We start from the raw sequence: 144,179 nt of genomic DNA, 5'->3' as shown, positions 1-144,179 counted from the left end.
CGTCCCTATATTGCCTCTTCAGCAATCGCCACACGCGTGCCTCGCCCTACTCTCCCTGGCGTATGGCTACAGATAGGGATGGGAGGAAATGAGCACTAGTCAACCTCCGCTAAACTCTATAGACAACACGAGTAGACAAAACAGGGGAAAAAGTATTGCTCCTGCTAAACTTCACAAGTAGAAATGGATATAGCCGGCGACTCCCTCTCAGACACACCAGGTATATATACACCCAGGCCAAAGAGCTAATTAGCAAGAAAGAGGTAGCCGCTCGGTCCTAAAGACAGCATCTATCTAAGAAGCTGTCCACAATGCCAAACGTAGAGATCTCCTGCAACCCACTGAAGGACGACTGTCTGTCACCTCCGACACACCCGTGACAGCAACATTGCAAATCTTGGCGTGGAAGAATCTAGCACCATAGATGTGTGGTCCTTGCTTATGTGATATGTTTAACTGGGTGTAAAAGCAACAAAAACATATCTCATGTTGACTAAGATCAGTCATTTGTGAATAGACAAAAAAACAGTGGCCACCTATAGCAATCAATAATAATCAATCTAAAATTGAATGTAAATCGTGGCAAAGAGTTGCCTGCATTAACACAGTCATCTGTGGAGCCTGGATTGCATACACAGCCATCATAACAAGAATTATAATTATCTTATTACATCAGATACCATCACTTATAGCTTCCCAAAATCGGAATTTGAAAGTTCCCATACACATTAATTAAACCTAAGCCAAAAGTTTGATGGGCCTGGCTAACCAATTATGGTGCAGACAACTAAGATCCCTACACTACTCTCACACCATGTGTTGAGGTAGAGAAGGATCAGGCATGCTGGATTTCAACATGGCTTAACCTTGGTTCTCACCATAGAGACTTCTGGCATTGGCCTTTTCTTATTTCCCCAATAAAAAAACATACACCCTCGGCTGAGCTTGCATGTGTATGTGGGGAAAGGGCCAATACAGGAATAGCTGTTGGCAAAATGAATGCTTATCCAATCTAAGGTGTATGGCCACCTTTTAGCAGACATACAATAAAAATTATCTATTATTTTTTACTTGTCCCTACAGTTTTTAATATCCTAAACTGGCCAAAAACATTAGATTTTGCTCATCAAATTTAAAATGTATGGACAGAGATTTGAATTTCTTCAACATCTCTTGATAGAATAGGACACGTTGGATTTTATCACAATTTGTCTATTAATCCCTATGGAGTAAGTATCACCACTAGTGTGTTAAGCCTCCATACACATTAGATATGTCTCTCTCAGGAGCGCATGTTTGGTCAAGTTCTCCTGTGTTCTCTATGAGAAAGTCGCTGGCTTAGAGAAGAAAGTGATTGGCAGCCAACAATCAGACATTGCTGATCAACATCTCCTACAACAATCGAATGGCCACTCCCCGTGCACTTATAAGTGTTGTTCGAAACCATCAATATTGGTGGATTTGTATGGGGGGTATTACTCTCCTATCCTACCTCCACCACCAATCTTCCTACACTAGCTTCAGCCCCTCTCAGTTTTTGTGTTTTTTCAGGTCATGCTCCTAGGCCTTTTAAGTTCGGCCAAGGTGGCTAGAGTAATTAGGGGATCTACTCATCTTTTGTTTACCCCAGAGAGTTTTGATAGAGATCCTAATGCCTGAAGGGGTTTTGTAAACTAGCGTAGTATGCATTTTGAACATTTTTTCTGACTTGTCAAGAGTAGAATACATTTTTTCTTTGCTCTCCTGGGCATCCATTGCCCAGGCTGCACCTTTTAGGGGAATGAGAGGAACCTATCCTTTTATACATTCCGTACTTCCTTTTAGCCTTCCAAAGAGTATTCAATGAACCAGGTCACGTTCACGCTAAAGCTGACTGTATACTCTATGACAAAAGGCTAATTCAGTAGGCCATTGCAACATCCAGTTTTGAACCTTGCCAACAGAATGAAGCACTCCTGACAATCTACATTTGTTTGTGTAGTTGGATAAAGAATGAACTTGCTGGTAGGGATTTGCCAACCTCCCAAGATGATTTGATTTCTGTTGTCTCTGAGTGGTATTACTTTTTAAAGAGAGGTCAAATGAGAAATCTTGAGATCTCTCCAAAAGTTAGAGTTTCTTCTAAATCTCTTCCCAGAGAGGCTGTATAGGAACCAATACAAATTAGATGTTATAAATGATCTTTGGTACTTCTGCGTTTCTGGATCAAGCCTTTATTGATTCCGTAGCTGCAGAAAATGTTATTGATTCCAGGTTATTCAGAAGGTTGAAAATTCCTTTAAAGGGAATTTGTCAGTGGGCTCAACCCTCCTAAGCCGTTTATATGGGCATGTAAGTCATAGGAAGCTGTATAAAAGGATATCTTGATATTTGTGATCCAATGTCTTATTCCAGAGAAATCCATGTTTTTCTTATATGTAAATGAGCTGTTCAGGGTTATGGGCCAGACACTGATCTGCATGAGAATCTGCCTCCAGAAATTATTATAAATGAATAATATGCAAATTGCCTCTTCAGAGAGGAAGAGGACTTGAACTCTATAGTGCCACCTGTTGGAAGCAGCAATTCTATAAGTCATTTTCGACCCTTTAACGAGTCGTGCAATATGACTTAGGATAAAAGACAAATCAGAATCTCAATTTACAGACACGGTTTTCGGGCTGTTGGCCCTCATCAGTGCAAAGTATGAGAACTGATTTGGCTAGGTGAGAGGCTCTGGACTGATGTCTAAGGGGTAAAGTTTCTCCTTGTGGAGAGTGACACACCGGCTCTGGCATGCCAAGGTAAGGAGGCTTATTCGCCGTGCAACGCTCCTCTGGGAAATTTAATAAGCAAATTGCCTCTTCAGAGAGGAAGAGGACTTGAACTCTATAGCGCCACCTATTGGAAGTAGCAATCCTAAAAGTCACTATCAACCCTTAAACGAGTCTTGCAATATAACTTAGGATAATAATAACCAAATCAGAATCTCAATTTTCAGGCATGTAAATGAATAGTCACGGTCTTTAGTCGAGAGCCTCTTCTTCCTTAGCTTATTGCATCTACAAATCATATTCTTGCTGTGAAGTTTTTCTCAGAACAGTCATGACATATGGACCAAGGTGCAATCCAATTTGGCTCCTGGTGCGGCTAAAACAAGAAATAGTACTGATAATAGTACTGATACACAGATAACCTATTCTTAACATCTCTTTAGTACACGTGATAAAGTTTGGCGTTCCACAAAAAAAACTTCAGTTAAAGACTTCTTGCAAAAAGTTGGCTCCAAGGTTCATCAGCCCATTTCATGCCTCCTGACTAACACACCACTGCTGTCCACAAACTCAGCTCTGCTACACCAAGGTGCCTGTCTGCCAACACATGTCTACTGTTAGATAGTACTGTCATACATTTGGCTCTGCTATAACAAGATACCTGTCTGCATATATGGCTCTACTGTTCCAAGGTGCTTTATGCACACTCAGCTCTGCTATATGAAGGTGCTTGACATACACAACTCTAAGAGAAAAACATTTGTTCATGGGGAAAAATGAACTTTTGTGCTGCAAAAAAGATCATCGTTCTTGGCAGCGCATCTTCTGGGTAAACAGGATACATGCTGCCGAAAACAATGGCAGCCTATGTGCAGGGAACCACCTTTACAGATCATTCAGTTTGCATAAACCCAATTATTTTGGCCAATACACACTTTACGAGGAAAGATGCAAATATGAGATTACAGTTTTCAAGTATCTAATTTAATTGCTGCGATTGACATGAAAAGAAACATTAGCAGTGTTTTCATGTAATGATTTTATTTTAAAGAGGATGTGAATGATTCCTTTATAACAGTCATAGATCACAGCCTGACAGTAGGCGGCCAGCCTGACATCTTAATGTGAAAATCCTTGATGCTGGTGAGAAGCAGAACAATTACTGCTACATGTCTGAATTATTTGATGACCATTAGCCACCTTTTACTATAATTATAAGTCTGATAAAAATTACTTTCATTTGAAAATACTACCAGTTTGTCAGCAGTGAATGTGAAGATCAAAGCAAGATTTTATTTTATTATCACCCAAGAAAGGTGCATGTGGAGCAGTAAAACATATATATATATATATATATATATATATATATATATATATATATATATATATATATAAAGGGAACACTCAAATAGCACATCCTAGATCTGAATGAATGAAATATTCTCATTGAATACTTTGTTCTGTACAAAGTTGAATGTGCTGACAACAAAATCACACAAAAATCATCAATGGAAATCAAATTTATTAACCAATGGAGGCCTGGATTTGGAGTGACCGCCAAAATTAAAGTGGAAAAACACACTACAAGCTGATCCAACTGTGATGTAATGTCCTTAAAACAAGTCAAAATGAGGCTCAGTATTGTGTGTGGCCTCCACGTGCCTGTATGACCTCCCTACAACGCCTGGGCATGCTCCTGATGAGGTTGCGGATGGTGTCCTGTGAGATCTCCTCCCAGACCTGGACTAAAGCATCCGCCAACTCCTGGACAGTCTGTGGTGTAACGTGACATTGGTGGATGGAGCGAGACATGATGTCCCAGATGTGCTCAATCGGATTCAAGTCTGGGGAACGGGCGGACCAGTCCATAGCTTCAATGCCTTCATCTTGCAGGAACTGCTGACACACTACAGCCACATGAGGTCTGGCATTGTCCTGCATTAGGAGGAACCCAGGGCCAACCGCACCAGCATATGGTCTCACAAGGGGTCTGAGGATCTCCTCTCGGTACCTAATGGCAGTCAGGCTACCTCTGGCGAGCACATGGAGGGCTGTGCGGCCCTCCAAAGAAATGCAACCCCACTCCATTACTGGCCCACTGCCAAACCAGTCATACTGAAGGATGTTGCAGGCAGCAGATTGCTCTCCACGGCGTCTCCAGACTCTGTCACGTCTGTCACATGTGCTCAGTGTGAAACTCCTGTTTTCTTCTGTGAAGAGCACAGGGCGCCAGTGGCGACTTTGCCAATCCTGGTGTTCTGTGGCAAATGCCAAGAGTACTGCACGGTGTTGGGCTGTGAGCACAACTCCCATCTGTGGACGTCAGGCCCTCATACCACCCTCATGGAGTTGATTTCTAACCGTTTGTGCAGACACATGCACATTTGTGGCCTGCTGGAGGTCATTTTGCAGGGCTCTGGCAGTGCTCCTCCTATTCCTCCTTGCTCAAAGGAGGAGGTAACGGTCCTGCTGCTGGGTTGTTGCCCTCTATGGCTCCCTCCACATCTCCTGGTATCTGCTCCATGCTCTGGACACAGCTACCCTTCTTGCCACAGCTCGCAGTGATGTGCCATCCTGGATGAACTGCACTACCTGAGCAACTTCTGTGGGTTGTACTGTAGACACCGCCTCATGCTACTGTACCTCTAGGGGTGAGAGCAATGGCAAAATGAAAAAGTGACCAAAACAGCCAAAAAGGATGAGAACAGAGAAATGGTCTGTGGTCACCACCTGCAGAACCACTCCTTTATAGGGGGTATCTTGCTAATTGCCGATCATTTCTACCACTTGTCTGTTCCGTTTGTTTGCACAACAGCAGGGGAAATTGATTCACAATCAGTGTCCCTTCATAACTGAACAGGTAGATTTCACAGAAGTGTTATTGACTTGGAGTTACATTGTGTTGTTTAAGTGTTCCCTTTATTTTTTTGAGCAGTGTATATATATATATATATATATATATATATATATATATATTTCCCCCTATATGAACTAGTTTCCATGTAACAACTGTATTTAATGCAAATCTTGGCATGTATTGTATCAAACGGTGGAGTTTAGCCAAGTTTGGATTCTTCTTGCTAGCAGCTCATGTTAAAGAAGCAGCATCTCCCTACTACTCACAAGTCCCTGCTGAAACTGACCATGATTATATTAGTTCTAAACTGATAAATCCCTAGCACAAAAATGCCCAAATTTGACTTCTATTGTTCTTCTCCTGCTTATTTTGCTGCTAACTTTTGTTCTTCTGGATTCTCGACACGTCACACACTTTAAGGTACCCATTCACCATACCATCTTTCCCAACGCTTACATACAAATGTGAACGCCTGAGAATAAATGTTAGTTTAATGTAAGAAATAGAGTAATTATCAGCCAGACACTTGATCCAGCAAAATGTCTCTGGGGTTAAAAAAAAGGATCAGGCATGGTAAATCAACATGTCCAATCCTTCTCTTCCTAGACAACATCTGTTGGAGGAAAGTCGGGAGGCTCCTATACACATTACAAATTTCATTGGTCTGGTCCTATATTAGTACATAGCTTAGCACAAAACTATCTATATAAATAACAGAGATCCTTATAGTTAAAGAGATGTTCTAAGAAATCCAACATAGTGACTTAGGCTAGGTTTCCACTACTTGACCGGCGGCAGTAAAGCACTGCCGATTGGCTACATGTTTGTCGAACTGTGGTCATTTAAAGAAGTTGTTCACTAATTTAAATTGATGAACTATCCTTAGAATAGGGCATCAATGTGTGATCAGCCGGGGTCCAACACCCAGTACCCTCGCCGATCAGCTGTTATCGGTGGCGGTAGCCAGAAGTACTCACTTGCGGAGCTGGCCGTCAATTAAAAGATTATTTCACCCATTGAACAAGTGTTTGGCTCGTTCGTCGGGTTAACGGCAGCCTGTTTAAACTGCAGAATTATTGTGAAATGAGCGTTCCTAGGAATGATTGTCAACAATAATTGTGCAATGTGAATGCACCCTTAGCACAAGATCTGCAATCTGGTTATAAAGAAGAATCCTGGCATTAGGACTACCGGGTACTATAGTGGGAGACAAGCAAAACACCACCTCTAGTACATGATAACTGTAACAGGACGCTCATTCATATCATAAAAAAGTCAGTTTGTGCATAATTATATTGTAAAAACTTACCATTGCAATTAAAAGGTTAATAAGCAGTGGTTTCTTCTGTATCTTAAAGCTTTTGGACTCTGTAACATGTACGAAGGTTAGAATGAAAGAAGTCTAGGAAGATGATTTATGACTCCTAAGATCTTCTTTATGATAGTTTAGAAAAAAATGCCATGATTTTTTACCTTTAATAGGCTAAAACTTCTAAAGCAATCACGTTCTTAAAAGTGTACTATAAAGAACGGTTCTTTACAAGATTGAGGTTACCTATTGGAAAATGACTCTACTAACAAAACTGATGAATACAAAATATCATTGAACTTTTCAAAATCGACCAAGAAAAACAATACATTTAGTGCGAGCCATGGGCTGCACTTTTTGTGCCATCTTCCAAGCACATTTGGTATCTTTCCTCCAATTTTCCTCTTTATCAGGATGTACAATAAAAAATTATATTGTGGTACCGTGTTAGCCAGAAAAATGTATGTAAATAGTTTTATGCCCAAAAATGACAAAAGTATCCTCAGAGTGATACCTTTATTGGCTAACCAGAAAAATATATTTTTTTTTCTGGTTACCCAATAAAGGTATCACTCCGAGAATACTTTTGTCATTTATGGACATAAAAGTATTTACTCCTCTTTATCTAGCAATGGCAAAATGCACAAACCGCAAAATTTGTGAGAAATGTATAGCCTTCACCATTACATTCTTATAAAAGACAAAGTTTTAGTGAATACTCTGTAAAACCAGTTCTAGCATAAGGTAACATAGGGCAATTACACACTGGAATCAAACAAAGTTTCTGTAGACAGCTTAATGCTTTACCTATTGCTTCTACCCTGCCATAAATTAAATTGCTCTTAGGGTGGGGACTTTAGAAGGGACAGCTGGGAAAAGGAAGCTCCATAGCCAACAGCAAGGTGGAGTTGGTTGCATGCTTCTTTTTTTATTGCAATGCTAATGGAATTTCAAAGGAAGAGGCTGCAACCTCCACATCAGGAAAGATAACTTGGAGCTTCACCACCGCAAGTGACTGATACTTGGGAAAACTTTAGAAAAGTAAATAGGGAAAAGAAAATTTGTGATTTTTGGAATAATCATGTCCTAAGGATAACAACCCCGCATAATGTATGTAAGCTACTTTATTGACCAAGAGAACAGCATGTATCCTGCATGTAGAAAGTACACTAATGGCAGTTTACCAGTGCAGCATTTTCCAGCAAATACCCATTACTCTAACTATATGGGGTACCATAATACGCATAGTATGGACAGTCATGGACATCCAGCAAGCTTGTGGGAAAACAATCATGGAATAGCAGTAGAAGAATACAATTACTATGGCCCTGGAATCCCTGGAACAAGTTCTCCGGTAATATCTGGATTGTCGAATGCACACACAACTTATGACTCTCATGACTATAGAGACATGCACCATTCTGGACCCGGGGAAGTGCCTATAAATACAGTGAATATTCCACCATCATCCAATAACCAAAGACATCATCCTTATGATTGGACAAAGAAAACAATGCACGCAAGTCCTGGAGGTAAGCTTCATACTTATAGTTGTCTTATTGTATGGAATATATTCTCGGAGTGATACCTTTATTGGCTAACCAGAACAAAATATATATTTGCAAGCATTCAGAGCACAGAGGCTCCTTCTTCAGGCAGGAAGACAAATAAATTCATGAATTATTAATTCATTTGTAATCCTGCCTGAAGAAGGAGTCTCTGTGCTGTGAAAGTTTGCAAATATATATTTTATTCTGGTTAGTCAATAAAGGTATCACTCCGAGATTCTACTTTTGTCATCTTTGAGAATAAAAAGTATTTACATAGATTTTTGTGGTAAACAAGGCACCACAATATAATTTTTTATTGTACATCATGTATGGAATATAACAGTTCAAATTAGGAGAAAAAAAGTGGAAATAGCAGAAAAAAAGATGACAATTTCAGTTATTAAACTATATATGCAAGCTTAGCTCTCTTTATACCTGTGAGACATTGAGAAACATGTCATAAGATAGTACAGAGCGCATAAAGTTTTCGGAAGGCGTAAAAGCAAGTAAAAAGCAAAGATTGAATCAGGAGATAAGGACTTAATTCTACCCAAAAAATACAGGTTCAAATTCATAATCTACACACCGAGATACCGATAATAGTGCTTTTACCTTTGCAATACATATTCCATATACACAGTTTATTATCATTAATAGAAAATATATACATATCAGCATTGCATGCAACGTAAAAAAAGCATAAAAATATAAGATACCCAACAAGTTTTAAGTTTTAAGACACTTTCAGGGTGGGATCATGTGTAGCATTATTGGCGTAGATTTTCGAGGGGCAAAAATCTGCATTAAAAATAAAGTAAGTACAATGGTAAGGTGTTTTTATAAATTTCATACAGTGAACTAAAATGCGCTCAATTTGAGGACACCCTACAGATTTCACTGATTTTATTTTATTTTAAAACAACATGTTAATAAGTGTGGGTTTATTGTCTGTTTTTCCTGGTTCTGCTGCAGAAAAAATGTATAATCCATGGTAAACCAGGATTGATACTATGTACAGTACTGTGCAAACGTTTAAGCATATGTGGAAAAAATGCTGCAAAGTAAGAATGGTTTAAAATATAGAAGTGTTAATAGTTTATTCATTTTTTAGTAAATGAACAAAATACAAAGTGAATGAACAAATCAGGAATGTAAATCAAATCATTATTTGGTGTGATCAGCCTTCAAAACAGCATGAATTCCTCTTGGTACACTTGTATACAGTTTTTGAAGGAACTTTGCAAGGAGATTGCTCCAAACTTCTTGGAGAAGTAACCACAGGTCTTCTGTGGATGTCGCTTGTGCAAATCCTATTTCTTCATTTAATCCCAGATCAGGGCTCTGCGGGTCCATATCACTTCCACAACTTCTTCTTTCATCTTTACACTCAAGATTTATTTTAGAATTTATTTTACTTGCTTAAATAGTGCCATTTATAGACATCATCATCTGTCCCCATTGGGGCTCACAATCGAAACTCCCTATTAGTACGTTTTTGGTGACAGTTGTTAATGACATTGGCTGTGTGTTTGGGGCCATTGTCGTGCTGCAGGATAAATTTGGAGCCAATCAGACTCTACAATGATAGTAATGCATGATGGATAAGTATCTGCCTGTATTTCTCAACAATGAGAACACCATAAAAAAGCCAGATAATGGTAATAATTTGCAGATATAGAGTTAATCTGCAGGTTAATAGCATTATGAAGGTTCCCGGCCGCAGTACTAAGAGTCTGGAACCCAGAAGAAGATTAACTTTATCCCAGGAGCCAACAGCTTTCAGTCATGCAAGCATGCCTAGAGCAATCAATTGTAGAGCCGGCTGTCAGTCAGTGTCATGGAGCATTTACAGCCGCCGCTCTCCGTTCTGACCATAATTGCTCCACGCACACCTGCATGACTGAAGCCAGCGGCTCTTGGGAAAATAAAGTTAATTTTCTCCTTGGTGCCGTACTTTTAGTACCTCCACAATACTATAATCTGAAGATTTATCCAATGTCTGCAGGTTAATAGAGTTATCGGACCTGACAGGTTCCTTTTAATCCTAGCCAAATTCACAACTCCATTGGCTGAAATGCAGCCCCAAATTGTAAGGAACCTCCACCATGCTTCACTGTTGTCTGCACTCATTATTGTATGGCTCTCCTGCTCTTCAGTGAATAAATAGCCTTCTGTTAGAGCCAAATACTTCAAATTTTGACCCATCAGGCGAAAGAACCTGCTGCCATTTTTATGTACTCCAGTGCATATGTTTTTGTGCATAGTTTTTTTTCTTGGCCTTGTTTCCATGTCAAAGGTATTTTTTTTCACAGCAATTCTTCCAGTCTTCTCCAAACAGTAGATAGATGAAAATGGGTGTAAATCTTTCATCTGCTACACTGTTTCCTTGGTCGACCACTGCATCTATGGTCCACAACGCTGCCCACTCCTTGGTGTTCTTAATGCTGACAAATAGAGGCAATACTTATCCATCATGCAATACCATCAATACCATCAAGGAGGCACCTGAATGGCTTCAAATTTATTTTGCAGCAGGACAACAATCCCAAACATAAAGTACAACCAGTGTCATTAAGAACTATCTTCAGCATAAAGAAGAACAAGGAGTCCTACAACTGATGATATTGCCCCACCTAGCCTTGATCTCAACATCATCCAGTCTGTCTGGGATTCCATGAAGAGACAGAAGGATTTGCACAAGTGACATCCACAGAAGATCTGGGGTTAATTCTCCAAGATGTTTGTAACAACCTCCCTGCAGAGTTCCTTCAAAACCTGTGTAAGTGTACCAAGAAGAATTGATGCTGTTTTGAATGAAAGGGCGGTCACAACAAATATTGATTTAATTTAGATTTCTCTTTTGCTCAATCACTTTTACATTTTGTTACCTGATAAAAAAAACTATTAACAATTGTTATTGTTTTTTTTTTTTTTTAAAGAATTCTTACTTTGCAGCATTTTTTACATACCCACCTGCCTAAAACTTTTTCACATACTGTATATTTCATTACAAAGAAAATCAGGTAGCATTAAAGTATTTTTTCACATTCTGGTGATGCAATCACTAAGTTCGTAGCCCCTAGCTAGACTAGTCTCTTCCAACTGTGTTGAGAAAACTGTTGGTTTTCTCAACACAGTAGGTGAAATAAAATGGCACTCACAACCGTGGGACGCAAGTTAATATATAGCAATGCTGTGGACATGAAATTTCCTGCTAAATAAAATTAGAGAAGTCCCAGTAATTTTACACTAATAATTTATAAGGTCTTTATCCCTTATATGCATTAAATGTCATTTGTTTGCTAAAACAATTGTTTGTCTGATTTAACGCAATGAATAATTATTTTGGTTTAAATTATCCATGTTGATCAATTTTTGATTAGGACTCATTCACACGTTCGAATTTTCCACGTATGAGAAAAACGGACCGATTATTCTGTTTAGACTTTGATCAGAGTTTGAACAGAATGTGCTGGAGTGTCATCCGTTTTTCTCGTACATGGAGAAATAAAAAAAAGTCTCCATCTTCTCTATTTTGACAATCTGTGAAAATCGGACCACACTCGGATGTCATCTGAGTGCAGTCCAATTTTTTCACAGACCCATTGAATTCCATTGCCGATTTTAATCTGACGCTCGGATCAAAATTGGACATGTGTCTGCGATTTTATGCGGATTCGGTCCGCGAAAAATCACAGTCATGTGACTGGCCCCATAGATCATCACAGGTATGAATGCTAACCGGGAAAAACAGGACGGTTACGCGAAAATCGGACGTCCAAATGAGCACTTAATATGTATTAATTTGTATTCATTTTACGATAGGGAAAATTAAATAAAACTCGTACATTCAACTCTGTTTTGGAAATAACTTCAGATCCATTATTAAAACATGCTTATACTATAGTTTATCATGTTTGAGATATAAGGATATTTAACTAATCCAATACAATATGATCAGAGATTTTTATAATTAATAATAATAATAATTATTATTTTTACAGCGCCAACATATTCCGCAGCACTTTACAATTTTAGGGGGGACTTATACAATCAATACAGAATAAGTATATCTCATATCAAAAGGAGTGAGGGCCACTTATTAAAGTGGAAGTGTAAAATATTAAAATAGTTGAGATAATTTTACAATTCTAAGGACTGTCCACTCGATTCCCATTAGTTTGGCCATCCACATAAGATAGTAGTCAGCCAAACACAGGGTGATTAATATTAAAGACAAATATGTATATTATTTATGGGAACATCAACAGACTGGAAGGCTTAAAAACCAACCAGACAATCTTTCAACAGACTTACTTTTCACATATTAGATTGCAACCCGATTCCTGTGCAACTCTTCAGGCTCTGTCGATTCATGTAATGTGTATGACCAACATTTATCAAATATTTAACAAATGAGCATTTAACAATCCCCCAAACATAGGAAGCTTTAATTGGTCATAGAACAAAGTAGATAAAGAGTCAATGATTTTATATGCAATAATTGTACACTAGAAATTGGTTGCAATCACCCAAAATAATTGCAATTAAAATCTGATATCTACATTTCAATAAATGCTCCATTGTAAATGGTATGAGTTAGATCAGTGCAAATTCATCAGATCTAAGAAACAAAATTGTTCCAATTATGGCATCTTTAGAATGACAGATGCCATTCGATGAAACTGGTCAAACAGGCAGCAGCTAATATAGATATACCGGTAGAGCCGGAGTGGGCTCATCACTAGGAGATAGCAGTCCTTTTAACCTCGCATTTATAACCAATTTACAGCCAATCTGTCAAACCATTTTTTCCCCCGGAAATTTGGAAGAAAGTGACAGGATCTAGCTGTGCTATATAACACTCTCATTGTACTACGACTGCCATATTTTTGTACTGATAAGGTTAGCATTTTTGTAGGGGTTGCCGAGGATCCATTTGCACCTGAGTTGCACCCAAGAGCTTCAAGTTACTTTTCTAATTACAGCTGTTTGAGTATACCAAGTCTATAAATACAGTGACAGAAACTAATAACATCTATTATAATTAGAGTAGTAGTCCCCCATAATAGAACAAATTAGGCAATAAGGCTGAGTTCACATGTTCAGTTATCATCCGTTAGAAATTGATACAACAACAAACAAACTGATTCAAATTCAAACTGATGAAAAACTGATGCACTTCAAAACTGATCCATTCACATTCACTTCAGTGATTTAAGAAACAGATTCAGTAGCAATATGTTTTTTTCAGCTGGACAAAATATTTGTCCATTTTAGCCCTTTTTGGAAGGGCTAAAAAAACTTATAGCTGCTGGATCCATTTGTTCAATCTTTGAAGTCAGTTTTAAAATGCATCAGTTTTTCATCACTTTGAAACCGATCCAGTGTTTTGTTTTTTTTTTGAGTTTTCTAGATCCATTTCAAATCGATGATTACTGGACATTTTATTCAGACTAAGTTCACACGTCCAGTAATCGTCGATTTGTAAAGGATCCAGCAGCAATCAGTTATCTAAGGTGATGTCCAGTGATCATCCGTTAGATCGGATCCAATAGCAAGCCGTTTTTCTTTCATTTGAAAAGGATCCGAAATGGGATCAGTTTCAAATTGAAGAAAACAGATGGCTATTTAACTGATGCGTTTTCCACCGACTTCAGTGTTTAAAAACGCATCAAGTTAAAATCTTTTTTTTTTTTAGCTGGACAAAAAGTTTTGTCTGTAAAACTTTTTTTGTCAACAGATTGCTGCTGGATCCATTATAAAGTATGATTACTGGACATGTGAACACAGCCTTAGCTGGACAAAAAAAAGTTGTGTAGACTTTTTTGTCTGGCTAAAAAAAACAGGAGCTGTAGGAGAACTACCAATTCACTTCAAGCTTGTGAGGGATGTTTAGAAGGCATTTCGCTTTTCATGATCATATGTTTTTTACCTAAAAGTTGTTTGGCTAAAGACGTTAGTATCTGTAAAATGTAACACTTGCTGCTACAATTTGCTGCATCAAGCAGTAATTAGCTTATAAATTAGGTCTATACATCTGTATGAGAGGTGCAACACCGAAAGTAGTAGCTTCACTACAATAGTGGAACTTAGCAAGTGTAACCTTAGATGACTATAAAACACAACGTAAGTGAAACTAGTCACATAACAAAAAGATGTGTACATTAGGCTCTGTTCACACCATGTTTTAGTCTACAGTTAAAATATAGTATACATAGTATTTATTTATTTTCCTCACTTATATAGCACCATTAATTCCACGCCACTTTACATATATCATCATCACTGTCTCCATTGGGGCTCACAATCTACATTCCCTATCAGTATGTCTTTGGAACGTGGGAGGAAACCGGAAAACCTATTTGTATAATATACGATATATCACAGTGTATATCAGTTCATTAAATAAGAAAAAACCCTAGCTATGTAGACTGCATTGTTTTCAGTGGTCTTTACGGGTCTTAAGTCCCCATTACACATGGAGATGAAAGTCAGACAAAGTTGTACAAGAGGTCAATCAATAATGTCCACAATGTGTAAAAAAATAATTTCATTTTGTTTATTTTGCACAGGAAAGACAAGAACAAAAGAGAAATACAGAGTGGTGTATACTGATCATCAGAGATTACAGCTGGAGAAGGAATTCCTCTCCAATAGATACATCACCATTCGACGAAAATCTGAAATTGCCTTGAATCTGGGCTTATCTGACAGACAGGTATGCGGGCTAGCAGTTGTCTAAAGGTGCATTTAGACGGGTTGAGAATCGTTGCTGGTTATTTGCCCGTGTAGACATGTTGGTGATCACTCGATGAACAAGCAAAATGCATATTTAGTATGTGATTAGGTGATTTATTTCAGCATAAAAATTGTTATTGGCAGCACATCGCCCTTGTAAACGAGAGATGTGCTGCCGATGACATTTTGCTGACATGATCACATTAATAATCGTTTTTTCGCTTGGAGCCTATAATGTACTTTTGTGTGTGTCCAATCTCATATGGAAGCAGGTTTTCTTCTCATACATTTAATTGTAATTTACAAGAAAAAAATGCTAGCTGGCTCATTGTATGCCATGTAAATAGTGTAATGGAGGCACCACACAGCGGCACATGAAATGCCTAGGGCTCCATAATATAGACCTGATGTAAAGGATGTGTGTATGCAGCAAGGCAGTGCAGCACACAGCAGGATCACATGGCATTGTAGTGTACAGTAGTGTATAGCGATAGTACGTGGTTTTATAGTGTAGTATAAAGCAGGAGCATATGGCTTTGTAGTGTAATGTATAGCGGTAGTACATGGCTTTGTACTGTAGTGTATCGCGGTAGTACGTGGTTTTATAGTGTAGTATAAAGCAGAAGCATATGGCTTTGTAGTGTATAGCGGTAGTACGTGGCTTTGTAGTGTAGTGTAGTATAAAGCAGGGGCATATGGCTTTGTAGTGTAATGTATAACGGTAGTACGTGGCTTTGTAGTGTAGTGTATAGCGGTAGTACGTGGTTTTATAGTGTAGTATAAAGCAGGAACATATGGCTTTGTAGTGTATAGCGGTAGTACGTGGTTTTATAGTGTAGTATAAAGCAGGAACATATGGATTTGTAGTGTATAGCGGTAGTACGTGGCTTTGTAGTGTAGTATAAAGCAGGGGCATATGGCTTTGAAGTGTAATGTATAGCGGTAGTACGTGGCTTTGTAGTGTAGTGTATAGCGGTAGTACGTGGCTTTGTAGTGTAGTATATAGCGGTTGTACGTGGCTTTGTAGTGTAGTGTATAGCGGTAGTATGCGGCTTAGTAGTTTATTGTAAAGCAGGAGCACGTGGCTTTGTAGTGTAGCTCAGTCGTGGCTTTGCAGTATAGCATTCAGCAGGATCACGCAGTTTTGTAATGTGGTATTCAGCAGGAGCACATGGTTTTATAGGGTACCATATGGCAGTGTCATGTGGCTGTGTAGTGTATTGTACAGCAGAATGTCATGCATGCAGGTGGTGCACATGGCTTGTGGACCCACTGTAGATCCTGATGGTGGAGTCAGACTTGAGCAGCAGGTAGCTGTCAGGTACCACTCCTAGGCAGTCCCCTGTACTGCAGCTGCTGACCCCAGGGGTTGGGTACGTACACATGGACTGGACTCGGGCTCCGTTCAGACTACTCTTCGGGCAGGACAGATACTGACACGGAGTCACAGACACTACGTAGTACACGTTCAGACACTGGCGCACAAGGACCAGGGGAGCAGGCTCAGACACTGGCCACACATGGACCAGGGGATGAGGTTCAGGGACTGGCCACACACGGACAAGGGAACGAGGTTCAGGAACTGGCAACACACATTCCAGGGGATGAGGTTCAGGCACTGGCCACACATGGACGAGGGGATGAGGTATAGGCACTGGGCACACACAGACCGGAGACGAGGTTCAGGCATGGACCAGGGGACCTAACAACTCAGTAGTAGCACACTTCACTCACTAATGGCTCAATTTTGCTTAGGCACCTCCCTACTGGGGAGGGAGCCTTTTACACTAAATGCCTCCCAGCCATTTTACTTTGTGCGCACTGCCCCTGTAAGAGCAGGGGAGAATGCGCGCACTGCCGAGGTCCCTGCATGGAGGGAGAAGAGGAACCATGCAGGGGCTCCGGCATTAGTGTTACACAGAGATATGTGGCTTTGTGGTGTATTGTGCCGCAGATACGTGGCTTTGAAGTGTATTGTACAGTAGATACGTGGCTTTGTAGTGTAGTGTACAGAAGACCGGTGGCTTTGTAAAGCGCCTAAGACTGAAGATTATAAATGGGTGAGCTGTAGGGACATTGAACGATATCTACTATTTCATGTGCCATTATTCCTTCGCGTATTGCTATTAGCCAGAATAACACTTGTGACTGAGTCTGCATAAGCTAGCTATATATCAGTAAAAAAAATAACACTAAAACACAAATTTCATAATATTACCCTTCTGTTAAATATGTTCTTAATATTTTTTTTAACCATTGCAGGTAAAAATCTGGTTTCAGAACCGTCGAGCCAAGGAAAGAAAATTAATTAAAAAAATAGGACAGCTAGATGGCAATATGTGTTCTGTACGCAGTGACTCTGGGTCAGTCAGCCCAGCGGATATAACGGCCATATTATACACCCAGCCACATGCAATGGGTGGGCTACAGTCACTGGACAGTATGGAGCAGGTTGAAATATCACAATGAACAGCTTCTTGGCCCCAATAAAAAAAATGATATTTTTCTGAGATGGAGAAGCAGGAACAAGACTTATGAGCCAAGCACCAAAATACAGAATGTTGTATGGGAACAACATAAATTCTTTATGCACTGAAGATGACTTTAAATGGACTCAAAGAATGAGAAATTTTTACTGGACAGATAACATTTCTTGTAAGATTAGCATGATAGCATGCAGGGTGAATAAATATGAAAAAAATGACATTTATTTTTCTTTAAAATAGAACAGTACATTCAACAAACTTTACATAAATCAATTGTACAGGCGAATATAAGAAACTTTGCAATGTATCTTATCAGAGAAATCAGCTTCCTTCCCCGCTTATAAGACACTTCTTTCTCTGCATCCAGCATTCTGAACTCACCGTCCACTGGGAAAAAGCAGCTCAAGTCCGTCTGAGCAAGACGGTGGGGGAGTGAAGAGCAGGTAAGGGAACAGACAAAACCATGGTGCAGAGCTCTATACATCTGTTTTATCTCCCATCAGAGCTTGACTTCAGATCAAGACAGCTCAGCTCTGCTGCATAATGTCCTTCATGTTGCTGCAGCTTGTCTCTGTGAGATAAAAAGTGAATGAAGAGCAGGAAGTCCCCTTTCTGTGATGTGCGGTCTATGGAAGAAATCACTGCAGCTCATCTCCACCCCCCAGCAAGCAGTGAACTGGATGCTACAGATACACCATGCAGAGGGGAAAACTGGTGAAAATGCAGGATAGAAGTCACATTATGGCCAGATATACTGTTATTCCTCATGTACACAGGACACCTTATTCTGAATAGGTAATAATCAAACAGCCAGCGAATTAGAGTTAGCTTGAAACAGGTGCTAGTTCCTCTGGAGCCAACCACTGAGCTCCTGTAGACCAAAAGTGGACAGAGAGAAGGAGCTGCACACCTAAAGACACTTGGAGATGCTTCAAATTGGATTTATTGACATTATTTCATATCCGCAGTAAGTATAGTATTATGTAACGTTTCAGGGGAAAACGCTTCTTCAGGCGTATAGGCTGTGTTCACTGCATATAGGTCAAGGGAATCCAGAGAGCGCGGTGGGAACAACCAGGATCCAGCTGTATCAAGGCCACTCCACAGGCTTTGATACAGCTGGATCCTGGTTGTCACTTTTGGGGGCAGCCACCTCACACCCTGGATTCCCTTGACTTATACGCAGTGAACACAGCCTATATGTCTGATGAAGGGTTTTCACCCGAAATGTTACGTAATACTGCTCTTACCGCGGTGCAACCAATGGATATGAAATACTGTCAATAAATCCTATTTGAAGCATCTCCATGTGCCTTTTAAGGCATCTCCATGTGCCTTAGGTGTGCAGGTACTTCACTCTATCAACCTTATTCTAAACAGTTACTTGAAAGCATAGTTACCTTTAAATGGGGTCTGTCAGCCCAAGCAGAGGTTATGAACTGATAACATAACCTTGTCAACATTTTTGCACATTATACAAAAATTACTGTTTTCACACCAGTTTTACCCAGCTCTGCCAAAAAGGATGGAGCTGGACAGGAAGGCGGTGTGACACCACAGCTTGTGGTGGCATTCCTTACTCCAGAAATCTTACTCCAGGCCTTGACTGGAATAAGATATGTAACAAGGCACACGTCACTTGTCAGACACCCCTGATTAATTAAGAGGCCTGACTCCCAACACGTCGGTCTTGAAGAATCAGGGCCTATGGGCTTAGTTTATGCTATAGGTTTGGCCTGACAGACTCCCTTTAATGACTCATGACCAAAGAGAAAACATATTAGGGGTATGTGCAAATGATGACTTTTTCACGCGGATTCCGACCAGAAACCACCATTTTCTCTATACTTGAAAGTATGGAGTAAAAGATGCCATCAACAGAACCACCGCAAGGACGACTGCAATATGAAGCTGGCTAAGAAAAATGGCCACTGGCATCGTCCTGAAACAACTTTGCCTGAGAAAACTTTGCTAGTACGTCGGTGTCTAGAAGACGCTGAGAGCACGTACCCTTGCGTCTCGGTTACACAGCTGCAGTACAAGGCAATACATTGAGCTATATGCAATCGGGTGGACTGCAGCTCCCACTTAATAGTTAAAGGTAACCGGTCATTTCAAAGAACCCTATTAACTTGCAGATATGGGGTTAATCTTCAGTTTAATAGTGTTCTAAAGCACTGCACTGAAAGCCCCGCTGCTGGGAGGAAATGAACTTTATTCCTCCTGGCAGCCTCCAGCTTTCAGTCATAAAGGCGCAGCTTCAGTCACCGCTCAGTACATAGTGAGCGGCCGCTGTAACTGCATCCTGGCACTGACAGACAGCGGGCTCTGCACTGATGCACTGCTGAACTGGCTGTTAGTCAATGCTGGGGCGTAGCTACAGCCACCTCTCATTGTACACTGAAGGGTGACTGAAACTGCGCCTCCATGACTGAAAGCTGGAGGCTGCCGGGAGGAACAAAATAAAGTTAATTTCCTCCTGGCAGCGGGGCTCTCAGTGCAGCAGACGCACGGCTTTAGAACACTATTAACCTGCAGAATAATCCAATATCTGCATGGCTTACAGGAGACACACACTGCCATGATGACAGAGGTTAGCCTTGTATAGCAGACATGGATCCCAACCAAACCCTTTATGAATGTATTTTCTGCATTTTACTTTTTATTTTCTTTTATCAGTTTTTTAATCATTCATTCATTCACTTTCTACATATTTTAATGTATAGTAAATATTTATGCCATACACTAAACCCAGGGATTCCTGTCCTATGTAAATGAAGCTTATTCTTTAAATACTGAAATGTTGCACAACTTTCTAAAATATGCACAGGGGCCTTATTAGAAGACTTACTATGCAGGGTATCCCTAAAGTCAATTGGAATATTAAATAACTTCCTTAATTTGATTTTTATCATATGCGATGCACTCTGTAAAATTCTATTATAGTTCATTATAGTTAATTGAATCAACTAAAATTATAATTAATGAGAATTCCTGTGTTCAGACTTTAGTGACACCCTGCAGATCGCAGGCCCTGGTAGAACAAATGTATTATAGCTCAACTATGGAATTACCCAGGTCCGATTTCTGTTTATAAAACCGGTCCAAAAGCATTACCACAATAAATGAATCTTCTTTTAATAAATTGAATTCCTTGTCTGCCTACACACAGAGGTAACACCAAAGGTCCTTTCTTTAGACCATGACTATAGAGAACATGTCCAGCATTTCAGTATGTGCATGTGACTAAACTGTCTGTGTACTGAGGCTCTAGTGATGGACACTGATCAGAGGAGTTCTGGCCGCTGGAGCCGAACACATGAATGACTCAATGAAGCATCAGCCAAGCATGTGCACCACTGCCCTTGTTAGACTCTATGAGACTCTGAGTGAGATCCAAGCGATTTAGGCCAGTCCCTTCAAAAGAATCAGAACCACTGGGCCCGATCCAAAGTGTTTGCACAACACAAAGTTGCTCAAAAACGTGAGACTTTTAGTGTAAGTGTAGCACCCTGAGGACTCGGCTGCTACAGGGGTATTACACCTCAAGCCAGAGGTGTGGTATTCCACTCCCGGGTAAGGATGGAGTATGGAACTGAGCTAGAAGGCTGCATGCACTACATACATCCCATTTCCGGGGGACAGATCAACGGTACTCCCACCAGTTTATGTGCAGGTACGACTGCGTCTGTCCCTGGCTGGAGTGGGAGGGGGGTGGAACATCCCAGTAGTGTAGGGGCAGATAGGGGGAGTAGTCTGGGTAAATGTAGGAGCTCATTGGGTGCTGGTCACCTGAGCTCACACATAGAGGGAGTATATAAGGTGGGCACCATCTTAGGACAGGGTCAGTCAGTCAGTCAGAGAGTCAGCAGTAACTCCAGGAGAGGAGAAGGAAGAGGGACCCAGAGGAGCAGGACGAGAGGGGACCCCAAGATCCCAGAATAAGGACAAAAGGGTGAAGGGTCGGCAAAAGGGTACCGGATCCCAAGCTGGCGGAGGCCAAAGCAAACCTTAGCCAGGAACTGGAGGTCGTGGGCAGGATCTGCCACGACCCTCACCAAATCCACCAGAATGGCACACCGAGCATAGGGTCAGGGAAGCCAGGGAAGGTTCAACCAACAAGAGACCCGAGGGAGCCGGACACAGGTGGATCCCTGGTGGGAACGGCCAGAGAGAGAGAGAGAAGAAGGGAGCTCAGGACCATACTCAGGAATTGCCCGGGAGTTGACCGAGTCCCGCACCTGGTGGACGCAGCACGGCTTGGGTGGTCACTGTTGTACAGAGTGACCCGAGCAACACCAGTGACTAAAAACCCTGAAACTGCATTTCATGCCTCTGAGTCTCCTTGCTGCACCTTCACAACCACCATCCTCCACGTCTGACCCCCTGAGGCTATACCCCTCCCGTTGGGGGTTATACTACCACAGCTGCACACACACCACCAGCCTCAGCGGACCATCCTGCAGCGGCGGCCTTTTGACCGCAAATCAACGGGTGGCGTAGTCGACACTAAGAACATCTGCAAGGACTGCCGCACACTGAGTTTGACACCCTGGGCACGGACCGGGTCACAGCCACTCGGAGACTACAACCCCCATCTGATCCGGCTCCGGGTATCCCTAACAACATGGCCCAGGGGGCGCGTCAACTTTGGCGTAGTCGGCAGGATTCCGTGCCCGCAACAACCGGGTACTGCGTGCCTGAAGAAAAATTCGCATTTACCTCAAAACGAAGTCTCCCGCCAATTCCAGAGGGTCCCCGCCAACGGACGCCATCTCGGATCAGTTCCCGCCATTTGCCCGTCATCTGCAGTCTTTTCCCGCCATCTGCAGTGTTTCCCGCCACTGGGAAGCGGTTCCCGCCATCTGAGAAGATTTCCCGCCTTGGCAGAGCGGACGCCATTATGGGCGTGCCAGAGGATGGCAAGAGGCCACCTCCCATCGTGGGCCAGGATCGGAAATGGCGCCAAAAGTGGAAACCGCCCCCACCAGCAGAGACTGTGATGATTAATATGTCCATCAGCGTGAGGGAACTGCCCCTGGAACTGGCAATCACAAAGTTGCCCCAGGACGACCCCCATTGTGGGCGGATACAGAACAAAAGGAAGAAGATGGGAGCAGCCTGGAGGAGTCTGGAGGAGCCGTACCCGGAGATGGAGGGAGAGGCAGGCAGCACCGACCCAGTGGTCAGGAGCCTGTTGCAAGCGACAACCCCAGAAGGCCTGGTGGAGATCCTGGCACAGCTCCCCCGAGACCGGGAGCGTGCACAGACCGCACTGGAGGGCTTGGCTCAGAGGATGGCCCGAGTGCAGCGGGACGTACTGGCCGCATGGACCCGAGAGATGGCCCTGCAGGCTGGAGCCTGCCAGCGAAGCATGCCACCCGCAGCGAGGAGCAAGTCCACCTCTGAGGACGGCGAAGGAGGGACGACGGCCGGAGACGACGCCGCGGAGGGAGCCGAAGAGATGAAGGCAGGTAATGGGGACGACAATATCCCGTGCCCAGAAGCCGTAAACCTGCCCCAGCTCCCCGTCGCAGAGCCCGAAGCCCCACTCACCGTTCCCGTAGCCGCTGCGTCATCGCTCCAAGCTAGGCCTCAAGCGGCCGGAGCCGCGGCCACGCCCCCTGTGACGTCACGCGCCTCGATCCAGAGCACGGCCAAGCAGGAGACGCCACCGGCCTGGTCGCAAGGCCGAGTGCCCCCGGGCGCCGCAGTGCCAACAGCGCCCTCTACCTCCACTGAGCCACCGGCCTGGTCACTGGGCCAGGTAACCCCGGGCGCCGCCGTCTTCACGGTGCCCTTTACATTCAGGGTGCCCCAGGCCTGGTCGCAAGGCCTGGTGAACCCGGGCGCCGCCACCACAACCGCGCCCTCAACGTCCACAGCGCCACACCTGGGTGAAGACCTATTTGCCCAGCACACATGCCCGGATGGGCAGCCCTTTGTGTGGCCACCGGAGTATTACCATCCCCGACTCCGGAAGGAAAGACCCCTGGATGAGCCCCTGATCCCGGCTCCGGCGCCCGCCAAGATCACCCCACTCTCGTTGGAGGAAGCGCAGTTTGCGTGGGACCCCACCGGAGAAGACCTCATCGGGTTCACCGAGGAGACCCGGGCAGCCGCAGCCCAGCGTGCGGAGTGCTGACAGCAACAATTGGAGGTTTTTGCTAGAGAGCGACGAGAGAGGCGGGTCCGCGAGGAGCGGCTCCAAGTGAAGAGCGCCGAGCAGAAGAGCCGAGCCCGCAGAAACCCCCGTGCTGCCCACGGTCCCCGTGCCAGCGGGACTGTAATAAAATTCCAGTTGGAGCACGGGTGGGGTTTCATCCGGGACCACAAGACCCCCGGCGACGTCTTTGTCACCCGCAGAGACGTTGAAAGTCATCTGCCGGAGGGACACAGAGGTCGTGACCTATACCTGGGTGATGAGGTCACCTTCACCCGGCATCAGTGCGCCAAGGGCCCGTATGCCCTGCACGTGCATAGACTTACTGAGAAGGAGCTACGGGGTGAGGAGGATCAAGAGGACCCGGACGGGTCTAAAGATTACCCTCAGCCAAGAGCACACCGCCACTGATGAACTGTAAATAGAATATGTAAATAGTTACCCGTGTGGGTACAAAAACTGTTGCTACCAAAGTGTAGTCCCCGTCGGGACCAGCAAGTGAATACCCGTGTGTCCCTATCCCTTAACAGGCTGAGGACTGTGAACAGCCATTCCTTTTCCCCACTGGCCGAGGACTGAGAGCGGCCATACCTTCCCTTGTATATAGTTGCGCTTTCTAAGGCGCCCCCTACCGGTTTTATAGGAAACTGTGTTTTTTCTACAGGAGACTGTTGCACTATACCCGGTCACAAGTTGCACCGTGGCCGGAGGAACAAGAATGTTTACTATGAAAAGTTTTATGCTGATGATATATATAATGTTTTATATGTTTATGATGTTTTGAAAAAAATTGTATGTTTTTGGATGTTTGTATTCTTTTACAGCCCGAGGACGTGCTGTGATTTACCAGGGGGGAATGTAGCACCCTGAGGACTCGGCTGCTACAGGGGTATTACACCTCAAGCCAGAGGTGTGGTATTCCACTCCCGGGTAAGGATGGAGTATGGAACTGAGCTAGAAGGCTGCATGCACTACATACATCCCATTTCCGGGGGACAGATCAACGGTACTCCCACCAGTTTATGTGCAGGTATGACTGCGTCTGTCCCTGGCTGGAGTGGGAGGGGGGTGGAACATCCCAGTAGTGTAGGGGCAGATAGGGGGAGTAGTCTGGGTAAATGTAGGAGCTCATTGGGTGCTGGTCACCTGAACTCACACATAGAGGGAGTATATAAGGTGGGCACCATCTTAGGACAGGGTCAGTCAGTCAGTCAGAGAGTCAGCAGTAACTCCAGGAGAGGAGAAGGAAGAGGGACCCAGAGGAGCAGGACGAGAGGGGACCCCAAGATCCCAGAATAAGGACAAAAGGGTGAAGGGTCGGCAAAAGGGTACCGGATCCCAAGCTGGCGGAGGCCAAAGCAAACCTTAGCCAGGAACCGGAGGTCGTGGGCAGGATCTGCCACGACCCTCACCAAATCCACCAGAATGGCACACCGAGCATAGGGTCAGGGAAGCCAGGGAAGGTTCAACCAACAAGAGACCCGAGGGAGCCGGACACAGGTGGATCCCTGGTGGGAACGGCCAGAGAGAGAGAGAGAAGAAGGGAGCTCAGGACCATACTCAGGAATTACCCGGGAGTTGACCGAGTCCCGCACCTGGTGGACGCAGCACGGCTTGGGTGGTCACTGTTGTACAGAGTGACCCGAGCAACACCAGTGAGTAAAAACCCTGAAACTGCATTTCATGCCTCTGAGTCTCCTTGCTGCACCTTCACAACCACCATCCTCCATGTCTGACCCCCTGAGGCTATACCCCTCCCGTTGGGGGTTATACTACCACAGCTGCACACACACCACCAGCCTCAGCGGACCATCCTGCAGCGGCGGCCTTTTGACCGCAAATCAACGGGTGGCGTAGTCGACACTAAGAACATCTGCAAGGACTGCCGCACACTGAGTTTGACACCCTGGGCACGGACCGGGTCACAGCCACTCGGAGACTACAACCCCCATCTGATCCGGCTCCGGGTATCCCTAACAACATGGCCCAGGGGGCGCGTCATAAGGCCACGGCCCCACTATCAGTATTCGGTCATTTTTTTTTTCAGGAGTGAGAGTCAAAACCAGATGAGGAACAATCATAGAAAAAGTATAATAGAAACAAGTCACCAATTCTGCATTTATCAATCACTCCTGGTTTTGGCTCCCACTCCTGAGAAAAAATACTGACCGAATACTGACCAAATACTGACCGAATACTGATAGTGGGGCTGTGGCCTTATCATGCCAGTTCCATGTCGCTGTAGTGGTACGGGGCGAAGCATCTTTTCATAAGATTCTCTGTTGTTCCTACTAAAAATGCATAAACAAATTGACAAACTGCATAAGTCATTAAATGAATCTCTTAGACCTAATGACATTGGTGTACTTATCTTGAACATCCATGTCTTTATGGCTGTATAATCCTGATATTAAAGGGGTTGTCCGATCCAAATCAATAACTCTGCTGTCACTCTGTGTGACAGTGCGTGCTCGCTCTCAGGGGATTCAGTCACTATGTGTGACTGCAGACTTATCACCACCCCCCCCCCCCCCTGAGCAAGCACTGTGCGCTGCGAGGATTTGCCAGTTTCTGAGCTAGGACTGGAGGGTATGCAGGAGGTATACATACTCCCAACCTCGCTTCCACTGGCTGGGAGTATGTATAACTCATATGTACCCTCCGACCCCACCTCAGAAACTGGCAAATCCTCGCAGTGCACAGTGCCTGCTCTGGGGGGATTGATAAGTCTGCAGTCACAGAGTGATGAATCCCCCCAGAGCACGCACTGTCGCGCAGAGTAACTGCAGAGTTATTGATTTGGATTGGACAGCCCCTTTAAGTTGACAATGTTATGAGTCCAGCTATAGATTGAAATAGTTGATGAAACCCAGTAAGCTCAGCCTCTGCCCACCCAGCCTGGCCAACAGATGCAGCTTGTAAGGAGTAGAATGAGGTCTCCGGTGCTGCAGGGAGGAGGAGCACTGAGGATATCAGGCTATATGGAAGGAAATGAAGTTAAATTCTCACAAAGGACTACACAGCCCATTCTGACAAAGAGTTTAAGAGTAAACACAACAGCCTCACCAGGTGTAAGGGTATGTGCCCACGATGCAGAAAATTTCTGCAGCGTTTCTGCATGTTCTTGGCAATCAAAAACGCTTGTGGATTTTACACGCATTTTTGCAGCGTTTTTACATGCGGATTTGACTTGCGTTTTTTCAAAAGCATTGGGACCTCAAATCCGCATGTAAGGCTGTGTGCCCACGTAGCATTTTTCAAGCGTTTTTGATGCGGAATTTCCGCAGCGTAAACGCTTGAAAAACGCTTGGTAACACGCACCCCATGGTCCCCAATGGGATTCCGCAAGTTCTATGCACATGCTGTGGATTTTTCCGCAGCGTTTATGCCGCGTTCAAAAATCCGCAGCATGTCATTTAATTTTGCGTTTCCGCAAGCGGAATTGCCTTAGTCCAATGCATAAAAAACGCAAGGCAATTCCGCATGTGGAAAACGCGTGATAAACGCGCGAAAAATGCGCGATAAACGCGTGCGGAATTCCGCATGCGTTTTTCCGGGAGAGAACTTGCATTTATGCAGCAGAAATTTTCTGCTTCATAAATGCAACGTGGGCACATAGCCTAACGCTGCGGAAATTCCGCAGCATATACGCTTGAAAAATGCTACGTGGGCACACAGCCTAAAAACGCACAAATAATGGACATGCTGCAGATTTTTCTGCATGGGCACAGAACATGCAGATTTTCATTGGGAATCATGGGGCACGGATTACCAAGCGTTTTGAAAGCGTGCTGCGGAAATTCCGCATCAAAAACGCTTGAAAAAAGCATAGTGGGCAAGAGCGATGTAATATTTTAAGCACTTTGTAGTGAGAACTCTGGTGACAGAGCCACTTTATAAGGAAGCGATCAGTAGGTTTTGGGACATCAGCTAGTAGCATCTCCGCATGCGGCTTGTGTATATGTTCCAAACATCAATGTGAACAATGACATCTCTGCCCTAAGTAAAGGCACTCCGGAGCAGCGGCTTTGGGCGCAAGCGCATTATGCACAATCAGCAAAGGAGGGAACACCTCGCTCCGCTGCAGACACAACCCCTTTAATGAGCCAACTGCCCCCCGCCGTGTTATGTCTGCAGCAGAGCCGCTCCCTCCTGGGTCTGCTCCGGCAGTTGCCCTCTATGAGCGTGGCTCTGCAGCCCGCTCCTCACCGCGCACAGCCACGCCCCCTGTCCGGTGTCACGTGACGCAGCCGCACTCCTCTCCCCGCCCGGTGTTGTGGTGACGTCATGAGCGTCTTGCTTCCCAACATGGCGGACTTTGATACCATTTACGAGTTAGATGAGGAAGAGGAGGAGGAGGAGGGCGAGGACCGGGAAGCCGGCCCCGGCCGGGTGGTGGATGAAGAACACTTGCTCAGATACGCTCCGGACCCAGTGGTGGTGAGGGGAGCCGGACACATTACCGTGTAAGAGACGGCGGGAGCTGCAGCCCTGTGCGGCCTGTGTGTGATCACATGTGGCGTCCCCGGGGCCTGTGCCCTTGTGTGTGACTGCTGGTGAGACGGGGGACTCCGGGCTCGTGCTCCGTGCTGTGCTGCTGGCTGTATGTGGGGTCGTCCTCCTACAAGGGGCTCTGTGACGTCACGTAGTGCCCCCATAGGTAGTGTAGCCTAGAGGACGGGGGTCATGGTCTTGACGTGACTGTAGTGAACCCACCCCCCATAGGTAGTGTAGCCTGGAGGAGGGGGGTCCTGGTCCGGACGTGGCTGTACTAACCCCCCCCCCCCCCCTTCCCCATAGGTAGTGTAGCCTGGAGGAGGGGGGTCCTGGTCCGGATGTGGCTGTACTAACCCCCCCCCCCTTCCCCATAGGTAGTGTAGCCTGGAGGAGGGGGGTCCTGGTCCGGATGTGGCTGTACTAACCCCCCCCCCTTCCCCATAGGTAGTGTAGCCTGGAGGAGGGGGGTCCTGGTCCGGATGTGGCTGTACTAACCCCCCCCCCCCCCCCCCCCCCTTCCCCATAGGTAGTGTAGCCTGGAGGAGGGGGGTCCTGGTCCGGATGTGGCTGTACTAACCCCCCCCCCCCCTTCCCCATAGGTAGTGTAGCCTGGAGGAGGGGGGTCCTGGTCCGGACGTGGCTGTACTAACCCCCCCCCCCTTCCCCATAAATAGTGTAGCCTGGAGGAGGGGGGTCCTGGTCCGGACGTGGCTGTACTAACCCCCCCCCTTCCCCATAAGTAGTGCAGCCTGGGGGAGGGGGGTCCTGGTCCGGACGTGGCTGTAACTGACCCCCCCCCCCATGGGTAGTGCGGCCTAGAGGAGGGGGGGGGGGGTCCTGGTTCGGACGTGGCTGTACTGAAACCCCCCCATGGGTAGTGCTGCCTGGGGGAGGGGGATCCTGACATGGCTGTACTGAACCCCCCCCCCCTTCCCCATAGGTAGTGCAGCCTGGGGGTGGGGGGTCCTGGTCTGGATGTGGCTGTACTGGACCCCTGTAGGTAGTGCAGCCTGGGGGAGGGGGATCCTGACATGGCTGTACTGAACCCCCCCCATAGGTAGTGCAGCCTGGGGGAGGGGGGTCCTGGTCTGGATGTGGCTGTACTGGACCCCCGTAGGTAGTGCAGCCTGGTGGAGAGGGTGGGGACATGTCCTGGTCTAGATGTAGGGAGTGGAGCGTGACTTGGTCTGGACGTGAGAGAAAAGAAGCAAAGGGTAGAACAGGCACCAAGCATAGTAATTTATTTCTCAGGGATTTTGGCACAGGTGTATGTCTTATCATAAGGTGGTGCTGGGTCTTATATATTTTTCATATTTGGTCTGGACGTGGCTGTACTTGATCCCACGCAGGGATTTGCCTGTGGCCTCAGTACGGTCATTATAGTGTGAATTCAGCCCTGAAAAGTATCCACCACATGTGGTCTTAGGCCACGGCCCCACGGTCAGTATTTGGTCAGTATTTTTTCTCAGGAGTGGGAGCCAAAACGAGGTGAGGAACAATCAGAGAAAAGGTATAATAGAAACAAGTCACCAATTCTGCATTTATCACCCACTCCCGGGAAAAAATACTGACCGAATACTGATAGTGGGGCCGTGGCCTTAGAGACTTTCCCACCTCACACTCTGTAAGTCGCACCTCTAAGACAACATCTGTCTTGAGAATAGGGGTCTCCAGCCCCCCATGTAACCGCTGCTATCAGCAGAGAGGAGGCTGCACATATACGGCCTCTCTGACTTATATGGGAGCTAAGAAAGTAGAAAACTTGCTGGAAGTGAATGGAGAAAGTCACCTGTGCTGCCCGGAGAAGCTAGACAGCAGCCTGCTCCCAAAATATGTGTGGATCCAAGAGGTGATGTCTGAGATGGGGATACCCCATAGGGGGGGGCTTCCACTACTAGACGGCACCTTATTTATTTATGGCCCCAGGAAAATCTTTACTTACCCTTCGGACCTTCTCCACTCTGATTCCTGTGTTCCCTGCCGGTCTCCTGAGATAATGTCACATAACCACTGCAGCTGTCATAGTCTGAGTGCAAGAACAGCGTTTCTGCCCCTGTTATAAATGTTAACTCTGCATGTGACATTGTCAGGAGACCGACGGGGGACCCAGAGCTCAGAGCAGCAGCACTGCTCCAAAAGGTAAGTATAGATTTTTTTTTATTTGCTCAGCACCCTGTTGCTATTAGGGGCTGTATAGTAGGCAAAAAACTCTTTAAAATGTGAATAGTTTACAGAAGAGTTTTCAATAAAAACAAAAGTAAAAGGAGCCACAAAACAGCTGTTGATAGGAAGATGAGGTCCCTTCAGCGGACTCCTCTCTGCCCCTACAGACACATGTACACTTCAAACTCTGTGTGAGTGAGAATGGGGCAGGAGAGGAGCAGTCAATCACACATACCATCTTCCAGCAGGTGTGTGTGTGGCCAGTTAAAGTGAATTTACACACTGATATCCTAAGGTTAAACGGAAGCAATATATGGCGTTGTGGAAGTTTCCTGCCAACAGTCCTCTGTTTCTATATTTATCAGTAGTGATGTAAGGGCTTTACAGGGGGCCAAGAAGTCACCAAGATGACTCCTGCAACACGATACGTTTGTCACATCGCTGAGCATAGTGGACATGTCTGCTCCTTGCTGCAGCTCTTCTCTTAAATGTAGTGTGCTGTTTGCAAAAAAAAATGCTTGTCCATGGGATTAATATAGAAAAAAACAGCCACAGTTACCAATACCTGGTCACAATACTAATGCATTGCTGCATTCAGTTGTCCCTCATAAGGGGTAGTAGAGGTGCAAAATACTGAATAAAGACCTACTTGAGTACACTGTACATGTATTATTCATTGCTTATGCCATTTTTCAATGTATGTATAAAAGGAATGGAGTTGCTCACTTATAAAGGTGTATTCCGGCCACAAACAGTTGGATAGGTGGTTAAAGGAGTTGTCCACAGGTTTATCACGAAACCTGAACGAGGAATCTCCAATGCATGCGGCATGACTGTAATTCTGCAATCCACGTACTCCAGGTTACATTCTGTCTAGATGTGCATGGCCTCGCCCAATACAAATGAAGTAAATAAAGCTGCGCACGTCTAGTTGGAGTGTGGCTGCGAGAATGCCTATTGCATACTTGTGGTCACATGACCGCTTGGTCTCGCCGCTGGCTTCAAGAAATGCTCACTGAGAGGATTCACAAGTCTGCCGTCACATAGTGACGACCGACTTTTGTGATAAACCTGGACAACCCCTTTAATATCGAATCTGGGTGTAAGGCATGAACAGACATTTAAAGGTAAGTCCATTCATGGAGGGAAAAATAATCTGTCATAGATTCTGTGACTAAATCCACATTATATAGCTAAAATGGCAACTAATGGTATCTCACGGAGAGAGAAAAATGACTTTTCTTAGCACTGTTATCTGTGGCAGAAATCCCAGGTGAACCCTTTGGTTTTTGACACCCGATTTGCAAAATGGGCCATTATGGGTGTGATCCTAGTTCAATAAGTGACATCAGAGGCGATTTGTTTCATAAAGAAATCTGTGTGTGCACACGGCGTCACTTAAGGAAAGTGCACAAGTCATCATTTTTAGACAGATTCCGATTGGAGCCCGCCTGGAAAAGCTCTTAGAAAAAATACTGAAAAGAATGAACACCTGCACATCAATGTCAAAACCACTCGCTGTGCATGTGTTGCTTCTTTTGTGACTTCCATTAACTGCTTCAGACTTCGAAGGTTAAAAGTAGTGAGCGGCAGGGCTGTGGAGTCGGTAAGCCAAACCTTCCACTCCGCCTCCTCACTTTCCATGACGCCGACTCCCTCATACATGGCTCATGTTTAAGTGATAAATTTACTGTAGGACACATTTTTATCAGCTAAAAGTCTAGACCCTTAGATCAGGAATAGGACAGACATTTATAGGACATGTCATAACTTTCCCAAATTCTTATGAAAAAATATTCCCCACAGACTGCATTGAACTGTAACCAATTTATTATATATTTTAGGAGTCTGAGTTGGTCCATTTTATACCAACTCCGACACCACCAAAATGGACACCGACTCCACAGCCCTGGTGACCGGAGCTTTCTTCTGGCAGCTTCCTTTTAATATGTAGAATGTTAAAAAAAAAAAATAAAAAAATAAAAAAGAAGCTTCAGGTAAAACATCACTGCTGGCGTCTTCCTATAGCTATGATGGTGGTGTATAGAAGTTGGTGTGTGCACATACTCTAAGTGTGTCTAAATGTATCTGTCCTTAAAGAGCACTTATCTCTTCTGCCAAGTATCTTTAATAAAAACAAAACGGCAGGCCGCACAAATATATCATGCTTCAACTGTTCTGCTTGGGACTCTGACATGTGATTTATGCATTTACAGGACTCACAAAACCATTTCCCCTGTCAGTAAGGTGTGCTCCTTAGTCTGCCACTATGTATAGTGCACCGTAGCTACACAACCTATGGATTACAGCACAATGTCAAGTTCTGAGAAAAGATGCTCTAGAATTGTGATTTCATGGGAAGTGGCTATTTATGAGAAAGCTGTCCTGCCCTTTTGATGGTAACATGTTGAGGGCCTATCATTAGGCACTCTGTGCTGTGAGTGGGCTCAGCGGCCCCCACTGTGCCGGAGAAAATGAGTGTCATAGCCCCTTCGTTCTGATTGATGGTTGGACGCCCATTGATGGTCAGCGGAAACACTCTTTTTAAAGGGGTTCTCCAGGAAAGAAAATTACACAAATAAATTCCTGGATACCTGTAATTAGCATATCATATGCATATTGTCCAGCGAGGTAATCACTAGTACACTGATTGGTCACTGTCTTGTGATAGGAACATGTCCCAATTGTGTGAGCATGTGCAGTAGGAAGCTCCTCTGCTGTGGCCTGGACATAGCCTATACTACATACTTTCATGATATGTCCAGGCCACAGCAGAGGAGCTTCCTACTGCACATGCTCACACACATTGGGACAGGTTTCTATCAGTGTAAAGAGACAGCGGCCAATCAATGTGCTAGTGATTACCTCCCTGGACCAAACAATTGTTGTTCACTAATTAAAGGGAATCTGTCAGCAGGTTGTTGCTATGTAATCGAAGAGCAGTATGATGTACAGGCAGAGACCCTGATTGTAGAGATGTCACTTACTAGGCTGTTATTTTTTAAAAAACATCAGTGTTTTATCAGCAGGAGATTATCACTATAGGACTATGTGACTTGTGTTAACTGCTCTGTGTAACCCTGCCCCCACCACTGATTGACATTTTTCTGCCTATGCACAGTGTACACAGAAAGCTGCCAATTAGAGGTGTGGGTGGGGTTATACAGAGATGAGCATTGGAGAACTGCGAGTTCTGCAGCTGAGAAAACTGTATCAAAATGACACCATGCAGACTAGTAAGTGATACATCACTGGAATCACCAACATTTTGCTAATCGCTATGTAGATCTGGTGTGGTCAGAGTAAATGGAGGGAATGCCCAGCGGCACCTACAATGTATTATTTTACTAACTTATATAGTGAGTAAATCACAATCGAAGATTGTAAGCTTGCGAGCAGGGTCCTCTCTCCTCCTGGTATCTGTTGATTTATGTGATTGTTATTCTGTAATGTCTTTGTCTGTACGAGTCCCCTCTAAAATGTAAAGTGCGGCAGAATGTGTTGGCGCTGTAGAAATAAAATTATTCTTATAGCTCCACTAATTCCCCAGCGCTTTGCTGAGATTATCGGCACTGTCCCCATTGGGGCTCACAATCTACATTCACTATCAGTATGTCTTTGGAGTGTGGGAGGAAATCGGAGAACCCGGAGGAAACCCACACAAACTCCTATTATCTTAGATTACAGAAGTGGAGAGTTGTACTTGATATTCAGATTTATTATTTCCCAGTACATGAGTTTATGGAAATTCAGTGCCTGTGCAGGAGTTTATATATAATGTGTAAAACTTGTATAAATACCATGGGTAAGTTTTAACTGGTGAAAACTATTGTACCTTTCCTCTCCCTGTAGATTTGGTTTAAGCAACAAGTTTGATGCAGAATTCCCCTCTGTCTTAACAGGGAAGGTAAGCGCACGGTTATCCTTTTTATACAGTTGTTGTTTTTTTGTTTTTTTTTTAATAGATTTGATGCCCTTTTAAATATATTAGACAAGTTCATAGGGGGTTTTGCGGCTTCACTTTTCGATATTTCTTTGCTCTAATTTGAGACTGGTTTTAGTGGTGGTTACAGCTGCAGCACCACTGCTTTATAACACTTTCTCTTGGGCCTCATTCAGACGCCTATTTTTCTCATTTATGTAAAAAAGTCTATGTTGATCAGTGTGGTACAAGTGTCATCAATTTTTCAAAAAGTGTCTCCAACTTCTCCTATGTGACAGTCCTTGAAAAACAGAGCTCACTCAGATGTCATCTGAGTGCTGTCCGATTTTTTTTTTTTTTTTTTTTTCACGGACCCATAGACTTGCATTACCAATTCTGATCCGAGTCTTGGATCAAAATCTGACATGTCTCCGTGATTTTGCAAGGATCACTCGGTCTGTGGAAAATCAAGGACATGAGAATAGCCCCGTAGACTCACAATACAAGTACTATCCATGAAAATCATGGATAGCACTCTTACGAGAAAATTGGACATGTGAACAAGCCCTTAGGCTTTGGAACCTCCATCGGCTGGCTTCACAGATGTGCTGGAAGGAATGGTGCTGTATGCTGGGCTGTTCTTCCTCCATAAACGATAGACCCCAATGCTCCCTATGATAAATGGGTTGGGGCCTCTGGGCATCTTATTGTGACCTGAGGATTACATCAGGGAATGCTCTTCAGGTAGGATGCCTCCATCAGAAGGTATTGGCAGCAGTGCCCTACCTGAAGACGTTTAGTTTCATGGCTGGTGCATTCTTCAGGTGACACTGAAGTGTTCGGGCCTTAGGGGACGACCTAGTAGTTTCCTGTCCTAATGCCTTCAACAATAAGACATTGTACTGAGAGATAAGCCTGCAGTACAGAATTGTCAGTCATAAACCGTTCCCCTGGTGTTGTCAGCTAAGATGCAAGTGATTGATAGGGTCATAATAGCCACTCTTGGCTTTTTGGAGGCCAGACTAAGCCTGCTGGGTTCTGCTTAGTTTTTCTGTTTGCTGCCTTAGTTGTATCCTGTCATAAAATCTTATGGCCCCCTTTTAACAATGTTTAAAAAAGGAGATGCCTAAAGGAAATAATGCTTCTCTTCATTGTAGACGAGTACAACCAGAACGAAACCTTTTTTGTTCCTCAACTTAAAGGATGGAAAAAAAACAACTGTAGAAACATGACCTGGCAAGCAAACACCCCATCATACTCTTTTTTACAGACCCCTGGGTCTTTTTTTCTTCTAATTCTAGTGTTATATTTGCAGTGGTTCAGCTCTCTAAAGCTGCCCTTAGATATGGCGATTCTCACATTTTACAGGCCAGGAAGTTGTCAGCCATTTATTACACTTCTGTCACCAAATAAGTTCTTCTGACCAATGGAAGCCTATCCTATTAGTAGGAATGTAACCTTGCATAAGTTTTTCTTGGTCAGTGTTGTGCAATTTTGAAAATATTGTGGTGAATTGTATAAATGTTATTCTTTTTGTGTATTAATATCGGCTTTGTGTTGTCCGGTGTCTGTGGATGTACTGTGATACAGTGACAGTACTGAAGACGGTGCTTTGTGACCGCAGGTTGCCCCGGAAGAGTTTAAGATCAGTATTGGACGTGTGAACACGTGCTTAAGGAAGAATCTCCCCCTCAATGTGAAGTGGCTGCTATGTGGCTGTATTTGCTGCTGTTGTACATTAGGCTTAAGCTTGTGGCCCGTTATTTGCCTGAACAAAAGAGTAAGTAATTGCACATGAAACACTTTTATAGAGATGGACGAGTCCACAATTGTTCCCCACCAATCTGTTGGGACAAAATGCATGATGCCTTTAACTTCCCAATAAATTATATAACATAACGAAGCTTTTTTTTGTGGTTTAGGTTATGATTTGTTTTATAGGATTGTTCTTTTGTTGTGTTTTGCTAGACGAGAAGATCCATTCACAAACTATTGGACTGGGAGAATAACCGATTATATCACAAGGTAAGTTGTAAAAGTGTAATCTATAAAAATGTAGATAAAACAGTTCCATTGTTTTAGTTTTATCTTTTATTCTTTTAAGCTTGGTTTGCACTGGAAATTGAGCAGAAGGAAATGTGAATCGAGCAATATGATGGAATATGTGAGTATTGTATATCAGTCAATAGACATTACGGTATTTACCAATTTCACTTCATCCGTTACAAACTTCTATAAAACAATTGTATCAGATTCATTCCAGTCCCAGGATACTATAAATGCACCACAAAAAGGCAGTAAACAGCGTGTAATTTCTATGTTATCTTTTATTGAAAAAAAAATAGATATTTTAATGTATGAAATTTGATTAGGGATAAAAATCTGACTTTTTTTTTTTCTTAGACCGTCCAGTGCAAAATCTGAGGATGACCCCTGGGTTTCTGCTGCAGATTAGCAGCTTTGTGTGCCGGGGACACGCAAAAACCCGTTCAGTTGAGGCTAGTCTGTGTGTCGATTCCCAATGCAGTTTTTTTTTGTGTTGTGGTTTTCCATACCATATAAAGTACTGTCATGGGTTCCCCTTGAAAGCAATGGGGAATGGTATGTGGGTTGATTTCTACCCGGAATACCTAGTGTGCCTGAGTCTCAGAAAGAGGGAGCTTGGATTTCTGCCTTTAAGAATTAGTGTATTATACCGCAAGTGAATATTTTATTAGAATGACCAGAAAGTGAGTTAGAAACTCTTCAAAGATAGCGAATGGCAATTGTTGCTTTTACAGTAATGTTAGCAAATGGATTTCAGTGAGCGCAAAAGATGCAGGTGTAGGAAAAAAAAATCTATCTATACACCTCACAGTTCAGGTACAAGTGCTTCTTACTAAATTAGAATATCATCAAAAAGTTAATTTTTCAGTTCTTCAATACAAAAAGTGAAACTCTTATATAGAGTCATTACGAACAGTGATCTATTTCAAGTGTTTGTTTCTGTTAATGTTGATGATTATGGCTTACAGCCAATGAAAACACAAAAGTCATTATCACAGTAAATTAGAATACTTTACAACAACAGCTTGAAAAATGTTTTTAAAATCCAAAATGTTGTCCTACTGAAATGTATGTTCAGTAAATGCCCTCAGTACTTGGTCGCGGCTCCTTTTGCATCAATTACTGCATCAATGTGGCGTGGCATGGAGGCGATCAGTCTGTGGCACTGCTGAGGTGTTATGGAAGCCCAGGTTGCTTTGATAGTTGCCTTCAGCTCGTCTGCATTGTTGGCTCTGGTGTCTCTCATCTTCCTCTTGACAATACCCCATAGAATCTATGGGGTTAAGGTCAGGCGAGTTTGCTGGCCAATCAAGCACAGTGATACTGTTGTGTATAAACCAGGTATTGGTACTTTTGGCAGTGTGGACAGGGGCCAAGTCCTGCTGGAGAATGACATCTCCATCTCCAAAAAGCTTGTCGGCAGAGGGAAGCATGAAGTGCTCTAAAATGTCCTGGTAGACGGCTGCGCTGACTTTGGTCTTGATAAAACACAGTGGACCTACACCAGCAGATGACATGGCTCCCCAAACCATCACTGATTGTGGAAGCTTCACACTAGACCTCAAGCAGCTTGGATTGTGGTCTCTCCACTCTTCCTCCAGACTCTGGCACCTTGATTTCCAAATGAAATGCAAAATTTACTTTCATCTGAAAACAACACATTGGACCACTGAGCAACAGTCCAGGTCTTTTTCTCCTTGGCCCAGGTAAGACGCTTCTGGCGTTGTCTATTGGTCATGAGTGGCTTGACACAAGGAATGCGACACTTGTAGCCCATGTCCTGGATACGTCTGTGTGTGGTGGATCTTGAAGCAATGACTCCAGCAGCAGTCCACTCCTTGTGAATCTCCCCCAAATTGTTGAATGGCCTTTTCTTAATCCTTTCAAGGCTGTGGTTATCCCGGTTGCTTGTGCACCTTTTTCTACCACACTTTTTCCTTCCACTCAACTTTCCATTAATATGCTTGGATACAGCACTCTGATCAGCCAGCTTCTTTAGCAATGACCTTTTGTGGCTTACCCTCCTTGTGGAGTGTGTCAATGACTGCCTTCTGGACATCTGTCAAGTCAGCAGTCTTCCCCATGATTGTGGAGCCTACTGAAACAGACTAGGGGACCTTTTTAAACGCTTAGGAAGCGTTTGCAGGTGTTTTTTGTTAATTATTGTAATTTACTGAGATAGTGACTTTTTTGTTTTCATTGGCTGTAAGCCATAATCATCAACATTAACAGAAATGAACACTTGAAATAGATCACTCTGTTTGTAATGACTCCTATATAATGAGTTTCACTTTTTGTACTGAAGAACTGAAATTAACTTTTTGATGATATTCTAATTTAGTGAGATGAGCCTGTATGTATACTTATTATATGGTTGTCAACAAACAAAAATATATAAACATCCAAAATGGAGGAAAAGTAGTGGCAAGACAACTTACATGTCCAAAGTGAAAACATGTGGGATGTGGTCCTAAGTGCCCCAACACACGTTTCACCCCAGCTTCATCAGGGGGCATACCATGGATGTTTCTTTATATATAGGAGATTCCTTATAAAGCTTAATGTTATGTACTATACATGTGCACCTATTTGGGCTTTTTGAGTTTATGAAGCTACCTTCTCAGTAGTCGACAGACACATTTCCTCTTGGTCTATGTCAACTATATAGGTTAACATTCAGTTTGTGCATCATTTGCTTGTAATTATTAGGATGTTTTTTGTTTGACAACCATAGTAATCCAAATAATATATATATTATGTCTCTATAAATAGGATACTCATGTGTTGGTGATTTGTGGTCCTCCATTGCTATACTCTAGGATTGTTTTTTTAATAATAAAAATGTATTTTTATTGGCGATAAGCACCCTTTTGTTTCATTTTGGTGCTAATCTGAGAGCAACATGATGTAGGGGCAGAGACCCTGATTTCAGTAATGTGTCAATTACTGGGCTACTTGCTGTAATTTTGTTAAAATAACTTAACAGCAGTATATTCCTACAGGACTAGTAAACCTGCTTCCATGTAGTCCTCCATATTCATGAGCTCAGTGTAACTCCACCCTCACCACAGATTGGCAGCTTTCTGCTTATGCACAGTGTACACAGGTGTCAATCAATGCTGTGGGCAGGGTTATACAGAGTTCAGCATTCAGAGAACTGCTAGATCTACAGCAGATAAGGCAGTATTTTTCTAAAAATGACAGGAAGCTGCCCAGTAAGTGATAAATCACAGGAATCGTGGTCTCTGCCTTTACATAATGCTACTCTCAGATCACATGGCAAACACCTGGTGACAGATTCTAAGTTTCAAAATAATTTTTAGGTTCACAAAAATGTGAAACTTCACTCAATGTATATGTACAAAGAAAACTGTATACCAACTGTTTATTTTGCTTGAAAAAAACCTAAGATTTCAGGTATTCAATGGAGCAATATTAATTACTGTGTAATAGGCTAACAAACAAAATATAATTTTCAATTTGTCAAGTGAGCGCTAATAACAATTACTATATTTCTTCTCTTCTTTTAAGGCCAAGTTCACACGTTCAGTATTTGGTCAGTACTTTACATTAGTATTTGTAAGTCAAAACCAGGAGTGGGTGATAAATACAGAAGTGGTGACGTGTTTCTATTATACTTTTCCTCTGAATATCCTTTCCTTATTTTGGCTTACAAATACTGATGTAAACTATGGACCAAATACTGAAAGTGTGAACTTGGTCGAAGGGAATTGTAGTGTTTGTGGCATTAGATCTTCTCGGGTGATCCTGCGGTTAGTCAGGCATTCAGTCCATGTACAGACTTTGAAATATGGCTGTCTAACCGGGCCTCAGAAACATTTTGAAGGGATTCATCCAACCTTTAGTGAGTTAAGAACCTGAGGATAGTTGTGCTGTGGAGTTGGTATAAAAAGGACCAACTTCGACAATCTATAATAAATTGAGTATAGTAGTTCAGTATGTGGTTATTTTTTTTCATAAGAATTTGTGAAAGTTATGAACTGTTCTGTTCCTGATCTAAGGATCTCTGCTTTTAGTTGAGATGAATCTATGCTGCACTTTATGTACATGCTCAATAGTGCAGCTTCTCCTCTACAGACCAGAGGAAAAAGGTGCTGGGAAGGAAGGACTGCACTCATCTTAGAACTGCTAGAGTGCTCAGGAAATGGCTTGATTATTGTATCTTAATGGTGATGAAAAGCCTGATGTTACCATTTTACTACAGTAACTTTATCACTTAAACATGAGGCAGTCTGAGTCGGAGGTTTGGCTTACCGACTCTACAGCCCTGGGTCACCCAGGATGTCCAGTCTGTTATAGGTTATTCCATAGCATCTTTTGATCTGCAGACATTTGTTGATGATCTTTTTCTGCATTTCTCTTTCAGGTCATATTAATAGAATTCTTACCAAAGTATCCTATCTTTCGACCGGACTGAAGAGAGCCTGTCCCGACTTCATTTCATGTTTTTTGTCTGTCTTTCCTACCCTTAGTGCCTTTTTAGATGGTTTTGGAAAGAAAAGATATACTGTATATTTGCTGTGTTTTAAAAACACATGGGGGTTGGGGTTCTTTTGTATAGCTGTATGGTAACCTAAATAGACTGGTATTTTTATTATGTGTAGAAAAGAACAAAATTTGCACACTTATTTTTTTATGTTAAGGGAAGCTTTCTGTGTTGCACTTCATTTTACCCCCGCGCAGTGTCACCATGTCAGGCAGCTTGTGTGACTGTAGCCACCTCACACTGGCGGGGGCTTCATATATATGTGTGCGTTTACATGTTATATATATGTTTCTACACATCCCTGTATATAGTGAGTAGGGATGTATATTAGTGCTGCTTAAATCTAGCTTGTTGCCTTACTGTTCCTACACTTTGATTTCCTAGTACTTAGCTAGCTCACGGTCTCAGTCCTTTTCCATTATTCTAGTGCTGCTAGATTTATACATTTTATATATATATATATATATATATATTTTTTTTTTTCTGTAGTAGTGAGAGCTGACACCTGTTATTCTCCATCTGTTTTAGCTGCTCACGCAGCCTACTCTACTGACTAATATTTGGAGTCCTACATTTCAATAGCCGGTTATAAAGGATTAGATTTCATGCATTTTGGGACTGATCTCTCTGTACAAGCTGTAATTTCTTAGATTCTTAAGCATTTCGTTAAATTGAACTATACATATATAAATATATACTGCAAACAGATTATTTAACCAAAAACTGTAAATATTGCCTTTTCCAGAACTGCAAGTATTACTTATGTTTACAGAATGTAGTATAGCTGTTACTATGTGGCCAACAATTCTGTATCGGTTGTAAATGGATACCCAGGCTCACTTGATTGTATGAACCGTTTCTCTAATTTTTGTTGAAATGAACCATGTTTGTTTATTGCCATTTGCTGCTGGTCTCTTGTCAATAGAGGCTAACCACCCATTACTGACAAAGCCATATCATATGAACATAGGAGCCAATCACCCAGCTGACTTGCACGGTTTCTACTTGTGCGTTAGACAGATTTATTCTATGCCATGTATATGTCTTCAAAATCAATATTGTCCGCGATAAAGTGCCAGTAATAGCTGAATACATCATGTTGGGGACAGTCAGATCAGACACCATCTGCTTGCAATGAAATTCTCAAATATTCATTGTGGATTTTGGTGTGGAGTACAGCTGACCGGATCGCTTTGTGCAATCACAGTCCAGGTCGGTGCTCTCTGGTCAAGGAAAGGAGCTGCTTGCATTTACTTACCCTCCAGGATCCCTGGCTCTGCTTGTGATTAGCCGGGCTGGCAAGATGTCACCTGTGTGCCACACAGACGTCACACCAGGCTGGCAAATCAAATGCCGTGCCTGGAAGCTTGGGAAAATCTGGCAGTTCCTGTCTGCAGGCAAAGAGCACTGACTTGGACCGGGGATCGGGGTTGTACAAAGCGATCCGCTCATCTCTAGTGCAAATAATACTTAGGATTTTCTCTTTGCAGACTGGGCATGTGTAAAAATCCTCAGTGTGACTATAATCTGCTGTTATTTTTCTTTATTTTACTCATTCATTCACAGACTTTGAGCTCTCCTATTTTGTTTTGTGGCATTTCTGTATTAACTCTGCAGAACTATTCTGATTCACACTAGGCAGAAATGTATCCAATTGAAAATCATTTTTTGTGCTTTTGAGCTGGTTTATTTCTGCAGCAGGTGCATGGATTTCTGCAAGGTATGGGAAAGTATAGAGCCTAAATGAACCACAGCAAGTATCACCACTATTTTGGTTGTTATATTGGAGATGTTTTAATATTGCTGAGGGACAAACCTGTCTACATTAGCACTTCAGAGGCACCGATTATTGATGAAAACAAACTTAACTGTATCTTACATTGTATGGGCTATTACTACACACTTAATTGATGTATTGTTTTTGATTGGAGGGTAATTGTTAAGAAAACCATTTTTAATTACTAGCAGAGAAATAGGAAAAGATATCCTGTTCTCCGTGCTTTGCTCCATAGAACATGATATATGTATATAGAACATGACTTGGTGCAAGTCCAAATGCAGTCTTTTTTTCACACCTTAACTAGCATTTTTCTTATGTACAAAGAATACTTGTAAATATATGTACCTGATTGTGTGACCTATTCTGAAGGAACTTTCCAGGTAGAAGTGAAGCACTGTGTTATTCTTAATGCTCCGGAAGAAGCGGTGCATGACACAGACATTGAAAGAGAGAATCCCTGAGTCTTGTGGCTCTTTCAGACATCATCGCTCTGATCTCTGCAATGCATGGACTGGTTGCACATCTCCCATACTGAGTGTGACAACCTCATACTGCGTCATACGTTTTTCACGCACGGCTAGTCCGTGCATTGCGATCCGAGATCAGACCTATGACTACAGACCTCTGAAAGAGCTCTTAGGCAGGCCATAGGCTAGTTAGTGCTTGGCCATGCGACCCTCCTTTCCCCATACATATATAAGCAATGTCTCCCTGACCCCATATATGCACACTCTGCTCGGCTGAGCATGCATGTTTATCATTTAGAAAAGGGGAGTAAGCACTTCCAGAGTCTTCTGAAGGCAACTTTTCTTCCTGAGAATGAAAGGTTTGGGCGGATGTCAAGGGAAAGTCGGAGACACCCCACCCACCCACATACACATTAGATGGCTAGTAAGTTTAGCCGATATACATCTAAGGCTATGTTCACATCTGCATTGTAGACTGTTGGGAACCTCTGACTCTTATATGGCCAAAAATACTTGTAAAGCAACAAATGTTGTGACTGAAACACGACATTAATAGTCTATTAGGTGCTGCTGAGACTAACATGGATCTTTTGTTATTTTTATTGTTCTGCTCCCATAATGCAGGACTATGAAATTATAAGCGCTGATGTGAGCAGAGCTTGATGCCCTTTAGATCGCTGTATGCTGACCACTATCGTGCACGCTTGGCTGGGCACTTCTTTGTTTTTCAATGGGCAGAGTGGAGAAAGGTAATGATGGACAGATCTGGTCTCACAAAGGTCATGCGTAGTGATGAGCGAGCGTGCTCGTTTAACCCTTTCACCGAGCGTGCTGGGGTGCTTGCCGAGTAGCTTCGGCTTGCTCGTATATTATGTTCGAGTCCCTGCGTCTGCATGATTTACAGCTGTAAGACAGCCTCAACACATGTGAGGATTCCCTAACAAGCAATCCTCACATGTGTTGAGGCTGTCTTACAGCTGTAAATCATGCAGACGCAGGGACTCGAACATACGGTAATATACGAGCACGCCGAAGCTACTCGGTAAGCACCTGAGCACGCTCTGTGAAAGGGTTAAACGAGCACATCCCTAGTTATGAGTTTATTGGCCTAATCCACCTACATTATCTGTTGGGAAGTTGGCTGGCCAGCCTCCCTGCAACCAGTGGGTCCGGCCAACTTTCATGTGTATGGAGTCATTAAGACATAACACAGTGTGAATGCTTCTTTAGTAAACTACTCATAACAATTCTCTTGTTCTTCGCCCTGTGGGAAATGACTGCAATTATTATTAAGACTAAACCTTTCATCTTGCCCATGAGTTAGACCAAGCTGATAGAAGGGCTCGGAGACAGGACTCTTGTTTCCTTATTTTTATTTACCATGAATATTAGGATTGATGTTTTAGTCCGTGTTTTCTAATGCCAAATAAAGCTTTTTAGTGCCATGTTAATAACTTGAAGAACTGACTTTGTGCCAGACAAATCTCCCGATCCCAAATGCTTACTTGTCAAATTTCGAGCTGTTTTAATTACACAGACATAAAGTGCAGTAGTCATTCATAGTGCCATGTGAAATAAAGCCAACCACCCTAATATCTTCATACATAAGATTTGTTGCAGAAATTCCTGAGGCTAACGATCAGTCGCATACAAGTGGACGTGGTTATTTCTGCAGCATGTGCACAGATGTCTACAAGCCCCATTCAAATAAAAGGGACACTGGCAGAAACTTGTGCAACAGATACATTTTGTATAAATTTAGCCTGTGGGGGTTTTCAGACAGAAGTTATTCTTAAAGGGAATCATGTTTTTGTTTATGTAATCTGAAGGTAGCATAAGGTAGGGGCAGAGAGCCTGATTCCAGGGATGTCACTTACTCAGCAGCTTGCTTTAGTTTCAATGCAATCAGTATTTTATCAGCAGGAGATTATCACTGATGGATTAGGTATCGCGTGCCAGTCAGTCCAGCTAACTTGTGTAGCCCCGTCCCCACTACTGATTGGCAACATCAAGCTGCCAATCAGAGGTGTGGGCGGGGTTATACACACCTAGGATTCTGACCACTGCTATATCTACAGCAGCGAAAACAGTGATTCAATCAAAACTGAACCAAGCAGCCCAGTAAGTGATATCACTGGAATCAGGGTCTCTGCCCCTACATCATGCTGCTGTCAGATCCCATTTCAAAAACCTGAAGAGATTACCTTTAAAATATGCATACACCATTCAGATGTATGTGTATGGAGTATAAATTGTGTATGTTTATGGCCAATGGAAACATTTTCCGATTATTTGTTTAAAACGTTGTTTGTATGCACTTATCAAACAGATGCCCCAAACTGTTATATTGAATTGTCAGTGTGGGTAAGAAATAAAGCAATAATATTCCTATTCACGATGTTTGAACCACTAAACTGAGTGTATAATACTGTCCTGAGTCAGCCCTCTGCTTTTATTCTAGTTCTGTGATTTTTTTTTTTTTTTTTTAAACTTTGCTTAATAGCATAGAAATGTATATAGATAATTAAAAGTGTATCTTGCAAATAGTCTCCTTCTAATATACCATATAATCTAAAAGATATTTGCTGTTAATAAACGCAACAAAAAGATCTACAGAACCATTATAGTGGATTTATATTTTCTATACAGAACACAGACGGAGAGTTGGGTGAGTGCTGCCGGCCAATCCATCGCTCGTTCGACATCTATCTAAACTGTATGGGAGACTTAGTGTAGTTGTTTGATCATCACATACTTAAAGGGAATCTGTCAGCGAGGTGTCATTTCCTGGGCGCAGTTTTGATAGAATCCCTGTTTTATCTGCTGTAGATGTAGCAGTGGTCATAATGTTGAGCTCTGTATAACACCACCCACATCCCTGACAGGCAGCTTACTGTGTAAATTGTCAGCAAGCTGCTAATCTGTGGTGGGGGCAGAGTTATGCAGACTAGCTGGACTGCCATGCATGTGAGACCTAGTCTAGCAGCAGTGATAATCTCCTGCTGATAAAACACTGATTGTATTGAAACTACAACACAAAGCCTGATAAGTGACACATCCCTAGAATCAGGCTCACATGCTCTAAATTAAGCTGCTTTCGGATTAAATAGCAAAAACCTGGTGACAGATTCCATTTAGTTACCCTTGGTCAGATTAGAAGATCCAGCCTGCCTTATTCCACCACTGACTGCCTCCAGCTCATTTCTCCTGGTCAGTAGCAGACAGCTGCCAGCCTTTACGGTGGTTCAGCCAACAGTCATCTATTGACTCCTGCTCACACCGACACACTTTGCCAAGCTTCCCTATGTTATTTACGAGAGAATAGCTGCCAGACTTACCTCCATGAACAAAAGTCAGCTGGTTTTACACTTTGGCTTTAAGTTCTGTAAATTGATTTATAATTATACACTAAGCTGTAAATAATGCAGCACTTGCTACCCTGATACCAATAAAACTAACATAGCCTGCAGATGCCGGCTGTGTAACACAGTTGGCATCTGTCTGTAACTGTGGCAATCGGAAATGCAATGGTCAATTTTGACAGCGGCATTTAAGTGATGCTGTTCCATGCGCTGATCAGCCCCCCTCGCTGCAACGTTAAAAAAAAAAAAATTCAGTGAGAGGCAACCAAAACCTACCATATTTTTCGGACTATAAGACGCACTTTTTTTCCTCCAAAATTTTGGAGGGAAGTGGGGGGGTGCATCTTAAGTCCGATATACATAAATGCTGTGGGTGGTGGGGGAAGTGACAGTGGCGGAGTAGCGGGGCACAGGAGGCAGCAGCTGCCTGCTGCAACCTACACTGTGCCCACTACTAATGAAAATGAATATTCACTGTGCCCCATGCCCATGGGAGTGGAGAGTAGTGAATATTAATTTTCCTTAATAACCGGCACACTGTACCGCAGCGTGGCTCCTGGTATGTATGGCCCCCCCCCTCATCCTGGTATGCTTGGCACCACCATGCCCCCCGTCACGTGCATGGGGAGCAGTGACCATCCCTTTTCATACTGGGCACGCCGAGCGCAGCAGGAGCCGCGCTGCAGCTAAAGTGTGCACACTATTAGGGAGAATGAATGGTCACTGCTCCCCCACGCACTCAGTCCTGGCGTGGGGAGCAGTGACTATTCTGGCACAGCGGGACACAGTCCTGCAGGAGAGAGGAGGTGAGTATAATTATTTTTTCTATGCAACGTGACGGGGGGCCGGGGGGGCCAAGCATACAGGGATGAGGGGGGTCATAAAATACCAGGAAGAGGGATGAAGGTGCCATACATACCAGGATGGGTATGAGGGGGCCATGCATATCAGGATGGGGATGAGGGCCACGTATAACAGGAAGGAGGGGGCCATATATACCAGCATGGGGGGTATTAACAGAATTGGGGGACGTTACCGCTATAACAGTGTCAACAGCAGACCCCCCTCTTCCTTAACTGGGCATTATGACCACATTTTTTGCTTACATTTTTATTCTATTTTCCTCCTCTAAAACCTACCGTAGGTGCATCTTATAGTCCGAAAAATATGGTATAGGTCAATATTTTACCAATAAAAACGTCAGCTTGCTACAGGAAAAAAAACAAGCCCCGATGCAGCACCATCGACTGAAAATGGCATGAATCTCAGAAAATGGAGACACAATTTTTTATTTATTTTTTATTTTTTTTATTTCCAAATTTGTTTTAACCATTTTATAAGTTTGGTATTGCCATAATAATACTGACCTGAAGAATCGTCTCCAGGTCAATTTTACCTCATGCATGCACTTGCAATTTTTTTTCCCTATTGCTTGGTAAAATTGTATGATAAAATGAATGATGTCATTGAAAACATCTCATCCTGCAAAAAAAAATTAAACCCTTATATAACTGACAGTAAATAAAAAAAAGTTATGACTCTTAAAAGGAGAGGAAAAAACAAAACTGCAAAAATGAATATTTGCTTCTTAGTGAATGCATTAAAGTAAACTCGCTTTGTTTTCAACACATGGCTTCTTTTGCTCTTATGGCACATTGAGTAGGTATATCTTATGTGGCTATGTCAATGGTAAAATAACTAATTTATGGCTCTTTGAAGAGAGCGAGAATAAGGAGGACTAAAAAAAAATATGGAAAAATCGCCTTGGGAAGGGATTAAAAAATGAAAAAAAATCCTCATTCTTGTCAGCACATCAGTCCTGTGTAAACAATAATATTCTATGCATAGAAGTGAACAGACTGCCAATCTGGTTCTATGTAGCCTTGTTTAAGAGCTGCGGGTCAGACCGTGTAAGTGCACCTTTACTGTCTGCATTGTACTGTGTGGAAGTCAAGAAGACTGCATCACACTACTTTGGACGTGTATGAACATACTCCTAAATTTAAACAGAGCATCTAATCTGACAGGTTTAAAGCAAGTCTGTCCACACGGAATGACTATTCAAACAGAGTGCAGGCGCTTGGTGCATCAGGGCGGGGCCAATCATTTAAGTGCACCTCCCCCCTACTTGATTTCCCCATTCTTTTTTTTTTTTTTGACACCTCTGGCTTTATAGACCCAATGAACTGCAGAGATGCATGGAAAATAAGCAGATGGGAAGGTGCACTTACATATTTTGCCACACCTTGGTGCACTGAGTGCATGTACTGAGTTTAAACAGTCATTCTGTGTGCTTTTAAAGGGATTTTCCACTATAGGGATGACAAAACAACCCCACCTATCCACCAGCTTTTGTAGTGACCATATGTAAACAGTATGTAAAATGGAACGCCCCAACTTGGTGCACTCTTCAGTGTTTTCTGTTGGTGCTGCAGATCAGCTGTTCTTTACAGGAGAAGCTCAGGTGTAGTGCCTGGGAGTGTCCACTAGTCAGTGTATGGAGAAGTAAAGACCTGCTCCTGCAGAGAACAGGAAATAATTCCAGACCAGGGCAGTGTGAAGCGACCTGCGCATCTCTAGTTGTAGCTGATCAGTGGTTATGCTGAGTGTTGGACTTATAGGATAGATCATCACTATTATAAGAGTGGACAACCCCTTTAAGCCACATTTTTGCATTGACTTAAAATAGACAAAAAAAACAGGATCCGTTTGGATCCTATTCTTCAACAGGTCAGGGAAAAAAAGCCAGCCAGTTGCATCGTGGTTATATCGGTTAACTTTATAAGATAATAAACCTACATGGGTGTCCCACAGCCGTGTGTAAAGTTTCATCTGCACAAAATATCAAGTACCTGTACAAGAAAGGTGAATAACTCATTTTTATTATGTAATCACTTTTTTTATTGATACATAATTAAAAAAGGCTATTACAACGTACACTAAAAGAAACACAAAAAATCAAGTTGATGAGCGAAACTTCCTAACAGTTATATTTTATGTATCATATAGTAAAAATAACTCTGCATTAGAAATGTACCGTATATCCAAAATTGTTTAAATCCTAGGATTTACATTGCACAAGGAGATACTGAAACCAAGGCTGCGGTCACACTATCAGTACTTCTAAGCCAAAACCAGGAGTGGGTGATAAATACAGAAGTGGTGACGTGTTTCTATGATCGTTTTTCTCTGATTGTTCCTCTCCTGGTTTTAGCTTACACATACTGGTATAAAATACTGACCAAATACTGATAGTGGGGAGGTGGCCTTAGGCTACGGTCACACTGTCGGTATTTGGTCAGTATTTTTTCTCAGGAGTGGGAGCCAAAACCAGGAGTGGGTGATAAATGCAGAAAAGGTGACTTGTTCCTATTATACCTTTTCTCTGATTGTTCCTCACCTGGTTTTGGCTCCAACTCCCGAGAAAAAATACTGACTGAATACTGATAGTGGGCCATGGCCAAATACTGATAGTGGGGCCATGGCCTAATAATCAAAAAGGAGGAGTTTGAACTAGAATAAAGTGCATACACTGTGGTAATAGTGCATGCTCTCCTAAAAAATGACGTATGTTTCTCACCGAGCTTTGTCAGGGGACTTTTATTCTTATAGTTACAATATTATTTAGCGAAAATAATTTCTTAGATTAAAGGGCTTTCGCCTTGCAGCTATTTATTCATGGATGAGGTGTGAATATCTGCGACCAAACTCTAGAGGTGGGGCTCTGGAAACAGTGGAGCGCAAAAGAGTTGTCGAAACAATATAGCTCAGCAACGCTTGGGTGTTTCCAAGACGCAACCTCCTGTGGCTGGTGCTTGGACACTGATCTTTAGCCTTAGCTATGAAAGGATGAAAAGGGATAAACTAAAACTGATTTTACGTGGAATCTTTGTGTGAAAAAGAGAACATGCTCTTTATTTCTGGATTCACAAAGTCCGTCATTTAATGCCATGGACAAATCCTCTGCCTACAAAATTTTATGCATATTTGCTGATAAATTTCTGCGCATGTATGTCATACAAATATGTCCGTGGCGTAAAATTGCGACATTTGTAAATGCTCCTATCAATTACATTAGTTGTTTTTTTTTCAGTCGCAAACCACATCATATTGTGATTGATTGTTGCGTCTTTTTTTGCAATAGTGGTGCAGTTAAAAACTGTGCCGACCTGTGTGCATCCAGTTTAAGGTCAAGCCCCACAATATCAGACTTTTCGATGAGGGTGAATTAAAAACTGATTGTTTTACCAATTTTTTTTTTATTTAAGTTTTGAAGGTTGTCAAAGCCTACCATCTCCCTCTGTGATGTTTGGGCCATTTTTTAAAATGTTACTTTAAATTTTGTAAGAACTTTTCTCTAGATACATCAACGATTTTCTAACTTGTATAAAATATGCTCAACTTAATTTCTAAGGATTGTACTTCCTCGGTGTCAATTATCTATTAGCATCGATTCTAGACGTTTGACATGGCAGAAGGAATCTGATGGACTTCCTGTTCTGAGAAGAAAAGATTTAAGTTGCCAGTACATTGCATCTAGTCTGCTTATGGAAACCGCTTCTTTTTGTTCTTGAAAGTCACACAGTGACACAAACTGAGCCTCTTTGTTGCCAGCCCTGGGATAAACAAATGAAAGAACTGAGAAACAGATGTGCCAAAATGTATCGAACTGTATCACCGAGAGGAACTTACACAGGATGTGTGATTTTAGAATTGTTGGTCAAATAAACTGCATTTCATCTGTTCCAATAAACTAATTCATATTTTATCTCTGCCCTTATTTTTACTATTAGGACTGCTATCCACACATGTAAAAATGTACCTAAGTTGTGCAAATTAGAAAAAAAATAAAGGCTGCACTTTTCCAGAAACTGTACCCCAACCTGTCATTTTGGATTTTGTTGGGTATTGTAGCTCCATTGAAGTAAAAAAATAAAATAAAAAAAAATGCACTTTTTTCATGTGCATTACTTGTGCAATAGGACATTCCACAAGTAATGCACATGAAAAAGTGCATTTTTGGCAATGCCAAAGTGAAAACGTAAAAAAAAACACTTCAAAAACTGTTTTAGATTTTTAAACCTCTTTAGATAGAAAATGCATGAATTTCTGATGTGGATTCTCTTGATTATTACTGCACATCAGATTTTAAAATAAAAAAAAAGTGTGACTATAGCCTTAGGATATGTTCACGCACATGAGTTTTTTTTTTTTTTTTTCTGCTGCCAAAACCTGCTCTCTTGGCAGTAAAAATGCTGTGGAATACATGTGATTTGTCTACAGTATATGTTTAATAAAGTTAATTATATTCACCAAAAATGCAGCAAAATGTGTTTGCGGTATTCTTTGCAGCGTTATTGCACTTTTTCTCATTATTTTGTATGGGTGTAAATAAAATGCTGCAAAAAACACAGAATTGATATGCTGTAGATTTAAAAAATGCTGCTGTTCTCAAATTCAGTCAGGAAAAAAAGACAAGCTTGGGCATGAGATTTTAAAAATCTCATAGCTTGTACTGTAAAGTGCAGCTTCTTGTCATGAAAACGTTGCTAAAACTCTTTATGTGAACATAGCCTGATACTACACCCTAGACAGGATTAAATCTTGAATCTGGCTGATTTGAAGAATTTTTCCCAAAAATTCAATTTGGTGCTACACAATTTGTAACAAATTGCCAGTACTGCTAAGTCTAAAGGGAATTTACCAGAAGTATCTACCCTCCTAAGCTGTATATATGGGTATTCAGGACATACAAAGTCAAATGAGTTGATACCTTGATGTCTTATTCCAGATAAATCCAAATTTTTTTTTATTAATATGTAAATGAGATGTTCGGGATCTATGGGCCGGACATGGATCTCCGTGAGAATCTGCCTCCAGAGCTTATTTTAAATGAAAGGGCGAGTTACCAAGGTGATGTGTAATGACTGATACTTTTCTCAGCTATGAGAGAACTGCAGATCTCTGTAATGAGAGAGCTCAGCTCTGCTGTACTGTTATGTGTACTTGTGCACAGCTCTGCAGTCAGATTAGGAGAGCAGACTGTCAGTTATTAAGTTTTACAATGGTATTGCCTCGCAGGATAATAATGCAGAACAGCCTATGGACACACTCCTAGAAAATCCTCCTTGATAAGCACCATAGAAATAAGCACTACATAAAGTCCCATATCTCCTGAACCATATGCTGGATTGAAAAAAAAAAAAACAACTAACGGGAACAGCGGGAATAAGAGGAAAAAAATGCAATTTTTTTTTATTTTTTTTTTTACCTGGCTTGGTGACAAGTCCTCTTTAACGCTGGCCAAAAAGGAACAATATAACAACAAAAAGCATTATTTTTTTTACCATTTTAAACACTGTTCTCCCTCCTGACATAAAAGCGATATAAAACAAAATAATTCTGAATTAACGTTTACCATATGTCTATGTAATGTTAGCGTCATGTTTAAGCCACCTTGAATAAGCCATTGGAGCCAATTCGTCAAAGTTTATACTCCCCAAAAGTAGCGTAAAACCTTTGAATAGTCTTTTGGCGCTTTCACATCACTTTGGATCAGTGACGTCAAAATGGGTAGGTTTGGGGATGGGGCATGGCCCCCCTCCCCATTGATTTAATCAAATTTATGCCATTTTCTAGTGCGGAAATGCTACTCCAGCCTCTGAATTGAGTAGCATTTCTGGTGCAGCACACGGTGGGGCACGGATCTTAGTAGAGGCACCAAATTCATTAAGTGGCATGCACCACAAAATGAATTTGGTGCCGTGTACTTTGTCAAGAATGGCGTGACGCAAGTGTCACGCAAGGTGTGTGAAAGACTACGTGTAACACAAAGAGAAGGGGGAAAGGGGGGGGGAGTGGAGACCTCCTATGCTGATCTGATATCACCCTGTTTCCACTAACGTCCCTATATTGGTTCTTCACTAATCGCCGCACTCTAAACCCTGTATATCCCTAGCACTTGGCCCTGGATAGGGAAAGGGTGGATGAACACTAGTCGATCCCCACTACCGACTAAAGACAACAAGGTAGACAAACACGGGGGAAAGTAGCTTAGCTTTAACCGACTTCAGAGAGAGATCTCCAAGCGTCCTCCTAGCACCACAGAGGAAGATGGCAGTCTGAGACCTCCAAGCATTCACAAGGAAAAGTGAGTATCACTGGCACCTTCCTGCTGCACCTATTTAAACACCCAGGGTGTCAATTAGCAGGAAGGAGGTAGCCGCTGGGTCCTAGAGTTAAATAGCTAAGAAGGTGTCTGTAATGCCAAACGAAGAGATCTTCTGCAACCAACTGCAGGTCAACTGTCACTTCTGACACACCCGTGACAGTAAGCTTGTGCTATGCTAGTCTTGATGAATTGGCCCCATCATGTGCACGTATTCTTAGGGTATGGTCTCACTTTTTTTTGCAGGCGAATTATGTGCTGGTCCGACACCAAAAGTTTCTGATAAAGCGCTCAGAAAATGCCTGAAACTTCCTATTCATTTCTATGTAAAAAGCACTTGTTCTTATGTTCAGACTTTTAAGCATCTTTTAACTAATTCACATTTCCAAAAACGCAAAGCAATTAAAAGTGAGCAAATAATTCCTCAGGCATACGATACACTGTGTTCCAAATTATTATGCAAATAATATTTTCTCAGATTTTCCCAAATTACCTATATGAATTGCAGTCATTGTAATTTTCAGTCAAATAACTATTAGAGTACAATTGAAAGGTTTTTGTACAAACTGCCTATGATAACAGGATATTTTTAAAAAAATAAAAAACTCAAACTGCGCTCAAAATGCATGTTCCAAATTATTATGCACAGCCGAGTTTTCAACCTTTTCATTTTAATAAAGAACAAAAAAATGGTCATTTTTGAAATTATAAGCATTAGCAGGTTATTACAAACGGAAATCAAACAGTTTTCAACTCAAAACTTTGTTCTAGGTGATGTTACATTTGCACATAGGACCCCTTGTTCGAAAGGAGCTTCTGAACTCTCTCGTCCATTGAATTTGTCAGGTTTTGGATGGTTTCTGCTTCAATTGTTTTGCATGAGGACAGAATACCCTCCCAGAGCTGTTGCTCAGATGTGAACTGCCTCCCGCCATCATAGACACTCCTTTTGATGATGCTCCAGAGGTTCTCAATGGGGTTGAGGTCAGGGGAGCATGGGGGCCACACCATAAGTTTGTCCCCTTTTATGCCCATAGCAGCCAGAGATGCAGATGTGTTATGTGCAGCATGAGACGGGGCATTATCATGCATGAAAATGATCTTGCTGCGGAATGCACGGTTCTTCTTCTTGAACCATGGAAGGAAGTGCTGTTTGGGAAACTCAACATACATTATGGAGTTCATCTTTACCCCTTCAGGGATCCTAAAGGGGCCGACAATCTCTCTCCCCATGATTCCAGCCCAAAACATTACTCCACCTCCTCCTTGTTGGCGCCGTAGCCGTGTTTGCATGGGGTGTCCATCAACCAGCCATCCTCCACTCCATCCATCTGGACCATCGAGCGTTGCACGGCACTCATCGGTGAACAAAACAGTTTTGAAATCAGTCTTCATGTAATGTTTGGCCCACTGGAGCCGTTTCTGCTTGTGTGAAGTGGATAGAGGAGGTCGACAGGATGGCTTATGCACAGCTGCAAACCTCTGAAGGACCCTGCATCTTGTTGTTCGGGGGACGTTGGAGGCACCAGCAGCTTCAAAAACTTGTCTGCTGCTATGACAAGGCTTTTTTGCCGCTGCTCTTTTACCTGACGTAATTGCCTGTAGGAAAGAGTCCTCAATTTGCCCTTATCAGCACGCACACGTGTGTACTGTGTCACGGGTGTGTTGCCACGAAGATCGTCACGAGTACACAGCCTGACTTCTCGCAGCTGACTTGTTGGTGCTTTGTGTTTTCTCGGCAGTGAAGGAGTTAATTCTCTCTCTCTCTGGGCTAGCTGAGGTCCAGCCTCGCCCAGCTGCAATCAATGCTTCGTTAGTGAGACTCCTTTATATTCCTGCAGGTCTGTTTGTGAGGTGTCGGTGAAAGCTTTTCATTCAGACTTACAGAGCGGATCGTGGTGTTTGGAGTTGCTGAGATAAGTGTATTTGAAAGTGTTATTTCCCTTTCCTCGCTTTATCATTTATCTCCTTTCCCGTTGGTGTTCCCTCTGTTGTAGTTTTGTTGAAGTTGTATGCAAGGTGGTTTTGGTTTTTCCCTTGTACTGTCTCGTTCGTCTAAATACTGTGTGTGGGCATATTATCGCTGGTTCCCAATTGTTGTGATCGGGGTCCTTCTCAGGACTAGATTACTGTGGTGCAGGGATCCTCAGGAGGTAGGGGTTACGCTGGCGGCCTGGACCTCTGTACCTTTAACAGTACCTCCAGGATGAGGGATTAGTCAGGGCCCCAGCTTAGGGTCAGCTTAGGCCCCCTACCTCCAGTATTCTGTGACAGTGTGACATTTTCACCGACCCACTTAGTTTTTCTCCAGCTACCATGGATCCAGTAGCCGGTCTAGCTCAGCAGTTGCAGAGTTTGTCCATGGGGCTGGCGGACGTTAGGTCCAAGGTTTTGCATCCTCTGGAGCAAGCCGGACCAGAACCTAAAGTAGCTCTCCCTGACAGGTTCACTGGGGGGCGGGACAAGTTTTTTGTTTTCCGGGAGGCATGCAAATTGTACTTTCGGCTGCGGCCTCGGTCATCGGGCAGTGAAGAACAAAGGGTGGGAATTGTCATCTCGCTCCTACAAGGGGACCCACAATCTTGGGCGTTCTCTCTTCCCCCTAGCTCCCCAGTTCTCCAGTCAGTGGATAGGTTTTTCGCTGCTTTGGGACTCGTATATGATGACCCAGATCGGATCTCCCTTGCTGAGTCTAAGTTACGTAGGATTCAGCAGGGAGATCGTCCGGCGGAGGAATTCTGTTCGGAGTTCCGTAGGTGGGCCACGGACACCCAGTGGAATGACCCGGCTCTTAGGAGCCAGTTTTGTCATGGTTTATCCGACAAATTACAGGATGTGTTGGCACAGTATGACTCTCCCGCGTCACTGGAAGCCGCTATGGCCCTTGCTATTCGCGTTGACAGACGGCTTCGGGAGAGGTGCGGGATAACTCTACCCCCTGTAATGTCTCCACCTCTTACAAGGTCCCCTCATATGGTGGTTCCCCTGGTCAGTCCGGAGGAGCCTATGCAATTAGGAGGGACATCATTTCGGGGAAGGGGACCGGTGGTGCGCCATAAGACAGGAAGGTGTTTCCTCTGCGGGAAAAAGGGACATTTTATTGGGGGGTGTCCATCCCGCCCCTTGCTGAGTAAAGAGTCGTCGAAAAAACTGTTGATCCCAGGTTGTGTGGTGGACGGCAATCTGGGAGTAGGTATTTCGTCCCTAGGTTCGTCTCAGTTTCTCGTACCGGCGGAGGTGGTGGTGGGTACGAGAACTGAGAGGATATCTGTTCTTCTGGATAGTGGGGCCGGGGCTAATCTGGTTGATGCTCGGTTTGCCCGGGTTCAAGGTATGCGATTGAGTGAGTTGGCTAAACCCATCCCCATATTCTCGATCGATGCCAGGCCTCTCGGTCAGGGAAGTTTTTTGCAAGCTGTGCATGGCGTAAAACTTCAAGTGGGGGCAATACATAAAGAACTGTTGTCTTGCTACGTGTTGGAGGGTCTTCCCACTCCTATAGTGTTGGGCCTTCCTTGGTTAGCTAAGCATAACCCTGTTATTAATTGGCAAACCAGAGAGATAAGCCAATGGAGTAAATTCTGTAATAAAAACTGCATGAACACGGTCATCGGTGCGGTTACTCCTTGGGTCTTACCTCCATTTCTGGCAGACTTTGAGGATGTATTCTCGGAGAATGGGTGTCAGGAACTACCTCCTCATCGCGAGTATGACTGTTCTGTTAAACTGCTCCCTGAGGCCAAGTTACCTAAAGCTAGGTTGTATAACCTTTCTGGTCCTGAGAGGCAGGCCATGAAGGATTATATTTCTGAAAGTCTGGCTAAGGGGCATATTAGACCTTCATCTTCACCGGTGGCCGCGGGGTTCTTCTTTGTTAAGAAGAAAGATGGAGGCCTACGCCCTTGCCTGGATTTCCGTGAACTTAATCGGATTACGGTCCGAGATCCGTATCCGCTCCCACTTATTCCCGATCTCTTTAATCAGATCGTGGGCGCCAAATGGTTCTCTAAGTTGGATCTCAGGGGGGCGTACAATTTGATTAGGATGAAGGAGGGGGATGAGTGGAAGACGGCTTTTAACACTCCGGAGGGGCATTATGAGAACCTTGTCATGCCATTCGGTCTGACTAATGCCCCGGCGGTGTTTCAACACTTTGTTAATGATATTTTTCGCCACCTGGTGGGACAGTTTGTTGTCATATATCTGGATGATATCTTAATTTACTCGCCGGATCTGGTGTCTCATCAGGAGCACGTTAGACAGGTGTTACAGATCTTGCGGGATAATAAACTGTATGCCAAGTGGGAAAAGTGTGTGTTCGCCGTACAGGAACTCCAGTTTTTAGGCTTCCTGGTTTCTGCGTCCGGTTTTCGTATGGACCCTGGGAAAGTGCGGGCAGTTCTTGAGTGGGATCGGCCGGAGAATCTTAAGGCACTACAACGTTTCCTGGGGTTTGCTAACTATTACCGGAAGTTCATTCGTAATTTCTCGTCCGTGGTTAAGCCTCTCACAGACATGACTAAAAAGGGGACGGATTTTTCTAGGTGGTCTGACAAGGCTTGTCAAGCATTCTCCTCCTTGAAAAAATGTTTTGCCTCGGCACCCATACTCATTCAACCTGATGCGTCTCAGCCATTCTTTGTAGAGGTAGACGCTTCCGAGGTAGGGGTGGGAGCAGTATTGTCACAGGGTTCGTCCCCTGGTAAGTGGCATCCGTGCGCCTTTTTCTCTAAAAAATTGTCGTCCGCTGAGAGGAATTACGATGTCGGCAATAGGGAACTCCTGGCCATTAAGTTAGCTTTTGAGGAGTGGCGCCATTTTTTGGAGGGGGCAGTTCATCCGGTCACCGTCATCACCGATCACAAGAACCTGCTATATCTGGAGTCCGCTAAACGTCTGAATCCCAGACAAGCTAGGTGGTCATTGTTTTTTACCAGGTTTAATTTCGTCGTTACATATCGTCCTGGGTCTAAAAATGTAAAGGCGGATGCCTTATCTCGTAGTTTCCCTGGGGCCGGGAATACGGACGACCCGATTCCTGTTCTTCAGGAGGGGGTGGTGGTTTCGGCAGTATGCTCTGAGCTGGAGGAGGAGATATTGGAGGCTCAGGGGGACGCCCCTGTTGGACCTCCGGGGAGACTGTTCGTTCCAGATCAGTTGCGACAAAAGGTGATCGAGGCACACCATAACTCAGTTTTTGCAGGACACCCGGGGAGTAAAGCAACTGTGGATCTCCTCTCGCGTCGGTTTTGGTGGCCTAACTTACATAAAGAGGTGGTAACTTTTGTCGCGTCCTGTGGGGTTTGTGCGCGCTCTAAGACCTCACATACCCGTCCGTCTGGGGCCCTCTTACCTTTGAAGATCCCGGAGCGTCCTTGGACTCATCTGTCTATGGACTTTATTACGGACCTCCCTCCGTCTTCGGGTAAAACGGTCATACTCGTTGTAGTGGACAGGTTCAGCAAGATGGCACATTTTATCGCTCTTCCGGCTCTCCCTAATGCTAAAACTCTTGCGCAGGTGTTCATTGGGGAGATTGTGAGGCTTCACGGGGTACCCTCCGAGGTGGTGTCTGATCGGGGGTCTCAGTTTGTGTCCAAGTTCTGGAAGGCGTTTTGTGCACGGCGGGGGATGCATTTGTCATTCTCGTCGGCTTTTCATCCTCAGACCAATGGTCAGACGGAACGTATGAACCAGAGCTTGGAGACATATCTTCGGTGTTTTGTGTCAGAGAACCAGGAGGACTGGGCTTCTTTCCTACCTCTGGCAGAGTTTGCTCTCAATAATAGGCGAAGCGAGTCCACTGGTAAGTCCCCGTTTTTTGGGGCATATGGTTTTCACCCCCAGTTTTGTACTTTCAGTAGGGGGGGCTCTTCGGGGGTTCCGGAGGAGGAACGATTTTCCTCATCTCTCGCTTCAGTATGGAGAGGGGTGCTGAAGAATCTGAATACTATGGGGAACCGATACAAACGTATGGCTGATAGGAGGAGAGTGTCTGGTCCGGACCTAAGTGTGAACGATCAGGTATGGTTGTCTACCAGGAATATTAAACTTAAGGTTCCCTCCTGGAAACTGGGTCCCAGGTTCATCGGGCCGTACAGAATCAGTTCTGTTATTAATCCGGTGGCATTCCGTCTTGACCTCCCCCCTACGTTTAAAATTCACAACGTGTTTCACAGATCATTGCTTAAGAGGTATGTGGCGCCGGTGGTACCGTCACCTTTACCTCCCCCTCCTGTGGTTGTCAATGGTAACTTGGAGTTCCAGGTATCGAGGGTCATTGATTCACGCTTTAATCGCCGGTCCCTTCAGTACTTGGTTCATTGGAAGGGGTATGGTCCTGAGGAGAGGATGTGGGTTCCTGCGTCGGATATTAACGCAGACCGATTAGTTCGGGCCTTCCACACGACTCACCCGGATAAACCTGGCCCTGAGGGTCCGGAGGCCCCTCGTAGAAGGGGGGGTACTGTCACGGGTGTGTTGCCACGAAGATCGTCACGAGTACACAGCCTGACTTCTCGCAGCTGACTTGTTGGTGCTTTGTGTTTTCTCGGCAGTGAAGGAGTTAATTCTCTCTCTCTCTGGGCTAGCTGAGGTCCAGCCTCGCCCAGCTGCAATCAATGCTTCGTTAGTGAGACTCCTTTATATTCCTGCAGGTCTGTTTGTGAGGTGTCGGTGAAAGCTTTTCATTCAGACTTACAGAGCGGATCGTGGTGTTTGGAGTTGCTGAGATAAGTGTATTTGAAAGTGTTATTTCCCTTTCCTCGCTTTATCATTTATCTCCTTTCCCGTTGGTGTTCCCTCTGTTGTAGTTTTGTTGAAGTTGTATGCAAGGTGGTTTTGGTTTTTCCCTTGTACTGTCTCGTTCGTCTAAATACTGTGTGTGGGCATATTATCGCTGGTTCCCAATTGTTGTGATCGGGGTCCTTCTCAGGACTAGATTACTGTGGTGCAGGGATCCTCAGGAGGTAGGGGTTACGCTGGCGGCCTGGACCTCTGTACCTTTAACAGTACCTCCAGGATGAGGGATTAGTCAGGGCCCCAGCTTAGGGTCAGCTTAGGCCCCCTACCTCCAGTATTCTGTGACAGTGTGACATACTGTGAATCAGCTACATACTTCTTGATTGTGCGATGATCAGGATGAAGTGTCTTGGCAATGTTGATTGTAGTCATGCCTAGACCTAAACACTCCACAATTTGTTGCTTCTCAGCAGCCGACACATCCTTTTTCTTTCCCATTTTGGCAGAAAATGTAGGCTGCTTAATAATGTGGGACAGCCTTCTTAAGTAGTCTTACCTTTCATTGGACACACCTGCCAAACTATCTAGCACAGGTGTCTGCAATTGCTTACAGTGATATAAAGAGCCCTGACACACATCACCATCAATGAGTTTAACTGACAAACAAAAAAATTCTTACCTTATCACTCCTAAACACTTTTTGCATAATAATTTGGAACACAGTGTAATGTTTCTGACAACTGGGCAAAAACAAACAAAAAAAAAAGCCCCAAAAACATTAACTACTTTACTAAATGTTAAACACCTGTACCGTTTGGTCACGTACGTGTTTTATACAGATGTGTGATGGAGGCCTTATTCACAACCTCCTTTCAGTTCTGACTGCAGCTGTAAACCACATCAGCCCTGTGCCACTGCAGTCTTTCTACTGTTTAGATCATTTAATCTTGTAGGGAAATAGCTGCATCTCCTTAAAGAAAAGCAGCTTGGCCATTACTATTGGCCTCAGGGTCTTGCAGGTGAAACAGCTGTTTTCCTGCAAGATTAAAGTGAATCAGTCAGCAGGATTTCACCCCAAACTATTTATATGCGCATGTAGCTCTTTCAAAGTCCAGCATAGAAAAAAAAAAAAAAAGACTTAAAAAGTCTGGAATTACCTTTTACATGACCAATCCGTTCCTCCGTTACTGAGAAATAAGCGTTTGAATTGATATGGAAAAGAAGCTGAAGAGCTATTTGTAGATCTGAAGCCTCTGTCACTCCAGCTCTATCCCTGTCCAGCTCCGCCTCCTCCTTATTGACTGACACTCTCTATACTCTGATTTCTGGCAAAGGAGCCATCAGGCAGCACTGAGCGGAGAATAGAGCTGGAGTGACAGAGGCTTCAGATCTACAAATAGTTCTTCAGTTTCATTTGCATATTAATTCAAACGCTGATTTCTCAGTAACGGAAGAATGGACTGCTATGTAAAGATATTGCTGGACTTGTCTTTGAAAGCGCTACATGTGCATATAAATACTTACCAGAAACACGTCACTAATCCTGCCCATCAGCGCCCGTGCTAAATGGCCATGGGTCGCCGATGGGTTGGCATGACAACCCGGGGTCTGTAGGAGACCCCTGCGGTTGTCATTGCCGGGATGCTATGAGTGCCGCCCAGCCGTCGGCCCTCATAGCAAATGAGCATTTCTGCCCTGTTGTGTGTAGCACAGGCGATTGGATGACTGCAGCTTCTAGTCTCCCATGGAGACTATTGAAGCTAGTAAAAAGTTAAAAATAATGTTTTTTTAAAAAAATATAAAAGTTCAAATCACCCCTCTTTCACCCCAATCAAAATAAAAAAAAATATATACACATATTTGGTATCGCTGCGTTCATAATCGCCCGATCTATCAATATATAAAAATAATCTGATCGGTAAACGGCGTAACGAGAAAAAAATCAAAACTCCAGAATTACGGCTTTTTGGTCGTCACAACACTGCAATAATATGCAATAACAGGCTATCAAGACATCGTATCTACCCCAAAATGGTATCAATAAAAACGTCAGCTCGGCATACAAAAAATAAGCACTCAACCGGCCCCAGATCCTGAAAAATGGAGACGCCACGGGTCTCGGAAAATGGCGACTAAAAAAGAACCTATACATGTTTGGTAGCTACAAACTCGTAATGACCAGGAGAAACATAACGGCAGGTCAGATTAACCTTTTAGTGAACATACTAAAAAAAAAAAAAATAATCAATTTTGAAATTGCACCTTTTTTGCAATATCACCTCACTTTGATTTTTTTTTCCCGTTTTCCAGTACACGATATGGTAAAACCAATGGTGTCGTTCAAAAGTACAACTCATCCCGCAAAAAGCAAACCCTTACACAGCCATATTGACGGAAATATAAAAAGTTTGGGTTCTGGGAAGACGGAGTAAAAACAAAAACGGAAAAACCTAAGGTGGTAAAGGGGTTAATACAACCCCTGGCAAAAATTATGGAATCACCGGGCTCGGAGAAAGTTCATTCAGTTGTTTAATGTTGTTGAAAAAAAGCAGATCACAGACATGGCACAAAACTAAAGTCTTTTCAAATGGCAACTTTAGGGCTTTAAGAAACACTAAAAGAAATCAAGATTAAAAATGTGGTACTCAGTAAGGGTAATTTTTTTCAGACCAAGCACAGGGAAAAAATTATGGAATCACCCTATAAATTTTCATTTCTAAAACTAACACCTGCATCAAATTAGATCTGCTCGTTAGTCTGCATCTAAAAAGGAGTGATCACACCTTGGAGAGCTGTTGCACCAAGTGGACTGACATGAATCATGTCTCCAACACGAGAGATGTCAATTGAAACAAAGGAGAGGATTATCAAACTCTTAAAAGAAGGTAAATCATCACGCAATGTTGCAAAAGATGTTGGTTGTTCACAGTCAGCTGTGTCTAAAATATGGACCAAATACAAACAACATGGGAAGGTTGTTAAAGGCAAACATACTGGTAGACCAAGGAAGACATCAAAGCGTCAAGACCGGAAACTTAAAGCACTATGTCTCCAAAACAGGAAATGCACAACAAAACAAATGAGGAACGAATGGGAGGAAACTAGAGTCAATGTCTGTGACCGAACTGTAAGAAACCGCCTAAAGGAAATGGGATTTACATACAGAAAAGCTAAACATAAGCCATCATTAACACCTAAACAGAAAAAAACAAGGTTACAATGGGCTAAGGAAAAGCATTCGTGGACTGTGAATGACTGGATGAAAGTCATATTCAGTGATGAATCGCGAATCTGCATTGGGTAAGGTGATGATGCTGGAACTTTTGTTTGGTGCCATTCCAATGAGATTTATAAAGATGACTGCATGAAGAGAACATGCAAATTTCCACAGTCATTGATGATATGGGGCTGCATGTCAGGTAAAGGCACTGGGGAGATGGCTGTCATTACATCTTCAATATATGCCCAAGTTTACATTGATATTTTGGACAGTTTTCTTATCCCATCAATTGAAAGGATGTTTGGGGATGACGACATCATTTTTCAAGATGATAATGCATCCTGCCATAGAGCAAAAACTGTGAAAACATTCCTTGAAAGAAGACACATAAGGTCAATGTCATGGCCTGCAAATAGTCCAGATCTCAATCCAATTGAAAATCTTTGGTGGAAGTTGAAGAAAATGGTCCTTGACAAGGCTTCAACCTGCAAAGCTGATCTGGCAACAGCAATCAGAGAAAGTTGGAGCCAGATTGATGAAGAGTACTGTTTGTCACTCATTAAGTCCATGCCTCAGAGACTGCAAGCTGTTATTAAAGCCAGAGGTGGTGCAACAAAATACTAGTGATGTATTGAAGTGTTCTTTTGTGTGTTTGTTTTTCATGATTCCATAATTTTTTTCCTCAGAATTGAGTGATTCCATAATTTTTTCCCTCTGCTTGGTCTGAAAAAAATCACCCTTACTGAGTACCACATTTTTAATCTTGATTTCTTTTAGTGTTTATTAAAGCCCTAAAGTTGCCATTTGAAATGACTTTAGTTTTGTGCCATGTCTGTGATCTGCTTTTTTTTCAACAACATTAAACAACTGAATGAACATCCTCCGAGCCCGGTGATTCCATAATTTTTGCCAGGGGTTGTAAATGTTGTGCACTGTCATCTGGGAAAAACTAAGTCACCAGCAACCTCATTTTTCTATGACTGAATCTTTCTTACTTTTATAAATGGAGACAAATCAATAGCAGAAATATATTCAGAAACTTCTGAATAGCATATTCCCCTGTGGATAAAGGTTCATGCTTCATTTACTAAGGTTAAACCCAATGTATAAAGATAGTTTTCAAAAAGTAAATCATGAAGAATCAACCTAAGAACCGGAACATAGAACCATCATTAAAGGGCACTTGTCACATTGTACAGGCAGTGTGATCTGTGGACAGGATGGTATAGAGGAGAAGCTGAGCACAGTGATATATCTATGGGAAAAGATTCAGGAAAACTTCTAATTTATTTATTCAAATCCCTGGTGTTTGTATACATGAGACTAGTGGGCGGTGCTATTCAGTGATTGATAGCTATCTGCATGCAGAGTCATACAAGGAAAACTGTCAATCACTGATAGCACTGCCCACTTGTCTCTTGTATACAAACACCAGGGATTTGAATTAACCCCTTTAATAGGAGATGAGCCACAACAATCAGCTGTTAAAGCTTAGGGACGTTTTATGCAAACTGATTCTTATTGTAGAAGACCTTGCTGTGCGGTTTCCTTATGAGGAGGATGATTTTTCATGTGTACGAGCTTTTTTTATGCGCCTGTGACATCATAATACCGTATTATTTACAATCGCAATATTATAGGTGCTGTAAAGATCTTTTACTCCGGTCATGTCACGTATCCCCATAGGTTATCATTAGCGTGGATAATGTGCCGATATCACTAAGCGCTCATTCACACGTCCGTTTTTCACATACAAGTTCTCTCCATGATTTTCTCGTAACCAGTACAGTCTATTGGGCTGTTTATATCCAATTTTTGGGGGACAGACCGAGTGTTGTGCACAAAATCTTAGCGATGTGTCCAATATTGATCCAAGTGTCAGATACAAATCAGCAATACAAGTTTATGGACCATGAAAAACTCGGACAGCAAGTGGACGCTATCGGAGAACTGTCATGTTTTCATGTGACTGAGTGAGGAAGGTAGAGAAACATTTCTAATTCTCATCCAAGAAAAAGTGATAAACTTTGACCAAACTGATGACACTGCAGAAATGCAGATGAAAAGCACTGATGAATCTCGGTCCGTTTTTTGTGTATATGAAACAAACAGACGTCTGAGTTAGGCCTAAATGTCGCCCCGGGTTAGGATGTGCGGACTCACTGGTGATGTCGCCCCGTGGCCCCGGGTTAGGATATGCGGACTCGCTGGTGATGTCGCCCCGGGTTAGGATGTGCAGACTTGCTGGTGATGTCGCCCCGGGTTAGGATGTGTGGACTCACTGGTGATGTCGGTCCATGGCTCCGGGTTAGGATGTGCGGACTCACTGGTGATGTCGCCCCGTGACCCCGTTAGGATGTGCGGACTCACTGGTGATGTCGCCCCGTGGCCCCGGCTTAGGATGTGCGGACTCACTGGTGAGGTCGCCCCGTGACCCCGGCTAAGGATGTGCGGACTCGCTGGTGATGTCACCCCGGCTTAGGATGTGCGGACTCGCTGGTGATGTCGCCCCGTGACCCCGGCTTAGGATGTGCGGACTCGCTGGTGATGTCGCCCCGTGACTCCGGGTTAGGATGTGCGGACTCGCTGGTGATGTCCCCCCGTGACCCCGGCTTAGGATGTGCGGACTCACTGGTGATGTCGCCCCGTGGCCCCGGCTTAGGATGTGCGGACTCACTGGTGAGGTTGCCCCGTGACCCCAGCTTAGGATGTGCAGACTCGCCGGTGATGTCGCCCCGTGACCCCGGCTTAGGATGTGCGGACTCGCTGGTGATGTCGCCCCGTGACCCTGGCTTAGGATGTGCGGACTCGCTGGTGATGTCGCCCCGTGGCTCCGGGTTAGGATGTGCGGACTCGCTGGTGATGTCGCCCCGTGACCCCGGCTTAGGATGTGCGGACTCGCTGGTGATGTCGCCCCGTGACCCTGGCTTAGGATGTGCGGACTCGCTGGTGATGTCGCCCCGTGACTCCGGGTTAGGATGTGCGGACTCGCCGGTGATGTCGCCCCGTGACCCCGGCTTAGGATGTGCGGATTCGCTGGTGATGTCGCCCCGTGACCCTGGCTTAGGATGTGCGGACTCGCTGGTGATGTCGCCCCGTGACCCTGGCTTAGGATGTGCGGACTCGCTGGTGATGTCGCCCCGTGGCTCCGGGTTAGGATGTGCGGACTCGCTGGTGATGTCCCCCCGTGACCCCGGCTTAGGATGTGTGGACTCACTGGCGAATGTGGGAGCTTCCAGCACTGCTCGCTGGCACAGTTCACCCTCAGGTTTTTGTTCTTTGTGGGGTCCCGTGTCTATTGAGATGTTGATCACAAACTGATGAGTTTTCCATCCATTCCCCGCTAACACTATTAATAAAAAATGATTGTGACATTAAAGAAATGCATAAAATCCATCAAGATCCTGCAGAACAAAATTATCATTTATAGACCTCAGCTGAAGCAGAGAATCCTTGCCAGGGACCGGAGGTTTCTCCAGTGCAGCATTGTGCAGGAGTTTCTACCGTCCAGCTCCTGGATGACGTCATATAACCTGGAGTTCCCCTTTAACACCCGGTTTTAGTTGCTTTTGTAGAACATTATGCAGCCCTGGGAAATCCCGGACAAGTTTCCATCACAACGATGCAGAATTAGGACGAGCACCTGATGCCTCCTCCGAGGCCAATTGGGGAGAGCTATTAGCGGTAGGCGGTGTGTAACCGGCGGCGCTAGGACCTGGAGAGAGCAGGTGCTCTGGCCCCTGGAGATGGACGCACCTGGCGCTCTGCTCCGGGGTTTCTGTGCCTGCACCTCACCGCTACCTGCACGGTATGAGCACGGCGGAGCCGCCATCTCCGCGGCCCGGGAACCCTCCGCCAACACCGGAGACGGGGCCGTGCGAGGACGCGGGGCTCTGCACCTCCAGTGACGGGGTGGAGGAGGAGCTGTGGCTGTACGGGGCAGGTAGGTGCTGCCAGGTGTGCGGCATGGCGATGTCTTCTGTCTCCTAGAGATGCAATGGGAGCACAGCACTGCCACACTCAAGAGAAGGGATGGAAAGGACTTCCCAAGGGCTCCTCTATAGGGAGAGGCAGTGCCGGTCCTGACCCCACTCCCAGCCTCCAAACCTCTCCATAGATGTCATGTGTGAGGGGGAGCATAAAGCATGGGACACTGGGGTGGTCCAGGTAGCTGAGGGAGGCTGAAAGGAGGGGGGGAGGGGGGGGGGTGAGGGAGGCTGAAAGGAGGGGGGGAGGCTGAAGCGGTTTGGGGGTGGGTGCCGCTGGAGGCTGAGGTGGTCTGGGGAGGCGGTCTGGCGTGGGGAGGCTGAGGTGGTCTGTGGCGGGTGGGCTGGGGCTGTCCGGTAGGGGGGCAGCTGGACCATCCTATATGTCTGAACTTAAAAGTGTTTTCCCACTATAATCCCTTATATACAGGGGATAGATGGTAAATGTGTGATTTCTGGGATCTGACAGCTGCGCCCCTTCCCCCCCTCCCAGTGAAAACGGAGGTTCAGAAAGCTCTTATATGAATAGAATAGAAGTGAGTGTGGGGACCATCAACCCATTTACTTCTATAGAAGTGGTGGTGCTTTTGAGGAAAAGGAAGCCGGCCATAGACCTTAGAGGGTTTGTCCTATCTTCAGTAGCGCACCGCTCCCCAGCCTCCCAGATTCCTGCTTGCTGGTGAACTCCTGATCACTGACCGTTCAGACTAATGGAGTGGCTGAGCTGCTGGCCAGATTGTGCGCTCCCTTTTGCTGGTAGAGGAGGCAGCATTTCCTGTGCAGTATCCAAGGAGCTCAGGAGCACTTCAGAGCTATGATCTAGCAAAGAGCTTGTAAGCCTTGTGGTTTTTACCAACTAGAATGACCACCGTCAATATACTGCAGAAGTGGCCGGTAACCTTGGCAATGAGTTGTAAATTATAGGACTTTTAATAATGGGTATATTGCGAAGTTGCTTGCTTTTACAAGGGATTTGCAACTTTACCCATTTAGGCTAAGACTACACAGCACTTTGGCCTCAACAACCATGGTGCAACTGAAGTTTGCTCAATGATGCTACACTGTGACGCTAAAGAAGTGAATGGGGTCTTATTGAAGCACCTCCAATACCGTGACAAGCAACTCCTGAAAAATGTAACAGCATCTGATTTTTTTATTTATTTTTTGCGACTTTCGTGTAGATGTCACAATGATGCCCCATTTACTTCTCTAATGCAACAATGTATCAAGTGAACCTCGGTCGTGCCATGGAACAGTGCACATCACAGGGCCCTGTGACGTGCAGGGGAGAGGGTGATTATGATAAATACACATAGGAGGGGATTTCTTGGCGTCCCCCGGACGCCAGGCCTGTGCAAAACGGAGTTTATAAAAACAGATTTCTCTGCACTCTGACCTCTACTATGGGCCATACAGGTATGTATAGATTTACTTTTCTATAACCTGTATGGCCATAGTAGAGGTCTGATATCGCCCATGGGGTGACATATTCCCTTTAAGAAGAAAATGAGACAATCCTTTTAACTTGATGTGTCTGTTTTGCTGAGCATGTTCTGGTAAGGTCAGGTTTACACGATCATATAAAAATTAGTCCAATTTTCATTCAGAAAAAATCCGATTTTTCATCCGTATTGTCATTCATAAGGCATCTGTCTTTATACATCAGCAGTTCATATTTACAAGACAAAATACAGTCTGTTAATAAAGGCAATGTACCCGTAAATAGATTTTATACCCTTGATCCGAATGGGATCTGTTGGTTTTCTTCGTTTTTAAAACTATGCTAATGTGCTTTAATATAGTATAGGGTTGTAAAGCGAAACATTTCTACTGTTAGGTGTTCACAAAGGTAGACAGCACTACTGTAATATATTTTATCTTTGGGACTACTATTGCAATGGGGGAATAATAGGGAGGTAATGTTAGGGCAGGGCAATACTATGGCACTTTTCTTCTTTATCTGGAGAAGTATATACTTGAAGAAAAAATACGACCATATCAACCCAAAATAATGATAAAAATTAACTTTTATTCATAAATAGTATAAAAAATATATCGGGCACAGTACAAAAATGCAGAAAAGAACATATCATGTTGGATAACCATCTCACTGAAGGGACGATCCGGTCCACATGTTATAGGGTCCGAGGCACCACAGCAAAAAAATATATATATAGTCCTTCATATAATAGACCAATAGAGAGGATCACCAAATGACCACAGCACAATATCCATAGTAATACCCATATGGTAGTGCATATAGCAAGTATATATATATATATATATATATATATATATATATAGAAATAATTTTAAATACTTTGCAATACCTCATAGGGAACTTATAGCCTATACTGTCAAGGTGCCATGTATCAGCAGCTAAGATATACATTCACCATATCAAATGCCACATAAGGGACACTAATAATAGCCAATATTGCACCTAATGTAGTCAAAGTATGACAGCTAGAGGGGTACAAATAATGGAACTATGTTAACAGAGTGCATTCCAGACAAGCATAACGATGGGTAAGTAAAAAGCAAGTGCTTCGTTATGTAAAGGAAAATTACCTGGGCCAAAAGCTGTGCTGTCAGGGTACCCTCACGTGGACCGCGCGTCCACCCCAACGCGCCAACTGAAGAAGGCAACGCCGAAACGTGCGTTGGGGTGGACGCGCGGTCCACGTGAGGGTACCCTGACAGCACAGCTTTTGGCCCAGGTAATTTTCCTTTACATAACGAAGCACTTGCTTTTTACTTACCCATCGTTATGCTTGTCTGGAATGCACTCTGTTAACATAGTTCCATTATTTGTACCCCTCTAGCTGTCATACTTTGACTACATTAGGTGCAATAGTGGCTATTATTAGTGTCCCTTATGTGGCATTTGATATGGTGAATGTATATCTTAGCTGCTGATACATGGCACCTTGACAGTATAGGCTATAAGTTCCCTATGAGGTATTGCAAAGTATTTAAAATTATTTCTATATATATATATATACTTGCTATATGCACTACCATATGGGTATTACTATGGATATTGTGCTGTGGTCATTTGGTGATCCTCTCTATTGGTCTATTATATGAAGGACTATATATATATTTTTTTGCTGTGGTGCCTCGGACCCTATAACATGTGGACCGGATCGTCCCTTCAGTGAGATGGTTATCCAACATGATATGTGCTTTTCTGCATTTTTGTACTGTGCCCGATATATTTTTTATACTATTTATGAATAAAAGTTAATTTTTATCATTATTTTGGGTTGATATGGTCGTATTTTTTTCTTCAAGTATATATTTATGTTGAGCGACTTAACCAATACTTCCACCATTAGGTGCTAGCCACTGAGTATTATATATAATCTTTAATATGCACCGATTGAGAAACTTATATTGGTTTATCTGGAGAAGTGTAGATATGTGTGGAGGGTGCTGTAGTGGTGATCAGTCATCAATGTATGTGTTGCTTTCTGTGCAAATACTATTTATAAGTATTAGAAAATTCTTGTTTATTCTATAAGATTTATATAATTTTTCTGTATTTTCCTTATTTTTTTTCTTTGGAATATGGTAAGTAACATAGTCTTCCTTCAACGTTAAAAACTATGTTACGAAGTCCATCTAGTTCAACCCATAGCCTAACATGTTGATCCAGTGAGCGCCTACAGTAGTATGTCTGTCTCTATAGGATCTAGATAGCTGCAGGGGTCTATATATCTGACAGTTTTGACAACGTTTTTTACGAACACATTGGAAAACCACAATAAATCATTGTTTGCAAGTGATGCATGTTTACAGCCTGCAATTTTGATATGAAGACCTTAGTTGCAGTCACTGTAAGATGATGATTACTGTCAAAATAATCTGTGAGATTATTCCGCGTCAAAAAAAATCATGGTCTCCTTAAATTTTTCTTATGGACGGAGCAAAAAAGTACACTATTTTTACAGACTGTCCTGAAATTTCTGGACAGTTGGCAGCTCTAATATCTGACATGTTGGTGGGGCACAGGTCCAAATTTTCAGTAATTAGAAGGTAATCCTTCCACTTAATGAAAAATATCAGCTGGTTCAACTGATGGGCTATAAAAAGGTGTCTCATTACCAAGGTCCCACACAAGAAACATCATCTCATGATGGGTAAAACCAGTGAGCTGTCTCAAGACCTTCACAACCTTATTGTTACAAAACGTACTGATGGCATTGGTTACAGAAGAATTTCTAAACTACTGAAGGTTCCAGTGAGCGCTGTTGGGGCCATAATCCACAAGTGGAAAGAACCTCATTTCCCCATAAACTAGTCAAGACCAGGTGATCCCAGTAAGATTTTAGACAGATGAGTCAAAATAACTATCAGAAGAGTTGTATAAGAGCCAAGGACCACCTGTGGAAAGCTACAGAAAGACCTGAAACCAGCAGGTACAATTGTTTCAAATAAAACCATAAGTATTGCACTCAACCTCCATGGCCTGTATGCACACTCACCACGCAAGACTCCACTGCTGAACAAAAATCATGTTCAAGCACATTTTAAAGTTCGCTCAACAACATTTAGACAAGCCTGTGAAATACTGGGAGAATATAGTCTGATCAGACGAGACCATAATTGAATTTTTGGATTCCATAATACACACCATGTTTGGAGGCCAAAAGACACTGCATATCACCCCCAAAACACCATACCAACAGTAAAGTTTGGAGGTGGGAACATGATGGTGTGCGGTTGTTTTTCAGGTACTGACAAACTTCATATACAAGTTCTTCTCACTAAATTAGAATATCATCAAAAAGTTAATTTATTTCAGTTCTCCAATACAAAAAGTGAAACTCGAATATTATATACAGTACAGACCAAAAGTTTGGACACACTTTCTCATTTAAAGATTTTTCTGTATTTTCATGACTTTGAAAATTGTACATTCACACTGAAGGCATCAAAACTATGAATTAACACATGTGGAATTATATACTTAACAAAAAAGTGTGAAACAACTGAAAATATGTCTTATATTCTAGGTTCTTCAAAGTAGCCACCTTTTGCTTTGATGACTGCTTTGCACACTCTTGGCATTCTCTTGATGAGCTTCGAGGGGTAGTCACCGGAAATGGTTTTCACTTCACAGGTGTGTACTGTCAGGTTTAATAAGTGGGATTTCTTGCCTTATAAATGGGGTTGGGACCATCAGTTGTGTTGTGCAGAAGTCTGGTGGATACACAGCTGATAGTCCTACTGAATAGACTGTTAGCTGCTTTTTTCTTGCCATAATAAAATTTCTAAGTAAAGAAAAACGAGTGGCCATCATTACTTTAAGAAATGAAGGTCAGTCAGTCCGAAAAATTGGGAAAACTTTGAAAGTGTCCCCAAGTGCAGTTGCAAAAACCATCTAGCGCTACAAAGAAACTGGCTCACATGAGGACTGCCCCAAGAAAGGAAGACCAAGAGTCACCTCTGCTTCTGAGGATAAGTTTATCCGAGTCACCAGCCTCAGAAATCGCAGGTTAACAGCAGCTCAGATTAGAGACCAGGTCAATGCCACACAGAGTTCTAGCAGCAGACACATCTCTTCAACAACTGTTAAGAGGAGACTTTGTGCAGCAGGCCTTCATGGTAAAATAGCTGCTAGGAAACCACTGCTAAGGACAGGCAACAAGCAGAAGAGACTTGTTTGGGCTAAAGAACACAAGGAATGGACATTAGACCAGTGGAAATCTGTGCTTTGGTCTGATGAGTTCAAATTTGAGATCTTTGGTTCCAACCACCGTGTCTTTGTGCGACGCAGAAAAGGTGAACGGATGGACTCTACATGCCTGGTTCCCACCGTGAAGCATGGAGGAGGAGGTGTGATGGTGTGGGGGTGCTTTGCTGGTGACACTGTTGGGGATTTATTCAAAATTGTAGGCATACTGAACCAGCATGTCTACCACAGCATCTTGCAGCAGCATGCTATTCCATCCAGTTTACGTTTAGTTGGACCATCATTTATTTTTCAACAGGACAATGAGCCCAAACACACCTCCAGGCTGTGTAAGGGCTATTTGACCAAGAAGGAGAGTGATGGGGTGCTACGCCAGATGACCTGGCCTCCACAGTCACCAGACCTGAACCCAATGGAGATGGTTTGGGGTGAGCTGGACCGCAGAGTGAAGGCAAAAGGGCCAACAAGTGCTAAGCATCTCTGGGAACTCCTTCAAGATTGTTGGAAGACCATTTTCGGTGACTTCCTCTTGAAGCTCATCAAGAGAATGCCAAGAGTGTGCAAAGCAGTCATCAAAGCAAAAGGTGGCTACTTTGAAGAACCTAGAATATAAGACATATTTTCAGTTGTTTCACACTTTTTTGTTAAGTATATAATTCCACATGTGTTAATTCATAGTTTTGATGCCTTCAGTGTGAATGTACAATTTTCATAGTCATGAAAATACAGAAAATTCTTTAAATGAGAAGGTGTGTCCAAACTTTTGGTCTATACTGTATATTCATTACACACAGTGATCTATTTCAAGTGTTTATTTCTGTTAATGTTGATGATTATAGCTTACAGACAATGAAAACACAAGTCATTATCTCAGTAAATACGAATAATCAGCGAACACCTGCAAAGGCTTCCGATGCATTTAAAAAGGTCCCTTAGTCTGTTTCAGTAGGCTCCACAATCATGGGGAAGACTGCTGACTTGACAGATGTCCAGAAATCAGTCATTGACACACTCCACAAGAAGAGTAAGCCACAAAAGGTCATTGCTAAAGAAGCTGGTTGTTCACAGAGTGCTGTATCTAAGCATATAAATGGAAAGTTGATTGAAAGGAAAAGGTGTGGTAGAAAAAGGTGCACAAGCAACCGGGATAACCTCAGCCTTGAAAAGATTAAGAAAAGGCCATTCAAAAATTTGGGGGAGATTCACAAGGAGTGGACTGCTGCTGGAGTCATTGCTTCAAGAGCCACCACACACAGACGTATCCAGGACATGGGCTACAAGTGTCGCATTCCTTGTGTCAAGCCACTCATGACCAATAGACAACGCCAGAAGCGTCTTACCTGGGCCAAGGAGAAAAAGACCTGGACTGTTGCTCAATGGTCCAAGGTGTTGTTTTCAGATGAAGGTAAATTTTGCATTTCATTTGGAAATCAAGGTGCCAGAGTCTGGAGGAAGACTGGAGAGGCCACAATCCAAGCTGCTCGAGGTCTAGTGTGAAGTTCCCACAATCAGTGATGGTTTGGGGAGCCATGTCATCTGCTGGTGTAGGTCCACTGTGTTTTATCAAGACCAAAGTCAGCGCAGCCGTCTACAAGGACATTTTAGAGCACTTCATGCTTCCCTCTGCCGACAAGCTTTTTGGAGATGGAAATGTCATTCTCCAGCAGGACTTGGCACCTGTCCACACTGCCAAAAGTACCAATACCTGGTTTAAAAACAACAGTATCACTGTGCTTGATTGGCAGCAAACTCGCCTGACCTTAACCCCATAGAGAATCTATGGGGAATTGTCAAGAGGAAGATGAAAGACACCAGAGCCAACAATGCAGACGAGCTGAAGGCTGCTATCAAAGCAACCTGGGCTTCCATAACACCTCAGCAGTGCCACAGGCTGATCGCCTCCATGTCACGCCGCATTGATGCAGTAATTGATGCAAAAGGAGCCCCGACCAAGTATTGAGTGCATTTACTGAACATACATTTCCGATTTTAAAAACATTTTTCAAGCTGGTGTTATAAAGTATTCTAATTTACTGAGATAATGACTTTTGTGTTTTCATTGGCTGTAAGCCATAATCATCAACATTAACAGAAATAATCACTTGAAATAGATCACTCTGTTAGTAATGACTCTATATAATATGAGTTTCACCTTTTGCATTGAAGAACTAAAATAAATTAAATTTTTGATATTATAATTTAGGGAGAAGCACTTGTAGTTGAAGAAAGGATGAATGGACAAAGTACCAAGACATTCTTGAGAAATATCTGCTGCCCTCTACCAGTGAGATGAAGATTGAAGATTAAATTTTGGTGGACATCTCAGCAAGACAATGATCCCAAACACACAGAAAAGGAAATTCTCACTTGGTTTCAGAGAAAGAGAAAATAAAGCTGCTAGAATGGCCCAGTCAATCACCTGAATGCAATAAAAAATGTATGGAAGGAATTAAATCTGAGTTCATAAGAGTCCACAGGATTTGAAGAGTGTTTGTGTGGAAGAATGGGCCAAAATCACACCTGAGCAATTCCTGCAACTAGATCACCACCAAAGGCTTTTGTACTCAGTATTAAACTTCAGTAAGCGTGGTCCATACTTTTTTCCCTGTGTAATTTCTCATTATTATACAAAACTTAATATATGGACACCTATGGTATTATTTCTTTGCCTGTGTGGATTGGATGGGTTGTTACCGATATCTGGTTAGAATTTCATATAAATGGCACCTTTTTATAAATATATTTACTTACAGAAATGGTGATGTGTTCACTACGTATTCCACCTGCTGTAGAGCTATATACATTCTATTTCCAATGGATTCCAAAAAGTCATTGATGCCACTGCATGAAAAAATTTTTTTTTATATATATTAGTACAGACCAAAAGTTTGGACACACCTTCTCATTTAAAGATTTTTCTGTATTTTCAGGACTATGAAAATTGTACATTCACATTGAAGGCATCAAAACTATGAATTAACACATGTGGAATTATATACTTAACAAAAAAGTGTGAAACAACTGAAAATATGTCTTATATTCTAGGTTCTTCAAAGTAGCCACCTTTTGCTTTGATGACTGCTTTGCACAATCTTGGCATTCTCTTGATGAGCTTCAAGAGGTAGTCACCGGAAATGGTCTTCCAACAATCTTGAAGGAGTTCCCAGAGATGCTTATCACTTGTTGTCCCTTTTGCCTTCACTCTGCGGTCCAGCTCACCCCAAACCATCTCGATTGGGTTCAGGTCTGGTGACTGTGGAGGCCAGGTCATCTGGCGTAGCACCCCATCACTCTCCATCTTGGTCAAATAGCCCTTACACAGCCTGGAGGTGTGTTTTGGGTCATTGTCCTGTTGAAAAATAAATGATGGTCCAACTAAACGCAAACCGGATGGAATAGCATGCCGCTGCAAGATGCTGTGGTAGCCATGCTGGTTCAGTATGCCTTCAATTTTGAATAAATCCCCAACAGTGTCACCAGCAAAGCACCCCCACACCGTCACGCCTCCTCCTCCATGCTTCACGGTGGGAACCAGGCATGCAGAGTCCATCCGTTCACCTTTTCTGCATCGCACAAAGACACGGTGGTTGGAACCAAAGATCTCAAATTGAGACTCATCAGACCAAAGCACAGATTTCCACTGGTCTAATGTCCATTCCTTGTGTTCTTTAGCCCAAACAAGTCTCTTCTGCTTGTTGCCTGTCCTTAGCATTGGTTTCCTAGCAGCTATTTTACCATGAAGGCCTGCTGCACAAAGTCTCCTCTTAACAGTTGTTGAAGAGATGTGCCTGCTGCTGGAACTCTGTGTGGCATTGACCTGGTCTCTAATCTGAGCTGCTGTTAACCTGCGATTTCTGAGGCTGGTGACTCGGATAAACTTATCCTCAGAAGCAGAGGTGACTCTTGGTCTTCTTTTCCTGGGGCGGTCCTCATGTGAGCCAGTTTCTTTATATTGTTTGATGGTTTTTGCAACTGCACTTGGGGACACTTTCAAAGTTTGCCCAATTTTTTGCACTGACTGACCTTCATTTCTTAAAGTAATGATGGCCACTCTTTTTTTCTTTACTTAGCTGCTTTTTTCTTGCCATAATACAAATTCTAACAGTCTATTCAGTAGGACTATCAGCTGTGTATCTGTAGCACCCTGAGGATTCGGCTGCTATAGGGGTATTGCACCTCAACCCAGAGGTGTGATATTCCACTCCCGGGTAAGGATGGAGTGTGGAACTGAGCTCAGTTAGCTGCATACACTACATATATCCCATTTCCGAGGGACAGACCGATGGTACTCCCACTAGGTATATGTGCAGGTACGACAGTGTCTGTCCCTGGCTGGAGTGGGAGGGGGGTGGAACATCCCAGTAGTGTAGGGGCAGATAGGGGGAGCAGTCTGGGTAATGCTAGGAGCTCATTGGGTGCTGGTCACCTGAGCTCACACATAGAGGGAGTATATAAGGTGGGAACCATCTTAGATCAGGGTCAGTTAGTCAGTCTTCTGTAGAGAGTCGGTCAGTCCTGAGAGAGGTCCAGGAGCGCCTGCAGAGAGAAGAGAGAGAGGAGAAGAGAAGGACCCAGAGGGGGAGAAGAAGGAACCCCAAGAACCTAGTATACAACCAGAAGGGTGAAGGGTTGGCACGCAAGGGAACCGGATCCCAAATTAGTGGAGGAGAGAAACAACCCTCAGCTAAGAACCGGAGGCTGCGACATTACATGTGGAGCAGCCCCTCACTAAGTCCACTAAGAAGGCACACCAGGTATAGGGTCAGGGAACCCCGAAGAGGTGCACCCACCAAGAGGCCCGAGGGAGCCGGATATAAGTGGACCCCTGGTGAGAAAGGCAAGTAGAGAGGACAGTCAGAAAGGGAGCTCAGGACCACGCTCCAGAATTGCTTGGGGGTTGGCCGAGTCCAGGACCTGGTGGACGCAGCATGGCTCGGGCGGTCACTCAAGGCCAGAGTGACCAACAGAACAGCAGTAAGTAAAAACCCTGAACTGCACAGCCCGACTGAGTCTTCTTACCATCCACACTGCACCACCACTACCACCATCCTCTACACCTGACCCCCTGAGGCTATACCCCTCCCGTTGGGGGTTATACTATCACAGCTGCACACATACCACCAGCCTCAGCGGACCCTGCTGCAGCGGCGGCCTTTTGACCGCAAATCAACGGGTGGCGTAGTCGACACTAAGAACTAATAACATCTGTAAAGACTGCCACACACTGAGTTTGACACCCTGGGCACGGACCGGGTCACAGCCACTCGGAGACTACAACCCCCATCTGATCCGGCTCCGGGTATCCCTAACAACCTGGCCCAGGGGGCGCGTCATATCCACCAGAGTTCTGCACAACATAACTGATGGTCCCAACCCCATTTATAAGGCAAGAAATCCCACTTATTAAACCTGACAGGGCACACCTGTGAAGTGAAAACCACTTCCGGTGACTACCTCTTGAAGCTCATCAAGAGGATGCAAAGAGTGTGCAAAGCAGTCATCAAAGCAAAAGGTGGCTACTTTGAAGAACCTAGAATATAAGACATATTTTCAGTTGTTTCACACTTTTTTGTTAAGTATATAATTCCACATATGTTAATTCATAGTTTTGATGCCTTCAGTGTGAATGTACAATATTCATAGTCATGAAAATACAGAAAAATCTTTAAATGAGGAGGTGTGTCCAAACGTTTGGTCTGTACTGTGTGTGTGTGTGTGTGTGTGTGTGTGTGTATATGTGTGTATATATATATAACCCTGGACTCTGATCTCTCCTTCAAGCCACATATTCAAGCCCTTTCCACCTCCTGCCGACTCCAACTCAAAAACATCTCCCGGATCCGTGCATTCCTCAGCAAAGACTCTGCAAAAACACTAGTGCATGCCCTCATCATATCCCGCCTCGACTACTGCAACCTCCTGCTCCGTGGCATCCCTTCCAACACTCTTGCACCTCTCCAATCTATCCTAAACTCTGCTGCTCGACTAATCCACCTGTGCCCCCGCTCTTCCCCGGCCTCTCCTCTCTGTCAATCCCTTCACTGGCTCCCTATTGCCCAGAGAATTCAGTTCAAAACTCTAACCATGGCATACAAAGCCATCCACAACCTGTCTCCCCCATACATCTGTGACCTAGTCTCCCGGTACTTACCTGCACGCAACCTCCGATCCTCACAAGATCTCCTGCTCTACTCCCCTCTTATCTCCTCCTCCCACACTCGTATACAAGATTTCTCCCGTGCTTCCCCCCTACTCTGGAACTCTCTACCCCAACATATCAGACTCTCGCCGACCGTGGAAACCTTCAAAAGGAACCTGAAGACCCACCTCTTCCGACAAGCCTACAACCTGCAGTAAACACCACTGCACGACCAGCTCTACCCTCACCTACTGTATCCTCACCCATCCCTCGTAGACTGTGAGCCCTCGCGGGCAGGGTCCTCGCTCCTCCTGTACCAGTCGCTGACTCGTTTTGTTAAGATTATGTAAATGCTTTTGTTATGTATATCCCTATCACATGTAAAGCGCCATGGAATAAATGGCGCTATAATAATAAATAATAATAATAATAATAATAATATATATATATATATATATATATATATATATATATATACATATACAGTCATATGAAAAAGTTTGGGCACCCCTATTAATCTTAAGCTTAATGTTTTATAAAAATTGGTGTTTTTGCAACAGCTATTTCAGTTTGATATATGTAATAACTGTTGGATACAGTAATGTTTCTGCCTTGAAATGAGGTTTATTGTACTAACAGAAAATGTGCAATCTGCATTCAAACAAAATTTGACAGGTGCATAAGTATGGGCACCTCACCAGAAAAGTGACATTAATATTTAGTAGATCCTCCTTTTGCAAAAATAACAGCCTCTAGTCGCTTCCTGTAGCTTTTAATGAGTTCCTGGATCCTGGATGAAGGTATTTTTGACCATTCCTCTTTACAAAACAATTCCAGTTCAGTTAAGTTTGATGGTCGCCAAGCATGGACAGCCTCTTCAAATGATCCCACAGATGTTCAATGATATTCAGGTCTGGGGACTGGGATGGCCATTCCAGAACATTGTAATTGTTCCTCTGCATGAATGCCTGAGTAGATTTGGAGCGGTGTTTTGGATCATTGTCTTGCTGAAAGATCCATCCACTGCGTAACTTCAACTTTATCACTGATTCTTGAACACTATTGCCAAGAATCTGCTGATACTGAGTGGAATCCATGCGTCCCTCAACTTTAACAAGATTCCCAGTGCCGGCATTGACCACACAGCCCCAAAGCATGATGGAACCTCCACCAAATTTTACTGTGGGTAGCAAGTGTTTTTCTTGGAATGCTGTGTTTTTTTGCCACCATGCATAACGCCTTTTTGTATGACCAAACAACTCAATCTTGGTTTCATCAGTCCACAGGACCTTCTTCCAAAAAGAAATAGGCTTCTTCAAATGTGCTTTTGCATATGTGGCACCCCAGGGGTCTGGTTTCCACAGTAACAGCAATGTTATGTCTGAGAGCAGGTGGGAGGTCTCTTGGTCAGGGATCCTATGCATTCCACACCTCCTGCCCAGTCCTGGGAGGGGAAGAACTTCCCCTATATAAACCTAGGGCTGAGGCAGGGTTAGTGAGTAGAGAAGAAGTAGAGACAGAGAAGAGAAGCAGATATAGGAAAAGAACATCAGGAGCTCTGTGGGAGCAGTGCTATAAAGAGTCAGGGGCTGGCAGCTGCAGAGCTCGACCTGACTGGGAAGCTATCACCGGACCCGGAGTCCGAGGCTGTGGGGACTAACTTCTACCCAGCAGCAGAAACCGACCGGCAGGGGATTTCAGGTCCTCCGGCCAAGAAACCTGAAGGCACGGTCACACGCGTGGGACCAGCACCGCCGTCGTGGAGCGGAAGCTACTAGAAGGCCCCGAGTCACCGGCCATACGGGTGAGCACCACACGGTACACTCAGGGACGTGGGCTACTTATACCCGCCTCTAGCAAGGTAGCCAGAAGAGTACAGTCAGTTTGGGAGGCCTACAACTCCGCCTGGCCAGGGGAGATCCCATCTGCTCAAGGACTGACCAGGCCCCGATCGCTAGCCAGTACTCCGGGAGGGTCTATCTTTATCACCAGTAAAGACCCTGAACTACACCGCATCGTCTGAGTGATTCCTGCTACCCCCATCATCCACGTCGGCTGCCCTGAGGCCATACCCCTCCCGTTGGGGGTGATACTATCACGCTGCACAATCCTACCACCGGCCTCAGCGGTCTGTCCTGCAGCGGCAGCTCCTTCGCTGCATTCAACGGGTGGCGTAGTCGTCCAACATCTACCGCTAATACAACGCCACTTAGTCTGACTCCCTGGGCACGGACCGGGTCACCGCCACGAGACTACAACCCTCAACAGATCCGGCTCCGGGTAAGCTCCTGCATGCGCAACGCTGTGCGACACAGGCCCAGGGGTGCGTCAACTTTTGGCGTAGTCGGCAGGATCTCGTGCCCGCAACCACCGGGTACTGCGTGCCTGAAAAAGACTGTTCAAACTTACCAGTGGTGAAGATTCCCGCCATCCGTGGAGGTTTCCCGCCATCCGGCGCCATCTTCTACCTTCTTCCCGCCATCCGTGGAGTTTTCCCGCCGTTGGACGCCATCTTGAAGACGCCGCGCGGGAAGAAGAGGGGCGTGGACTCCGAAAGCGCGCGAGAACTGAAGCCCCGCCTCACGTCCGGACGTTGCGTAAGGTCCTGGAAGGAGCCCAGCAGACGCCGACGTCACAGGAGCGCGACGGAAGGTCCTCAACCCTGACGATCCACTGCGGAGCCGCGGCCTACGGAAGAGGATCATCGCAAGGTAGGCCACGGTCCACTAGGGGGGAGGAAGATGTCGGATACGGAGGAGAGCTTCACTGCCTCAACCCCCGCCAGCGCCACCGCTGCTGCAGTCATGCCTTTCACCATGCCCTATATCCCGGGAGCGGCCTGGCTACCCCAGTACTCAGGGGAGTCACATACCCTGCATGACTTTAGAGAAAAGCTGGATAGCCTCTTCCAGGTGTATCCTCTCACAGAAGAGCAAAAAGTGAGCATCCTGGTGGCCCAATTAACCGGGGCAGCCCAAAGGGAGGTAAAGTCCTGGCCACCTGGGGGGAGGACTGTTGCAGGGATACTAACCCGGCTGAGGGACTCCTTTGATACCCGCACCTCAGCCGAGATCAAGCTTAGATTCTACGGGTGCAAGCAGCGAGCATACGAGAGTATAAGGGACTATGCCCTGAACCTACAAGAGGCCCTGAGAGCCATTAAGCAGACCGACCCTGACGGCGTGGGAGACGAGGACAGGCTGTTGACTGAACAGTTTATAGAGGGTTTATATTGCAATGCCCACCGAACCCAGTTGCGGGCAATGGCCTTACAGGACCCTCATCTGGGATTTGCACAGTTCAAGGACAGAGCCATCCGGGTGCTCCGAGAACCGGCACCAGGTGGCGTTGTGACCCACAGACGCCCCACTACCACTTACCACCAGGAGGCGGCACCCTTGTCGGCAGGGCCTGTGGGAGCTGATGCGCAGGCTTTGAACAATGACCCGGCTCCAGACCTGCACCATCAGGTCCAAGAGCTAGCTAAAAGCGTTGCCGCGCTAACCCGAACTGTGCAGTCTTTACAAGTTTCCACTCCAGGGAAGATCCAGCTGGCATCCGGACCGGAGGACATCCCGTGGCGTCGACCAAGGAGGACCCCACCGGCCAGAGGAAGACCCAGCGACCGATACAACGAGGACGGACAACCCATCTGCCGCCGCTGCAATCAACCCGGACATATGGCAAGGTACTGTCCTTTAAACTGGCACAACCTGGGGTAGAGGGCCAAACCCCAGGAAAAAGATCATCAGGCCCATCGAACTGGCGCGACAAATATGTGGGAGGACGTCCAGTCTTGCCTGTGGTACTGGATGGCATCCCCATGAGTGCCCTACTGGACACCGGGTCACAGGTTACCACTATCCCGTACGTGCTCTTCAAGCAGTACTGGAATGACTCGGATATCACCCGCTACCCTGACGACGACTTGAGTATCATCGCCAGCAATGGTCAGCCCGTGCCACAGATTGGATTTAAAGAGGTGACCATTAAAATCGGTAGAGTCGAATTGGCGGCACAGGGACTGATCATTGTAGACATTGACAAGCACGAGAGTCACCCAAAGATAACTCTAGGAACTAATGTAATTGAAAATTGTCTTGCAGAGGTGATTTTCCTTTTACAGCAGGTTGCCAAGAACGCCAGCTCCGGCCAGCAGCGAGTGTTCCAGAAAGAGATCCGGGCACTGATGCGACGGCAACAGATAGAACTCTCCGGTGGTGAGATTGGTAGCGTAAGAATGTGTGACCCTTTTCCTATTGCCATGCCCCCGAAAAGTGAAATGATGATTTGGTGCCGGGCAGCTATTGGTCTGAGAGGTAGAGATTACCAGGCAATGGTAGAACCAGTTTACTCAGACAGTAGGCCCACCATTTTGACAGCACGGGGGGTGGTAAATGTACGCCATGGGAGGGTGCCCGTTCGCATAATAAATATCGGGAAGAGGGAAGTGTACCTGCCCCGGTATGCCACGCTAGCCAAATTGTATACCATCAATCAAAATTCTATACAGTCTGTGGAACCCTTGCCTCCATCTCACCCGGAGGAAGGTAACGGCTCTAAGGAAACAATGGAGGACTGGTGTCAGCAACTACATTTGGGTACTGACTCCACTCCCTCACACCAGAGACAGGGAGTCTATCGGGTGGTTCAAGAGTACGAGAGAGTGTTTAGTAAACACCCGTTAGACTTCGGGCGAGTCAAGGGGGTAGAACACCACATCCCCACGGGAGACCATCCTCCTATAAAAGAGAGGTATCGACCCGTACCCCCTGCACACTACCAACACGCCAAGGGGATGCTTAGGGACATGAAGGAGGCTGGGGTGATCAGGGATAGCTGTAGCCCCTGGGCAGCTCCACTAGTCTTAGTCAAAAAGAAAGACAACACCATGAGGATGTGTGTAGATTACCGGAAAATCAACCGTATCACACACAAGGATGCGTACCCCTTACCAAGGATAGAGGAGTCTTTGGCTGCTTTAAGATCTGCTAACTTCTTCTCTACCTTGGATCTCACTAGCGGGTACTGGCAGGTTCCTGTAGCAGAGGCGGACCGGGAGAAGACCGCATTCACCACCCCGATGGGACTTAGCGAGTTTACCTGCATGCCGTTCGGACTCTGTAACGCACCAGGAACCTTTCAACGATTAATGGAGTGCTGTCTGGGCCACAAAAACTTCGAGACGGTCCTGTTGTACCTGGACGATGTCATCGTATATTCCAAGACTTATGAGGACCACCTGAAACACCTGGCGGAAGTGTTCGAAGCTCTGGCAAACTACGGCCTAAAGGTAAAACCCTCCAAGTGTCACCTCCTAAAACCAAAGGTGCAGTACCTGGGACACGTGGTGAGCGCTGACGGAGTGGCTCCCGACCCTGATAAGATCACCGCAATTAAGGAATGGCCAAGTCCCTCCAGTGTAAAGGAAGTGCGGCAGTTCCTCGGGTTGGTAGGCTATTACCGCAGATTCATCCCCGGTTTCACCAAAAAGGCAGCTCCTATGCAGGACCTCCTGATAGGCCAGTCCCGGAAGGCCAAGAACCAGAAGCCGCCCTTCAAATGGGAGAAGTTAGAAGAAGAGTCCTTCCGCCAGCTGAAGATGGCCCTCACGGGGGATGAAATCCTGGCGTACCCTGATTACAGCCAGCCCTTTATCCTCTACACCGACGCAAGTAACATCGGGCTAGGAGCCGTACTGTCCCAGATCCAGCAGGGGAAAGAACGAGTAATCGCTTACGCCAGTCGAAAACTGCGACCCACCGAAAGAAACCCTGAGAATTACAGCTCATTTAAGCTAGAGTTCCTGGCAGTGGTGTGGGCAGTCACCGAACGCTTTAAGCACTACCTCGCTTCTTCCCGGTTCACCGTGTACACGGATAACAACCCGTGGACACACCTGGACACGGCAAGACTCGGTGCCCTAGAGCAGAGATGGATGGCCCGTCTGTCCAACTACGAGTTCACAATCAAATACCGGGCAGGACGCTCCAATACCAACGCGGACGCCCTGTCCAGGATGCCAAACCTACCGGACGTAGGAGAAGATCCAGAGGGACTGGAAGAAGTCGAACTCCCCGCGTTCCACCGTCATGGGACTATCCAGTATTCCCATCGGGTAAGGAGTAAGCAAGCCGCTACGTTTAACCCCTTGCCTCACTACAACTGGGAGGAAACGCAAGACAGTGACCCTGCCGTCCGACTGGTGAAGGAGATGCTGACTCGGCCAGAGGCTCGCCTTGACCCAGACGCTCCGGAGGAAGCCAAACAACTGTGGGCTGAGAAGAGTCGACTGTTCCTTTACAAGGGGAAGTTGTGCCGCAGAATGGTTAACTCCCGGACGCATGAACTAATCTGGCAAGTAGTGGTGCCACGAAGAGACGCAGCCATGGTGATGGAGGCATACCACGAGGGGGCTGGACACTTCGGATGGAAGAAGCTGGAGTTCCTGCTGCGCGGGCGGTTCCAGTGGGTAAGCATGAGGGGAACCATCGAGAGGTGGTGCAGAGACTGTGGCCCGTGCAACCTAAGAAGGAAGGACCGTGCCAGCCAGAAGACCCCCCTTCAGTCCATCGTCACCAAGCAGCCGTTGGAACTGGTAGCCTTGGATCATGTAAAACTGACCCCAAGCAGAAGTGGCTACGTCTACGCGTTAACCATTGTGGATCATTACTCCCGGTTCTTGGTTGTCGTCCCCGTTAAGGACTTAACAGCTCAAACAGCAGCTAGAGCCTTCCAGCAGCACTTCTGCCGTCCACACGGGTACCCGGACCAAGTGCTGACGGATCAGTGACCTGCCTTTGAAGCGGAGGTCTTCCAGGAATTCTGCAATCTGTATGGCTGCCGGAAGATAAGGACGACACCCTATCATCCGCAAACTAATGGACTTTGTGAGAAAATGAACCAGGTGGTAATGGATCTTCTGAAAACGTTGCCCCTGGAAGAACGCAGTCTGTGGCCTGAGAAGCTGCCCGACCTGGTGGACCTATATAACTACATCCCTGTAGGTTCCACCAACTGTACCCCGGCTTACCTAATGAGGGCAAGGTCTGGTAAGCTACCTGCTGACCTGGAGATGGGAGTCCTGACACCCGAGGACACTTCACCGGAAGCAGACTGGGACACAGAGAGGCAGCAGCAGTACCGGAAAGTACAGGAGAGCGTGGAGCGAAGTCTCTGTCTCGCTAGGGAAAGACAAGAGAAAACTTACAACCAGTATGCTCCCGCTGTTCCCCTGGTACCCGGAGAGCAGGTCTTGAAGAGGAAGAGACGGCTCCACAAGTTGGACGACCAGTGGGAGAAGGACCCGTACACCGTACTGCCCTCAAGCCACGACAACCCAAAGGTCTGTACCATCAGTAAAGACGGAGGGGAAACCACAGCCATTGTATCCCGGGATCACCTGAAGAAGTGTCCCGAACAGCTACGGAACCCAGAAGGAGAGCAAGAAGACCCTCGACCCGTAGAGGAAAGGGAAGATATGTTTAGTACTGTGCTCAGAGACTTCCCTCGGTCCTGGACTCAAGTCAATGGTGCAGTTGTGGTACCCGTCCTCGCGTTCCTCCAACCAGCATCCCAAGTGCCTACGGAGCAACAGGTAGAGCTGGAAGAGCAGCCGGTCCAGGAGGCAGCAGACTCCACACAAGCAGAACAGGAGAATCAACCCTCTGCTCATAGTGAGCCTGCCGTACCCCTAGTGAGCCAAACAGCCCGTAGACAGCTGCCCAGTTTACCCTTGACAGCTCCTACACCCTGTAGTTCAGGGCCAGACAGTCAGCTCCGTAGGTCCACTAGGGCCACTAGAGGCCAGTTACCCGCACGTTGGAGGATTTGAAGTGTTTAAATTGTTTTATTTGTGGTCACCTGTCTGTTACTTGTAAATAATTATGTGTTTCTAGTTATTTTTAGGAGTCCTTGGTGGGTTTACCGGGAATCCTTGTACAATTGGTTGGAGCATAACCTAGGAATGGACTAGAGACTGTTAAGGACTCGGGGCAGGACAGACCCCTACCTGGTTACGTCTCCCTGTTTTGGTGAAATGGACACCTTGTTTTTCTTCAAAACTGCACCCGGTTGCGGACACGCCGTAACCATCTTTATGTGTTTTTCTTATTGTATTATTATTGTTTATACCTTATGTTTTTCTAAAAATATGTTTAGTCCCGGAGTACTAAATTTCACTAGGGGGGAATGTGGCACCCCAGGGGTCTGGTTTCCACAGTAACAGCAATGTTATGTCTGAGAGCAGGTGGGAGGTCTCTTGGTCAGGGATCCTATGCATGCCACACCTCCTGCCCAGTCCTGGGAGGGGAAGGACTTCCCCTATATAAACCTAGGGCTGAGGCAGGGTTAGTGAGTAGAGAAGAAGTAGAGACAGAGAAGAGAAGCAGATATAGGAAAAGAACATCAGGAGCTCTGTGGGAGCAGTGCTATAAAGAGTCAGGGGCTGGCAGCTGCAGAGCTCGCCCTGACTGGGAAGCTATCACCGGACCCGGAGTCCGAGGCTGTGGGGACTAACTTCTACCCAGCAGCAGAAACCGACCGGCAGGGGATTTCAGGTCCTCCGGCCAAGAAACCCGAAGGCACGGTCACACGCGTGGGACCAGCACCGCCGTCGTGGAGCGGAAGCTACTAGAAGGCCCCGAGTCACCGGCCATACGGGTGAGCACCACACGGTACACTCAGGGACGTGGGCTACTTATACCCGCCTCTAGCAAGGTAGCCAGAAGAGTACAGTCAGTTTGGGAGGCCTACAACTCCGCCTGGCCAGGGGAGATCCCATCTGCTCAAGGACTGACCAGGCCCCGATCGCTAGCCAGTACTCCGGGAGGGTCTATCTTTATCACCAGTAAAGACCCTGAACTACACCGCATCGTCTCTGAGTGATTCCTGCTACCCCCATCATCCACGTCGGCTGCCCTGAGGCCATACCCCTCCCTTTGGGGGTGATACTATCACGCTGCACAATCCTACCACCGGCCTCAGCGGTCTGTCCTGCAGCGGCAGCTCCTTCGCTGCATTCAACGGGTGGCGTAGTCGTCCAACATCTACCGCTAATACAACGCCGCTCAGTTTGACTCCCTGGGCACGGACCGGGTCACCGCCACGAGACTACAACCCTCAACAGATCCGGCTCCGGGTAAGCTCCTGCATGTGCAACGCTGTGCGACACAGGCCCAGGGGTGCGTCACATACCTCAGCCGACTCTGTTTGTGCGTACTTGCAGAAACGGCTTCTTTCGCATCACTCTCCCATACAGCTTCTCCTTGTGCAAAGTGCGTTGTATAGTTGACCGATGCACAGTGACACCATCTGCAGCAAGTTGATGCTGCAGCTCTCTGGAGGTGGTCTGAGGATTGTCCTTGACTGATCTCACCATTCTTCTTCTCTGCCTTTCTGATGTTTTTCTTGTCCTGACACTTCTGGCCTTAACAAGAACTGTCCCTATGTTCTTCCATTTCCTTACTATGTTCCTCACAGTGGAAACTGACAGGTTAAATCTGAGACAGCTTTTTGTATCCTTCCCCTGAACAACTATGTTGAATAATCTTTGTTTGCAGATCATTTGACAGTTGTTTTGAGGAGCCCATGATGCCACTCTTCAGAGGAGATTCAAACAGGAGAACAACTTGCAAGTGGCCACTTTAAGTAGCTTTTCTCATGATTGCATACACCTGGCTATAAAGTTCAAAGCTCAATGAGGTTACAAAACCAAAAAAAGTGCTTTAGTAAGTCAGTAGAAAGTAGGCAGGAGAATTTAAAACAAGAAAATGATAAGGCTGCCCATACTTATGCACCGGTCAAATTTTGTTTGAATGCAGATTGCACATTTTCTGTTAGCACAATAAACCTCATTTCAAGGCAGAAACATTACTGTGTCCAACAGTTATTACATATATCAAACTGAAATAGCTGTTGCAAAAACACCAATTTTTATAAAACATTAAGCTTAAGATTAATAGGGGTGCCCAAACTTTTTCATATGACTGTATGTGTATATATATATATATATATATATATATATATATATATATATATATATATATATATATATATATATATATATATATATATATATATATATATATATATATATATATATATATACCGTATATTCCGGCGTATAAGACGACTTTTGAAGACTGAAAAATCTTCTGTCTAGTCTGGGGTCGTCTTATACGCCGGTAATGCTTTTGAACTTTCAGAAATTGACATGCGGGGATACTCTGGGGGTGTTAATAAGCTGCCATGGCCGTATCCCTGCCATGTCGGAGTTAATATAAGGTGGAGGGAGTTAAAATACGGCGGCGGTAGGTCCAGACAGTCAGCGCTTCTGTGCTGAAACTGACACATCGCTGCGTATTCCCAGCTCCGGACACAGCGCAGGGCTTCTGTGCCGACAGCTTTCACTTGTCACAGAAGCGCTGCGCTGTGTCCGGAGCAGGGAAGTTCGCATCGCTTCTGTGACAATATATGAAAAGCCGGCAATTCAGCAGCGGCATAAGCCGGCACCCGACAATTTAGAATAGAAAGAATAGAGCTTCACACATAGATTAGATAGATAGAAACATGTCAGTCACATATATATGAAGTACAGTGACAGTATTGCTTACTGTACTTGTCATTTAGTGTAAAGGATTTATTAAAACAAATAATAGTGTTTTCATGCACCGTCTCTTTAAAAAAGCCGGCCGGCAATTCAGCAGCGGTACCTGACAATTTATAACAGAAAGATAGAGCATCACACATAGATTAGATAGATAGAAACATGTCAGTCACATATATAATAAGTACAGTGATAGTGTTGGTTACTGTACTTGTCATCTAGTGTTAAAATAAAGGATTTATTTAAAAAAAAATTGGCGTGGGGTTCCCCTTAATTTTAGGCTCTAGCGGAGGTTAAGCAGACAGCTGGGGCAGATGTTTGAAGCCTGGGAAGGGGGTAATACCCACGGAGTTTCCCAGGCTACTAATATCAGGCCCCAGCTGAATACCTAGCCTTTACTAGCTATTAAAATGGGGGACCCCCCAAAAAAAATGACATGGGGTCCCCCCTAATTTAATAGCTAGCAAAGGCTAGGCAGACAGCTGGGGGCTGATATTAATAGCCCAGGAAGGGAGCCATGAATATTGGCCCCCTCCCAGGCTAGAAACACCAGCCGTCAGCCGCCCCAGAAATGGCGCATTCATAGGATGCGCCAATTCTGGCACTTAGCCTCGCTCTTCCACGCTGCCCTGGTGCGGTGGCAGGGGGTAATAGGGTTGGGGTTGATGTCAGCTTATAATGCCAGCTGACATCAAGCCCAGGTTAGTAATGGAGAGGCGTCTATAAGACACCCCCATTACTAACCCCATAGTAAAAGTTAAAAAAAAACACAAACACCCAGAATAAAGTCCTTTAATTGAAATAAAGACACAATTCTTTATTGTTCTAAATTAAACCATACTTACCATCACGCCCATTCCAGCTGAAGCCAACGATCTCCTGCAATAAAAGAAAAATAATAAACCAACCTCATCCTTACCTTTCCATGGTTCCCACGACAGCTTCAGCTCTGCTACATCGAGATGACAGGCTGGACCGCAGCAGAACACTGCCATCCAGCCTGTCATCCCGCAGACACTGAGAAGCGCAGGCATGCTTGCGCTCTGCAGTGTCTGGCTGTGACGGCATCCAGATGAGCCGACAATGAACTCAGCTCACCTCCTGGACGTCCGTCACTGACAGCGTGGGAAACTTCTACTGCGCATGCGGGGAGCAGGAGAATTTTCCCACGCTGTCAGTGACGTGCATGAGGTGAGCCGAGTTCATTGGACATGATCTCGGCTCATCTGGATGCCGTCACAGTCAGACACTTAGGAGCACAAGCATGCCTGCGCTTCTCAGTGTCTGCCGCATGGCAAGCTGAACGGCAGCGTTCTGCTGCGGTGCAGCCTGTCATGTGAATGTAGCAGAGCTGGACCGGTCCTGGGAACCATGGAGAGGTAAGGATGAGGTTGCTTTATTATTTTACTTTTATTGCAGGAGATCGTTGGCTTCAGCTGGAATGGGCGTGATGGTAAGTATGGTTTAATTTAGCACATTAAAAAATTGTGTCTTTATTTCAATTAAAGGACTTTATTCTGGGTGTTGTGTTTTTTTTAATTACTTTACTAGAAATTCATGGTGGTCATGTCTAATATTGGCGTGACCCCATGAATTTCGGGCTTAGGGCCAGCTGATAATGCCAAGCTGGCCCTAACCCCTTTATTACCCAGTGAGCCACCGCATCAGGGCCCTGGATGAGTTTGGTACAGCGCCAGAAGATGGCGCTTCTATGAACGCGCCATTTTCCGGGGTGGCTGCGGACTGCAATTTGCAGCGGGGGGGGGGGCCAGAAAGCTTGGGTCTCCCTGCGCTGCAGATTCCAGCCCCCAGCTGCCTAGTTGTACCTGGCTGGACACAAAAATAGGGCGAAGCCCCACGTCTTTTTTTTTTTTTAATTATTTCATGAAATAATTTAAAAAAAAAAGGGCTTCCCTATATTGTTGTGTCCGGCCAGGTACAAATAGGCAGCTGGTGGTTGGGGGCAGCCCGTTCCTGCCTGCTGTACCTGGCTAGACACAAAAATATGGCGAAGCCCACGTCAACATTTTTGGGAAAAATTAATTACAAAATTAATAATAATTTAGGGACTGCATCTTTATTAACCCCTCAATTGTCATTTAGTGTTAAAATAAAGGATTTTTTAAAAAGAAAATTGGCGTGGGATCCACCATCATTATAGTCTCTAGCGGAGGTTAAGCAGACGGCTGGGGCAGATGTTTGAAGTCTGGGAAGGGGGTAATACCCACGGAGCTTCCCAGGCTACTAATATCAGCCCCCAGCTGAATACCTAGCCTTTACTAGCTATTAGAATGGGGGACCCCCCCAAAAAATGACGTGGGGTCCCCCCTATTTTAATATGTTTATGAGTGACAGTTTTCCTGCTATATACCTGCATGTCATAAGAATTTAAATTAAAAAAGGACCATGTTAAATTCAAATCTGTTTTTTTTTTAATTTTTACCGGTGTTTGGTATGCGTTGGAAAAGGGGTAGTCTTATACGGTGAATATATCCTAAACTCTATATTTTAACAGGAAAGTAGGGGGGTCGTCTTATACACCAGGTCGTCTTATACGCCGGAATATACGGTATATATATATATATATATATATATATATATATATATATATATATATATATATATATATATATATATATATATATATATATATATATATATATATTTTTTTTTTTTTTTTAAGTATTGGTCTGCTGCAATATTTAATGAGGTGTAAGTTGGGGATAAGTGGCAAGCACAGAAGAGGGCCCCCATACAAGAACAATAGCTCATAGTAAAGCACAATTTCACCTGCCCATTGGGGTAGGCACCAAGATATAGTAGATTACATCTTGCTGTGACCCTCAGCTAGGTGTATACGGCCATAAATGATGTACAATAGAGCACTCAGTCTGCATAATTACAGTACTGTCAATGTCCCCGTCAGCGCACATGCCCACATCCCATTTTACTAGGGTTCACATGTAAACCCTGACGGAGCTACTGACTGTTACCTAAAGCGCTATGTGAACATATCCATGGTGTCAAGTATCAGACTAAGCATTGTATCTCTGCTACTCCCTTAGCATCGCTTTCCAAATAAACACGAATTCCCTGTTGGAAGAATCGTTCTAGAAAATAATTAATCCCTAATCCCTTATTAAACTCCTCAAGAGAAACGCTCACATTGGCTTTTTTTTTTTTTTGGACAACTCTTAACGGTTATCGTTCCCATTATTTTCCATTTCTAGCCTATCTACAAGTAAAGTCGCTTCTCATCATTTGTGGTTGTATATTGGAATTGTTTACCAGTTTTGTTTTTTTGTCTGGTTCCTCCATTATAGTGGTGGCATTCTGCCTGACTGAGGTCTATTTCTTCTTTCACTGGAACTTTAAGCAGGCCAGCTATAATCCTGTTGTTCTTACTATTCTCAATTAACTTAATTTCTACCATAAGTGGAACATTTCCCATATATTAGTAAATCAGACATTAAAGCTACTGCCCGTCGTCACTTTTTTTTTTTTGGCTGATGGAGATATTGCCATTTTTGACATTTTGTCTTCCCGTCTTATCCCGTTCACACTTACCCAAAAATTATGAGCAGCCAACTTTTTTTTTTCCAGACACATTTTAAAAGCCTTCATTAATCATTAAAGGGATTGTCCAATACTGTTATACTGATAGCCCATCCTTCCTTACCTTAGAAAATCGTACAATGACCCTATTTTCTGTCCTAGTACGATCCAACAAAACATCGTAACACACTCTGATCAATGTTATTCTATGGGGCCATGCACATGCACAGTTGAGTGTGAAACTGGACAAGTCAGTGGAAAACATTGGACACCACTCAGATGATATGAGTGCAGTTCGATTTTTCTCGAACTGACAGAATGGAGAATATAGATTTTTTTTTTTTTTTTTTTTCTTCATCTTCCCTTCTGACAGAATCGGAGCACACTATGATGACAATCTGAAGAAATTTTGTTCAGAGTGATTTCCATAATCATCCCGATTCTCTTGGATGAGAGAATCTATGGTTGTCTGCACCTGCCCTTCGGATAGGTTATCAATAATTGATTGGTAGGGCTGTGACGCCCGGCATTCCTGCCCATCTGCTGTTCCTTCCCAGTGCCGGCGGTGACCGGATGTGTTGAGCTGTACAGCACAGCTCAGCCTATGGATTAGTGGCCGGGGTCCGTACTGCACATCTGCCCCCTAGTAGAATCAATAGGGGCAGATGTGCAGTACCTGGCTGCAGCCACTATCCAGTAACTCCGCACAACTTGATTCACTCCTACACTGAAGAATTATTAAGATGCTCCATCATTCTAACTGGAAAAAGAAAAACCACATGTTGAGTGTATATTTTTTATTTTTTTTCCCACATTAAAGTGAAACTCAACCTAACGGAAACACAAAGGACTCCATGAAAGGTAAAGGAAGCCCGTCAGGCTTAGTTTGTGTTAGACTACATTCCCATGGTGAGTTTTTGAAGCTGTGTATTTTTGAAAAAAAAAATGCAAGTAACCTATTTTACTTAGTGGGTGCAGAAATGCTGCAGAAAATCTTCAACATCAAAAACTTGCCCAAAAACTCATCGAGGGAATGTAGCCTTAGTCATGTGATTAATCCTTTTTCTGCAGAGGTTCAAATTTTAAATCCTATAACAACCTTGCCCCAGCCTGTTTTTCATTAAACTCTTCACAACTGCCGTCGGTAAATGTTTGCGCTTGCTTGGCTTTGTGCAGCAGCGCCATTAATTTCTGGTGGGTGGTAATGCAGGGGTATGGGCTGGGATTCCGGTGCTGAACACCACCTCGAACCAGCGACGTAATCGAGACCTAATTTTCACAAATCTCAATGATATCCTCGTGAATGCCAGCCCCCTTGCTGTCTAAAGTTTTAGATGCCACAATCAATAGCGACCACAGTGTTTCGAAGGTTGTGAGAGGGAGTGGGCTCCCCTCTTGCCCAATCAGCACCCCTGCGACACGATTGCGGGGACCCAATGTTAGACAAAGGTAACGTAATACGGAGGCCTGTTAGACCCAGCCAGAAGTCTATCAGGCGAATTGCTGGTGTTAAGCTGACACATAGGTTTGCCGTTGTGCCATATTCCTCCCATTTTTGGATTGAACAGTGCTCTGTGAGATGTTCAAAGCTTGGGCTATATTTTTTTTTAATACCTAACTCTGCTTTACTCTTCTCACAACTTTATCACTGACCTGTCTGGTGTGTTCCTTGGTTTTCATGATTGTGACAGCACAGCATTTATTCTTATTTAGGTCACATGTATTTTTCAGTCAGAAGACAGACCATTGTTCATATGAGCCTGAACTTTGACTCTTGTATTGATGTTTAGCCTTGTGAGACCGGGACACAGAGTAACTGAACAATTGATATTTGCTAAAATGTTGATTACCCATTGTATCAGTCCATGCAGATTGATTGAATACTCAAACAATGAGAGCTGACCTCATCCCACCTTCCCCCTGACCTGTTAATGATGGCCTGAAGAACAGATGTGGGTATAAAAAGGGACTTCTATCCTTCTGCAGAGAGACTCTACAGAACAGCAGACAGATAACCATGGCTCCATCCTGAGGAATACAGATTTGAGACACTCTACAGGATGCCAGCTTAAGGGACCACAAACCCAGCTGGAGGAATACAGATCTGATCCTTTGACTATCACTGAACCCATGGAGACAATCAGAGAAGCCAGATTGGGACCATCTGGCTTTACCAAACGTCTCCATGGGACCAGGTGACCGGATGGTCCCAATCTGGCTTTTCCAATCAGGTCACCTAGCCATGTTCATCAATGTACTATCAGCTTCCTAAGCTTGTCATTACCTCCTCTCTGGGTGCCTGCCTAAAGCGGGTTGTCACTGGTGGGGGTAGGCGGCCCTGAAAGTCCCAAAGTCGCAACTGCTTTAATCACGGCGAGGAAAGCAGAAGGATAATTTGCACCATCTTGTGTACAGTGGGGGAAATAATTATTTGATTCCTTGCTGTTTTTGTAAGTTTGCCCACTGACAGACATGAACAGTCTATAATTTTAAGGGTAGGTTAATTTTTACATTGAGAGATAGAATATCCCCAAAAAATCAAGAAAATCACATTGTATAAATTAGATAAATTATTTTGCAATGAGAAATAAGTATTTGATTCCTCTGGCAAACAACACTTAATACTTGGCAAAACCCCTGTTGACAAACACAGCAGTTAGACGTTTTTTGTAGATGAGGGTTGCTCACATGTCAGGAGGAATATTGGTCCACTCCTCTTTGCAGATCATCTCTAAATCATTCAGATTTTGGTGCTGTCGCTTGGCAACTCGGAGCTTCAACTCCCTCGATAAGTTTTCTATGGGATTAATGTCTGGAGACCGGCTAGGCCACTCCATGACCTTACTGTGCTTCTTTTTGAGCCACTCCTTTGTTGCCTTGGCTGTATGTTTTGGGTCATTGTCTTGCTGGAAGACCCAGCCACGACCCATTTTTAATGCTCTTACTGAGGGAAGGAGGTTGTTCGCCAAAATCTCGCGATACATGACTCCATCCTTTCTTCCCTTCAGTATAGTGCAGTCGTCATGTCCCATTTACAGAAACGCACCCCCCCAAAGTATGTTTCCCCCACCATGCTTCATGGTTGGGACGATGTTCTTAGGGTTGTACTCATCCTTCTTCTTCCTCCAAACACAGCGAGTTGAGTTAATGCCAAAGAGCTCAATTTTTGTCTCATCTGACGACCGCATCTTCTTCCAATAACTCACAGAATCATCCATGTGTTCATTGGCAAACTTCAGACGGGGCTGCACATGTGCCTTCTTGAGCAGGTGGACCTTGCGGGCACTGCAGGATTTTAAACCTTTAAGGTGTAATGTGTTTCCAATGGTTTTCTTGGTGACTGTGGTCCCAGCTGCCTTGAGATCATTAACAAGTTCCCCCCCGTGTAGTTTTAGGCTGATCTCTCACCTTCCTCATGATCAAGGACATCCCATAAGGTTAGATTTTTGCATGGTGCCCCAGATGTTGATTGACAGTCATTTTGTATTTCTTCCATTTTCTTACTATTGCACCAGTTGTCTCCTTCTCACCCAGCATCTTACTTATGGTTTTGTAGCCCCATTCCAGCTTTGTGCAGGTCTATGATCTTGTCCCTAACATCCTTAAAGCTCTTTGGTCTTGCCCATGTTGTAGAGGTTAGAGTCTGACTGATTGAGTCTGTGGACAGGAGTCTTTTATACAGGTGCTTATGTAAGACAGCTGTCTTTTAACCCCTTTACAACCCAAGGTGGTTTGCACGTTAATGACCAGGCCAATTTTTACAATTCTGACCACTGTCACTTTATGAGGTAATTACTCTGGAATGCTTCAACGGATTCCTCTGATTCTGAGATTGTTTTTTCGTGACATATTGTACTTCATGATTGTGGTAAAATTTCTTCAATATGAATTGCGTTTATTTGTGAAAAAAAACAGAAATTTGGCGAAAATTTTGAAAATTTTGCAATTTTCAAAATTTGAATTTTTATGCCCTTAAATCAGAGAGATATGTTGCACAAAATAGTTAATAAATAACATTTCCCACATGTCTACTTTACATCAGCACAATTTTGGAACCAAATTTTTTTTTTATTGGGGAGCTATAAGGGTTAAAAGTTGACCAGCGATTTCTCATTTTTCCAACAAAATTTACAAAACCATTTTTTTAGGGACCACATCACATTTGAAGTGACTTTGAGGGGCCTTTATGACAGAAAATACCCAAAAGTGACACCATTCTAAAAACTGCACCCCTCAAGGTGCTCAAAACCACATTCAAGAACTTTATTAACCCTTCAGGTGCTTCACAGGAATTTTTGGAATGTGGAAGAAAAAAATTAACATTTAGCTTTTTTCACAAAATGTTACTTTAGACCCAATTTTTTTTATTTTCGCAGGGGTAATAGGAAAAAATGGACCCCAAAATTTGTTGTGCAATTTCTCCTGAGTAAGCAGATACCCCATATGTGGGGGAAAACCACTGCTTGGGCGCATGGCAGGGTTCGGAAGGGAAGGAGCGCCATATGACTTTTTGAATGTAAAATTTGCTTGAATAATGAGCGGACGCCATGTTGCATTTGGTGAGCCCCTGATGTGCCTAAACAGTGGAAACCCCCCACAAGTGACACCATTTTGGAAACTGGTCTCCTCAGGGAACTTATCTAGATGTGTGGTGAGCACATTGAACCCCAAGGTGCTTCACAGAAGTTTATAACATTGAGCCGTAAAAATAAAATTTTCACATTTTTCCCACAAAAATGTTTTTCACCCCCCACTTTTGCATTTTCATAAGGGTAACTGGAGAAATTGCACCATGCAGTTTGTTGTTCAATTTCTCCTGAGTAAGCAGATACCCCATATGTGGGAGAAAACCACTGTTTGGGCGCACGGCAGGGTTCGGAAGGGAAGGAGCGCCATTTGACTTTTTGAATGTAAAATTTGCTTGAATAATTAGCGGACGCCATGTTGCATTTGGGGAGCCCCTGATGTGCCTAAATAGTGGAAACCCCCCTCAAGTGACACCATTTTGTAAACTAGACCCCTCAGGGAACTTATCTAGATATGTGGTGAGCACCCTGAGCCCCCAAATCCTTTACAGAAGTTTATAACATGGAACCGTGAAAATAAAAAAATCAAACTTTCCACAACAATGATGTTTTAGCCCCAAGGGTAAGAGGAGAAAATGGACCCTAAAAACTTTTGTGCAATTTCTCCTGAGTACGCCAATACCCAATATGTGGGGAAAATACAGTGTTTGGGCGCACGGCAGAGTTCAGAAGGGAAGGAGCACTGTGTGACTTTTTGAACGCAAAATTGGCTGGAATCGAGAGCGGACGCCATGTCGCGTTTGAAGAGCCCCTGATGTGCCTAAATAGTTGAAACCCCCCACAAGTGACCCCATTTTGGAAACTACACCCCTCAAGGATTTTATCAAGGGGTATAGTGAACATTTTGAACCCAAAGGTACGACACAGAATTTGATGACATTAGGTCATCATATTGAATAAGTTGTCATTAGTCTTGAGTGCAAGTGCTCGCTACTTGAGTTTGCATCGGGTACTCAGGTATGCACCATGTATGACGGGTGCTCAAGTGAAATGCTCGAGTCCCCGCCCGCATGTTTCACGGTTATTAGACACCCCAAAAAAACATGCGGGGATCGCTCGAGCATGGCAGGCAATCACCGCGAGGTTGTTTGGCCGCGAAGCATATGGGGCGGAGACTCAAGCACCCGCGATACTCAATGCATACCCGAGCACCCGATGCAAACTCAAGTAGTGAGCACTTGCGTTCAACACTAGTTGCCATATCGTCATTTTTTTTTTTTTTATAAAAAAAAAACAACCCTGACCCCAACCCTAACATTAGCACAACCCTATCCCCAACCCCAGCCCTAGCGTTTATTTTTTACGCCGTTCCTCGTGCGGTATAAGTGATTAGGCGACCTTATTCTTCGGGTCGGTGCGACTACAGAGATATCAGAATCATATCGGGTTTTTATGACTGACAGCTGTCACACACTAAAAGACACATATTTTGATATTTTGTAAAATCTTGTTTTTGCATCGCCATATTTTGAGAGCTATAATTTTTCCATATTTTGGCCGACAGAATCATGTGATGGCTTGTGTTTTTTGCGGGACAAGTTGACGTTTTTATTGGTGCCATTTTCAGGCACGTGACATTTTTTGATCGCTTTCTATTCCAGCTTTTGGGAGGCAGAATAAACAAAAACCAACAATTCATGAATTGTTTTTTTTTTTTTTAATATTCTACTCTGCGTGTGGTAAAATTGATAAGGTAGCTTTTATTCTTAGGGTCAGTACGTTTACAGCGGTACCACATTTATATCGTTTTTCTATGTTTTGGCGCTTTTACACAACAAAAGCCATTTTATAGAAAAAATAATTTTTTTGCATCGCTTTATTCTGAGAGCTATAACTTTTTGGTTTTTCGGATGATGGAGCTGTATGGCGGCTTGTTTTTTGCGGGACAAGATGACGTTTTCAGCGGTACCATTTTTATTTATATTCGTCTTTTTGATCGCGTGTTATTCCATTTTTTGTTTGGCGGAATGATGATAAAGCATTGTTTTTTGCTTAGTTTTTTATTTTATTTTTTTACCGTGTTCACTGAAGGGGTTAACTAGTGGGACAGTTTTATAGGTCGGGTCGTTCCGGACGCGGTGATACCAAATGTGTACTTTTTATTGTTTTTTGTTTTTTTTTCATAATATTTATTGATGGGTACATTATATTTTTATTTTTGGTGGATTATTTTTTTCATTTTTTTTAAAATATTTTTACAATTTTTTTTTTTTTTTTTTCTTTCACTTTTTCTGAGAGTTTTTACACTTTTTTACTTTGTCCCACTCTGGGACTTTCACTTTTTTATTCTGATCGCCTGCATAGCACAGGAATGCAGCACCATCCCTGTGCTATGCAGGCAGTCAGTGCTGCACAGCGAGACGATTGTTTGCTCATGCACTGCGCATGAGCAAACAATCTTCCTGCTGTCTGGTGGACCCGGATGTTGTCATGGCAACATCCTGGAAGCCGCGGCAGACAGCGCTGGAGGCTGGACGAGGAGGTGAGTATTGCGGTCACCTCCTCTTAGCCACCGCAATGCTGTGATCGACTTCGATCGCAGCATTGAGGGGCTTAATGTGCCGGGAGCAGTGCGGGACCGCTCCCTGCACATAGTACCGGGTGTCAGCTGACACCCGGCGGCGATCGCGCCCTCACAGCCTGTGTGCGTGCGCGATCGCCATGACGTACTAATACCTGTCAGGCTCTTAAGTCCCAGGGCACAGACGCGTATTAATACGTCATGGGCTGTAAAGGGGTTAATGCAGGTAACGAGTTGATTAGGAGCGTCTAACTGGTCTGTAGCGGCCAGAACTCATAATGGTTTGTAGGGGATCAAATACTTATTTCTCACTGCAAAATGCAAATAAATGTAACTAATTTATACAATGTGATTTTCTTGATTTTTTTTTTTTTTTTTTTTGGATATTCTATCTCTCAATGTTAAATTTAACCTACCCTTAAAATTAAAGAGTGTTCATGTCTTTGTCAGTGCGCAAACTTACAAAAACAGCAAGGGATCAAATACTTATTTCCCCCATTGTATGTGCTGGGACTGTTCTACATGTTATTGTCTGTTGGTGGTTCAATAAAGTATTGCCACACTGTTTTACCCTCAACCTGTGTCGTCTGAGTTGTATTCTGCCAACAGGAAAGGGGTACGAGCATTCAGTGGGTTGAGCCCTGGTCCATGCAGTCTTTCTAAAGACCGCCGGGCCAGCGGACGAGAGCACCGACTGACCCTTGAGTCTCCACGATGATGCTGTTTGATCCCTATTGTCCTCAAACAAACCTCTGAGACCTTCACAAAACAGCTCTAGTTATCCTGAGAATAAATCACAGGAGGACTCAATTTATTAATCGTGTGACTTCTGGAGGCAATTGGTCATTCAGGATTTTATTTAGGGGTATCCGACTACAGAGGGCTGAATTTGAATGCACATCACATCACAAATTTTAGAATTATATTTTTAAAATGATTAGAAAACCATATATCGTTTCCTTTTACACTTCACCAATACCTGCTACTTTGTGTTTGTATATCACAGAAAATATCACTAAAATACAATTACCGTAAGTGTGGGTGTAACTTGAAAAAATGTGTAAAAGTTAACAGGATATGAATACTTTTTAAAGGCATTGTATTACCTTGCTGTACAATGCTAAAACAGTGGCCAGAAAGACTTCTTACAGGTTTTTATAGAATGTGTTCAATGTTTGCTCCTGGAGGTTTCCTGGTGCGTATATAATAAGGGCAAATGTGTGATTTCTCAGATCAGTTATGTCTGCCAAGTAACAGCGTAACTGGGTCAGTTTGCAGCTAAGTGCGCTTACATCTGCATTCAGTGTCTGACTCGGGTGTCTGGGGCCCACAGGAGAATTGATCCTCGGGGCCCACTCTAAAGCCATATGCAAATACCTGATAGCTGTTATAGTGGAGCGTCGACTGTAAGACACCGGCGGCTTCTGCACATCTACTGTGCACGTAATATAACTGCGATGTACAATTATGGTAATTTGCATTAAAGGGCTTCTTTGGTTAAAACAAGTTATCACAGATCCATGGGCTCTACAGGATAGGTGATCACTTATTGATCGTTTGGGTCCGAACATTGGAAAACTCACCTATAGGAAGAATGGGGAAGTTTTATCCCTGTCAGGACACTTATCCCCATTTTAAAATAGAGCGGCAGGTGGGATGTCTGACAGCAGCCTCATTCATTCTCTTTGGAGCTTCCAAAAAAGAGCAGCGCTCACTGCCACTGAGGGAATGAATGGATCAGTGGCCAAGTCGCATATGTGCTCTAGTCTAATGGGGATGAAAGCTCCACATTCTACCAATCGGTGCTGGTCCCAGCAGTCAGACCCCCACCAATCAATAATTTATCACCTGTGGAGAGGTGATTACTTGTTTTCCCCGGAGAACCCCTGTAAGTGCATCTTGTTCCAAGTATTTAATCACTAATGGAAATAAAGAATCTTCTCCTAATTAAATATCAGAGAACAAATGACTGCCATACACAACACAATCCTCTACCAACACCAATAGTACCACTTACAAGGGAGAAATACTGCCACACCATAACCAGACCACATATTACCACCACATAGTGACCGAATAATACCACATACCCCCACCTTCTCCATCATTGTCATATCTCCCTCTCAACTCCTCCAGCACCATTGCTCTCCTTCTCCCCCCCACCTCCTCCAGCACCATTGCTCTCCCTCTTCACCCCCACCTCCTCCAGCACCATCGCTCTCCCTCTTCACACCCCCCCACCTCCTCCAGCACCATCGCTCTCCCTCTTCACACCCCCCACCTCCTCCAGCACCATCGCTCTCCCTCTTCACACCCCCCCCACCTCCTCCAGCACCATCGCTCTCCCTCTTCACACCCCCCCCACCTCCTCCAGCACCATCGCTCTCCCTCTTCACACCCCCCCACCTCCTCCAGCACCATTGCTCTCCCCCTCCAAAAAAAACATTTACCCTCTCTGCTCATTCCCCTGCAGCATAGTTCTCTGCTTCCTGCCCGGCATCTTTCTCCCTGACACAGGCCCTCGCTGCATGATGATGTCATCAAGCAGCGCGAGCCTGTGTCAGGGAGGAAGCGCCAGGCAGGAAGCAGAGTACGGATCTCTCCACTCTGCTGCCATTTTCCTCCTGTCAGCAGCAGAGCTGGAGGGATCGCTCCCGGCCCGGTGCTGCACACGATGAGGGCAATCTGGCCATGGGCCCCCCGAGCCTGGGTGTCCGAGAAGCAGGTCAAATTGCCCTCATCAGGCGCACAGCAAGTCCCCGGTGCCGGTGCACTGGCGGCCATTTTAACCAGTGGGCCCCTGTGCGTCCTGCTCAGGGAGCCCGTCGAGGACCCGGGCCCACTGGAGAATTCTTCTGTGTCCCGGTGCCCCAGTCCGACCCTGTCTGCATTGTGGATGAGTGCAAAACCTGCATGCCTTTTTAAATACAGTATTGTCTCATCCACAAAACGGACAAGACTAGTGCGTGCTGCAATTCTGTGCGGAAAGTCACTTGTGCATTAACGCATTGGCTTTTATTGGTCAGTGTGCTGTCTTTGAACGACTTCACAAGAATATAAAAAACGTAGTCCAGGGGTTTGTTCAGACTAGCATATTAAACAAACGTACTTGTGCTGTCCTTGTTTTAATAATCAAGGCACCAGGACCAATGTTATTGAATAGGGTTGTGTTGTTTTTTTTTTCCTTGGATAGACTGTCTATGTAAATTAAAAATAAAATAAATGTGTGTGTGTGTGTGTGTACATAATATACTATATACTGCATTAGACTCTTCTGGATTTCAGATGACACTCAGCCATTCAAGTATGGATGCACTAAAAAACAAAACAGATCCTATACGGATCATCCTTATTGCATCCATTTTTTTTTCAGATGCATTGCAATTGTTAACATAGAAATCTGTATTTGCTTATCATTCTCTCCCAGTGTATGGACGGCATGCGTGTTTAGGCCAGTTTATCAAGTCCAGCATTTATTAGTTTTTAAAGCTCCACTAATTCTGTGGTGCTGTACATGTGAAAAGGGGTTACATACTTTATGTAAGTCTTGTTCACACGTCTACTTATCTGTTTAGAACGAATCCAGCAGCAAAGTTGTGCAGACACTACTTTTTTTGTTCAGCTAAAAAAAACTAATTTCAACTGGATCCGTTTTTTTAACAATGACGTCTATGGAAAAAGGATCCATTAAATAGGCATCTGTTTTTCTTTCATTAGAAAAGGATTGTTTTTTTTGCTTCCTGGATCAGTTTCAAATGGAAGAAAACGGATGGATATTTAACGGATCTGTTTTCCCTAGACTTCAATGTTAAAAAAAACGGATCAAGTTTAATTTTTTTTTTAGGTGGACAAAAAAGTTCTCTACCCAACTTGCTGATGGAACAGACCCAGCGGCAATCAGATGATTGCTGGATATGTGAACGTAGCCTTAGGCAACAGATTGGTACAGAGAGAGCGGACACTGCCCACATTATAATCTACAGTATAATGGGAAAGGAGACAGTAAATTGGGGTTGCAGCAGCTTCCGTGGTGGTGAGGTGGTACAATCAGGGTTATTGCTGGCTGCATAATTTCCTGTAGAGATGAGTTTTTACGTTGCGTCTGAAGGTTTAAATTGTGGTAGGCAATCGGACGTGTTGAGGCCCGGAATTCCAGAAGATGTGGGATGTTCGATGGAAACAACTTGGAAGTGGGAATGTACAAAAGTGGAGGAGAAGAGGACCAGAGATTACATGTAGGGATTAGGAGACTAGTTTGGAGATGTGGAGCAGACAGACTATGGATGGCCTTGAAAGTTATTTTAGAGTTTAAACTGGATACTGTGATTAAATTGGAAGCCAGAGAAAGGAATTGTGAGAGGTGTAGGAGTAGTGAGGAAGAGGTGGATTTATTGGGCAGCAGAGTTAAGGACGCACTAGAGAGGTGTGAGAGTGTTAGCTGGGAGGCTACAGAGGAGCATGTTGCAGTAGTCCAGGTGAGAGATGATGAGGGCATGAACTAACATTTTAGTAGATTTAAGATTGAGGAAAGGACGAATTAGGGAAATTATTTTTTATTTAGAGGTGGTAAGGGCTAGGATGTGTGGTTTGTAGGACAGGGAAGAGTCAAGAATTATTCTGAGGCAGCGGATTTGTGAAGGGAAAGTGATGCACAGGTTGTATAAGAGTTTGAGGTATTTTCTGTCTCGACTGGAAAGAAACCATATCAAGGCCATAAAGCTGATTATCTGAAGACCGTTTACACTTACGTCTATTCTGCTGTCTCAAAGTGATGTTTTTCTATTTTACCAGTTATGTTACGTTTTTATCTTATATTTATTCATTATGTTTCTGTTTTCAGATTCCCAAACTCGCAATCATGATGAAGAGACTGGATCAACACCTGGGTAATTTCTCCAAAGCCTGTGAGCTTTATTACATTGTGTGCTTGATGTGCACTACACACCAAATCCACTTCCCTTACCAGAATACTGGGGGCATAATACCAGTTTGGACTGCACTGCTCACACAAAAGCAGGGAGATCCTATTTCCAGTGCCCAATTTCCTGTTACCTTAAATATTGGGGAATTGCTATGTATGTAGTTTTCTATTATGCACCCAAATCCACTAGTTTGTTGTAATTCCAGTTCTAGATGGCCATAACATAGCCTCTTTTTAAAGTGGATCTGTCACCAGTAGTGTTGAGCGATACCTTCCGATATCGGGAAATATCGGATCGGACCGATGCCGAAAAAGTATCGGATATCGCCGATTCCGATACCGGAAACCAATGCAAGTCAATGGGACAGAAATATCAGAATGAAAATAAACCCTTTCTTTCCTTGTAGGTTAATTCTACATGAAGGAAAACAACTAAGAATAATGTAGAATATATTGGGGGAGGTGGGGGAGACAATAAAGGCATAGAGGTTTAGCCCAATCAAATGGAATAGCAGGAATTAATATTTTTTTTAAGACGTTCTGAGTTACGGAAATATTGACTATGTTAAGTATTTTTATATTTTGTCAGATATTTGTTTCACTACTTCCATGCTCTTCACCTTCTTTTTTACTTCTCCCACACTTTCTCCTTCATCATCCTCAGCATCTTTTTCATCCTCTTCTTCTTCACCTTCTTCACCTTCTTCATCTTCTTCTTCTTCACCTTCTTCGTATTATTCTTTTTTTTTACATTCTTCATATTCTACTTCTTCATCTTCTTCTTCATCATATTCTTATTTGCATTCCTGTAGTTGTTATCTATAAAAGGTTGGGCATTACACCTTTCATTCTGCCCGTCACAAAAGATTTACAACAGGATTTGTCCGCGTTCAGTTTGGCCTGCAGCAGCAGGTCTTTTCCAGGGGCACCACGAGGAGGAACGGACTCACCCCCATACACTGCTTAGTCATCTTCTGCTTATAATTTAGATATTATCTTTTGCTCTGATTTTTAGTCTTATGCTTAATGTTCTTCCGCTTTTTGTTCTGCAGCTTCTTGTATTTCTGCTTCTTGGTTTTCTGTCTCTTGTTCTTCTGTATCTTGGTGCTTGTCTTCTCTTCTTTGTCCTCTTGGTCAACTTCTTCAGGGTCATCTTCTTGGTCTTCTTCGGGGTGGTCTTCAGGGTCCTCGTCTTCGGGGGTCCTCGTCTTCGGGGGTCCTCGTCTTCTTCGGGGTCCTCGTCTTCTTCGGGGTCCTCGTCTTCTTCTGGGTCCTCGTCTTCGGGGTCCTCGTCTTCTTCGGGGTGGTCTTCAGGGTCCTCGTCTTCGGGGTGGTCTACAGGGTCCTCGTCTTCAGGGTCGTTGTCTTCAAGGTCCTCGTCTTCTTAGGGTTGGTCTTCAGGGTCCTCGTCTTCGGGGGTCCTCGTCTTCGGGGGTCCTCGTCTTCTTCGGGGTCCTCGTCTTCTTCGGGGTCCTCGTCTTCTTCTGGGTCCTCGTCTTCGGGGTCCTCGTCTTCTTCGGGGTGGTCTTCAGGGTCCTCGTCTTCGGGGTGGTCTACAGGGTCCTCGTCTTCAGGGTCGTTGTCTTCAAGGTCCTCGTCTTCTTAGGGTTGGTCTTCAGGGTCCTCGTCAGGGAGATCCAGAGTGATTACCAAGAACCATTTCAAAAAGCTTGAACTTGGAAATGTAGCAGACGGTACAAGAAAGCTGAGGAACTACCGAGAACTAGCTGACGGTACTGGAACCCGGATGGGTAGCAGAAGGTACAAGAGCCAATGGAACTGCCGAAGACCAGCTGACGGTACTGGAACTCGGTTACTAAGCAGGAGGTACCTGTGCCAGAAAGCACTACCAAGGACCAGCAGACGTTGGTGGAACTTGGATACCGAGAAGGAGGCACCTAATCCAAAGGCACTGCCGAGAAACAGCTGACGGTACTGGAACCCGGATGGGTAGCAGAAGGTACCCATGTAAAAAAAAGTTCAAGGCCGCGAGCCGGCCACAGTTACCAAAACCAACAGTCCTACAGGGGGTGCTTGTCCTATTGGCACTATGGAACCAGCCTTCATTGCCAGATTCCGCAGCCCACATAGGAGTCACCTAAACTGCAGGCACCATAGAGTCGGCTAACCCGACCGCAACACGACAGGACAACGCATTGGAGGCAAAGTGACGTTGACACTACCCGGAAACAGCTGGCGTGCTGGAACCAGGCTGGGCAGGAGGGAGTACCCGTGCCAAAGTCACTGCCGAGAACCAGCTGACGGTACTGGAACCCGAATGGGTAGTAGAAGGTACAAGAGCAAATGGAACTACCGAGAACCAGCTGGCGGTGCAGGAACCCAGGGTAAATACTAAAAACAGAGTGGAGCCAGAGGTGTAATTGGAGCAAGTTTTAAATCAGTAGTACAGTGGATGTGGACAAAGCAGGAGAATTTGCCGTCCGCACAGCAGGGGAACAGCTGACGTTACCGAACCCCAATGACACGGCAGCAAGTGTTGACTGTGCAGACGGCACTTCCGAGCGCCAACTGGCGGTGTTGGAGCTCAGGGATAATACTGAAAACAGAGGAGCCAGAGGTGTAATTGGAGAAACTTTAAAATCTGTAGTAGTGAGAATGTGGACAGAGCAGGAGAAATTGCCGTTCGCACAGCAGGGGAACAGCTGACGTTACTGAACCCCAATAACATGGCAGCAAGTGTTGACTGTGCAGATGGCACTTCCGAGCGCCAACTGGCGATGTTGGAGCTCAGGGATAATACTGAAAACAGAGGAGCCAGAGGTGTATTTGGAGGAGGTTTTAAATCAGTAGTACAGTGGATGTGGACAGAGCAGGAGAAATTGCCGTCCGCACAGCAGGGGAACAGCTGACGTTACTGAACCCCAATAACATGGCAGCAAGTGTTGACTGTGCAGACGGCACTTCCGAGCGCCAACTGGCGGTGTTGGAGCTCAGGGATTACAGTTCAGGTGGTAGAAACATGAACAGAACAGGAGACCTGGATACTTTTGGCAACAATTATTTATTCTGGAAGAGGACTGGTAAATTCATGAGAGATCCAGGCCTTGTTTATTTTGAGAAAAGTAAGCCGGTCAACGTTATCGGAGGATAGTCGCATGCGACGGTCTGTTAGTATACCACCTGCGGCACTAAAGACGCGTTCCGATAATACACTAGCAGCAGGGCAAGCTAGCACCTCCAATGCATACGGACTTAGCTCTGGCCATGTATCTAGCTTACAGACCCAAAACTTGAAGGGAGAAGAGCCGTCTGGGAGTACACTAAGAGGGCAAGACATGTAGTCTGTCACCATCTGACGGAAACGTTGCCTCCTGCTGACTGGAGCCGTCTGTGATGGTGTAGACATTTGTGGCGGCGGGGACACAAAACTTTGCCACATTTCGGCCATACTGGTCTTGCCTTGTGCTGAGGCGCTGCTTCTGCTCCCTCTTTGTGCAGAGCTTCCTCCACTGCCTCGACGCACTGAGCTGCTTTGTAAAGCACTAGCAGCACTGCTCTCGGTTGGAATGGAGAACATGATGGAATGCACCAGTGCGTCTTGGTACTCCCGCATTTTACGCTCCCGGTTCAACGGTGTTATAAGGCTTTGTAAGTTGTCCCGGTAGCGAGGATCTAGGAGGGTGGACACCCAATAATCAGCCGTGTTGAGAATGTGGGCGTTGCGGCGGTCGTTTCTCAGGCACTGCAGCATGAAATCAACCATGTGCTGCAGACTGCCAACTGGCCAAGAAACGCTGTCCCCTGCTTGAGGCGTGATCTCTGCCTGCTCTGCATCACCCCACCCTCGCTCTAGATACTGACTACTAGAGCATTGTGTACCTCCCTCCTCTGGACAGATGTCTTCCTCATCCATTGACTCCTCCTCATCCTCCTCACAAAGTGTCCCCTGCCTAGGCCTTTGTGAGGAACCACGTTGCGCAGACTGTAGAGAAGCAGATGGCATTTGTGACTCCTCATCCTCCACCTCTTCCAAAACCTCGTCCTTTAGTGCTTGCAGTGTTTTTTCAAGCAGGTAGATAAGGGGGATAGTCATGCTGACTAGTGCATCATCTGCACTCGCCATCCGCGTGGAATAATCGAAGGCACGCAAAACGTGGCAAATGTCCTTCATAGAGGCCCACTCAGTGGTGGTGAAGTGTGAACGGCGCGCACTGCGACTTCTTTGCGCCTGCTGCAGCTGGTACTCCATTACTGCTGCCTGCTGCTCACACAACCTCTCCAACATATGTAACGTTGAATTCCACCTGGTGGGTAGGTCACATATGATGCGATGTTCGGGAAGACGTAATCGGCGCTGCAGAGCTGCAATGCGTGATCTTGCATTGCTGGAACGCCGCAAGTGAGCGCACTCTATGCGGACCTTGTGAAGCAGTGCATCAAGATCCGGATAGTCCCTCAAAAAACTCTGCACGACCAAGTTGAGCACATGTGCCAGACATGGGATGTGAGTGAGGTTGCCTAGGCCCAGAGCTGCCACCAGATTTCGGCCATTGTCACACACTACCATGCCTGGCTGGAGATTCGCTGGCACAAACCACACGTCGCTCTGCTGCTTGATGGCATTCCAGAGCTCCTGCGCTGTGTGGCTTCGATTCCCCAAAGAAATTAATTTTAATACGCCTGTTGACGTTTGGCCACGGCTGTGCTCATATTGGTCACCATAACGGGTAACCGTTCACGGGTCGATGGGGAGGTAGACCGTGACGGCTCCTGCAGCGCTGATTCAGAGGAACTGGAGTATGAGGAGGAGTCAATGTGCACAGACTGGATTCCTGCAATCCTTGGAGTTGGCAGAACACGTACAGCGCCACTCTCAAGATCTGTACCCGGCTCCACAACATTTACCCAATGGGCAGTGAGGGAAAGGTATCGTCCCTGTCCATGCTTACTGGTCCACGCATCGGTGGTCAGGTGGACCTTGCTACTGACGGCGATTTGTAGCGCATGTTTAATTTTTCCCTCCACATGATGTTGCAAGGCAGGGACGGCTTGCCTGCTGAAATAAAATCGGCTGGGCACGTTGTATTGTGGGACTGCCAATGCCATAAAGTTACGGAATGTGTCAGTCTCCACCAGCCTGAATGATAGCATTTCAAGGGCCAGTAGTTTAGCAATGCCAGCATTCAGAGCCTGTGCTCGGGGGTGGTTTGCCGAGTATGGGCGCCTTTTCTCCCATGCCTGTGCTAACGATGGCTGTAGACTGGCCTGGGAGTGTGAGGATGACTGGGAAAGTGGTGCTGTGGGTGGAATTACACTGTGTCTCTGTACAACAGTGCCAGAGATTCTTCCATGGCGATCCTGTGAGGAAGCCGAACCAGCTGTGTGTGAGCTGGAGGAAGAGGCTACAACATGAGCTGAAGAGGTGGTAGGTGGCGCTGTAGGTTGGCCCACGTCTTCAGTGTGTTTTTGTAACTCCACCACGTGCTTGGTCCGCACATGTTTCCACATATTTGTGGTATTGAGGTTGCTGACACTTTTCCCTCTTTTCACCTTCTGATTACACAGCTTGCATTTGACAAAGCAAATGTCATCTGCAACTGTGTCAAAAAAGAACCAGGCACTGCAAGTCTTGGGAGCGTCCGCTTTGGATTTTGGAAGAGCCATGCTCCTAATGGGTGCCGAAGTGGAGGCTACAGGCAACCAAGTCTGCCCCCTCCCTCTCCCTCCTTTTTGGGCTGTTCGGGGAATCTCTTCCTCAGAGCTGCTCCCACCACCTTCCTGTCCCTCACGCCATGATGGGTCAAGGACCTCATCATCTACACCACCCTCTTCAAACAACTGCTTCTCCTGGGTAGTCTCGACAGCACAGTACGCACCAGAAAGTGGCACCTGAGTCTCATCATCAGATGCGTACTGAGGTGTGCTGCTGACCATAGGCACTGGCCCACCCGCCTCTTCAGATTCAGAGAGACAAAACGGTTGCGCATCACTGCATACTACCTCTTCTTCAAATTCTCAAATTCTGCTTGGCTGGCCCCCTCTTTCCAAGCCAAGAGATTCAGAGAACAGAAGTAGAGATGGCTCCTCTCCAGGGCTCTCTGACTGCCTGGGCAATTTGGCAGGTGGTGAAGAGACAGATGGGTGCTCTTCAGTGCTCAGGACCTGAGAGGATCTGGAACTAATTGAAGTCGATGCGTTAGCTGCCATCCATCCGACAACGGCTTCAATTTGGTCCTCCCGCAGCAGTGGGGTACGGCTAGCTCCTACAAAGCTGCGCATAAAGGACTGTTCCCTGGTAAAACTGGGGGATGCTGAGTCACTGGTGCCCGCAGCAGGCACAGAATCCCCACGTCCTCTCCCTGCAGGCACAGAATCCTCACGTCCTCTCCCTGCAGAAACTCCACGCCCACGCCCACGACCACATGCCTTACTCCCTGCCTTCTTCATCTTGGTAGACTGATAAAGATAGGCAGAAAAGTACTAAGGGCTTAGTGTGCTTATTCCTGAACAGCTGCTAACAGGTATAAGAAACACTAATTTTATAAAGTGTGGACTAGACTTTAATATGAGCTAATGTGGCCTACACAACTGTAAAGTGGAGTGTTTGGTGAACTTTATTTAGTTTTTTTTTGTCACAAAAAGACACTGGATGTGCCTAAAGATGTAATAACGATAGTATCACAAACTTTTTGTAGCTATTACAATGTAGGAAGGTAACCTACAATGCAATAGATGAGGCTGCAAAAAATAGGCTAATACTAATCTGGCTGGGGCTGCAGGGCCCAATGCTGCAGAAAGGCTCCTCTAACTACTCCTATATAGTGTGTTTGGAACCAATTTAGCTGAATACGGATGGAACCACCACACTAATAGGAGAAATCAGGAACAATTATGAATTGGCAAAAAAGGACAATGTATGAGGCAGTGACACACACTGAGTGCACTACAACCAGACGTGGTTGAAGCACACACTACAGCGTGAGCTGCACTCACACACAGAGACCTTGCAGAAAGCGGTGAACAGCACAGAGAACTGTGCACTAGCGCTGCAAGGCACAGCGATTTATAAAGTAGCTTGGGTAAAGCAGAATAGACCAAATAGGTAGCTAAAACTGTCCCTCAGAACAACAGCATCCTATCCCTAACTGAATTCACAGCAGAGTGAGCTCAAAATGGCGGCGGCGGCTTTTATAGTGCATCATGACATCATTTCAGCAGCCAATCACAGCCATGCCATTAGTTAAGATGCCTACATGCCTAACAGGATGTGCCCACACTTCTTAGGATCCTCATAGGCTGAATAAAATGAAAATGGCTCATTGCATTATGGGAACTTCCGATTCCGGTATACGATATTGCAAAAGTATCGGAATTCCGATACCGCGAATATCGGCGGATACCCGATATTTCAGTATCGGAATGCTCAACACTAGTCACCAGATATAACAAATAAAAAATACAATATTAAATAGTATAACCTGATGAGGCTGGTGTGATCTTTGAAGATCAATGTAAGAATAGCTTCATAATCCTGATGTTACATTGATCATTTTGTGTCCAGCTATAGAATGAAATGGTTAATGGGGAAAGAACTTGTAAATTTTAATTAGAAACTTTTTTATTTATTTTTTTAAAATGTGAATGTTTGAGTCATCCTTGCTGCAATCGTTTTCTAATCTAAACATAAATGAAAGACATAAACACATATGGTCTTGCCACATACATAATTCTGATGTATTAAAATAAAAAATGAGTTATCCTATAGGATAAACACTATAAAAAGGGGAAAAAAATCAAAACACCTAGATTGTAATTTTTCTGTCGGTCATCTTGCGTCACAAAAAAATGGAATAAACGTCAATGAAAATGTTACAAGCGCCCCAAAATGCTAAGAAAAAAAAACATCTACAGCTCGCTTTAAATAAATAAATAAATACAGTTAGGTCCATATATATTTGGACAGAGACAACATTTTTCTAATTTTGGTTCTAGACATTACCACAATGAATTTTAAACAAAACAATTCAGATGCAGTTGAAGTTCAGACTTTCAGCTTTCATTTGAGGGTATCCACATTAAAATTGGATGAAGGGTTTAGGAGTTTCAGCTCCTTAACATGTGCCACCCTGTTTTTAAAGGGATCAAAAGTAATTGGACAGATTAAATAATTGTAAATAAAATGTTCATTTCTAGTACTTGGTTGAAAACCCTTTGTTGGCAATGACTGCCTGAAGTCTTGAACTCATGGACATCACCAGACGCTGTGTTTCCTCCTTTTTGATGCTCTGCCAGGCCTTCACTGCGGTGGTTTTCAGTTGCTGTTTGTTTGTGGGCCTTTCTGTCTGGAGTTTAGTCTTTAACAAGTGAAATGCATGATCAATTGGGTTGAGATCAGGTGACTGACTTGGCCATTCAAGAATATTCCACTTCTTTGGTTTAATAAACTCCTGGGTTGCTTTGGCTTTATGTTTTGGGTCATTGTCCATCTGTAGTATGAAACGACGACCAATCAGTTTGGCTGCATTTGGCTGGATCTGAGCACACAGTATGGCTCTGAATACATCAGAATTCATTCAGCTGCTTCTGTCCTGTGTCACATCATCAATAAACACTAGTGACCCAGTGGCACTGGCAGCCATGCATGCCCAAGCCATCACACTGCCTCCGCCGTGTTTTAAAGATGATGTGGTAAGCTTTGGATCATGAGCTGTACCACGCCTTCGCCATACTTTTCTCTTTCCATCATTCCGGTAGAGGTTGATTTTGGTTTCATCTGTCCAAAGAATGTTCTTCCAGAACTGTGCTGGCTTTTTTAGATGTTTTTTAGCATAGTCCAGTCTAGCCTTTTTATTCTTGATGCTTATGAGTTGCTTGCACCGTGCAGTGAACCCTCTGTATTTACTTTCATGCAGTCTTCTCTTTATGGTAGATTTGGATATTGATACGCCTACCTCCTGGAGAGTGTTGTTCACTAGGTTGGCTGTTGTGAAGGGGTTTCTCTTCACCATGGAATTATTCTCCGATCATCCATCACTGTTGTCTTCCGTGGGCACCCAGGTCTTTTTGCATTGATGAGTTCACCAGTGCTTTCTTTCTTTCCCAGGATGTACCAAACTGTAGATTTTGCCACTATTAATATTGTAGCAATTTCTCGGATGGGTTTTTTTCTGTTGCAGCTTAAGGATGGCTTGTTTCACCTGCATGGAGAACTCCTTTGACTGCATGTTTACTTCACAGCAAAACCTTCCAAATGCAACCACCACACCTCAAATCAACTCCAGGCCTTTTATCTGCTTAATTGAGAATGACATAACGAAGGGATTGCCCACACCTGTCCATGAAATAGCCTTGGACTCAATTGTCCAATTACTTTTGGTCCCTTTAAAAACAGGGTGGCACATGTTAAGGAGCTGAAACTCCTAAACCCTTCATCCAATTTTAATGTGGATACCCTCAAATGAAAGCTGAAAGTCTGAACTTCAACTGCATCTGAATTGTTTTGTTTAAAATTCATTGTGGTAATGTCTAGAACCAAAATTAGAAAAATGTTGTCTCTGTCCAAATATATATGGACCTAACTGTAAGCTTTAACGCAGCCCCAACTCTAGAGGAATTGGTTACATGTCTCCAGAAAATGGCAACAAATATATAGATATAAAAAAAAATTGTATACACATTTGGGATCTCCATAATTATACTGACCAGAAGAGACTGGTAGTTTTTAATCCACATAAACCATTGTAAAACTAAATCACCAAAAAAATGGCAGAAATGCAATTTATTTCACTGCACTTAGATTTTTCCCCATACTTCATTTGTTTCTAAGTGCATTGCATGGTAAAATGAATGGTGTCTTTCAGAAGTACAACTCCTCTTGCAAAAAAGCAAGTTCTTATAGGACTATATTGATGGTAAAATGAAAAAGTGATGACTTTTGGAAGAAAGGGAGGGAAAAAAAACTAAAGCATAAAAACCAATATTCACTGTTCTAAATGAACTCGCTTTGTTTTTAATCTAGAGCCTCTTTGCTCTTATACCTGCTCAATGTAGCATGCCATTTATGCTTGTCTAACTACTGAGATTTTGTTTATTTCTGGATTCTAGAACTTCAAACCTAATTCTCATAATTATTTTGATTTTTGTATCTGTAGCAATACCAAGTTATGTGATACATTACAAGACATCTCTAGTGGGAGCATGGAGACCAAAGAGGATTTACTGCAGGTAAGGGCTTTTGCACATGACTGTATTTTTGGTCCAAGAGCGACCCGACAAAACATCTGATCGCACTCAGACTAATGTTATTCGATGGGGCCGTGTACATGTGTATGTATGTATATATATATATATATATATATATATATATATATATATATATATATATATATATATATATATATATATATATATATATAATATAAATTTTTTTTTTTTTTTTTTTCTTCCTCTCTCCTCAGACTGAGCCAAGCTTGATCCTATATTCGGATCTTACTTGGCTATGCAAGTCAATGAGTCCGGGGAAAACATCGGACAAATTTCAGACTTACAGAATGGAGAAGATTGAGAACCTTTTTTTTTTCCCCCGTCTTCTCTTCCTAGAGAATCGGATCGCGCTCTAATCGTCTCTATTCTATAGGATGTGAGAATATACACAGGTGTGAACCTGCTCTAGTTCTAATGATCTGTCTGGATCTCTGAAAGAGAAGCACAAACTGCCAAATATTCAAAATAAAAAAAACCAAAAACAACAAACATTTAATTTTCAATCTTCTGCCGTTCATTAACCAGTAAAAACAAACAAACCCCACAGTATTCAGATGAGACACATTTGGCATCCTAGTGCTGTCTGTTTGTCATAGACCCAGTCGCTTAAATGGATGATTTAGAGCTGCAAATTACATTTAAAACTGGATTTTGTCTTTAATTTATTTAATCAGTCTGAGAAAAAGAGCATCTGAACAAAACCATTGAATATAAATGGTATGCTTTCTAGTCATGAAAAGCATGGATAGAACACGGTCGTCTGATTCTGTACATGGAAACTTTTACATTGTCAATTCGCTGGGGAGATTTGTCCACTATCTTTTAAAAATCTAAATAATTGATCTAATCTGCCCAAATCATCATAGTAACAGGCTACCTGGCTTGTAAAAGCAAATTATGTAAGCATACCACTCCTTTATTTGATTGAGAGGTGCTATTGTACATAGTGAATGCCTGACAAAGTTAGAAACACAAAAAGACATGTTTTCTCTTCTCATGTTACATTTTAATTTAGATCTCACAGATCTGTACGGATGAAGATGACAGCGACACGGATAGTGATGATGTCAGGGTTACGATTGGCGACATAAGAACAGGAGCTCCATCCTCCCTGTATGTTTGTACTTATGTTTTCTAGTAGGTCAGAGTGTAGAGACCTTTTTTTCCATTACAATAATAATTACGTGATTATTTTTGCTGCATGGATGACACCATGATATGTGAACAGTTGCTGCAAAAGATCCTTTTTTATTAGCATTAAAGTTCAGCAAAACAATTCTCAGGACTCTGGTCCAGCAGCCACATTCCTACTAGCTGCCGCCATCCTGGGTGCCTCTTTTGATTAGTAGGCCTTCCACACCATGTGATGGCTGTGTCATGCCATCAAGAGGCCTACTAAGAAGAAGAGGCACCCAGGATGGTAGTAGGAAGTTCATAATGCTGTGAACCCATTTGGTTGCTGGACCAGGGTCCTGGAAATTGTTTTGCTCAATTCTAGCCGTCAGACTTTAGCCATGTTGCATTCAGATGTACTGTTTCATCGCCTGGAAAAGCTCCCGGCGTATTCACCAAACGTATCCATAGGCCTCCCGACACAGGCAAGAGTGTCCCATTGACCTCTGCTGTGCTTATGAACTTTTTATTTTTTGCATACTATGGGCAACTTACTGTTGTGTCAAAATGTTTTGAGATTGGCACAAATTTTGGTTTTCACGAAGATTCCTGCTTCACTATTTTTAGGTCTTTTAGTCAATGTTTCTATCATTACTGAAGTACAGTTATGAGCTTTTCATGAGATTTTTGATACTTTTATGACAAACATCAAGTTTATGAAAAGACTCAGAAATCTTGAGAAATAAGGGATAGCACTGTAAATACGATCTGTTCTTCTTGACAGCTGGATGTCAACTTCTGGGCCAAATCCATCTTATGGCTACTCATTCTTGTCTAATCGGTGCTTGGGGTTTATCACAATTCCTGTGTTCTGTTTGTCCATCCACTGATTGAGAATTGACCACAGGTTTGTAATGGGATTGAGACCTGGGGAGTTTCCTGGCCATTGACCCAAAACTTCAATGTTTTATTCACTGAGCCATTCAGTTATCATTTTGCCTTGTGTCATGGTGGAGAAAACAATGTATATCACCAAATTGCTCCTGGATGGTTGGGAGAAGTTGCTCTTGGAGGATGTTGAGATAAAAAAATTTTTATTCATGGCAGTTTTCTAAGGCAAAATTTGTGAGTGAGACCACTACCATGGATGGAAAGCCACCCCAAACATGAATGGTCTCAGGATGCTTTGCTGTTAGCATGACACAGGACTCCTGGTAGAGCTCACCTTTTCTTCTATGGACAATTCTTTTTCCAGATGTCCCAAACAGTCTAAAATTGGCTTTGTAAGGGAAAATGCCTATACCCCAGTCCCCTGAAGTCTAATCCATGTACTTCCCACAGTCATTTTCTCTGATGAAGCCTCCTCCAGACTGTTTGGGACATCTGGAGAAGAAAAGGTGAGCGCTACCAGGAGTCCTGTGCTATGCCAACAGTAAAAAATCCTAAGACCATTCATGTGTAACAGTTGCTTTTCACACAAACGAGTGTGCTCACTAACCATTTTGCCTACGAGCAATCGATAAGTAAAGAATGGGATCTAAACATCTCCCAAAGATCCAGTAGCAATTTGGTGATGACTCTGAGCAATGATTTTTCCAGCATGATAGAGAACCATATCACAAGGCAAAGGTGATGATAAAAGTGGCTTGGTGAACAAAACATTGAAAGTTTGGGTCCATGGCCAGGAAGGCGCCCAAATCTCAATCCCATGGAAAACCTGTAGACAATCCTCAAAAATGGGTGAATAAACTAAACTACAGAAATTGAATGGGGTGCCATCAGTCAGGATTTGGTCCAGAAGCTGATATCCAGCTACCAGTGAGAGCCTTTAAAAATAAGGGACAACACTGTAAAAACTGAGATTTTGCATAAACTTGATGTATTTGGCAATAAAAGTTTAAAAACATATATGCAATGCTGATCATTTAACTTCAATAACCATAGAAACATATGACTTTTTTTTTTAAATACTGAAGCAGTAAACATTGTAAAAACCAAAATTTGTGTCAGTCTCCACGAATGTACTGTACTACACACGATGTATGTGACGCGCCCCCTGGGCCTGTGCTGCTGCTGCTGTGCAGGGGGAATACCCGGAGCCGGATCGCTGGGGGTTGTAGTTCTCCGTGGCGGTGACCCGGTCCGTGCCCAGGGTGGTCAAACCAGTGGCAGTCTATTTGTATGGTAATAAGTGTCCGACTACGCCACCCGTGGATTGCGGTCAGTGGGGACCGCCGCTGCACTGCAGACCGCTGAGGCTGATGTTGTTTGTGCAGCTGAGTATGGGATGACTCCCCACGGGAGGAGTATTGCCTCAGGGCAGCTAGTGTGGATAATGATGGGAGTGATGGTGCGAGTGTCCCAGTACTGATGGTGCTGGTGCGGCGATGAAACACAGAGACTTGTGGTGCAGTTTCCAAAGCTTTACTCACTGTTGTTGTTCAGATCACTTCGGCCAGCAGTGACCGCCCGAGCCGTGCTGCGTCCACCAGGTGAGGGACTCTGTCAACTCCCAGGCAATTCCAGAGTGCGGTTCAGAGCTCCCCTCTCTTCCTTTCTACTGGCCGTCCTCACCAGTGACCCACCTTTGTCCAGCTTCCTCGGGCCTTCTGTTGGTGAAACCTCTCTCCGGTTTCCCTGACCCTATGCGGTATGCCTTTCTGGTGGATGTAGTGAGGGGTCGCACCAAGATGTGGTGACAACCTCCGGTTTTGGCTGAGGATTAGTCGCCTCCACCAATTTGGGTTCCGGTACCCTATTCTGCCAACCCTTCACCCAGTATCTCCTCTGGGAATATGGGGTTCCTTCTGCCTTCGTGTCTCTGGGCCTTTCTCTGTGTTCCTCGCCTCCTTTCTCCTCTGTTTCAGTTCCTTTCTTACTCTCCTTGCTGTTCCTTCTCTTCTCTCCCTCTCTGCTGTCTCAGGCCTCTTCTCCAGGCCTGGCTCTGGAGCTGGGCCCAGACTGAGCCACAGCTCCCTGTCAGCCCTCTCTGGCTGAGCTCCTCTCTGAACTGAACACTGATCTAAGATGGTGCCCACCTTATATACCTCCCTCTATGTGTGAGCCCAGGTGACTAGCAACCAATCGGCTCCTACCTATGCCCAGAAACCCACCCCTATCTGCTCCTACACCACTGGGTTTTCCTCCCCCTCCCCACTCCAGCCAGGAACAGAAGCTGTCGTGCCTGCACTCTGTCTAGTGGGAGCACCGTTGGTCTGTTCCTCGGAAATGGGGTGTGTGTGGTGCATGCAGCTACTGAGCCCCGGTCCACACTCCATCCTTACCCGGGAGTGGAATATCACACCTCTGGTTCGAGGTGCAATACCCCTGTAGCAGCCGAGTCCTCAGGGTGCTACATATGCTGGTAGTGAGATACATTGCAGTATATCCTGCTTAACTTGTACACATAATACAAGTGAGAAAGCATGCCCTAATGTCTCACATTTGAAGGAATAAAAATTAGTCTAAAGGGCACTCTACGGCCTTAAAAGCCCCTAGGACGTCTTCATCTCAGAATTGAAAGCTTCCATTTTTAAAAATAGATTCTTATTTCATTGTCTAGAAAGACGCAAAAAGGATCAAATAATTTCTTTTCATTCTCTTCTTCACTTTCACTTACAAAGAAGGTTTTATCACTAGGACAGTATCATTGCTCGCAGCTTTGCCCCCTCCTGTGATAAGCAGCTCTCTGTTAATAGACTAGGTACATACAGAGCATGGTGTGGGCGGGGTTAATTACTCAGCTCTGCTTCATTCTAAATCTAAAAGCTCTGTGTCAGAATAGCTGCGCCCAGTAATCTAAGTGATACATCCTTAGATTCAGGGTCTCTTTGCCTACATTATGCTGCTTTCAGATGAGGTAGCAGAAACCTGGTGAAAGATTCTCTTTAAGAGGTGTTTGCATTTCAAATAAGTTTTCTTGTTGGCAATGCCTGTTACCACATTTCACTCTTTTTGGGAGGACTGTAAGGAATTCAGTTTTTTTTTTTTTTTCTAAAACAAACAAATTAAACTCCTGAATGTAGGTGTGAATCCAGCCTAAGGCTGTATGCCCACGATGCGTTTTTTAAGCATTTCCGCAGCGGCAATAACGCTGCAGAAATGCTTAAAAAACGCATGGTAGAAGGCCTGCCATGTTCCCCAATGATAATTTGCAAGTGCTGTGCACATGCTGCAGAAATTTCCGCTGCGGATTATCATTGCGGAAAAAAACGCAGCACTACCAATTATTTTGCGGAAGTGCTTCGTTTTTGCCGCCATTGACTTGCATTGGAACGCATGGAATCCACATCACTGCATTTGTGCATGCGGAATCCATGCGTTTCAATGTGCGGATGGTACCCGGGTGTGGAGAAGAGGAGACTCTCCTCCAGACCCGAGTACCATAGAACCTGTAAAAAAAAGAATAAAATAAAAAATAAATATTCTACTTACCTTCTGATGGCCCCCGGTGTCTTTGTCTTCGCCTGCTGGCAGCTCGTGGTGGACTCAAGGACCTGCGCTGACGTCATAGTCATGTGACGGGTCACACGACCGCTGACGTCAGCAGGTCCTTTAGTCTACCGCGAGCTGCCGGCAAGTCGAGATGCATCGAATAAAGACACCGGGGGCCATCGGAAGGTAAGTATAGATTTATTTTTTTATTTTTTTTTTACCATTCTTTAAGGTCACACTATATAAATCCATGCCGTTTTCATGGATTTATATAGTGTGACCAAGTTGTCAAGCACTTTCCAAGTGATGCTAAAATCGCTTGGAAAGCGCTTGTCAATCCGCATGCGGAAATGCATGTGAAAAACGCTTCACATCTGCTTGTCCCTGGCAAGAAAAACGCCTGTACAATCCGCATGTACAATCCGCATGTACAATCCTCAAGCGTTTTTTTCTGCCAGGGAGATGCAGAAACGCTCAGGAAAAAATCCGGAGCATTTCTGCATCATGGGCACATAGCCTTACTCCACTGCCATTCTTGTTCTCCTGTAGATGACTATTGGATCCTTGTCAATTAATTTGTCAGTAGTCCCATGTAAAGGAGACTTTACAGATACTTCTGCTTCTTTCCCCTTGATATACTGAGGTCACTTTCTCCATACAAGCAATGTTGCCTTCTTTGAAGGGCTGCAATCTGTCATCATGTATTAAATATAAATGGCTGAAATGTATATCAACATTTATTTATCAACATTTATAAAATGTTCAGCTTGTTCTGTAATTATTTTGCATATCTTTTTAGTATTTTTTTTTTCCCCATAGGGGACCCACGGCAAACCAGAATACGATAGGGGGTAGAAGCTATGGCGTAGCTGGTAAATGTTTCTTCTACCATTCAATAAATTGCATATTCTATATAATGTATTCATATGGCCATTCATTCTTGTGAACGGAATTTATGAAAACTGTAAATGGTCATGTACAGTTGTTTTCAGAAGTTTTTGGATACTTTCTTTTCATGTGCACTTTGATCATCTCTTGAAGACTTTGTTCCAAATCCAATGGCCTAAGGCAAAGATGCTAAACTATAAAAAATTGTCACTTTCCAAATACTATTAGATCCAAATGTACTTGGGAGAGGCATCCAATATGGCTTTGTGTATTGTTACTTTTAAAGATTTTTAGTAGTAGTGGAATAGAAAAATCTGCATAGGAGAATGACCCAATGAACAGATTCAGAGTGATGACTAAAGTTTAGTAAGCAGACGTTGGCCATCATCCACTATTATTTTTTTTATTATTACACAGTTATTGTTTTGCTCATTTACACAAACAATGGTTGTTCAAAAATAATTATTACCTTCTGGTAAAAAAAAAAAAAACAACTTTCAATAATTTGTTTTCCTCTCCTGGCTGTTTTTCTATAGTGATCTAGGCCGATTAGGTGTGATATCCACAGGACAATTGCTAAACTAAGCAAAGAAAAAAAAAACGTGTAGATTGTGTTTTGTTTTGTTTTTTACATTGTAAGTGAGCTTTATATAGAGAATTCAACCATAATCCTTTACGTCACAGGTAAACTGCCACCAAAAGGGATAGATTTTTCAGCTCCAGGATGCATTAATGGCCTTCCTGTCCTAGAAGTGGATCTGGATTCTTTTGAAGAAAAACCATGGAGAAAACCAGGTATAACATATGGTGTTTTTCACTTCGTTCACATCTGCGGTAGTTATTTGTGTTGGTTTGTTATAGGACCAGAAATACGGAAATATCGGCACAACCCGAAGCCGCACAAAGAAAAACATTGGTGCCCAACAAACGGCACTGACTAAAATGGGGTCTCTGGTGGTCCTCATTTTTACTGGACAAATAGGGCAGCGATCTGTGATTAAGGCCAAAACTCCAGTTTCTTTACTGATAACTGTGAGACTGTACTCACTCCTGTAATGCTCCTCAGTGATGACGGACGGGTGTGCGCCTGCTGCCGGACGGGTGTGCGCCTGCTGCCGGACGGGTGTGCGCCTGCTGCCGGACGGGTGTGCGCCTGCTGCCGGACGGGTGTGCTCATGCTTTTTAAGGTTTTTCAAATGTTCAATTGAATGATGGATTGTTTTGTACTGTATTTCTATCCTTGTGTTATTTATTTCTAGGTGCTGATCTTTCTGACTATTTCAACTATGGATTTAATGAAGCGACTTGGAAAGTGTATTGCGAGAAGCAGAGGCGGCTGCAGTTAGGACTAGAAAACTCTTATCCACACAGCAAAGAAAACAGAATAACTGTAAAATATACTGTTGTGTGATTTGTAGTATGACTTCTCATACAGCTTTATGAAGTTGATTATTGTTATTATCATGCCACAAGTCTACATATGAGTAATGACAATTCTATAACTATTGAGCATGTAGAACGTTATGTCCGGGCCGCTCAGCAGCACATTATTCTCTTCTCTGTGTATTTTTTGTCACAAACAGGAATAGATCTCCTTAAAGGAAATGTAAAAGCTCTCTTCTGCAATTAAGTGACTACAATGTAGTTCTTGTTTTCTTGAAGTGATAGCATATATGAGGGATACTCTATCACTTTATGATGTACATGGAATGCCCCTTTCATTTGGTCATAGAAAAAGAACAAAATAATGGTCATTTGTGCTTAACATGAAAAAATGGGGTTTATATGTGAAGCACTTGTTTGTTTCCTTTGCTGCATATGATAACCTGTGCTCACATGAATATCTTTACGTAGGCAAATAACATCTGCTACTTCTAGGTCTTCACCATTTAAAAGTGTTGCCCACCTTCTTTGAACATTTATTTTTTTTTATTATATAACTTCAATGCATTGCATTTAGAGTTAAATATAATTTTTGGAATCGGGCTTCATTAAAAACTTTGCACCATTTGCCTTCTATAGCCTTTGTGTTGCACTGTGTATTGCTGGCTGCAGAATGAGTCAACAGAGAATCTGTCGGTAAGCTCAGACTGAATGATGATAGAGTTTGTAACTCCCTTATCTATCTTTTTCTGAGCTCCTCTCTGCTGATTTATAGCCAAGGAATGTGAGCCAAGTAGAATGTGCAGCTAAACAAAGGGCCTGTAAAAGCTGATTCGTGCATAATTTGTAATAAAACCCAATTGCAAAAAATAAATTTACCACCAAATCATACATTAAAAAAAAAAAGGCACATAAGGAGATGTCCACCTTTGGAGACAAACATAATGTCATCTTTTTACTCTTGTTGAACTTTGATAATAAAGACCTTTATAATGACTTGTATGTGGAAGGATTTTTGTTACTTTAAACTATGCACCTTTCCAGTATTTCATGCCCTTTATCCATTTAGGCCACATCCTCTTGACAAACAAAGTGTCTAAATCACTTGCTAAAGGTGTTCAAGGTGTATGTTTACAGAAAGTGCCTGTACTGTAGTAAATCTCCAAAATAATTCTAAAATATGTTGTCAATTTCATATTTTACAAATAGGTGCAGCAAGGTAGGTCTGGCTACACAACTAAAGGAGGAGAAAATACAGTTAGTAATGGTGACCTGAGTTTTAATATTGAGGAAAGAAAACTGGTAATTGAGTCCTCCGAAAATGGGTAAAAATATTTATATTATATTTACGTTTGCAGATTTATTTAAATTATGTTTGTACCTGAAAAACACTATTATTCAGCATTAGGAGTTCAGCATTGCAGAGAGATTTTTTTTAATTTCTTGAATTGAGTAGGTGATTGATAGAACTCTGTCACATCCCACAAAAATGGGCAAAGTTGGCCAGAACTAGCATAACAATGGCAAAAGTAACAATTTTTGCAGAACTGACAGATATGCAAAAATTTTGCAAACCATCATAAAGTTTTATAATAGAATTCTGTCTTGAACTGTTTGTTAAATCAAGGCCTAAATGCAAACTATTGCACAAAGATGTTGTGTTATTTTGTTTTTGTTTTTTTAGCTCTTTCTTGAATTCTGGAAGACATTCCTTTTTTTTTTTTTTTTTTTTTTTTTTTCCTTTAATGGCACTTTTTAGAAAAGTGGACGGGACAAATTTCCTCCACACAGTTATAGCACAAAACTATTCCATTCCTTGGATGCCATTAAAATGACTTTATAACACATTGACAGGCAAAAGATGTGACACATTTATTTAGTGGCCTACGACTCCTAAAATATGTGTCATTTTACACCAGCTTACTCTGTGCTGAGACCAGTGTAGGAAATTCCAGTCTCCTACAAAAATAAAGTTGAGTAATGCAATGTTCACATCTGTGCCGGAGGCATTGGCAGTTTCATCACATTTTAACAGCGTTCATGCAGCACTGTTCTTGTCCTTTTTAAAATGACTTGAACAACAAAGGATCCCGTAATAAGTGAATAGGATTTGCTTAGAGAAAGTGAGATGTTGTGAGGTTTCATCTCTAAAGTCTGCACAACTGTGAATACTGCTCTGAAGTTTGATAGAAACTGTATTTCTTATCTTGTATTAATCCTGAACTACATTTTGTAATTAAATGTGAATTCTATCCTGCATAATTCCATATGTTTTTAGATTTTTCTCATCTTTTTACCCTGTTTATAGTAAGTTACCGTATTTGAGAGATTTGTTTGCTTTTCGGTTAGGAAACAAGCTAAGGCAATTGATGTAATCGGTGGTGAGATCTGCAGTATCACCCGCGTTGAAGGCAGGAGATGGGACCTTCAAGATTCAGATGACGTTCTTATTCAGGTAACCAGTTTCTCAAAATCTTCATTTTTTTTTTTGTTTAGAAAAGCTGTGAACACTTAAAGGGAACCAGTCATGTCCTAGCTACTATGTAAATTGCGTTGTTAGTGATGCAGTGTGCTTCGCTAACACACTTTTTTCATTAAAACTATGGAAAATATAATAAGTATATAACATTTTAATATACATATAATCATACCTGCTCGTTCAGTCATAGGGGTGTGATCCTCACATTCAGTCATGGGTGGCGCCACATCAGTCATGGCTGGCGCCTCCTACGTATTTGAATTTTGCCCCCAGCGAGGGCTGAAGTTATGGGACGCTTGCGCAGTATGATATGGCGGCAGTAAAGCTTTGCAGCGCTGGGAGCCACCGCGCGTATGCAGTGAGGCTGTTTAGTTCCCAGCTTCACGGCGTGTGCGCTATGACGAGTGGCTCCCCGCGAGTGCGCAGTGAGGCTGTTTAGTTACCATCTTCACTGCGCACGTGCGGGGAGCAGTTCTTCATAGCGCATGCGCCATGAAGCTGGGAACTAAACAGCCTCACTGCGCACTCGCGGGGAGCCACTCGTCATAGCGCACACGCCGTGAAGCTGGGAACTAAACAGCCTCACTGCACACACGCGGTGGCTCCCAGCGCTGCAAAGCTTTACTGCCGGCCGTATCATACTGCGCATGTGTGTCACCCTGGCCTGGATGCCACAAAATATAATAAAGCTGTGTCTGAGAGCAAGGGGGAGGTTCTCTAGTCAGGGGAACATTAGCATGCAATGCCTCCTGTCTCAGGCCAGTAGGGGGAGCTGGCTGCCCCTATAAAAGCTGGTACTGGGGGCAGGGTTGGGGAGAGCTGGACGATCTGTCTCAGGATTCAGGTCCCAGAGCAGAGAGGGACAGTTGTATTGCACCTAAGAGGAAGTGTGGCAGGAGGAGAGCCACAAGCCAGAGACAAGAGGCGAAGTGAGCCTGTCTTGGCAGATAACGGACTTAATTTACCAGACTTTGGTGTCTGAGACTGGGAGGATTCCACATCCCACAGCAGAGAACCAGTCCGCAGGGGACTGTATATTCCTTGGCCTAAGAAGCCTGGAGGCCCTGCCACAACAGAAGGGACCAGCAAAGCCGTACAAGGCTGGGAGCAGAAAGGAACCCACGTCGCAGGCCATACAGGCGAGAATACACAGAGAGCTCGGAAACGTGGGCTGTTACCCTATAACGAGGAGATAGCCAGAAGGAGTGCAGAAAGCACGGTAGGCCTACACCCTCACCCTGACCAGGGCCAATTTCCCCGTTGCTCTCAGACATCCAGGTCCCCTCCTAGCTGGGACTGTTTGTGAGTCAGTTTACCTGTTCTAGTAAAGACCCTGGACTGCAACCTGTTGTCTGCGTGCTCCTTGCTCCTCCAGCACTATCAGCACTGGAACTCTCACTACCATCACTCCCAACATCCACTACACTGCCCTGGGGCCGCACTCTTCCCGTGGGGAGTCACACTACCCGAGCTGCACACCTCATCAGCCCCAGCGGTCTGCATGCAGCGGCGGTTCCTAATGACCGCAATCCACGGGTGGCGTAGTCGGACATAATCATCAGCACATAACGGACTACCACTGGCCTGACCACCCTGAGCCACGGAACCGGGTTGCCACTACTACTCCCATTGTTCCCCTATTGCCCGGATCCGAGTGCCCCACGGCCCAGGGGGTGAGTCACATGCGCCTCACAATAATAGCGCTTGCCGGGAACAAAATTCAAATACGTGGGCGGCGCCAGCCCTGACTGATGTGATGCCACCCATGACTGAATGTGAGGATAACACCCCTATGACAGAACAAGCGGGTATGATTAGAAGTATAAAAAATGTTATATGGCACAATCCATCTAATTCATGGCAAGCTGTGGTGTTCCCAATCTCACTCCAGCTGTGGTGTTCCCAATGCCAGGAATCTCACTCCAGTACCTGACTGGAATAAGATTTTTTGTGTGGTGCTCATCAGGAGCTCCATATTCATGAAGAGGCGTGCACATCCTCATGACTCAAGAGCCACTGATACCAGCATGCCCTCCTCATCAAGATCAGTGTGAACAATGCTGGTCTTGATGACTCAGGCCCATAGTGTATACTGTTTATAGCATATATTCATATATACCTTAGGATCATCAGAGTGTGACTGTATTTGTTTGTATGTGTAAAAAGCCATCGGTCATTTGAGGCAATTTTGTTTATGTAGCAGAATTGGGAAAAAAAATTGAGATCCAGTGATTAATGGTGGCTAATGTATCTCCTTCTAAAGGTGGTTGATAATCAGGAATACAAGCCTCATCCTCTCCTGCTACATCAGCAGCCTCCTCCTCCTCTTCTTCTTCCTCCACCATCCATTGTCCATAATCCTCCACCATTCAATGGGCTTCCTCCACCTCCTCTTTTCTTCCAGCGTCCTCCTCCAACTACTCATGTTCCACCAGCCTTGCACCCTCCAGGTGATTGTATGTGCAAGATACGTTATGGGAAACACATTTATTTTATGTTCAGTAATTTACTCAAACTGCAGTATTAGGATCACATGCAAAATTAAGACACCTTTTTGGTGATTTTTTTTTTTTTTTTTAACGTAGTTCCTGTTTTTTATAAAAGTCTGATCCGTTATTGTATGCACGGTACCTATAACACCACTAGAAACTTCACTGCATGCCAGCACAGATCCCAGCAGATACTAAACTTGCCATGCCAGGTATATAATTAATATAAAACTTCTCATTGGATTCCATAACTACTCTACTCATCATGCATCTTAGAGTACATTTGCACTTTTCATTTACAAAAAAAAAAAAATATTGCTTCCTATTGTAGCACTGTTGCCTCCACCACTCGTTCCTCCACCTGCTGTTCACATACCACCTCCCATTGGGTAAGCCTATTGTATTACTTACTATTATATAAATTATATTTATATATAATTTTTTATTTTATTTTTTTGCAACTTTATCTAAATCTTTTAATGAGGATATATGGCCTTTCTTTTTAAAGACCTCCTGTCACTTTCAACAATAGACCACCTCCTCGCCAAATATACTTCTCTAATGGTAAGTAATGCATTTTTACTTTGGACACTAGTAATACGCAATTTGATGTCTGCTTACATTTCAAAAAATGTAGTCTGTCCATTTGACATTCTCTCATACATCGATTTAGATTTTTTTAAATCTTTTTTTTGTGTGTGTCATTCTAGTCAATGCATGGTACTAGGGATAATCGAACCGTTTGAAATTTGTATTTGCTGGCTTTACCAAATATTCCCCAAAAATTTGCGGTAAATTTTTTTGCCTTGAATCACAATACTGCAAAACCTCTAATTGCACTTTTTAAAATAGTTGTTTGTCACTCGAAGATCTCCTAGGACTGTATTGAACTCATTTTGAGCTTTTCAATGCAAACACAGCCTTATTAATGTCCAAGTGACCTCAACCTATCTGGCTATGTGACAGCAGATGGTAAATAGCAGGGTATTTAACACGCTGCAGTATCAGACTTGTTCAGGTACTTAAATTGTATAAATGGTCCAAAAATTATCCCTTTTGCGGGCTTGATGCCTGCCTTGCTGGTGTTTTGTACACAGATGATGCAAACTGAAAAAGTGGCTTTTTCACAAGGGGTTGTGAAAAAAATTATTTGTTTGCAGAGTTTCAAGAGCTTTTTTTCCTTTGCTAAAAAGAGCAAAAGCTTTTTTTTCACAAAGAATCTATAAATGATGAATTACACTCTACTAAGCATATAACTCCCTTTCCATCATGTCACCTATACTATAGTACTGCTGCTGCCGTGGCTTTATAACTACTTACTCATTTTGAGAATACAAACCTGCCATGAATCCTGAAAAAATATTTTTTTTCACCATTTGTTGAGTAGTGATGTGCAAATGTGCTCGGGTCCTAACCGAGTATCTTCGGCGTGCTCAAATGCTATGTTCGAGTCACTACGGCCGCATGTCTATCGGCTGTTAGGCAAACCCTGAATGTGTTGCGGCTATCGAGCAGTTTTTTTTTTTTTGCCAGTCTGTGCAAACTGTTTGACTTTTCGGGGAACTGTGAATTTAAGGAAAGTGGACTCGTAGCCGATTCTCCGCTGAGCGATTCAATCATCTATGCATAGTACTTTCAACCCCTCTGAGATTTCAAGCAGTGATACCCTTTCTATATACCTACAATTAGATTGCAGAGCTTCTAGCTATAAACTGAAATAGTGAGGACATTCTAGAGGAGGAAAAAGTCATGAGTAAAGACTTGTATGATGTAGAGAGGAGGTTGTCACTGGTATGTTGGGTAGTCCTTATAAATTTAAAGATAAAGGTGAGTATTTTTAATTGAACAGTGTTGCGACCGAGGGGGATGAGTCGTGTTGTCTGCAGACCATAAAAGAAAGTGCCAACAAGTCTAGCTGGAATATTTCCATGCTTGGCTCGTACTAGCCAAGTGAGAGAGTCAGAGACGGGAAATATTTTTGAGTTGGTGAGCAGGAGGATAGTCAGTGAGGTTAAAATATTAGGATAGTCAAGGTGTATCTTAATTCTCGCCAGGGCCAGATGGGGTGAATTATCCTCCGGTGTCAACTGCTCCGACTTCATGGGTAAGCACTGTGGAGAAAAATACAAGCAGCCCTGGAAGAAGTGAGTGGACCTCAAGAAGATGGCAAGAACGAGAGATGGATAAAACCAGAAGCCAGAACTTTAATAACTACAAGCCGTGAGTCTCTTTGGACTTTATTAGCGATGATGCAATTTAAAAGGAACCAGTATAGTCATTATTTCCTCATGTATTCTAGTAATACAAACTAAACAGGAGGCAGACTATCATCTGATTACGAAATGGGGAAAAAAATAGATTGCCAAAGTGTTTTAAAAAATATATACATGTAAAGGGTTTAGCACACAAACCTGATTTAAATACTCATCATATTTTGTTTTAAACCATTTCTATTCAACTAAAAAAATAGAAAAGTTGTAATGTTCACACTTGTCAAAAATATTATTTTTTTCATACAAATGGGGTCCGTAATGATGTATCTAAAACGCTGTGGAATATGATGGCGCTATATAAGAAAAGCATAATAAATAATATCCACCACTCAGACTCTGATGTCACAGCTGACCCTACCCCCCTCCACCTTTCACAATGACCTTTGCACTCATAAGCTGCTTCAATACAAAGGATAGGGTATGAGTCAGTCTATTGTTGGTAATATACATGTTGATTTCCTGATAAAAAGGAGGAACAAGGAGCAAAATGGTAAAGGGCAATATACATTTTAATAATTAAGTTCAATAAATAAACATGATCACATAGGTAATATACTGTAGTCATAGCATGGAACGACAGAAAAGTCGGAACACTATCCGGAACACCCAGTACTCATAAGCTCATAACCCCCAGACCATTGTATTGGGTAAAGGCAAGGAAGATGGGGAAGAGCACGGCAGGCAAAAAAGAAGAAATCAAATATAAACTGGGGGTACACACAATATCCATTTAAGGCAGCAGTCTGCCATAATAACATGTAGCCCTGGTCAGTAAGTAACAAATTCCTTACCAAGAGATAGATGGAGAGCGCTGGGAAAGTGGTAAACCGTGGTAAGAAGGAGCCCCAACGTACGTTTCACCTAGCAGTTTGTTGGCTTTCTCAAGAGGCTGTTGATTTCCTGAGCCTAGAATAGCCTCCAGTGGCCAATGTAAAGATTGCAAAGTTTCTAATTTTTATCTTAATAGAGATTGTGATATGAAAAAAAAACCTTTGCCAAACCATTTTTTTTAAATACATGTAACGCACAAAAACCTGATTTCGTTTAAAGCAGCTCCACCAAAATTGGTGGAACTGGTGAACGGTTGGGACAGGGTGTGGCTATGCCCGCCCGTCATACTTGGCAAAAGTGCTGGTGTTTCCTAAATTCTACTCCGGTCTCCAAGTAGCGAGTCACACGCCACAGGAGATACGCCAAATTCATTAGGCGTTGTGTGCTTCTTAACATATTCGGCACATCGCACTCCAGAGAAGCCCTTTGTTAGGAGTGGCGTGCACATTGCCGGTTGTAATGAATCTGCCCCTAAGACTGTCTATAGATGTTTTTGACAATTTCTACTCGAGGAAGAAATGCTGCTTTTAATGCAAGAAAAAATATCACCAGGAGAATTTATAGCTAAATTCTGAAATAAATATATTTTAAATATGCCAAAAGACAGAAAAAACACTGTGCCTAAAAAGTTGTGCAAGAAGGATGATGCATTCTCTTTTTAGAAGGTAAACTTTTAATGCAGCTACTGATGAAAAGTTGCATGAAGGTCCTTGTGAATGTAAACTTTAGCTGTTTATCTATAGAGTCACATCTCTAATAAAAGTAACATTTTCCATAATCCTATAAACTGTAGAGAAAAGGTTACAGGTGGTTTCTAATTATCCAGCTTCCCCTGGGTGGTGCCCTCCTGAAGATTGATAGTTCAGACCAGCAGCATGGTTGCATCACTAGTCTAAACTCTGCCCACCAGATGTTGGTAGCAGAAGAGGCTTTGCTTCTGCAGCATGAAGTAGCGCTAGGACACTGAAGCTGGCCGAATAAAGCAATCCGACCAGCTTCATAGCGGAGCCGCAAACTTGTGCAACTTGCTGGAGGAGCTGGAAACCTATAGAACTAAAATCCCTCATAATTGAAAGGACTTTCAATAAGAAGTAAATTATGAAGTTTGCTTAATTTAACTAGCACTTTTTAACCATTAATGAACAACACCTTTAATGATTAGATAGGCTGTTACTAATTATTTGTAAAGTAAATTCATAGAATATTTAAATATTAATATCAATGTTTTATAAAGAAAGTTCCTAATAAAGTGGACCTATCACAAAGCATAGGAGCTTGGATAGAAATGTTAACTGTGCGTTGTTGAATTTTTTCTTGTGTTTATTGACTTTTTCAGGAAAGGCGAACAACCTGTAAAATTCAATCGTGTAAGAAGCTATGATTATGACCGCAAGTATCAGCGCAGTCATGAGCACAGCTGGGGGAAAGAAGAAAAACTCCATGGGGATAATCTGCATAGAAAAAGGGAGGAGGGCGGCAAGCATAAGTCTTCCCGGAGGTATGTTCCTCTCTCCCAGATGTCAAAGTTGTTACAACCTGTCAACTATTTTTGATGCAAACAAAATTGTGCAGCCCCAGGTACAGTACAGGTATGGTGGCCCTTTCTCTTTGCGCTCCATTATGTTATATGATCTGTGGCAGTTTGGTAGTCTGGTGGCTTATTCAGAGGTCAGCGTTTCTTGTCTGTGTGCATTTTGTTTTCTCCTTAGACAGCACACACACACATTCTATGGTGCTTTTCACGTGTCTTAGGCCGGTTTCACACGTCCGGATATTTCCGGTACCGGAGATATCCGTGTGACCGAGTGTGTCACACGGACAGTGTGTGACAGGACACCACTCCGGAGCTGCAGCTCCGCAGCGGCTCATTCTCCCCAGCTCCTCGGAAGCAGCGGTCGCATGAATTACAGCAGGGGACACCTAGAAGAGGTGAGTATATGGATTTTATTTTATTCTTATTTTTACAGGTGGGGACACTGTGGGATCAAACTACCACTACCCTCATCATTGTCCCTGTTGGTGCTAATGGCAGCGCCGGCAGGAACCATGATGAGGGCAGTGTTCAGCACCCGGCGCTTAACAGCGCTACCTGTAGCATTGATTCCCAGGCGCCGGTCCGTGTCACACTGATGACATATGGATGTCATCCGTGTGTGTTCAGTGTGAGGCACTTTAGCGGACCGTGTTTCCGCAAAAAAACGGACTTGTATCTGGGTGGAGCACACGGACACACAGTCTCTGAAAACAGACTGAGATGTGCACAGACCCATTAATTTGAATGGGTCTGCGTGTATCAGTGTCTCCGTTACGTGTGGAAACTGTCACCACTCGTACCGGAGATACTGACTTGTGAAAGAGCTCTTAGTCTGCTCCATTTTGTGGAAACAATTTTCCCACTCAAGTAAATGGGACAGCAGAAAAGATGGACCACAGTCAGTCTGTGAAAACTGGTGTCACGGAGATAATGCGACTGAGAGGGGCCAGAAGATCATGGCGTCAGGTTACTGAATTCCTGCACTTATTAGAACTGCTTCATCATCCTATTAAACAGTGCAGGTTTTCCTTGCTGTCATGGCAAGGGTTAATCAGTTCAGTTGATCTACTGGAGCTCTATATCCTGAATTGTCAACTGTTCTGTGTTGGCCACTCCCCTCTGGTATATATGCTCCACTGGCAGTTGGGAGTTGCCAGTGATTGTTCTACTTCCTGGTTTGGTGGTGAGGGAGAAAGTTCAGTGTTTGGATTGGGCAGTTCAAGAGTTTTTCTGAAGACTGCAGCGTGGAGTTGTTTTGCGTGTTTTTCCTTATCCTCTCATGTTTGGTTTCTCCTTGCTTTAGCGCCTCGGTTTCCAACTCTGATGTTTTATGAGTGTATTTGTATGATTGTAGTTTTCTTTTATCCCTGTCTGTTAACCCCTGTCTATCTGGTTAGGGTCTTCCTATACACTTCAGCCCTTTACCTCCCTGGATAAGGGAGGGATCAGATAAGGGTTAAGTTAAAATCATAGTTAAGTATGAGACCCCAGTGTCTCCACCATCTGGGGTAATCTGGGGGACAAGGATAGACTAGGGCACCCCTAGTTCAAGGGATCAGGTAGGTGCCCACAGTCCCTTGACACTACGTGACAACTGGCCAGCAAGCAGATGTGATCCAGGTGCTAAAAGATGCTTGGAGAAACTGCCTTTCAATCTTTTTGTTTTTTTGTATTTTTTTTTTTTTAAATGTATGGAAAAAAAAATAAAAAAAATCAAATGGTAAAAAATACACACAAGGCAATGTAAATGGAGGAAAAGCGATATTTATTTTGTGGGCTTGAAAGGATACACACATGAATTAGACCGTAGGTTATGTTGGAGATTGCATCTTCACATTTACACTTTTCATGCCATGTAATAGGCCTACAGGCATGGCATGTTATGCTAGTCTATGCCATTACATTCTGATTGGCAAAAGTTCAATTCCTAGTACTCCTATCCATCGTGACATAGAAGGTTCTGCAGTCGTGCAGACTCCAAGTGTTTCCTTGCTGATCACTTGAAAAGGGCCCTCTGTTTCCTGCAGCTTTTTCGGTTGGTTAAATGTGTTTTCTAGCTTCAGCACATAGTGCAATTAAGTTGTACAGTTGTAATCTACTTAATTTATTAGGCTATGTTCCCATGCAGCATCTCCAATGTGGACCTCCCGCAGTGATGTCCGAGGCACATTTACTGCTACATATGTAATTGTGAAGAAGGTGTGGGCAAGACTGACATTTCATTCTCTGTACTGCAAAGGGGGAAATTCCCACCTACACATGTGGTCAAAATTGTTGGTACCCCTCGTTTAATTAAAGAAATTCCCACAATGGTCACAGAAATAACTTGAATCTGACAAAAGTAATAATAAATTAAAAATCTATGAAAATGAACTAATGAAAGTCAGACATTGCTTTTCAACCCTGCTTCTCCAGAATTTTAAAAAAAAATTACACATGAAATAGGCCTGGACAGAAATGATGGTACCCCTGAAAATAATGTAACAAAAGGGACATGTTAAATCAAGTTGTGTCCACTAATTAGCATCACAGGTGTCTACAATCTTGTAATCAGTCAATGGGCCTGTATATAGGACTACAGATACTCACTGTGCCTGTATATAGGGCTACAGATACTCACTGTGTTGTTTGGTGACATGGTGTGTACCACACTCAACATGGACCAGAGGAAGCAAAGGAAAGAGTTGTCTCAGGAGAGCAGAAAGAAAATTATAGACAAGCATGTTAAAGGTAAAGGTTATAAGACCATCTCCAAGCAGCTTGATGTTCCTGTGACTACAGTTGCACATATTATTCAGAAATTTAAGATCCATGGGACTGTAGCCAACCTCCCTGGACGTGGCTGCAGGAGGAAAATTGATGACAAATCAAAGAGACGGATAATACGAATGGTAACAAAAGAACCCAGGAAAACTTCTAAAGAGATTAAAAGTGAACTTCAAGCTCAAGGAACATCAGTGTCAACCCCCCCCCCCCCTTTTGTCGTTGTTTGATCCAAAGTGGACTATATGGGAGATGACCAAAGAGAACACCATTGTTGAAAAAAAAAAAACATAAAAAAGCCAGACTGGATTTTGCCAAACTACAAGTTGACAAGCCACAAAGCTTCTGGGAGAATGTTCTATGGACAGATGAGACAAAATGGAAGTTTTTGGCAAGGCACATCAGCTCTATGTTCACAGATGGAAACATGAAGCATATCAAGAAAAGAACACTGTCCCTACTGTGAAACATGGAGGAGGCTGTTATGTTCTGGGGCTGCTTTGCTGCATCTGGCACAGGGTGTCTTGAATCTGTGCAGGGTACAATGAAATCTCAAGACTATCAAGGGATTCTAGAGAGAAATGTGCTTCCCAGTGTCAGAAAGCTTGGTCTCAGTCACAGGTCATGGGTCTTGCAACAGGATAATGACCCAAAACACACAACTAAAACACCCAAGAATGGCTAAGAGGAAAACATTGGACTATTCTGAAGTGGCTTCTATGAGCCCTGACCTAAATCCTATTGAGCATCTTTGGAAAGAGCTGAAACATGCCGTCTGGAAAAGGCAACCTTCAAACACGAGACAACTAGAGCAGTTTTCTCATGAGGAGTGGGCCAAAATACCTGTCGAGAGGTGCAGAAGTCTCATTGACAGTTACAGGAATAGTTTGATTGCAGTGATTGCCTCAAAAGGTTGTTGAACAAAATATTAAGTCAAGGGTACCATCATTTCTGTCCAGGCCGATTTCATGAGTTTATTTATTTTTTTAAATTCTGTGGAAGCAGAAAAGCAATGTCTGACTTTCATTTGTTCATTTTCATAGATTTTTAATTCATTACTTTTGTCAGATTCAAGTTATTTCTGTGACCATTGTGGGTTTTACTTTCATTAAACGAGGGGCACCAACAATTTTGACCACGTATGTACATCTGCAGCATATGACATGCTGTTGATTCATTAAAGGGTTATTCCATCTTCATACATGTGGTTTGTTGGACATTGCTTGTAAAAAGTCACTTTTGCTATTTACTACTAATTAAAATCTGCAGCCATTCTTGAGATGGTAAATTCTCTTGTTTACACCTCGTTGTCTAGGAGCCCGACCACCACTGTGGTTTACCTTATAAGAGCTGCACTGAAGGTGCGCAAGATTATGAAATAAGAGTGCTCTCCATTGAGAACACCAGCTTCAAAGCAGTGGGGAAAAGCTCAATAGAAAAGGGCTTGTTAGCACTGCACACGTTTGGCCACTGCTGCTAGACAGCATTGGTGGTTGATCGCATAAGCAACGAGCTGTATACAAAAGAAAGGTGTTTCATCTCAAGAATGGCCAAACCTTTTAATAAGCAGTAAATTGTAAAAGAGCTTGTTTTTAAAAGCATTATCCGACAATATCCATCTATGAAGATTGGAATAAACATCCGCTCTTGACAATTCAGACTGTGGATACTTCACAGCATGCTCGGATTGTGAAACACCACAGATTTTTTGTAAGAGAATACACAGCAAAGGATCTGTTGTGTTGTCACATCAAGGGAACTTAGCCTTAAATCCCTAGAGTCTCCAAGATCTTTGACTGTTTACTTCCCAGTAGATGACGGGAAGTATTCTTTACTTCCCGAAATTTTGTTGATTTGATTATAACTTACAGGTACTAATAATTAGCTTTGAGGGATTGTCAGACCACTTTGTGACCCTCTATCCTGGGACTGAAAAGCGTCTATACATCTCTAATGTGTGGTTGCCCTATATGATGCCCTCCTATTTTCTTCTTCCTACCTTTTTCTTCTCAGAATGACGTTTTTCTCCTCCTGCTTCCAAGATTGCCAACGCAGTGGCATGGGGACTGAAGTAATAAGTCTATGCCATCTCTTTCCTGTGGTGTGGGATAAGAAAGGCAGGGTAGGCATGGTTTAGCTGTATGGCTGCACTCACTATGCCACTCTAGCCGTCATCTTGGAAGCCTGAGGAAAATGCTGATCTGAGCAAAGAGGTCATGGAGAGGAAAATGGAGGTCGCTAGGCAGGGTTATTATACAAGAAATGTATAGTCACTTTTCAGTGCCAGGGAGAGTTGCTTTATCCTTTAAAAAAAAACAAAAAAAAACTTTCAGAATGCTATAAAATAAAAACTTCCCTTGTGCTCCTGTTCTCACCCTGCATATAACTGCTCTAACAAACCGCAGCCAACAGCGGTGACAAGTGATTGTCTGCAGCAGTCACATCACTGCCCGATGCAAGAAGGGAGTAGAGAGTGACCACAGAGAGATTAGAATGAGAGCAGGTATCTGCTATGTATCACATCGCTTATTTTATTAGTTACATCTTTGGGTGGCCGCCAACACTAAAATACATCTTAGAGTTGAGCAAAAAGATCCTGGTCCAGCGGCCACGTTTCTGATATACAGTAATTAGGAACTTCCAAAACTTACAGTAAGTTATGGAGTTATGTTTCTGTTCACAAAGTTGAAAGACACTACAAAGTCTTCTACTATGTACAAGACAGTGATTGATGAGGGAGCTGTACATATAGTGCTTTGAAAAAAATATTCATATCCCATGAGCCATTCCACATTGCATGTTACACCCACAAACTTAAATGTATCTTATTGGGTTTTACGTGAGATACCAACACGAGTAGCAAGTATTTGTGAGGTGTGAAGGAAATGGTACTTGGTATTCTAAACTGTATTTTTTAATAACCTAACCCTGCCTTACTTTTCTCCACAACTTTATCCCTGACCAGTCTGGTGTGTTCCTTGGCTTTCATGATGCTGTTTAATCACTAATGTTCTCAAACAATCTATACTGAGAATAAATTATACACAGATTGACTCAATTTACTAATTCTGTGACTTTTGGAGGCAATTGGTCACTCTGGATTTTATTTAGGGAGTAACAGACTACAGAGTACGGTTCTCAAATGCACGTTACAATTTTCAGATTTTTATATTTGTAAAATATTTAGAAAGCCATGTATCATTTCCTTTACACTTCACAATACTTGCTACTTTATGTTGGTATATCACAGAAAATCACAATAAAATACATTTAAGTTTGTGGGTGTAATGTGGAAAAGATCAAGGGGTATGAATATTTTTTTTAAGGTACTGTATGTGAATTATGGAATAGCAATCTCTGTTCAGTTACTAAACACTTGGTGGTTTCCCACTGTATTAGAAAACCAGATGCATTTGGAATGTATAACAAATATTTTTTACTAATATAAACCAGATTTTGTAATGCCTTTTTAAAAGCGGTGTTTAAACATTAACTTTTAAATCAGATTTTTAAAAGGGTTGTCTCTTTTAGGGGAAAAAAAAAAAATTCCCTAGGGGAATAAAGACCTATAAAATCAAATTGTGCTGTTATTCGCCCTTACCTGGGTCCAGTGCTTCCTTTTTGCTGCTGTTCTGTCCTTTTTGGTGATGTGTGCAATGCATATAACCGATGTAGCCAGTCCGCATTGTAACCCATCACTGGACTCAAGTTATATATACGGTACATCTGCAGAGCTGCTTAGCCCAGAGATGGGCTGCAGTGGTGTCACATATATTGCTGCAAAGACTGAACCAGCAGAGGAGAGGAAGAACTGGACCCAGGGGCGATAAGTAGCAGAACCACTTCTTGTTTTGAAGCCTTGTGGAAAAATAAAATGTTAAAACTGACAACCTCTCTAAGCAACTCTTTTTCTGCCAATAATTTTCACTTTGAACGTTCATGAATTGCTAAACTATAACTATACTTTTAGGAAGCAGGACAGTGAGGAACGAGAGTCCCATCGTAGACACAAGCGCAAGAAGACCAAGCGGTCCAAAGAGCAGAGTGTGGATGACGACCCAACAATAAGAGTAAATCGGCAAAGCATCAAAGAGAAAACTAAAGCTGCTGCACGGCTCGATAGTGACTGAGAGACAATCGGCGAGTAGGCAGTGCTTTTACCACTGTATGAGTGTAGCCATTGTTTATCCAGGTGCTCTACCTGGCTGTTTTCACTTACTATCAGTAGGTGTGGTGACTGATACACTTACTTTATCAGCTAATATACCATTTGTGGTGATATGATCCTGAGGATTTTGAAGGCTTGTAATATCACTAGCAAATGAATATCACACATTAACTTCCACTATCTTGTTAGGCAGATACTCATTCTTAAACCAAAGTTTGTTTTGGCTTTGTATGACAAAGGATAGGCTGATTTATCAGACTGTGGTTGGAAAGTGCAGACACCGCTTGGTAATGTCTGCTTGCTGTTGGAACGATGGATAATGAACTGTCAGTCTGGGTGGATAGTGATGCACATATTGCAGTTTTTATACGACCTTCTTACCAAAATGAGTTGATCTGAAATCGAATATTTTAAAAGTTTGTCGAGAGGGTTATGTAAAAGTTTCATTATGATTTTGATCTGCAAGATAAGGACAGTTGTGAATTTAACCATTTTATGGTCCAAATTAAAGTTATAAATTCACGTGTGGACCACAATTACCGATCTCCTTAATCAAACCAACGGTGCGCTTACACTGTACAATGTTAAATGACCTCCAATGGATAATGCTTACTGATCGTCAGTAGTCTAATAGTTTAGAAAGGTCGACCCGGCTTTAGATACGCACCAATCTGTAGTGGACCTTGCAGTGCTCATAGGCTGCCTTTGTTCTCGGCACCGGAGTTATTCTTTTGTGCAGCCCAAAAGCTTATTTCACTCGACAAATGAGCATTTTGGTTGTTGGCGGGTGATCAGCAGCCTGATTAGATTGCATGATTATTGTGGAACAAGCGTTCCTATCGTGCAGAATAAATGGACTCTGACAGCCCAGTAGGTACATAAAAGGCTGTCAGTTTGGGTTATTAGATATGGGGTCAGTCCAGAAATTGTGGCTTGTACCTGGATATTAAAATGTGGATGTGTGCAGCTGGCCTTGACTAAATATTGAATATTCTCATCTGGGCATTGCATTCATGAAGAGTTGCACATAAGCCCTTGATTCTGTATAGCCTTATTCACACTTATGTTGGAGGGGGCAGTTGACAATTTCATCAGAGCTGATGGCAAGAATAATGCTGCATACATTGTTATTCTCATCAAAACAATGGAACCTTGACTGATCTCAAGTCAGTGGGATCTGTCATGTAGGCGGAAGCTACAATTCATATGTAAATGAGCCAAATGTAAGATACTATTTAAGTCGTCTGGAAGTATATCATGCAGAATAGAGGGTGCACTTGCTGAAGCTGGGACTTGTAGTTCCATAATGACTGGAATCCTCGGTAGAACGACTTGCTCACAGGATGCTTTTTACCCTGTGTACTAGTCTGGTGTACATCATATCTGTGGAATAGTGAAAAAGCTGAATTTATCTACAGCCTAAGCTGCAGATCATTCCTTTGCTATCGTTAATTGTCCACGAGAACCTGCATGATCATTGCAGAACAGGTCGTCCCGTCTGGAATAGACTGAATACATTTGTATACAAGGTCTATATGATACTGGTAAATGTCTCTTTCACTTTTACTATTTTTCTGAACATATTTTGCACGTAAGAGTCCACCACTATCTAGTATCACTGTTAAGGCCAGTGTGCACATTTTTAATATCTGATGCTTTATTCAATTATTATAAATGACATTTTGAATATTCTCTAATAATGTGAACACGGTGTAGAATTTGTTTTTACTCAAAGTTGAGAAAAAAAAGAAAAATTTGTAACAAATTTAATGTTTTGCTTTTTTCACTTCAGATGTTTTAAATATTAAAATAACCTACCATACAACTGGGATGATTCCTTATTGAATAGTTCTGTTGTATGAAGTGAAAGAACATATCACAATGAAATTGGAGGTATATTATCAGTAGCTGTGAAATTTCCCTAGCATTGTAGGGGAAGATGGATTGACTGTGGGGTAAAAATATATAAAAGCCAGCTGATAATTTTTTGTAATCCTTAAAGCAAAATAGTAATGTGTAACGACTTCAGGCAAAACAGCTGCTTTAGCACCAGGTTTTAGCTATTCATGCTTTTGCTGTAAACAGGTAGCAGATGCAGAGGAACTTGTTGGTCCTTAAAAGAACAGTATGTAATGCCTGGCTGATTCGCTAGATGATGCTGTAGTTTGTTTAGGGGCTGCACCTTTTCTCATAATACATAGATCAACAGTGAGCAGGAGGTAGTTTGCATGTGTGAACACAATTCCTATTTCTTAATCAAAAATCCAAGATCTATATTCCAATACTAGCACAGAGATGGTCTCCACTGAGCAAGTCAGACCTGTGAACAGTGTAGGAAGGGGTCTACCAGTAAAAGTGACTCTGAGGTCCCACCTCATAGGTAAATATAGGACATATCCTGCACAAAAGCTGCCAATGTGATACTCGCCTACAGGCACGACATCCACACTACACATAAGAACCATACAGGACATGGCAATCAGAAATTGGACACGTGTACATTTTACATAGACATCATGGGACCCTATGGCCTCACCCCCCCCACCCCCCCCCAAAAAAAAAGACAAGCACGCAGAGCCTTTAAAGGAGCTCTGTCAGTACAGAATGACCGTTCAAACCAAGGACAGGCACTCGGTGCATCAGGGCAGGGCCAATCATTTATATACACCTTTCCAGTCATTCTGTGCTGACAGAGTCCCTATAACAAGAACCTGTCACTTGCCATAAATGTATAAAAAAACAACGACACACAACTATGTAATGCTGGTGTCCGTACTATTCCTTGTATGTTAACTTTGTCTTGCTTAGTCTGGTGGACATGATCCTCCTGAAGATGCCAATAAATGAGCTGAGAATCACACCCACTTGGTTAACAAGACTGGATTTACAAACCAGGTGCAAAAGGGAAAAGGTGCTGTATCTCTGAAATGAAGATGCCAGATTTAAGAGAAAAATTACATTTAGACAAGGTAAAAAAAATGACACACACAGCCAGGGCTATGGAGTCTATGTCCATTTTGGTGGAATCAGTATAAAATGGATTGACAAACTCCTAAAATATATAATAAGTTAATACAGTAGTATAATACAGGATGCACTGTAAATGTTTTCAGAAGAATTTGGGAAAGTTATGAAATGTCCTATAAATGTCTGTCCTGACCTAAGGATTTAGGCTTTTAGTTGAGATGAATCTGTGCTGCACTTTATGTACACGCTCAGTAGTGAGGCAGTGCTGCACTTTATGTACCCGCTCAGTAGTGAGGCAGTGCTGCACTTTATGTACCCGCTCAGTAGTGAGGCAGTGCTGCACTTTATGTACCCGCTCAGTAGTGAGGCCGTGCTGCACTTTATGTACACGCTCAGTAGTGAGGCAGTGCTGCACTTCATGTACACGCTCAGTAGTGAGGCAGTGCTGCACTTTATGTACACGCTCAGTAGTGAGGCCGTGCTGCACTTTATGTACACGCTCAGTAGTGAGGCAGTGCTGCACTTTATGTACCCGCTCAGTAGTGAGGCAGTGCTGCACTTTATGTACCCGCTCAGTAGTGAGGCAGTGCTGCACTTTATGTACATGCTCAGTAGTGAGGCTGAGCTGCACTTTATGTACCCGCTCAGTAGTGAGGCCGTGCTGCACTTTATGTACACGCTCAGTAGTGAGGCAGTGCTGCACTTTATGTACACGCTCAGTAGTGAGGCAGTGCTGTGGAGTCAGTCTGAGAAATTGAGGATTTGGAGGTTTGGCTTACTCAATCCACAGCCCTGCATATTGCAAATGGTAGGTCCTGTTTAACCCTTCCTTGTTGTGTATAAACACAACACATCACCATATTACACTACAGTGATGTTTTGGCAC

At 43.7% G+C, this 144,179-nt stretch overlaps 3 protein-coding genes across 3 annotated transcripts; all 3 read left to right on the top strand.

The window, feature by feature from the left end:
- Positions 1-7,792: 7,792 nt before the first annotated feature.
- LOC141153191 (homeobox protein CDX-4-like) lies at positions 7,793-18,689 on the top strand. The gene is made up of 3 exons (XM_073637893.1): positions 7,793-8,451; positions 15,045-15,190; positions 17,473-18,689. Exons 1-3 carry the CDS (start codon positions 8,028-8,030, stop codon positions 17,677-17,679), a joined length of 777 nt encoding a protein of 258 aa, XP_073493994.1. The 5' UTR covers positions 7,793-8,027; the 3' UTR covers positions 17,680-18,689.
- Positions 18,690-28,097: 9,408 nt separating this feature from the next.
- On the top strand, positions 28,098-44,143 carry CHIC1 (cysteine rich hydrophobic domain 1). The gene is made up of 6 exons (XM_073641042.1): positions 28,098-28,325; positions 34,372-34,426; positions 36,066-36,221; positions 36,410-36,466; positions 36,546-36,605; positions 40,875-44,143. Exons 1-6 carry the CDS (start codon positions 28,147-28,149, stop codon positions 40,923-40,925), a joined length of 558 nt encoding a protein of 185 aa, XP_073497143.1. The 5' UTR covers positions 28,098-28,146; the 3' UTR covers positions 40,926-44,143.
- Positions 44,144-67,312: 23,169 nt separating this feature from the next.
- Positions 67,313-142,519, top strand: LOC141154702 (uncharacterized). The gene is made up of 15 exons (XM_073641041.1): positions 67,313-67,675; positions 105,667-105,712; positions 115,860-115,932; positions 116,987-117,084; positions 122,338-122,390; positions 123,091-123,201; positions 123,666-123,796; positions 124,999-125,114; positions 126,139-126,244; positions 128,532-128,718; positions 129,089-129,146; positions 129,266-129,321; positions 130,812-130,977; positions 133,198-133,359; positions 140,129-142,519. Exons 1-15 carry the CDS (start codon positions 67,543-67,545, stop codon positions 140,286-140,288), a joined length of 1,656 nt encoding a protein of 551 aa, XP_073497142.1. The 5' UTR covers positions 67,313-67,542; the 3' UTR covers positions 140,289-142,519.
- Positions 142,520-144,179: the final 1,660 nt, after the last annotated feature.

This window comes from Phyllobates terribilis, unplaced genomic scaffold, assembly GCF_046119375.1.
Source record: "Phyllobates terribilis strain yellow unplaced genomic scaffold, ASM4611937v1 Scaffold_7__3_contigs__length_470593459, whole genome shotgun sequence".
Lineage (NCBI taxonomy): Eukaryota > Metazoa > Chordata > Amphibia > Anura > Dendrobatidae > Phyllobates > Phyllobates terribilis.
Note: the sequence above shows the minus strand (reverse complement) of the source record. Positions and strands in the feature narration are given on the sequence as shown.

Bases quoted from the DNA above. Each gene is read 5' to 3' on its own strand.
- LOC141153191 (XM_073637893.1), top strand. From the start codon at position 8,028: ATGTATGTAAGCTACTTTATTGACCAAGAGAACAGCATGTATCCTGCA. The intron at 8,452-15,044 runs GTAAGCTTCATA...TATTTTGCACAG, and splicing joins AATGCACGCAAGTCCTGGAG to GAAAGACAAGAACAAAAGAG. The intron at 15,191-17,472 runs GTATGCGGGCTA...TAACCATTGCAG, and splicing joins TGGGCTTATCTGACAGACAG to GTAAAAATCTGGTTTCAGAA.
- CHIC1 (XM_073641042.1), top strand. From the start codon at position 28,147: ATGAGCGTCTTGCTTCCCAACATGGCGGACTTTGATACCATTTACGAG. The intron at 34,427-36,065 runs GTAAGCGCACGG...TTGTGACCGCAG, and splicing joins CCTCTGTCTTAACAGGGAAG to GTTGCCCCGGAAGAGTTTAA. The intron at 36,222-36,409 runs GTAAGTAATTGC...GTGTTTTGCTAG, and splicing joins TTATTTGCCTGAACAAAAGA to ACGAGAAGATCCATTCACAA.
- LOC141154702 (XM_073641041.1), top strand. From the start codon at position 67,543: ATGAGCACGGCGGAGCCGCCATCTCCGCGGCCCGGGAACCCTCCGCCA. The intron at 115,933-116,986 runs GTAAGGGCTTTT...ATTTTAATTTAG, and splicing joins CCAAAGAGGATTTACTGCAG to ATCTCACAGATCTGTACGGA. The intron at 117,085-122,337 runs GTATGTTTGTAC...TTTTCCCCATAG, and splicing joins ACAGGAGCTCCATCCTCCCT to GGGACCCACGGCAAACCAGA.